General features: G+C 42.9%; 3 protein-coding genes across 5 annotated transcripts in view; all 3 read left to right on the top strand.

Annotated features, from left to right (window-relative positions):
• The window catches only part of SNX4 (sorting nexin 4), a 32,675-nt gene extending 13,000 nt beyond the window's left edge, over positions 1–19,675 (top strand). For both annotated transcript variants that reach the window (XM_066553210.1, XM_066553209.1), the window contains exons 6-14: positions 2,120–2,175; positions 6,677–6,749; positions 8,261–8,322; positions 9,789–9,854; positions 13,717–13,806; positions 15,013–15,112; positions 15,857–16,002; positions 17,331–17,445; positions 17,781–19,675. In XM_066553210.1, the coding sequence (XP_066409307.1) occupies positions 2,120–2,175; positions 6,677–6,749; positions 8,261–8,322; positions 9,789–9,854; positions 13,717–13,806; positions 15,013–15,112; positions 15,857–16,002; positions 17,331–17,445; positions 17,781–17,828 (756 nt within the window). In that variant the 3' untranslated portion in view covers positions 17,829–19,675. The remainder of the gene's footprint in view (positions 1–2,119; positions 2,176–6,676; positions 6,750–8,260; positions 8,323–9,788; positions 9,855–13,716; positions 13,807–15,012; positions 15,113–15,856; positions 16,003–17,330; positions 17,446–17,780) is intronic.
• A 44,195-nt stretch (positions 19,676–63,870) lies between these two features.
• ZNF148 (zinc finger protein 148) lies at positions 63,871–84,940 on the top strand. 2 transcript variants are annotated; one of them, XM_066553462.1, is made up of 6 exons: positions 63,871–64,200; positions 65,405–65,530; positions 68,578–68,701; positions 69,366–69,449; positions 75,344–75,462; positions 75,804–84,940. In XM_066553462.1, exons 1-6 carry the CDS (start codon positions 63,871–63,873, stop codon positions 77,391–77,393), a joined length of 2,373 nt encoding a protein of 790 aa, XP_066409559.1. In that variant the 3' UTR covers positions 77,394–84,940. The 2 variants fall into 2 exon arrangements, with proteins under 2 accessions (XP_066409559.1, XP_066409560.1); XM_066553463.1 differs by lacking the exon at positions 65,405–65,530.
• A 9,643-nt stretch (positions 84,941–94,583) lies between these two features.
• Positions 94,584–141,198, top strand: SLC12A8 (solute carrier family 12 member 8). Its single transcript, XM_066553734.1, has 13 exons — positions 94,584–94,652; positions 95,401–95,547; positions 98,390–98,581; positions 100,886–101,117; positions 116,914–117,027; positions 123,839–123,926; positions 125,373–125,460; positions 128,564–128,710; positions 131,692–132,364; positions 133,214–133,311; positions 134,844–134,961; positions 137,177–137,237; positions 140,194–141,198. The coding sequence occupies exons 1-13, from the start codon at positions 94,584–94,586 to the stop codon at positions 140,357–140,359; spliced, it is 2,193 nt and encodes a 730-aa protein (XP_066409831.1). The 3' UTR covers positions 140,360–141,198.
• Positions 141,199–142,994: the final 1,796 nt, after the last annotated feature.

Here is a 142,994-nt window from a genome sequence, read left to right as displayed (position 1 = left end):
TGTAAAGCTGCTCTATGTGCCTGCTGCCCCAACAGACTCAAATGGTTTTGCTGCCTGCTGTTTCAACATAAATACAGGGTACTGGGAGGTAGCTGCTCAGAGGGAAGGACTCTGATAATATCAGTGTATTTATGTGATGTTTTTACTGTGTGAGAGAGTGTGAGGAGTACCTGCAGGTGTGTGTGAACAGCCCAAAACATAACTAGCTTGTATGTTGATTTGTTGGGGTATGGCATTTGAAATCCAAGACTATATAAGCCTCAGAAGTGCTCTGAATAAGCATAAAGGCTGGGACTTGGAGCTCCTGCAGTGTTTTGTGTTCTTTGTGCTATCTGGGACATGCTTCCCTATCCTGCCTTGTCTTCCCTTTGCAAGATATTCTTAGAGAAGTGTCACACACAGTTGTGACAATGAACCTGCTTTCTCCTTGTGTGAGTCAGTCTTAGTCTGGAGGGTTTTGTTCCCTTACCTTTCAGCTTGTGGGTTATGCTTTGTTTTGGTGCTTTGGTCATTGGAAGAACAGCTACAGTTAACCTGACTCTGCCACCAGTCCAGCACTAAACCATGTCCCTGAGTGCCACATCAGCATATCTTTCAAAGACATCAAGGGATGGTGACTCCATCACTTCTGTGGGCAACCTGATCCCATGTCTGGCAATCCTTTTGGTAAAGAAATGTTTCATAGCATCCAATCTGAACTTCCCCTGAAGCAACTTGAGGCAGGTTCCTCTTGTCCTACTGCTTGTTATGTGGGAGAAGAGACCAATCTCCACCTCACTACACCCTCCTTCCAGGAAATTGTGGAGAGCAGTAAGGTTCCCCTGGGCCTCCTTTTCTCCAGGCTATGTATGGGTATCTTCTGCTCACCCCAAATGTAGTGGGAGGTGAAACAGTCTCAGACTGTGCCTGTCTTATCTGTAGATGCTATTGCAAGGCCCATAAAGGATGGGCTCTGTTCTTGTTTTGGGAAGACACTGTGTTCCCTTCACTGACAAATTCAAAATAGCTCTTCAGGCTCTGAGTTTTCTATAACAGGGCACAACATATTCTTTTGTCACATACCAGCACTAAGAAGTACTACTGAAGCAACTTACTGCTTGCAGCTGTGGCACAGCCTGTTAGCTAAAGAAGTACACTATAGGAAATCTATACACCTTGCAAGGTGTGCTGATTTATTTTCCTTTTACTGAAGAGAAGGGTATTTTGATCAAAAGTAAACTCCAGCCATTTACCCTCAATTGGCATTTTTCTTTGGTATAGATGAGCCCTGAGTGACCTGTGTGTAAAATGCATTTTAGGAATGAAGAGTTGTAGTGATGTCGACCTCAAGGATGAGGCTGGGATCTCTTATCTGTGTTGGTGTCTTATTAGGAGTAAATATTGATTGCACAGTTTAATATTCAATAAATTGGAAAAAAAACCCCTCCATCTCCTTAGAAATATTCAATACTACTGTTGCAGAAATTGGTAAACCAACATCTCAAAAACAGTCGAAGCAGTCAATTACCTTTTTAATTAGGTATTGAGTTTTGTTCTGTAGAGATTTATATATGCTCTACTATAGAGAAGAACATTGCATTAAAAAGGGCTCTTTCTGATATACAAATTACATATTTTCTGTAAAGCAAGTCATAAAAAGTAAGAGAACAACATATATAAGATTTTGATTTCACTGGGGAACTGTTCCTGGTAATAAAGAGCGTATAGAGGTCACTCTACCACTGGTTTTATTTGGTTTGAGAAATATAAAATAACTTGTCCATATGGTCTTAAGTTACCTAATTGCTTCATCTAAAAAGAATGTGGTGTTGTGTATCTTAAATCCATGATTTGTGCAGCATTTTAAGAAGGGACTATTTCTGTGGGACTTGGGTTATACCAGCTTTATTTTAGTGGTTACTGTTTACATCATATTCACAAAAATAGTGTAGGTTTTTGACTTTTTAATAAAAATATCTGACATTCAGGGCAGCTGGTGTCAACTTGTTCAATGTTTGATGACTTAAATATGCCATGAAGGCAGGACGTTTTTCTAATGGTGCTGCCAGAAGGCTGAGATTTTTTTGTCACTGAAATTTAATTGCATTAAATTAACAAAGCTTTTTTTCCCCTTTTTCAGGCAGATTCCAGATTAAAAGCTCTTAATGCAACATTCAGAGTGAAAAACCCAGACAAGTAAGATTCCACATCCTTCTTCCCTCCTTTTCCCTTTTTCAGTTACAACTATAACTTCAGGTGACAGAATATTCTATCTTTTTAGTATAAATTCAGAATATAAAAATTATCTTTCTGCACTTCAAATCTTAACAGGAGCCCAGTAAAGAGGTAGTGTGAAAATATTTGATAAATCCTGCCTCCAGAAGCAGGAAGCATTCAGAAAAATTCCATCACTTCATGTAAAACGAGTATTTCATTTTAGCTAGACTAAAACGAAGGGACAAAAAAAATCCCCAAAACCAGACTCTGAAAAAGAACCTCTTAATATTTGTTTTCAAGAAATCTTTCCAAGCATGAACAGAATACAGATTGATAGTAGGTCTTTCCAAAAGTCTGCTGGTGTACAGCTCTGGATGCACACACCCTGGAGTTGCAGTTCACAGTTCTTTCCAAGCTGCCAATTTTCACAGATGCTTTTGGAAGTCCAGAGGTCAGTTCAGCTCCGTTGCAGTTTACAGAGCTCTGGGACAGGCACTAGAGCAATCTGCTGGATGGAAGAACTGCTCAGAATTGTCAGTGTTTATAGGGGGAGGTTCATCACACCCTTGGTGATATGGGAAGGATAAATCGGAGTTTCTACTTCTGCAGTGGTTTAGAAGCATCAGTGTGCAGTGATGAGGCCAAGAGATGTTGCTGTTTGCCATCCACAGCTGTGCAAAGTGCCCTTCTGGGTGCCCTTGCTGTCCAGCAGTGGCACCAGGAGATGCTCTTTGGGGAGAGAGCCCCTGTGCCTGACTGCTGTCTGTGCCATAGAATCTGTGGATACTGTGTTAAGGATGTTAGAGGGTACATACCTTTCTGAACCTCTTCACAGACTTAGCCTGTGAATTGGTCCAGTCTCTCCTTTTTTACTGTGCTTGTTTTTAGGGCCTTCTGTGGCAGCCAGGAAGCTTTTAGCCAGGGTTTAACATAAATGATGACATTAATGAATGAGATTGGAAGACAGCAATTCTCTGTATCTGCAGGTGAAAATGGTCCCTTGTTTGAATGCTTCACCCTCAGTCATCTTCCTCTGTGGCCAGTAGGAGTTATCTTTTCCTGCTCTCACGGCAGGTAAACTGCCAGAAGTCTGACTGTAGGCACAGGTGGGCAAAACTTTAAGGAGCATCCTTGGTAGCTTGTAACAATGTTTCAGAAAGCAAAGTTGTTATGAGGAGTAGCTTGTTAAAAGATAGAAAAAGGATTAATACAAGGAAAACATGAGGAAAGGGCTTGTAACAAAAACAGTCCTGGAGCGTGTGTGCCTTGGTAGAGCTTTCAAAGCACTTGAGAAATGGGACATGTTTTCTCTTGTATTCTGCCAGCAACCTAAGTTCCAAATTGCACTTGAGAATACAAACTGTTTAATAAATAACTCATGAGCAGAAGTTGTTTGTTTGCCTTTTGCTGTAGCATGTGTGGCTCTAACAGGAGGCACAGTGCCTTGCTCTGCCCAGCACACTGGTGCTCGAGCTGCCTGGAATGTGATGCCTGGCCCCTCTGCTTTACCTTTGGTGCTTTTGTGTGGCTGGCTGGTGAAGTGGCTCAGCAAGCTCACCTTGCTGAAACAAAAGGTGTGACTTGAGTGCTGTGTGGAGTGTAGGCTTTCAGGCTCCTGGGCCAGGAGAGGTTCAGGTGAGAAGCAGCTGCAGCTCCCAGCTGGGATTGCCATGGAGCTGCAGCCGTCAGCTTGGCAACATGAGGAGCTCCATGCAGCTGAAACCAGGCTGCTCTTCGAGGTCAAATGTGGACTAGAAACTAAACCTTCTCCTGTGGGAAGCAATTTGTAGTTTCAATGGTGGAATTAAATGGTGATAAAAATATGGTATTCTGGTACTCAGAGGTAAATTCGTATCTACTGCAGACCTCTCTGATTTGGCCTCATGGCACTCATAGTTTCTTTATCTTTCTGGACTCTAATGAAAACCATAGCTTTTGGGTTTTGGTGGAAGATTTCTTTAGAAAATACTAAAGCTTTTCCTAAGGCAGGCTTTTAAATTTTTTTTTTTTTAAGTAGCTCTCTGGGTTTTTTTGTCTGGTTATTCAGATAAGTGGCTTGTTTTTTAGTGAACAGTTCTGTTCTTGTAGTATCTCTCTTCACAAAACAGGACAATGGCACTGCCTGCCCTGATGCAAGGAGAATTACTGCTGAGTAAAATGCACTAAGTAAATAACTTACACTGAAATGCTGTCTACTCTAAAGGAATTTTTTTCTTTGCCAGTATCATAAAAGATATTTTTGAAAGACTTGCTGATGTTCCTATACCAACGTGACCCAATCACTTCTTCATTTGTGTCTCAAGTTCTATTTAAAGCTCAGTTAAGTATCTAGACTGTTGCTAATGTTGCAGAACCAGTAAAACCCAGGGAAAAGTGCTAGTTTAAAAAGCCTCAGTTGCTGAGTGCCAAAACTATCTCTTGTTTTACACTTCTACTGTTAGGTTACACTGGAAAGTAAACATCCCTTTGTGTGCCTCACTGAGCCCTGTTTGGAAATTACTTTATAATTATGTAACTTTTTTTTTACATGAGCAATGAGTAGGACTTAAACTTATAGTTGAGAAATAAACTTTTGATCTGCAACACTACCAGTCTCTTAAACCAGTTTTTCCTGAAAATTATATTTGTAAAATTTTCAGCCTTCACAGAAGATCGGGAAAAAAATAGCAGCACTTTGGTTTATGCTTTTATGAGATAAAATAGAAGACAGCTTGATTCCGAAGTAGCATTTTTTTTATTTTTTTTTTTTAATTGAGGAAGAATTGGTCTGAGAGAAGATGTATTGCTGCTGAAGGCCAGGATACAGAAAGTCCTCCTAGGTTCCTGACTCTGGCCTTCAGGGAGTACAGCATTCCTAAAAGATTTCTTGTGGCAAAACAGGATAAATAAAACTTTACGTTATAAATTTCTGTAGTGGAAAGGGAAGTCTTCCTGAGCTGCAGGCATGCTTTCTAATCTTTTGTTTTTAGTTCAATTATTTCAAATATCTTCACTGTACGTGTCTGCAGCTGTCTGACGTGCAGCCCTGGTGCATATTTTATAAAGTGTAAACTGAAAAGATTGCTCTCTAAATCCCACTGTGCAGATCAGTGACTACATTTCTTTTTCCCCATACAGCTTCTCTGCTAACTTTTAAATCTTTTTATGTGCTTTAACCCTGTGTATGTCATAATGCTATATAAAATGCTTCTTGGAAATCAAAAGTATTGGAAGTCATAATAAAGCTTTTACTTCCTGAATGTAAGGATGGGAATATTTCAGGGGAAGATTTCCTGGCAGGGGAGGAAGAGGTGTTAAATGAAAAACCCTGGAATTTCATACTTGGTCACCCAAAACAAGTGACCCAACTCATTTTAGTAAGACCTCTTGGGTACAAGCTATTCTGAAATACAAAGCCTGACTGTGTGTCTGTGGTGGGAGGAGGGATGAAGTTTTTTTTTAGTTCTTGAACATCAACCTGGAACACTAATCTTAGTTTCCTATTCCTTAATTTTACTTGTATTCTTCTGTGTGTATTTTCAGATCATTGTTTAGTAATTTAGGTAAAGCTGTTTCTGACTTCCCATCTGGATGAAATAAACACATTCTTGTGTACCAAAGTAGGTCATGAGCTAGACTTGTGTGTACTAGGGAGGGTTTATGTGTACACAAGAGGCTGTAGCTGTGGTTTATTTGGTTACCTGTCACTGGCAAGGCTGTGGCAAACAATTCACCTTTGTTATTAGCAAGAGCTAAAGGTATCAGCTTAAATTGCCTGTGAAGCCTAACTGGGCTGGCTGATAAAATGCCTCTTCTCCAGAAGTGACAAGCCAGCAGTGTACACAAGTCACTTGCAATGGCTTGCCTGTCTGGCACCCTGTTGAGATGTAGTGATTTGATGGCCTTCAGCCATACGTGGCTCCTGTGCAGGTACGAGTCTCGGCAGGATTTCGTATGTCACAGTTACTGTACAGATTAGCCTTAGGGGAAATGTAATTGTGAATGGTTCCTTGAGCCCCTGAAAAACTGTGCCCAAAACTGGATAGAGGCAGTTTGAAAGTAAAGTATCTTTGTTAGGTCAGAAATGTAAACATGCTTTTATTGAGAAATACGCTTCAGCAGATTTTGGCTTTCTATTTGTTTGAAGCTTTCCTATTCACAAACCCTTGCTTTTATAAATCCCATTAAAAAACCTTAACACAAAAACAATGATGTAATAACTTCAGCTAACTACTCTTATTTCATAAAATTTTATCTCTTAATTCAATCTGAGCCTTCAACATTTGCATTTAAAAAACCAGCAATCATGCAAGTGTTGGGATGTTTGTTCACTTGAGGGAAATGAAACTCAGCAGTCACTTCTTTAGGAGTCTTCAGCTAATGCCACTCCACCACAATCCAGGCTCTGCTTGCTGGCTGGAGGGTTGTGGCTCTATTGTGCATGCTGTGAAAGCTTGCTTTCATGATGGCTAATGATGTACTATCTGTTTCCTGCTCCCAGGAGATTTACTGAGCTAAAACACTACAGCGATGAACTGCAGTCTGTCATATCACACCTTCTGCGAGTCAGAGCTGTAAGTATTTCCCATGTGTGTCGTGACAAATAGTATGATTTATTTATAAGGCAGTATTTCTTGTTTAGTCAAGAGAAGTGGTATATGTGTTCTAGAATAAGGGCAGTTTAGCCTGAGGGAGTCTGTCTCCAGAGTGTGGAGCAGGAGACAGCAAGAGGTGAGGGCACTGACTCTGTGCAGATTTGGGAGGGGGAAGAGTTCCAGATCTGATGGTTGGGTTTGGCAGTGCTAATCTGCCCTGTCCTGTGATAGTCACGTATTGCAGGGAGGTGCTCTAAACAGAGTTGAGGTGTCTGCTTTTCTCTGCTCAGCAGACAAGTTACTTTTGCTGGATGTTTGGTTTGGGTAGGGCCTCAAAACAGTTTTCTGGTCAGACATATAATGAGCTTGTAGTATGAATCCTTTATGCTTCCCTTTATGTATTTTCTTTTTTTGGCTCATTCATTGATCTGCAATGAATGATAGCCTTTCTAATGATGACAACAATTATGTAATGCATTAAGATACTCTATGGGTTGAGAGTGGAAGGTTGTTTTTTTTTAAAGACACAAAAAGGAAATAAGAAATTACAATTCCAATAATAAGAGCATGATACTTCTTTTTAGTATGTTCAACAGGGATTTCATTTTCAATGGACCTGTGTGGCAGAGAGGACAGTAATGGATTGTTCTGCTAAACTCAGGGTCTTGAGAGAATTAATCACTCTCAAGAGTAGTGTTCTACAGACAGTCCTGTTTTCTCAGGGTTGTGTGTATGAGATCTGTTGGGCAATTTGTTAATGTTTCCTTTTTACTACTGCTGTGACAAACATCATAATAACAATGGTAGCTCTTGCAGAACTTTAATCTCATTCATTGGTACATCGCAATTCCAAGGGCATTATTTGGATTACAACTCACACTTCAGAGTGTACACGTGTCTTTTCTTCTGAGGTTTTGCCAGCATTGTAGTGCTGGCTGCAGCAGGTACTGGCACTCCAAACAGCTGAAATGACCCTCCAGCTCAAGCAATGAGTTCTGCAATGGATAGTTCATTTAGTTCATTTCCTTTCCCTCAGTTCACTCAGCTGGGTGGAAAAATCAAGTCACTTGTTAGAATTTTACTGAAGGTTTCCCTACAGTATCAATATCGAGGTGGACTTCTAACTTGCCATCTATAAATTAAATAAATGAGTGTGTGCATAATATTATTCAGATAAAGAATGTTTTATATTTGGTTATCAAAAACTGAAGAGAGCTCGATTATGGTCTCCACAGACACATCCTATCAATGAGCACTCCCAAGGATAGATTTGTTCAACATAGCCTTGATTGTGACTTCAGTCTTCCAGGACTTAAAAAATAAAAATCAACAGCATTTTTTCTTTCAGTAGTGGCTTATGTTAGATTTAGGCCTAATCTTGTTTACCTGTGTAAGAACATTAAGGCTTTAGCTTGGAGTATGTATGTGGGTTTTCACAAAGCAATTGCACTTAATGTTGATGACCAAAACCTGTCTCTAAAATGTTTTAGAGGGTAGCAGACCGGCTTTATGGTGTCTATAAAGTCCATGGCAACTATGGAAGAGTATTCAGGTAAGAGTTCATCCATGTTTAAATACATACATAGTTATGGGGAGAGAGAAGGGAATTTCTTGGTTGTGTTATGCTTTTGAAAGGTGTATTTGAAACCTTTCATTGCCTATCTTGAAAAACTCTGTATTGCAGTGCTCATGAGATTTCTGTGCTGCATGCAGAGATTGCCTGATCTGCTGAGCTTAGTCTCTAGTGCAAGACTACAGCTTTTTGCTTTGTGTACCAGATCTTTGGGCCTCCTTCTGCTGCGTTGGCATTTTGTTTCTTCAGAAAGTAACTCACTAGTCTTCATGCAATTGTCTCTGAAAAAGCTTCTAGGTCCTTTTAATGGATAAAAATCAAGAATTATATCTATCCAATTTTAGTGGCTTTTAGAAGTGAATTTGCCAATTGTTTTTTTGATTTATATGAGGGAATTGCATGCTCAAGTTTTCCATCTCACTGGAGAATTCAAGAATCTAAACTTCTGGTTAAGGGAAACCTCCTGCTTATACACACTGTTCAAGTGCTAAATTTAATTCTCTGGGTTAATGGATTGCAGATGTCTTTCTCATTGGGGGTTTTAAAATGAAATTAGGTGTAGTTCTGTAATAACACAAAGACAAATATCAACATCAGCGGAGTGGAATGTTTATGAAAAAGTGAAGGACAGAATAGATGCATTACACATAAATTATGCGAAATATAAGGAGAACCTCTTTTATCCTTGTAAAAAGCATTGTGGGATGTAATTCTTGTAACTAAGAACTCTCATAAGGTTTCTCAAAGCTGAGAACACAATTAAAATGGCAGAGTACATACCAGGATGTCCAGAGCAAGTAGCTTGCTATCTTTTTTGTAGCTGTTTCTTTCTTTAGCTAAATAATATCTCTGATGTAAATAGGTAGTTGAGACAATTGCAAGTTGGATTTTTTTTATTAATAGAACTAAACAAGAGTCTGCTATGAAAATATAAAGCTACATACATCAAATAGTTTCAGGAGAAGTAAAATGCTTACAAAAGTCAAATTCACCCTTTGGTTGTTGGAATGAGAGGCTTCTGTCTTCTATCCTGTAAGTCTGGAAAGCTTAGTATATTCTTGGTGAGCCCAAAATGTATTTCAGAAAGTTCAGCATTGTCATTGCCCCTTGTCCCATTTACATTAAGTGCTCGGTGGTTTGGTTTTGTTTGATTTCGTTTCGAATTGAGTTTCAGCTATTTAAACAAGATTATGCTCAAAACCCATCCCAAACTAACTATATTTATGACTATGAGTTTAGGGACAGTTGTTTTACAGAGTGCCATAAATGGCCTTGTCACATTGTCAGTGGTGTTCCTTAAAGAAAAAAAACCGGTTTGACCAAGTCTAATTTTGAGGCAATTTCCATTCAGGTGTCACCTGGAAAGAAACTATATACAGGATGCAGCTTATTAACTTCCCTTACCCTTCATGTGTGATGTTGTTTCTCGTTTGTTTTTCCTACAGTGAGTGGAGTGCAATAGAGAAGGAGATGGGGGATGGGTTGCAGAGTGCTGGCCACCACATGGATGTGTAAGTACTGACTGAATATCTGATAGTTTGATGTAAGCCAGATGTGGAACTCTCCCTCTTTCCTCTCTTTTCCCTCAACCCCAAAGTATATATGAGTACCAGGAAAGTTGGGGGTGCATTGTTTTTAGGTATACAGTGTTTCTGTGCCTTGGATGCAGGCACAGTTTTAGCATCCATATACTGTATTAAGTAGCTCAAAAAAGCCTCAGGAGAACCAGAGGGGTTTCTTTTTTATTATTATTTTGAAATCGTAGAAGTGTTTGGAATCCTTCCAGTTTTTCTTTTAAGCTACTATGCCAGAAACTGTAATACAACTTTAATGTACTACAGACCTGATGAGATCCATTTGGTTTTGATAGCAGCATTTTGTACCATGCAGTAGATGGTACACAGATTTGGACTTAATTACAGGGAGTTAAGAAATTTAATTAATCAGCACCAAAACTCCAGTGGATTCTTGAAACAAACACTGACTGGATATATTAAAGTAAAGAATCCTCTCTCTTTGCATCTTTAGAGTCATTTGGCAGAGTATGTGAAGCACAGCCTTCAAAATAAGAGTCTGGCACTTGGGAGTGCTCACAGAAAGGGTATTCTAAGCTCATGGCTTCTGCTTTTCAGGTAGTCACATACAGAAAGTGAAACAGCATTTCTTACCACTCTGATGCCTCTTCTGTAATCCCACACAACAGATAAATAACAACTCCAGCAAGAGATGGAAGCTGTTTGGCATTTCATGCAATATTTTTACCAATAAATTATTTTACAAATAAATAATTCCTGTGGAAATAAATTCTCAGGTTTAGTTTATAGGGCAGATTTACATACTACTGCCCGATTATTATTGGTGATGTCAAGTTAACAGGTTAATTGTTACTGGCCTTGCCAAGGGTTTCAAGAGCCATGCCCTCAGCTTTTTTAGAGTAATTCTGCTTTTGGCAAATCTTTAAGAATTGGACCACTTCTGAATAATTTATTCACAGTTCTGTGTTTTGTTTAATGGGGTGGTTTCCATACAAGAAAAGCTGTAATATTTTCATGGCAGAGGGCTCTCCACAAAGAATGGAGCATGCATTCTGCTTTCAGAAGAAAAGTAATTGAAGTAGGGGTGGAAATAATGGTAAGCACCTACTGTGGTAGGCAGAAGTTGAAGGGATTGTGAAAACATGGTATGATGTAGTGGAGTTAAGGAATCACACAAAGGTTTTCAGTGGTTCAGATATACCACACCGAAATGTCAAACACCTGGAAATGCATAACCAATTAAAAGAAGTTTGTCTCACTTCTCAGTCAGGAGGCTGAGCCCTCTCACACATCCATAACATTTAATATTTCTGTCTGTAACACAGGGCTAAAGATCCAGAGTAATGGCAGTGGGTAACTGCTATTGTGGGTAATTTTACTCGCTGCATGAAGTCTGAGGTAGCTTTCATTGTCTGTCATCTCCTGTGCTCTGGCACTCTTGTACAGCAGTAATCCCTTAGTGATGACAATCAAGCAAGAAGCAGCAATTCTGAGGTTCAGGAACTCATTCAGTGGCCCATGTGGTCTCCTAGCACTAAGGTTCATATCTATGATCTCTTTAAAGGATAACTCACCAGTTCAGTTACCATTCCCATAACATCAGGTGGGATTTTATTGCAACAAAAAGCTACTTCTAGAAGGTTGCCTAATATAGATGTTAAAGTTCAAAACTAATTTAATTATTCTCTATCTACCCCATATGCTGTAGTCTTAACTAGATGTTTATTTAAGCTTTTGAGTTGTTATTGGTTAGTATGATCTATAACTGCTAAAAGTTTGGAGAAGACACCCCAAAGCTTCTTTTGGGTGTGTGCTTTATTACAAGATGAGGCTTGCTAAAGTGACAGAGAATGCTGAGAAAGTTGGAGTGAGTGACTGTAGCTAGCATTTAAAAGATGAAAGAAAGAAGTGCCAGACCTTTGATTTCTGTCCTTTATTCCATTAATGAGTGACACTTTATCTCTGTATCAACTTGACTGTCATTATATATTGAACCAGTCTAAACTAAAACAAGGGTTTAGTTGACAGCTTACACAAAGAGTGAGACCATATCAGGTACCTTTAGAGCTTACTGCAATGTTTCTCCTTAACACTTTCTCTAGTTTGCCTAAGTTTAGGCAGTCAGAAATGTAGCTTTTCTTATTACATTTTTTTTCTCCCAAATCAAACTCAGTATAAAAACCTGCCTAGGTAAGGTAGGATTTTGTTTGGTGAGATTTTTTCATTGTTTGTTTTTGAAGTTCTTTTCTGAGAGTTGATCTGCCACAGATGAGCTCTAGCACTGCTCTAAACTTAGATCTTACTTGAAAATGAAATGTGGTCCATCTGCTGCCCTGAGAAATCTAACCACTATACTAAAATTATTGCACTGCAGAACTTAAAATAGGGTAAGCCATTTATGACCTTTGTGGCTGCAGGATTTTTTCAGAACAATTGCATTTTTCAACAGTTTTGACTTATTCCTTACATTAATTCATAATGTGAATTCTTGCTCTCCCTGTTCTTTAATCCCTTCTACTTTAACTGGTCTGCTGTTGCTGACCACTTCAAATGTTGTATTCATTCATCACCAAGAGCCTTGGTAGGGCTTTTCCTGGGTGTGCCATGTCTTTGATTTCACAGAGCATCAAAACAACTCATCATACTTGCAAACTTCCCAAATTCATGTTACCGGCTCCCTTTCAGCTTGAGACTCTGCCACTTCTTCCACAGAGCCAATTACTGGAGAGGCATAGGGAGAAAAGGGAAAACAGAAAGATTCTGCAAAAACTTGAAAGCCAAGAGGTGCTATAATTAGCATTTGGGTCACATTGTGCTGGTTGCTAGAGAAGAATGGACATATGCTCACTTCAGAGAGCCTGCAGGTGTATGAGATTGCCACATAGCTGAGAATTCAGCCTGAGTTAGCAGAATAGATGAAGGTATTTGTGTGGGATCTCATTCATCTTGGTTATCCCCAGTGGCACATGCCCTGAGTGCCAGGCTACAGAGGAATCTGATTTCTGTGGCTGTGCCAAATGGGATGTGCAGATAGCTCTAGGCCTGTCCCTGCAAATCTGTCCAAGACAGTCACCTTGATTAGCAAGAACACACTAAATACTGTCAAATAAGCAGTATCAACTAGAAAAATAAAGTGCTTTCTGCCACTTCTAGCCTACACAACAAAACTCTTACTGAATGCAAGAGCTGCAGATTTGGTCCAAGCCCTTGTACTTCAGATTTCTCCCTAAAAGGAGGGTTAAATGTGTTGCTGTGAATTAATATGCCTGACTTAACAGCAGATAAAACTATAGACTTTGAAGGAGCTGAAGGGACTGTAATGTTGTGGTGTTCAGGGCATTCCTGTGAGTTATCTTGTACTCACGCTGAATAACAAGCCATGAAAGCAGCCTCTGCTTTTCAGAAGGTGTGATGTTCACATTCCTGGCCCTTAATGCTTTAAGCCTTGAAGGATTTCTTTTGCATCCTGTCTTTTTTTTTTTTTTTGTCTTGGTGCTGCCTATTGACAGTCCTCTGAAGAAAAGGAATAAATTGGGGTTTTTTCCTGTAAGAAAAGCTGTCTCATCTTCAGCAGGAGAGTTATGATAGGTTTTGTACTTGTCAAAAGATTCATTGTACAATGAATCAATGTAATAACCAAAGAAGCGGGCCCACAGGAGCATTGACATTAGCTGATTCAGAGTTTAATTAAAAACAAAAAAAAAACCCTTTTGGAAGTGCTTTTTGCTGGTTGTCATGGGTGTTTCTGTCAAACAGGTGTTCTCTCTTGTTACTGCATGTGTATCCTTAAAGGTTAAATTAATCAGCTTTACGTTTAACTGTGGCTGTTTTTCACTAGTTATGCAGCTTCTATTGATGACATACTGGAAGAAGAGGAGCACTATGCCGATCAGCTGAAGGAGTATCTCTTCTATGCTGAAGCACTGCGGTATGTACAGAAGTCTAGAGCTCAAAAGGAAGCTGTAGTCCTTTTCTCTCATGTGGTGTTGATGTTTAACTTAGTCTGGTATCCTCTTGTGTTCTCTGAGAAGAAATTCTAGTGCTTTGGAGTCTCTGTGTTCTTGTTTCTTATTCTGCTTGTACTCGATTGCCTTGTGAGTGGCAAATAAATTAGAACTGATCTGATCAGTAGTGAAAAGGCAGAAATGTTAGAATCTGTATACTATAGGAGAAAATGCTGTTTATTCCTCTGGTTCCACTGTTACCTTGGCTTTTGGTGTAATAGTGCCCCAATGTGTTGAAAGCTCCAGCTTTCAAATGAGATAGGCCAAACAGAGCTGTTACAGCCATTACAAATTCCAGGAACTTTCAACATGCCCAGCATAACGTTCATCTGCTGCACAGTCTTGTGCACTTAAATACCAACTTTTTGTTCTGTTTTATGTTGGTCTTTGTCAGTCATCCCTAACAAGCATAGACAAAAAAGCAGATTGCTTTATGCTGCAAGGCTGTGCCTAAAGCTATTGTGCTTTACAAGGGCTGGCTCTGAACCTCCTGGAGAGGTCCAATATGAATGGGGTTGGTGAGTGCAGGGGCTGCTGTGTGGGAGCCTCTCCTGGGAGACCCATGTGCATCCGGCTGTGCAGGATGGATGTAGCATCATCAGCCCACACAGGACTGGGAGTTACTGCAGGTGGTCAGAGGAAACTCCTCTTTTCCAGATGAAAGGCACTGTATGAGTCTAGAAGCAGTTTCTTGTTTCAGAAAGAAAATGTGATGAATTTTATGATGGATTGATAGATGGCTGCTATGACAGGCACCATCTCCAGGTATCTTTTGTCAAAGCTGTGATATTTCTGTAATGTGTTTTGAATTAAACTGTTTTACAGTGGTGTCCTTAAGGAGGTGGTAGGGCTTGTATTGCTGAGTGTATCTTGGAATGAGTCTATAAAGAGAAGCAGAATGCAGTTGTACTAAGAACTTTATTTATGCTTTGATGCAAGCTTGCTTAACTACAGCATTTGCAGAGTTATGCAGTCTGTGATAGGGCTGTTGAATTTGGGCTAGATGAATAATTAGAGGTGCTTCCTGTCAAAAAGCAAACAAAACATGATGCTATTTGTAAAGTGTAAATGGAGGGAAATGTAGCAAAACAAAGTATTTAATGACAGATCTTTCATTACTTACTTTTCAGGGCAGTTTGCAGGAAGCATGAACTGATGCAATATGATTTGGAAATGGCTGCACAGGACTTAACATCTAAGAAACAGCAGTGTGAGGAGCTGGCAACAGGAGTGAGTATTTTTCCACTTTCTTCTCCAAGATACCTCTTTCTGAATTTATTTTTTACTTGAGCCAAGTTACTTAGAATGATATTTAAATGGCACCAGCATGCTGGCTGCTGCTTTTGAGAAGTGGTATCATATGAGCTGGAGACATGTGAGGTTTAAAGTAACTTGGTTCTTGGAGACTTAAACTGTTTGTGCCAAATGTCTTTGATTGAATACTGAGCAAGTAGAAGATTGCAGTAAATATGACTGGAGCAGAATAACACTCTATCTATAGATAACTCTATCCTAAAGATGAAAATGTTGGGATTTCTGAAAGACTGCCTTTTGAACAGTGGGTGTTATTGATATGTTGTGTTTGTCCATTTTATATAGGAGATAACATTACCTAAAATATTATCTGAAAATGGTAACTGACAGTTTTAGAATTTTTAATGTTGCTCTTGGATCTATTGTTCTCTGTGGAATGCCTTTATGGCTTTTCTTTCTCTTAGTTTCTTTCTTACTTCACTAGGAAGGCTGCTCTGAAAATTCACCCTTGTCAGACTTTAAAGTGTTTGAACATCAAATTATCTCCTCCCCACTTCTCTTAGTCTAACCTGAGTCACCAGAGCTACTTATCAAATAATGACGTGGAAATTAAAGCAAAAAAATCAGCCAAATAGTAAGCACAAATGCCAATAAAGTCACCTGATGTCCCATGGCTGTGCTCAGGACATGCCAAACCTAGAGTATCCTTGTTTTTTGTAGACTGTGAGAACCTTCTCCCTGAAGGGTATGACCAGCAAGCTCTTTGGGCAAGAAACCCCTGAGCAGAGGGAAGCCAAGATAAAGGTTCTAGAGGAGCAGATACAGGAAGGAGAAGAACAACTGAAGTCTAAAAATCTGGAGGGCAGGTAAATGGACTTGGCTGTTTCAAAGAAAACACAGGGCTTGTCTTAGCAAAAATCCTTGACTGGATGCTCTTGAAGGTGTTTGCATTTTATAAGTGTTTTTAATATATTCTTGGTGTTTATGAGCTGTCTATAAAAGCTCCTGTCAGCTGCAAGTTGTGAAATAAAGTGCAGTACATGCAGTTAGCTTCTGGTCTGAGTGTATGGCTTATGTAAAGCCTGATGACTTTCCCAGTGACTGAGCCCACTCTAATGGCTGGCTTGCATGCTTTTATGTTCACTAGTAATATATTTAGCAGGTGGGCTTGGAGGTCTGCAGCTGAATAGGCTGAGACTCAAAGGCTGATTTGCTTCAAATACAGTATTTAGTTTGGTTTGTGTGTAAGGGTGCTGAGCCCATATTCTGCAACTTCTCCTATGGGGGACACCTTAGTCCTGTTTGAAAGAGATTAGAAGGTCTGGGGAGTTGTTTGGGTAACTGCTTCTTGGTGCTCTAATGAAAATTTCTTCAAGTATGCAAAAATTTAAAATAGGAACTAGCATTCTTAAAGCAATGGGATTTTGTCAAAGCATGTCTGTCATATAACATAAGGGGTAAACTTGGTATCCCCTGGTATGTTGGCATTAGAGCTGGAAAGGTAAGACTAGTTCATTAACAGTTCAAAGCAACAAGACACTCAGTAAATGCAATATCTTAATAATTTTGGCAGATGTATTTGAGATGTGCTTTTGTAGCTCTGGAAGCAATTTTCGAGTGAATGCTAGTCCAGCACAAATGAAAGTAGGAATTACAGATCTATGCCTCCATTTTAGCTAAGGAGACCTGACTACACATCACATTAATTAACAAAATTAATTTCTAAAGTGAATTATCTGAGTTAAATTAGCATTGTAAATGTTTATTGTACTTTACTGTCTCACATCCTGACAAACAAGTGAGTTTTCATGCTGAAGAGATGAAGATTCTGACTTGACAATTGAAAAAGAAACATGCAGTGTTGTGTGCTGAATGTTGGCATGAAGATAATTAATTACCCCAACACAATCTGAAGGAAAAAAAGTATATTCTGACTTATTCTGGTTCTATGGCAGTGATACTTCCTGGGGAAAAAACACCAAGCCAAACAAACAGGTTAAAAACCTTAAAAAGAAGGTTGGAGAATTAGATAGTGGTGCCAGTTGTAAAATGAGGGGACTGAGGGATGCATAATATTTGCAGGACTTGATTTACTGACTGAAAGATGGAGCACTGTCATACACAGCTTCTCTGCTGAGTGTCCAGAGCTAAGGGTAAAACACTTTCTAACAGAAATCATTGCTTTAAATTTCAGAGACTTTGTGAAAAGTGCCTGGGCTGACATTGAACGGTTTAAAGAGCAGAAGAATCATGATTTGAAGGAGGCACTTATAAGCTATGCTGTTATGCAGATTAGCATGTGCAAAAAGGTACGTGTGGCTTGGGAAGGGCTGGCCCCGTGTGTTTGTCCTGTCAGCAGGGGGGCAGATGCACACTGGGAACAGGGCAGTCACAGAAGATTGGAAATCACCACCATAAAGCCTCCCACATAGTCTGTCCTCTTGAACTCAGTGACATGTTAATGTTGAGATAGATATAAAATACAGATATAAAACAGTGTGGTCCAATTTCAATGTGGTCTCTGCCTTCTTCTGTGAAGTTCTGTGGGACTTCTTTGTAGAGTCTTCTGTTGAGGAAAGCTGTGGATGAGGTTTGCAAATAGAGTATATTCCCACCTATTGATTTTTAACTGTTCTTTTAAAAGGGAATTCAGGTTTGGACCAATGCAAAGGAATGCTTCAGCAAGATGTGACTATCTGGAAATGAATTCCTCCTCCAAGTGCCAGAGAATGGAAGCACAGTGTATAACACCAATGTTATATTGCTACATGACTTACATACAAATCATGAAATAAATGTAATTGTTAATAAAGGATGAAAAGGACATGTTGTTAAATGTTTAGGCCTGACTGCCACTTCTGTGGCATGTTTTATATGTGGTAGCAAAGAATGCAAGGGTAAAAGAGTTACTGAAAACTACAGCTCTGTATTGGGACAAAGGTATTGGGAAAGTTATCCCAGAAAGTATGAACTAAACTGTTCAGAGACTTGTGAAACACCATGCTCTGTAATGTGTAGATCACTTCCAGATGCCCTTCTTTCCAACCCTTGCTGTTTAGAATTTTTAATGCTCAAGGGTGCTTTGGTTTTATAATGGGGCACACAGTTGTGTTCTCAAGGTCTATGCCATAAGAGGACAAAAATGAAATATTGTAATGCCTAGAGTTCATATTTAAATGCCTTTGCATGTCCATAGAGAAATATGTTTTTCCAGAGTTCAGGTTAAGCAGTCTCAAGCTCCTGAGATGTTTGAAACTCTCTACAGTAGAGGTGTTGTACAGTGGTTTGATAACAATATTCTGCATTTACTGGTTCCCACTTCAGTTTTGATATGGGCATTGATTTCTTACTAAACTTCTTCCTGCAAGTAAAGGTGACTGGTGATCCAGCTGAGCAGAAAAACCAAAGTCAAAGCTGGTAAGAAGCAGATGCAACTTCTCTTTGGTTGTTTGGAACCTGTTTACACTTGGTGTGAATCTGGCCTGTGGCACCTGTAACTGAAGAGGTTTGGTTCTTAAGCAAATAGTTCTTAATGAAGGTGCTGAAATAATAAACCTGGTGCAGCTTCTGTCATACTTCAGAGCAGTGATGTGCAGAGCCCACAATGAACCAAGGTGTCTGTTTGGCCTTTGTAATGATGTTTCAGTGTGTGTGAGTGTGTGTGAGTGTGTGTATTATGCACACCTGTACTTGTATAACATGATTTGCAGTTATGGGGTTTGCATTAAATGTTTCCAATTATGAAAATCTCTTACCACTGTCTAATACTGGGCTTTTTCTACATCCTTACTGAAAGTTCCTGAAGTCTTGTGGAATTTGTCAGACTCGATTGGTAGTCCTGAAGGAAACTTTGTAATAATCTGTTGAAAAGTGTATTTAATTATTTTGAATTATAACACTATTCAGATTTTTTTTTGTAAGAGATACTTCCAAAAGTCCTTAAATGTTCTTTTGATAAAACTATCTAAATGTATTTACTGGTATGTCCCATGTTACTTTTGTCTCTTCAACCTTTCTTTTCTATAAAACCATTGTAAAGAATGCATAGGTCTGGTGCACACTACACCTTAAAACTCTGAAGTAAAGTGCTGGTACTCTGAAAACCTGTGTTGGCTTTTCCAAAGCATGTGACAGTGACATGCCTGGCTGAGGGGTGATGTTGGGCACAAAGAGGTCTCTTCCTTTAAACATTGGAGAAACATTGTTCCATTCAGAGGTTGCAGTGTCCAGTTCTGATGCAGGCTGAAGGACTCTCACATTCCAAACCAAGAAGTTGCACACTTGATGTATTCAGTAAACCTTCTAAAGGAGTGGTGCCTTAATACAATACCATGAGGCGCTCAGAGTAGGTATTTTTCATGCACTTTGATTTTTGGTAGATCTTTCTGGTGCCTCCTTCCACATGTCACTTGCTGTACAGCTCATTAAATGTATTAGTATGCCTTTTTTTTCCTTGCTAGTTGTACTAAAATTTAAGAAGGGAACAAAACAGTTCTTGTAAGTTTTGTGCCAAATAAGATAAATAAAATTGCTCTTTGATATTTTTGTTATGTTGGTTTTTTTTGTAAAAACCTCTGTCTTTCCTATTCTGAAAACCGCTGTTTGATTTCTTGAAAGTGGTTCTTGTCCATCTTAGCTCTCAAGTGGTCTCCAAATTTGGGTTTAAAATTTGGTGAATTGTGCACAGCTTTCCCTTTAGGTAGGAACATAGTGCTAAGGCCAAAATTAGATGCTTGCTACAAGTCAGCTGTCTGAATTTCATACATGTCTCCATCTAGTTAAGAGAAGATGCTTTTGAAGACATTTTGCATTATTTGTGAAATAATGTGACAGGCAAATTAAGTGTAATTTGCAATAACTTTTTTTCTTTTACTTCTGTCTTTCCAGGAAAGCATTGCATGTGGTCTGTGTAGTTGGGGATCATAGCAAACTGTTTCTCCTCCTCTTTTAGCTTTTCAACTTTTTAAGGTAAAACCAGCCAGTTAATTCCTGTTTCCCTGTGGGTAACAGAGTCCACATGACAGATGTACACTTGCAAAGTGTGCATTTTTCCAGTTACAGTATGGATTTCACTCCTGTAACTCATTCCACTTTGCCAGTTATCCAGTAAACATCAAAAACTGGTGCTTTGAGAATGTTGTAGGAAGAGCATTTTAACTTAATCTTGACAAAATGCTTGTATGTGAAAGTGTTTACCTGCCTAGATCATCTATCTGCTGATCCTGGTGTTTCTGTCCCAGGAAGCTTTGCTGGGTGGATTATCACTGCTCATGCTATCTCCAACCTTCCCCATTAATAGCAGTGTCTTGTCAGTGCATTATAGTTGCTACTGTTGTCTGTTCCTGAAATGTAGCAGGGATGACAGAGCCAACTGCAATGGAAAGATAGAGTTTTATGAACTCTTTTTAATGTATTATTTCAGTATCTGGCACATCAGCCCCAGCAGTGTTAACCTGGCAGCTGTGTGCAGGGACTGCCTTGGCAGGCACAGAGCAAATCTTGGAGCTGGAGGCACGCTGAGGAGCTTGCCTTGTGCAGGTGAGCCAGAGGAAAGTCTTGGCTGTGGCCAAACACAGCAAAGCCAGCAGAGCAAGGCTGCAGTCCCAGAGCACTGCAGCTCACGATATCTTCCTGTATCACTCTCCCTACCACTGAAATTCTTTTGTTCATCTTGGTTCAAGAGCCGAGAAACACTTTCTAATGTTGCCTAAAGATGACACAGAAGGAAATTGTCTGAATTCTCTGTGCTTGTTCCACAATGACAGGGCAGGGTTCTAATCCTTGTGCCTCCTGTTTTGCCCATCCCTGGTGCCTCTCACTTGTGCTTGCCTGCAGAGCTCTGTGGGGAGGCACAACGTGCAATGAAAATCCCCACACAGGGCTGCTCCAGAAATAATGCAGAGAGGAAGCAGATGGAATGGGAGCTGGGAAACTTGGAGCACAGGCCGTGGTGTGAAATCCAAGTACAGCACACCTGGATGTCACCAGTAAAAGCAGTTGCCTTTGTAAGCAGTTGCTTTGCTGCTGCCCTGAGTCCATGTTTGCTCCTGCCTGGCAGGCTCCCACCTGCTTTCCCAGCAGAGCTGTGTTTCCTAGGACATGGGTGTGTCCCTAAGGATGTCACTCAGTCTGTCCCCTGAGAAACCCTTGGCAGCGCAGGACAGAAAGTGCTGTGAGCTGCTTTGTTCTGTGGGCAGCCCCTGGGGCAGGCAGGGTGCTCACTGCAGCTGTGATGGAGATGGAGACACACATGCAAGGAGCCTCTTGAGGGACAGAGACTTGGCTGTCCCCCCAGCTGAAACAGAGGGGTCACCTGTGTCCCCTCCACAATAGCACTGCCATGGGTATGTACCATGGTAAGCCTCAAGTTCCTGCTTAAGCAAAGGATTGTGACTCTCTGGCTGCTGTGTTCTGGTGCTTCCTGGTGATACAGTGTTATCAAAAGGATTTTGTGATTCTGACTTTCTGAAGGGTCAAATGAGGAGAAACTTGCTTGTTTGTTTGTTTGCTTTTTGTTGTCATTGTTTGGGGTTTTTTTTGTCTGGTTGGTTTTTTTGCTGGCTGCCTTTTGGTTGCTTTTGAGCAACTTACCTAGAATGGCCTTCCTAATGCTGTGTTTTCTTCAGCAAGAATCTTTTGCTCTGACTGGTTGTAGAACAAATCTAAAACGTGAAACAAAGACAAATTGGGAAGGAATTTGGGTTGTTTTGGAGAAAAATAGCTTCAGACAGTGGAAGTACAGAGTATTTGGAGGTAAGGAGAGATGGTGCCATGCCTGGACAGGTAAGGACAGGGTGAAGCTGCACATGAGGGCAGACAGGTTTTGAGAAGAGATACACCAGAAGGGTGAGGAAGTAAGGACATGAGGCAGAAGAAGGACAGCAGAGATGAGTTGGGTGGTGGAACTGAAGAGGAGAACAGATGGAAAGCTTCTGTTCCTCCAGGCTTGGCTCTGCAGGAAAAGGAAAAAGCAGCTCTGTGTAGTCCTTGTTTTGGAGAAGACAAGAAAGTGAGGAAGATGAAAGCAGGAGGTAAGGAGGTTTTAAAAGCTGACAAAGACAGCTATATAATACAATCATGATAATCTCTGACTGAAACTTGTAGTGATGACTGTGGTCTTGGAGCTGACTTCAACACTGATAATGGTGTGTCATAGCTCAGGAGAGATTTAATTTTGTCTAACATTTTGTATCTATATTTAATATGGTAGTTTTCACCTTCCTGAATAAATAAAACAGGAGAAGAAGCCTCAGTCTTCAAAAACCCAGCATAAACTTTGTGGGCACCCCAATCCTATAAACACCAGCATAATCAAACATGGGATCTGGGGGCCTGCTGTCTGATGCAGCTCCAAAAGAGGCTGCCCCAACAAGACAGAGACTACAATTAATAAATACATTCTTCATCTGTAGCAAACATGTTCTGTTATCTGTAGGTATCTGTGGCATGTGATAACACCAATTATGTTCTCTTCAGAATGCAGCTGTAAGTGGCCGCAGAAGATAAAAAGTGCTGAGGCTCCCCGGGACGCAGAGGTGGAAAATGAAGCAGTCGGAGGGAAAAGGCAACCCCGACCGCCCTCTGGTGGGTCTCCAGCAGGAGCTCGCAGGGCCCGGGATGCAGGATCCACCCCTCCTGCCACCTCCTCCCCTCCTGCCCTGCAGAGGTACGAGAGCAATGCAACAGCCCTGGTGTAGCTGAAGCCTAAATACAGAGGGATGGGTAATCTGGAGCAGTTTTCCATGCATGATTTAGTGCTGGGTTTGTGTCCTGCTGTAGGTTGCTGTTAATAATACAGTGTATTACACTGTGATTTGCAGCTTGGGTGCCCTTTGGCACAAACACTGCTGTGAGTTGGACTCGGAGGTTTCTGAGCTCGCAGTATTTTTTACTTATTTGTTTACTTTTAATAACCTCTTGGATGTGGTGCCAGCTGCATGGTCAGTAGGAAGGATCTGTGGCCACTTGTACAAGCTGCAGTCCTGTGTAAGAGATGGCAAAGTCACCCTGCCCCAGAGCTGGTTGTAATCAGGTTTTTCTGAAGTGTGTGCTCTCTGGTGTCAGAGGGGTCAAGTCTCACGATGGCTGTTCCTGGGGCCAAAAGGATAGACTTTGTTTCCAGTCTCCTTTGTTTTGATTAAATTCCAAGCACAGGGCTGGTGGCTTCTGCCTGCTCACCTCTGATGGCCCCGTGGATACTGGATGCTCAGAGGGCAGCAGGGAAGAGCTGTGAGCTCCTTGTGCTGCAGCAAGATCCCTCCTAGGCCACACGCCAGAGCTGTGCATCCCATCTGCCATTTGCCAACCTGAAGTGGGTGTTGCAACAGCCACAGCAGCATTCCCACTCCTGTGTGACATTCCCTGTACTCTGCCATGGATTGTGTTTGCCACCCAGGTCATCCTGCTCACTCCAAGCTACCCCTGGTGCTCCTGCTGATGTTCAGAGTGGCTCTTCCCCCAGCCTGACCACACTGGGACTGCCTGGAGCCGTGCAGGGCTTGCCACTGACCTGCTCCTTGCTTCCTTCAGGTGATTCATCACTGCTTCCCAGCAGCACAGCCTCCTCTTCTTCCAGTGGCTCCCTAATCCTTTCCACCTCCATCTCAGCCGTGGTCTCAGTAATGCTCTTACTGTACTCAGTAAGGACTGACCAGCACTGAGCCAATGGGAGAGCACAGCAGGACCCTGCTTCCCTAGAGAGTTCCCATTTCCAGTTGCATGCTGAAGGCTCTGACCAGATTTGAGTTTCTTTTAAGGAATGCTGATTCAGAGCAGGGCTTGCCCAGCCGGAGGGAGGAGAGCTGCGGTGAGGTGGATTGCTGCATTAATGCTATTGCTCCATCAAGGAAGCTGTAATCTCTTAAAATGAGAATTAATTTGACAAGATTTGTTTTTCATGAACGTGCTGATTGGCATTAATTTCTTTTAGCTCTGTATCAACTATTCTTTTCTCAGGGATTAGCTTCAGAGTGACAGGCCTGTAGTAATTCAGTCTCTGTAGTTATATACTTTTATAAACAGACAAAATATCAGCCTTCTTTTAGACTTGTGGAATTTCTCCTGAAACCCAAGAACTGTTGAAAATCAACACCCATGGTTCAGAGACCTCCTATGTTGAGACTTCTATGACCTTGAGAAAAAGCTACAAGGATCTGGAGATACAGGCATTAATTTAAGCAGCTAATGTCTAGTGCTGCACCCTGGGTGTGTCTCAGGAGAAAATATCCCCTTGTGATGGAGCTAAGGCACAGCTATGGTTGATGAAGGGCATGCACAGACTATTATTTGGTTTTAGCATCCTCCTAAATGAAGTGAAAAGCATATTCTTGTCTAGTTTAACACATTATTACACTATAGCTCTATGCTGTTGCTGAAGTTTGGCTCTCTGACATCTCAGAATGAAAGTGAGGAATTAACCTTTGAACCACATAAAGTGTCAGGAATATTCACAGATGGAATGGACTCATTTGTGAACTAGGAGTAGCCAAACTATTAGAGGAGATCAGGAATCCTCCTTTCAAAATTTGAAATCATTCTCAGTGTTAAATCTTCTCAAATAATATCTTGCCTCCTTATAGCTAATTGATCTTTCCTAATCTCTAAGTTATCTTTATGGTTGGTTTTAGCATTCCTTCCCTCTACCTACTATTTTACCTGGTTATATTTGTCCTGTAAGCCTGGACAGGGATTTGAACATATGCTGCCTTTTTCAATTTCAGGGCACTTACTTAAAATATCCAGAAATAATTGCTGGTGATCATTCACTTTCTGTTCAAACTCCTTCTCCCTGCTGATGTAGTTACTACTATTTTTAGCTTTAAAATGCTAAATACATAGTGCTTAGCTGGGCTTTTTCTCTTTCCTACCAACAAATATAATGAATTTGATTACAAGGTAATTTAGTGTTTGCTGGGTTTCAGGTTATTTTTCAATTTGAAAACATTTCCTTTTTCTTTCTCGTGTTGGCATCCACTGTGGAACTTCCTGGGCTGGAGTTAAATGAAGGTGATGATGATAAATAAAATAAAGTGCTGTTTGCCAGCACATATGTGAGTGGCAGGACAGATGCCTCCATGCTGCTCCTTGGCAGATGGTCCTGGGGAATTACTGACTCGATCCAGGTAATGTTTCTCTTTTCCCCTGTGTCCAGTTACTGGAGCAGGATCGCTGTGGCACTGCAGTGCTGGAGATTCCAGCAAACACACAGGGATCAGGGAGCTGGGTCTGATGGAGATGCTCCTGAGGGTCACAGGGCAACAGGTTCCTGCTTTGGGGGTGCTGACAGGATTTGTCTGGTTTCAGGGGAGCAGAGGGTAATGGGCAGCTGTAGGACCCCACCTTTGGGAGCTAATAACCTCAGTGTTGCAACATCCCTCTTTGAGCAGGCAGATCAGAATGTAGAGGGGAAATTAGCTGTTAATAGGAGCAGAGCTGGAGATAAGCAGGGGCAAGAAACCAGAGCTCTGCAAGCTCAGGTTTGGGTAAGGTTGTATTTGGCAAACACACTCTCAGCTGGTGGAAGGGTTTATAAATTTGGCCTCCAGGACTGACTTTCACATGAATCTGACATGGTCAGCAGCTGAGTTGGGATTACTTTTTCCATCTTTAGAACAACATGTGGGATATAAGAGCTCTGGTCTTGAGCAACAGAGCTGAGAGTTGGTGCCTCAGGTTAGAGTGGCCTGTGTGGGGTGAGGTGGCAGTTTTTGGTGTCCTGGGCAGTCTGAGCTGCCTGAGCAGGTAGACAGGGCTCAAAAGTGGTCCCTGACAACTTTGCCAGAGGATGAACCTTTCCTCTCTTGTCACCTACCTTTCCATTGGTGTTGATGCTTTGGCATGTGAATCTTTTCACTGGGTGTTGGTAACACCCTTGCACTAAAATGTGTCACAACTGTTGGTTTTATGTGTTACCCACTTTGTGGCATGGTGCAGGCAGCTGGTCCATTTCCTTCATTGCTTTTGCTCTGAACACTCCAGCTCCACAACTGTTCCCCTCCAGCCTCTTTTCATGCTGGTTCAATCCCTTCAAACTTGTTTAGTCTGCCTGAGCCTGATGCTCAGAAAATTGAGTGGCTCCTACTGTGGCCATCCACAGCACACAGCCTTCCCACTGGAAGAAGGTGCCACAAACCCTTCATCTCTCACTTAAAATGCAATTGCACCCATGATTTCTTTCTGTTCTTCCTATCCCTTGGTTAAGCATGGAAAGGGTCTCAGTAAATGTTGCTGAGATATATGCTTCTTTGTGTTGTGCAGAGTCCTCACCAACCCTCCCAGCATGCTGGGATGTGTGTTGGCAGGGATGGCACTGCTTCTTTACAGGTGGCTCCATAATTAGCTGTCCCTGGAAATGCAAGCTTAATTACATTTTATATATTGGCTCTAGAGACGCAGGAACCGTGTCCCTTGAAGGACATTCTTCTGTTATCCAGAGATTTGTGGTTTTTGCAGTGGCTGAAGAGCTCTCAGGCAGCCTGGATTGCCTTTCAGATTGGGTTGAGCACCCACCATCAGTGATGTTTCTCGTTCCACCATTTGTGTTCCTGCCCTTTCCTCTTTCTGTCTCCAGCCAACAGTGCTTTGTCCTTTTGTCTCTAAAAACTGCAGAGACTCTTGCTTAGCTTTGATATGAACCATGTCCCCACCAGTTACTTTTCCTTTTTCCCCCATCTTCCTTCCCCCACTGGAATATCCTTTTCATGTCTCACAGCTGTCCCTGAGCAGGGACATTTCTGGATCCAATGAATGGAAAAGCAAATTGTTGCATGGCTGTATGGGAACTCTAAATCCAGTTATTAGATTGCCATCATCTGTGGAAAGAAGGGAAAATAAAGCACAAACTGTGAAATAGCCTCCTCTTGCAGACTGATTGTGCCATTGTTGTAGTCCCTTGGGTCAAACACACACCCAAGGTGTTCCTTCACCTCCAGGTGCTTGAAAAGGCTAATATTTGGAAGGACAGGTTCTGCTGAGTGTAAGAGTTCAGTCTGACTTGCATGTCCCAGAAGACAGTAATTCTGGAGTAATTTCAGTGTAGCATCCCTGGGTGCTGGATGTGAGACAGAGTCGGTCACATCCCCAGGCAGGTGTTGCAGGCAGGTTAAAAGAATTGCTCCTTGGAGATCCCTCTCTGTCTGCCTTGACTGCACAGGGAGTTGCAGAGAGATAATTAGATTTCAGATGTAGTCTACCCTAAATAAGGAATAGAAGCAGCAGTGGGTTTCTGTGGGTTTCCTTTTCGCTTTAGCCTCTTTTTATTGGTAAAAATTAGAAAGTGGGAATTTTACAGAGCCTTCTTGGATTTGGTTCAGAAACACTAGATTTGCTGTTCTCTAGGAAAAGGAACCCCTGTCTTATAGGTGTTGTTTTTTTCTCTCTGCTTGGGAAAGAAAAAAAAAAAAAAGTTTGCGGGTCAGTGTCCCTGCAGCACCTGGGTTTATCTTCTTGGACCGCAGGACATTAATCCCAGAGGAACCAGGTGCTGGCTGGAGAGCTGGGTGTTGTTTGCTTCTGCGGGTGGCTGTGGGCTGCCAGAGACGAGTCAGCCGGTGGCATCTTGGCTCCCTGTGGGCAGAGCCGCCGCTAATCTGCAGACGAATGTGTTTCAACAGGAAAAATGAATCCTGTCCGTACCTGCGCTCGCTTGCTGCTGCGGAGCCCGATCGCGGCACTCCCCGGGGCCGGCTCGCAGCTCTTGTGCAAGCCCCGCGCCCCGGGGGCTCCGCGCGGGGCTCGGGGCGGCAGCGCCGCTTTTGCAGCGCCCTCGGTCTCGGCTCCCGGCTCCGCGCCCGCCCCGCTGTTCGCTTGTTCGTTCGGTGCTCGTTCGTCTCTGCCAAAACTCGGCGTTTCGGCCCAAACGCTGGCTGACGTCACGGCCACAGGCGGGGAGCCCCGCACAGGTTTGGGGACCGCGTGTGGCAGCGGGAGGGAGGGCACAAGGCAAACCCACGCTGTGTGCCCCGCGCTGCCGAGGGACTCCTGAGCCTCTGGGTTCGGCAGAGAACTCCAAATGTAGGCTAAAAAAGCGCCAGAAAAAGAGACACAGATTTAAAGCATGCTTTTCACAAGCTGACCGATTGATTTTGTGTTTCTGCTTCTTTGGCTTTTGTTTGCAAATCAGGCCCCTTGTCAGGAATTTTGGGAATGGAAAGAAACGTGGAAGCCCCAGGCCGCGGAGTGGCAGTCGCTGTTACGGGCTAAGCGTTCGCAAATGACAGCTGGTACGCTGCGCTCAGCGTGGTGGGGGGCGCTGGGGAGGAGAAGCCACTTCTGCTATTTGCCAGCACTCTCAGGGAAGAAATGCTTGCTAGACAGACTGGTTTGTGACATAAATGTAAAACAACAGCAGAAAAGAAACCCAAAAGAGCCAGCTAAAACCTAAGAAAAGCCACTTGCTGTTGGTCTTTTCTTGCAAGTTGATATATTGTCTTTGCTCTAATGATGAAAACAAAATCCTTCAGCTCAGGTTTTTCCTACTGGGCAGGGTTTGTGAGAGAAATTATTTCAATTTCTGGACCTGGAAAGTTAAAATCTGCTTACCTGTCAGAGAAGAGGCAGATCTTGGCCATCCTGCTTCCACCCCATCCAGACCTCCTCAGTGTTTGGAGCAGACTGATCTGAGATTTTTTTATCGTACATGGCTCCACTTACAAAGCTTTGCTCTAGCTCCTCCAAGACTCTTTTTGGATCTTCCATTTGGCTGGGCACCATCTCTGACAAGATCTTCAGGAGCAGAGCCTGGACTTGTACCTCCTGTTTAGAAAATAACCAAACAAAACTCTCCAGGGCAGAGACTGCAGTCAAGGTGCTCTGCTGTCCTGCAGCCTCTTCTGTGCTGACTTGCTCCAGCTGAGTGGGAGATGCTTCTCCCCTTCCTCTTCATGTGTAGCCTCACCTACTGTCCAGCCCTCATTTTCTTTGGTTTGGGGTTGTTTGGTTTTTCCCTCCTTATTTGATAATTTGTCCTTTTTCCTTGTGACATGGTCTTTTGCCCATCCTTAACATTTCTGTCTTTTCTCAGAGCAGCTGAAGGAGTCAAACTGTGGGTGAGTCTGTGCCATCCTGGCCATGGCACCAGTGCTTTGGATGCAGCCATAAATCCTGAGACTTGGAAGGAGCTCATCTACTGACAGCAAGGCACCTGTGGGTCTGCTTGATGCAAATAATTTGTGATGTATCACTGGGCTGGGCTGCCAAGATGTAGTTTAGGGGCAGATGAACTGGAAATCACTGCTGAAAGATGAGGACAGGGTAGTTAGCCACCTCCATCCTCTGCTTTCAGTGTCCATGGCACAAAGCAGGAAGAGAAGAGAGATGGATTCAGCTGCCAGCAATTCCCACAATGAAGGGCTGGTAGGGCTGTGGCAAAGGCTGTCCCTGATTGCTGGGAGTCTCTGTGCTCAGGCAGATGGGCACAAGTGGTGCCAGTGGTGGCTGTGCTGCCCCTGGAGCTGCACATTCCCAGGGCTGTGTCCCCTCTGTTCATCCCCTGGACAGGACACTGGCAGTCTCTGCCTTCTTTCAGTCACACCTGAGTAATTTATGGCCTCAAGTTGGTGCCAATATGAGATTCACTGGCACTTGCTGGCATCCTTAAACACTGTTTTAAGAGGGGCTCAGACTTGTGCTCTTCTGCACTGCAAATAAAATCAGCTTTTGCTAAGTTTCCAGGAAGGGCCCTTTTCCACAGGGGCTGCTGCTCCTTGGGTACCTTTCCACGGGGAATGCACTGGAGCATTCCTCAGGGCTGGGGAGATGCAGACCTCCCTGTTCTTGCAGAAGTTAAGGGAGGAGGAAGGGGAAACAGAGAGACAAAGCACCTGGTGCTGTGGCCACCGTGGCCTGCCTGCTTTAGGAAATAAACTGAAGGCAAGTTCCTTCTGTGTACCATGGTCCACTAAACTTGCATCTCATACCAGTTTACTGCCTGGTGCCTGCTGATGTCAATTTGGAGGGAAAAACCTGTTGTGGGATGCTACTTCAGGTCATGCAATGAAGCATGTGACTAGCTAACAATTAATGAAATGGCAGAGAAGGGTTTTTTTGGCTGAGATCACCCATATTCTGTTCTGTGTGTGATCACTCTGCTCTGTGACTGCCCTGCTGCAGATGGCAGCTACTCAGAACCTCTTCCTCCCAGGGTTCTCCAGTAGCAGATGTGGTAATTCCCAAGGGTAGGTGTGTGGCTGATTGGAAAACACACCAGCTGCCACGGGAGCCTCCTTTCCTGTGTGTGTGGTCAAATGCAACCCACGGCCCTGGAGGCTTCTCACAGGAGTTCAGAAAGTTTGCACTGGCAGGGTGTGTTCAGGAGAGTGGTGTATTTATGGAAGAAAACACACAGCAGAAATGAACTCCAGTGCAGCTCCTTGATGGAGCTGGACATCTCCAAAGAGGCACTTGCTAGCTGGTCATCATTGTGTTTTCCCTTGGTTCCTCTGCTTTTCTTACTGCCTTGTTCCTTGCAAAATTCCATGTGCTGTGCTCCTCCAGGTAGCAGCTCTAGGCTGCCTCATGCTCACTGTCAGCAATCCTGTATTTCACACCACAAAGCAGGGGCTGCAGGTGTGGCCCCATGTCTCTGGTGCCTTCTTTGCTGTATCCTTGTTATTTGTATTCTTTGGTAATTGCAAAACCAGGGAATCTTGGAAAGGGTCTAGAATAAATCCCAGTGACAGGTTAGTGTGCTTAGCAGTGTGACAGCAGGCAGTATCTTGTCCCACCTTTTCCAGCTTGGAAAAGGTTCGAAGGGAAGAAATCTGGGTTGCTGGTAGCTTTTGGTGGGCTATGATGTGGTTCGAAATGTCTCTGTGGGAGGAAGGAGTTTAAAGAGTGATTTAAGGGCTTTAAGGTGCTGTGAGGGAGGCTGGGGACAGGCAGGACCATCTGCACCAGGGAGTTCCCATCTGCATGGAGGCTGCAGGGAGGGGATGCATTGCAGGGCAGCACTTCCCATCTGGTGGGAAAGGGGCTGAGCTGGGTGCGGGATGCCATGGCAGGGGAGGGATGCAGGACCTGGGCACATCCAGCAGTGCACGGGGGGTGACAGCTGCTGGGCTGTTTAGAAGCCAGCTCCGGGGTACTGCTCCTCAAACAGGGCTTGTGAGCACATTCCAAGGCTTGGCTGCTGTGCCAGCTCCTTGGTTAAATGGGTCATCTTGTGTAGTTCAAGTATTTTGTGAACAGTTAAACTGCAATTCGTGTCAGTGTGACTGCTCTTACAATGTGCTGGCAATTACAGGAAGTGCAGTGTTTGATAACCACTATCTCATTTTCTAGAGGGTGATTGAGATTTCTTTTTCACACTCTGATGCAAATTTCTTTAAATTTAAGGTCTACTGAGGGGAGAAGAGAACAATTTATCTTAGATGAATTGTAAAAACTTGATAAATCCTTTAGGTGCAGTGGTCTGTGTTTGATGGTGGTTTGCTGCTACAGACTTTAGGTCTGAAAAAGCTTCCACCATGCAAAGAAGTTTTTTTCTTTTTTGGACACTGAATCCATGACCCTCACTAGAAACTATGCAAACACACAGGGACAGCCTGACCGTGCAAGGTGGTGCTTTTACCAGCAGCTGCTGCTCGGGGTCAGGCAGATCACAGGGAAGGATCACAGCAGCTCCCTGTGCTCCCTCTCTCCTCCCCACATTCCCGAGCTGTGGTGATTTAAAGTTAACATTCCTCCATTTGTTTGCAGCTATAAAAAATAGACATCTTGCAGGGAATGGTGAGATGATGTGCAAATTCAGCAAGGAGAGAGAGAGGATGTTATATTCCCGTTGGTGGTTGTGTCTTCACATATTTTAACAGACTTGAGGATGGACAGACATCTTGTTCTTTTGATGGCTGTGTCCAGCACAAGTAGGTCTTCAGCTCCAGCAGGACCTCTTGGGTAGTACCCCAATAGCAATTAGCTAGGAATGATTTGAAGTATTAAAAAATTTCACAGGTTCAGAGTGTTAACTATTAACAATTTCCAACAGTAACCATCATCTGTGGTTTTTTGACCTGTGCTTCAGAGGGCTGTACACCCTGAGCTGCTACCTTTTAGGAATTTTGATCTGATTTAACTGTGAGCAGCTGGTCTTTGCCATTGGCTTCAGGATACTGCTCGTGCAAGGGCAACTGAAATTTTTCTACCTTTGCCTTTTTCTATTTTAGCTTCAAAGGACATGTCCCTATATTATTATGAAAAATCATCTTTCACTAGACTAAACTTTGAAGCTGCAATATAAACCATTTTATATGCCTATGATCAGTGTTTCTGTGGTAAAGACACAGCAACATCCTCTTTCTGTTCTAACCCAGCCTGTTTGCTATTTTTGCATGTGATATTTTGATGCTGCCTCACCTTATGCTAAACCCCAGTCTTCTACTAATTTTCTTTATTTGTGATTCAGTTAGCTTTTGTATTGCCAACATAACTTACTTCAATAACACATCCTTTGGTATTTTGAACTTGAGTTGTGGGGTTTTTTTTACTCTCTCTAACAAATTATTTTATTTGTCTACTTTGGCACTAAATAAGGCCTGGTTTTCTTTCTTTTTAAGGACACTGACTTACTGATTTCTGCATGAAAATTTCACCAGCATTAAGAGTACTTGTTAGTATGCACAGCTACAGCAGAGGATGTTTTATTTTTTGACAGCTCCAGCTTCGTTAACGTCTCTGTAAACTGTGGAAAGAAAGCTGCCATTTTAGTACATAAGTGGGCTGTACTACAAACAGACACATTTCCGAAGCAGGAACCAATCCACAAAATATTGCAAATTTGCATGCAATTAGAAACGAGATTGACTATCATATCTTTAATTAAATATGCTAAGTGAGTTGATCAAAAAAATGGCCAAGCTGATGAAATGAAAGTATCCTTGATCTACATCTAAATATACATTTTTCAAAGGAAGTCATAGCCTTTTATCATGCCTTCATATTCCAATAGCTGGCATCGATTTCAGCCTGTCAGCTTGAATCTACTGGAGTTGATAAGGAGTCTTTGATAATATGATGATTTTTTTTAAAATAAAGCTATTTTTTCCCCCAGAGGTATATGGATTTGGGGTCACCTTGTTGGGTTTGTCCTTTTGTATTCAATGAGTTACCCAAAATCTCCTGCTCCTGCTTATTTATTTAGTTTTGTGATTTTGTCAAGGTTATCAGCTAGATATTTTATCTATATTCTCTGTGCCTCTAGCTTCTGAAAATTGAGATTTAACTTTGTCTGGCAGTTAGGACCTCCTGCACAACCACTGCCAGCTCTGCAGACCTTGTCAGCTCACCAGAGAGGCTGTGTGGAAGGGAAGCTGCCTCTTTCTTGAGACAACGCTTTGACCCAGAAGAATGTCCTGTGTATTACCTTGCAATCCACTGTCACCCTTTGTCCTCTCCAGTTATGTGCTTTCATCCACCATCAGCTCCTTGTCCACCTGCCCTGTGAAGCACTGATGGGATATTTTCTTCCCCCTTTTCTTGCACCTCCTCTCAGACTGGCCAAGGCTCTCTCCTTAAACCCAGGTACCAGTTTTTCTTCATCTGCTTGTCTGGCTTGGTGTGCATACATGCACCCAGCAAACAAGGGCAGTTTACTTCACAAAGAAATATGGTTTTACTTACTACAAGCCATTTTAAACCATTTATTTGACTTTTAAATTATCCTCAGCATTGAACTCTCATCTGCCTTGCAGATGGAAAGCAGCTCTTACCAAACAGGCTTTGTTGTCTGGGATATCCCCAGCCCACACTCAAACCATTCTGACGTTCTTCTGACCACTTTCATTTTGTGTTGTCCCCAAGGCTTAGCCAAGCTCCCTGGATTTCCCAAGCAGGTGGTAATTGCAGTTCTGGAGCTTTCTGAGCTGGCATTACATGGACCAACCTCCTGACCAACCTCAGGCTCTCTGAATCTGCCTGGGCACGAAGTGTGGCAGCGTGCTCTCCTTCTGCAGGGACGGTCAATCCTCACCAAAACCTTCCAAAGGGTTATGCCAGGGTGAAAGGGGCTTCACAGCTGCCAGACCAGGTGTGATGTTCTAGGAGACCAGCAGAGATGGTGCTTTTCCATCAAGCTTGTGGGAAGCCATGTACAATTTGAAAACTGCATCAGTGCTGTTAGCTGAAAATAGGCTGGTGTTGCTCCATCACTGGCTATAATATTAAAAAACAACTGCTGCCGCTCCTGAAGTGATCAGTGGAGAGGCCATATCATGTGCAGCATCCCTTCCTTATCAAAGTGGACCCACAGAGAGAAGCTGAGGAGGGACCTGTGTCCAGGTGTAAAACAGTGTGATGTAGTAGCATTACAAAGGTCACATTTTTCTTAATGCTTACACACAGCACCACATTCCTTCAAAGAAATTGATCTCTTAAAGTTTGCTTTGTGTTTTAAACAAATTTCTGGCAAAATTTCTGGTATATCTCGGAGATTTCTGGTGTCTCTATGTGTCCTTAAATGGATCCCCTCCTATTTTAGTTCTTCATAGGCACCAGCTGATATGTATAGATAATTGCAAATTTCATGGTTGGAGTTATTCAGTAATAACCAGGTTTGTTAAGTTAACTTTGAGTAAGACTTAGCACTGAAGACCTTTGCCCTTCTGTTTTTAGGTAGTCAATGCTGTCATGGGGATTGGAGATCCTTTGTCACTGTTTGCTCGTTATTGGATAAACCAGACAGAGGCACCTCCTTCACACACACTGAGTTCTCTTAAGACGACAAAGAGGCCATGACTTTACAAAGTCTGTTCAAGTTATTGCTTTGGGGCTAAGCAGTGTTTTCAGCTCAGGACATGTGATAAATTTAACACAGAGAGTGCTTGGAACAGACTTTTCCTCTGTTCTTTCACTGATGAGCAGGCATGGCCAGCCAGCCCCAGCCTACCAGGACAAACAGCATCCTCTTGGAAACAAACAGTCCTTTTTTTTGCCCCCTTTGCTGTTTTTAAAAAGAGCAATATCTGAAACTTCAGGTTTTTGTCTGCTTTTGCCCATTTCATGACCATTCTGTGACAGAGCGTGGTACAACCACAGGGTATGGTGCTGATGTCAAGCAAGAGGAATCAGATTATAGCCTTGCAGGTGCCTCAGGTACCCATGTTGGCAAGACATTTTCCTTCAGAATCCTTTTGGGTTTGGCATGAATGCTTCAAATGTGCCATAGCAGAGAAGTTCCCCATTTCAATCTCTTGTATTCTTTCTTTGTTGATTTTTTTTTTCTACACCAGACATTACTTCATGTACTTTTATTCTGTCTCACTTGCTTTTCTCTGAAGATAATAATCCAAATCATTTCAACCATTTGGGAATTGCCATACCCTTGATCCTACTTGTTGCTCTTTGAATCCTCTGAAGTTCCCCAGTCTCGGAGATGGCTGGAGATGGCTGGACCACAGCAGTCTGCTTGAAGTTGTACCACAGATCCATGTCAAGATACTGTATCTTTTTACTGTTCTTCAGCCTATTTTATCTGTTTGCTTACTTTATCTGCACACAAAAACCAAAGCTGGGTGGCACCTGGTGCCAAAGGCTGTGATCTAGGTTACCTCTTCAAGCATTCATGGTTAATTTGTGCAAACTACTAAAGATCTCTATTGACTCCACAACCCCATAAGCCATTCCAGTGGTTTGTGACCTTTGCAATTAGAAAAACAGAAAAATATCTAACCTAAAGGTAAAAATTCATGTCTTACATACCTCCCAAGGGCAGGGAAACCAGCCTTCTCCACTTGTCTGTGTGGTGTCTTTTTACCTGTCTGAAGACCCTCATCATGTTTCCCCTTTAGCATTCTCCTTGGGAACATGTGCCTTTTGGGTCAGTTTTTAGACCTCTTGGCATTTCTACTGACCTTTCCAACTGGGCCATATCTTTCCTGCCCAGCTGAACTCTCAGCTGTCCTTGCAGACTGAATGGAAGTGATTCTCTTGTGTTCTTCAAGGTTTAAGCCAGGTCACACTAACAGCATGATGTGCACATCACCTGATGTCCAGCTTGTGAACCACTGCACTGCCCTACTAAACTACCTTCTGCAATATTGCTGTCCTTTCGCCCAGCCATAGATTCAGGTCTTTTCTCCATCCTTACTGAGCTGAACTCCATCGTCTTCTTCTCCATCCTCATCCAGAGGAGGCTGGACCTGGACCTGGATCTCCTTGGTGCAATTTGAAAATTTACCTGTCCTCAGCCTCCTGTTGAATAATCTGGTACAAGTCCTAAGCAACTCCATTCAATGCATCCTTGTGTTTTGAAAGAAAAATCAGTCATCACTACATTCAAGTAGCATTTAATTTGCTTGCTTTGGCCTTATGACAGGTTTCATCCAGTTCACGTCTCATTTTATGAGAAAGACACATCAGAAAATAACTTATGAACAACTTTACCTTCTTGCCTTTCCCTGCCAAGCCCCCCTTCTTTAGCTGTACTGTGGCCATTTGTCATTTGTAATGGATCTTAGCAGTTTGTCTTTTCTTCTAAATTCAGAACTTCATGCAAATACAATGAGCTTTGTTGGCCATTGTGTTATCCATTCATCTGGCATTTTTGGAGGCCTCTGAGGTTTTGCTTAGTCTCCGCTGGGGTCTGATTAACTTAATAAATTTATGGCAGCCCAGTCAGTTCAGCTCCTGACAGTCACGAATAGGCTCTGTGTAATTTGGAGAATGGTTAATAGCCTGTCTTGTTCCAATATTTCCTTATTTTGACACAGTTTTTGAGTGTAGTACCAGAGGAAACCAGTAATGGGAGGGCAACATTATGTTTTTTATTATGTTTATACATAAAACCCAAAACCCTTCCTTTTTTTTTTGCTGTGTTGAGCAATAAGCTTACAGAGTTCCAACTCCAGCCTTTTAGAATCTCTCCCTGGTCTTCAAGGTCCATTTGTGCTCTTCTCATTCCCTCTCCTTCACTGCCAACTAAATTAGAGATTTGACTGGCTTTCACAGATTCAGCTTTCTATACTCTATTTGCATTTCCATATATTGTTTGTTGGCTCAAATAATGTATGGAAACATCCCATTTGGCATAATGGCTTGATCTTTGTAACTCTAGGAATGTACAACCTCTTGAGCTTAAATATGCAGAATCATCTGTAAATATACAGATTCTGGATACAGAATCCCAGTGGTTTGGGTAGGAGGGGACCTTAAATGTCATCTAGTTCCAAGACCCCTGCCTATACATACATACACATTAAATATAAATACTATAAATACTATAAATATAAACATAAATAGAAACGTAAGCTTAAAGATGTTTTTGTGTTTGAACTTTTGTTTGGTAAGTATCAATCTCCCATCCTTGCCACTGCATCAGAGCCTGGTGTCCTACCTGCTCTGCACATCTTTTGTCTTGCTTTTAATCAGGTCAGTGTTAGACTTGTAAAGAGGTGTGAATCTGAATTTAAAATGCTGTGCTTGGCTTGCACAAACTCTCAGCACATGCAAGGTGGTGTGATGCAGCCTACAACAGGATAAAGTAAACCAAGAGCAGTGACACAAAGTAGGTAGGAAGTAGCTCGTTACTCATCCCTGAGTAACCTCTCCACCCCGACAAGCCTTTAGCCAATGGTTCAGCTAATGCTGTCTTTCAAATTAGATCCACTATAATATTTCAAATTAAAGAACTCAGCTGCAGTGGGACAGACACATGGGAAAGATTAAGATTCATTAAGTAAAGGTGTGACATTAAATTGCAACAGTTAAAGCCCACCAAATCCCTGTGTGGATGTTCTCTCTTTTACAGATAAAATATCCTTCACTCCTTTACATTTATTTCTGAAAAGCTTAATCCTAAAGTGTTCACACTGGGGTTTAAGGCCCTCTTGCTTTCCTATCTGCAGCTAATTCAACTTAAATGTCTTAGGGAGGCTGCCAATCTAAGTTAAGAGTAGATGGTTTTCTGCTCTACTCACATCTTGTGTTTTAAGGCAGAGAAATGGGTTCTTTAAGTTCTGTCTTGTGTCATCTGTTAGGCAAGTGCTGCATTATCATCATTTTTGTTGCTTTTTCTGTCTATTAGACATCACAGCATGGGACATTAAACATCCTCTCTTCTTTTAGTCTAGAGATTTATAATGCTAATTTACAGGAATGCCAGGTGGGACCAAGCCAGACGTATTACAGATATCTGAATATCTCGTGTCTACACAATCCCTCTCTGACTGATGCTGCCTTGCTATCTTTCTTTTTTCAGACAGGTATGTCTCTCATCAAACTTCTCTTTTTTTTTTTTTCCCTGAGATTTTTGTGCTGTCTTGACCTCAAGATTTAGAGCACTTCAGGCTGCTGTATTATCACAAAATAAATGACTGAGTCAGGCCAGGCATGTTTGTGACATTAGAAACTAATCTGATATGAACTCTTCATGGCTCAGGTAGAAGAGGAACAGTCCTCTCCTGCAAACAGTTTTGAGAACAGTAAAGGTTCTGGGAATAAGGAAAAGATCTTGGTGACTTGCATGCACCCTCTAACCAATACTGACTGTAAATAATTATTTTTGTGTGCAAACATCAGATGCCCAGGTGTTTTGAGCCATTGCATGCCACCACATTTCCATCCATTTCCACCACATCAGTAACGTCAGGATGAGCACACTGTGCCCCTCTGTGGCATTGTCATTGATTCCTGATCTGCCAGCAATATAGGGCAAGGCAGGCTATTGAGTCAGGCTTACGTGGGATCATGAATTGAAAGCTTGCTATAAAAAACATTAAATAATTAAAACACAAATTCCACCAGGGATGCTGAAATGAAGAGAAGCAATTTACAGTCAATATGAGTGGATGCTCAGACAATGGACTCATTACATTTCTGCATTGAATATGTGTGCTGGTTAAAGCCCTGGTGAAATATTCCAATTGAAAAAATGGATGGAAAGTGATTTTCTAGCTTTCAGTAGCAACTGTCCCCAAACTGAATCCACTGCAGAAATGTCAGGCATTCACCAAGGCATTTCTAAAGCACCATGCATTCTATCACTGACACATACTGGCTACCAACCAGTGACCTTTGTGGACAAGGAAGGAGGGCAAGAGAGAAAGTGAAGAAGAATAATGGGAGTGGAGTGCAGAGAACACACCTGTAATCTCTGAAAGTCAAGTTACCCTCATCTCCCACCGAAGTTGTGAACTTCAACTGTTTGATGATTCCACAAGTACAAAAAAGGTGGGTTCAGCATTGTTTGGGAAGATGAATTGTGTCTGTCCATACCCTAACACCTCATGATTTTCTCTTGGATTTACCTTGGATTAGAACTTTCTGATTGCAAATACCTTCTTTTGAGAACATAAAATGTTTTTCAAGCAGCGCTCTCTGTATGTAAACTACTGACATGAACCCTTCACTGATCATCTTCAGTCTGTTTTTTCAAGACTTAGCATCATTATAAACTACTCAGTAAAAAAAAAACACTGATTGCTGAAGTGCAGATTGTTTTTCACATTTCCTTTGGCCTGATCCTGTAACCACAAACAGACATAAATAGTCCAACAGATCTTTATTTTTTTGCTCGAGAGAAGCCAACCGTATGTGTTGGAAGGAATGAGACTGTTAACGGTGAGCTGTGACATCTGCAGGGGGAAGGGGAGAAGATGGACAAGCTGTATCCTTGTTTTACATGGCAAAGGACAGAGAAGCAGCAGGGAACCTCAGCCTGGACAGAGTCAGTAGGACAGGCCACATCACTGGACTCTGTGCTCCAAAGGCACAGAAAAAAGGTGGTGTGGGTGGGTGAAAAGCTGTTCTTGATGTTTGTTGTTTTACCTGTCTGTGGTCTAAATGATTGAGCTGTAGGCCCACCCTAACAGTATTTTCAAACAAACAAAAATAAATTTTTGAAAAACTGGAAGGGGAATTATAAAGAGTTGCAAGGATAAAGCAAGACCTGGAGAATAGAGTTAAAAATCTTGATACACAGTCCTTAAACCTGATAGCTAAAATGAGTAATTAGAAGCTCAGGCTTGATGAATGCAAATACAAAGGCATAAATTTGAAAGCTAGGCTATGAGGCCATCCTAAAAGCCTACATAACTGGTGGACTTCTCTCTCAAATTCCCAGACTGGATCTCTCCAGGTCAACAGATACTTCAGTAGAAGTTACTGGTTTGATGCATACATTTCTGAATTAAATCCTTTAGTTTTTCATGCAGTTCAAATATGTTGGTTCTGCTTGATGTGTGCAGTTACTTCTGAAGTTACTTCCTGCTTAAGACCTTTTAAAACACATGTATTGCCTAGTGATTCCCCAAAGCCACTTTTTAATACATAAAATACTTGTGCTTCCTAATTTTTTGTTTCTAGATTTATACAGAAAAGAGAAGAAAAAAAAATAAAAGGAAGGAGGGTGAGATGCTTTCTACTTTCCAGTATTTAGCCCTCTTAAAACTGAAAGGTACTGTGCTCCATGCTGCATACACATTGCCTTTTAGAGGGTTTCTAATGGGTGGGCAACTTTTGGAATTCAGAAGGGAGAGGAAAGACTATATTAAAGACTATTAATTATTTTACCTAGGGAAAAGCAGAGTTTTTCTGCTATTTACAGAGCAGTGTAAGGAAAAAAAAATATAGGTCAACATGCAAATGCTCCTTTAAGCTTCTCAAGCTACTGAGTTTATATATTTATTTTCTATTTTGCTATGTCAAAATACTAATAGTAATAAACAGCAGAGTATTAAATATGTGTCCAAACACCAAGATGAACATCAGTACCACAGCTGGGTGACTTGGTGAGGAACTGCCATCATTTGAAAATATGTGAGGGAGTGGTCCAGGGGCTGATGTGTCCCTTCACCACCTCTGTCCTGGTGCGGGGGACTTCCAGGTGAACAAAGCACTGCAAGATTCTTACTGAACTTGACAATTTATAGGTGCTTAATTCCTCTTAAAACAACACAAAAACCTGCACCCTAACCCAAACTGTCATTTGAAAATTGGAACATGTCTTGATTAAGGTCATAGAAGAATGATAAGAGTGTAATGAAGAGTAATGAACAGCACTCAAATATGCTGAGTCTTAGTATTTTGCATTAAATACAAGGCAGTCTTTCTTCTTCGTATTACACTGTTAATTGCCAAACAGATATTTTGAAAAGCAGGTTCCAATTGATGTGTCCTTGGAGAAAGACTTGTGCTCACCCTGCAGAAAGCTTTAATTCCTCAGTGTGTTTTAAAATAAGGTTTTAGTGCTGAGCTTTCCGACTTAGACTTAATGCAATTCAAAAGATTTTTTTTTTGACATGGAAAATGAGTAAAGTCACCAAGTTAACTGTCTTTGAAGGGAAAAAAAAAATCAAAGCTGAATAAATGTACGTCTTCCCTCAGCTTCTAAAACTCTGGTTTTGGAAATGAAAAAGTTTCCCATTTTATTCAATAAGCAGGTTAATGACACTTCTTGTATTTGTGTAAAATTGTAGAGGACTGCATGGAATGTAGCTACATTTTATCAACCCATTCCTCTGTTCATAGAGATTGAGTACTTGACACCATCATTTTGAAATGTACATATTGCACAAAGTCAGGTCAGACCTTCTTCAGGGTCCTGGTGTCATTAATACTCTCTTCTTAATGAAATTTCTTGCACTGTAACTTGATGGCACAACCTCTGACCTGCGTGAGGGTGCAGAACCTTATTAATGCACCTTGCTGAAGGAACTCGAAACCCTGTGTCCAGCTGACTCACCAGGCAGATGCTTCTCACTTCTAACAGGACCTGAGAGAAGGGCATAAGCCCCATCACGGAGACAGGGTGATCCTGTAGGACAGCCTGGGAATAACTAAGCTTGTAGCAAAAAGCTTTGGGCTTCTGCTGATTGAATGAGTCACAGAGCTAAGCCCAGCGAAGCTGGTAAATTTTACCCAACAGAGCTTATGCAGATCTTGGCTTCAATCCAGCAGAGCACTTAAGCACATGCTTAATTATACGCAAATGACATAGAGCAATCGAGGTACGCACGTGTTTATGCGCGTTGCTGGGTGAAAGACTTCATTTAGAGAAACGTGGAAAAGTTGGTAACCCCTGAAAGAGGTGAAGCTGACAGGTGCAAGTGACACCGTGCCACAGCCCAGGCTGCAGAGGTGCAGCCAGTTTGGGTGGAGAGCTAGTCCAGGGAAGGCGTTGGGTTTTAAGGTTGGGCCTCTAGCAATTCTCCAAATGGTTTATTGTGCTGGATCATGGTGAACATTATGATAATGGAGATTACAGTGCAGAAAACTCATGTTGGGACTTTCAAATGGATTTGGAGGCCCTGAGAGTCTGAGACACACCACCTGTGTAATGGCACTGGCAGCCTGCAGTGGGGCCTGAGCCCAGAGATGCATCACGAGTGGGGAACCAGATCAGGCTTTACTCCTTTACATTGAGGCTGGCAGAGCCCTGAACAGGGAGGTCGTGGAATCTCCCTCTCTGGAGACATCCCAAACCCACCTGGACGCGTTCCTGTGCCACCTGCTCCAGCCGACCCTGCCCAGCCGGGGGGTTGGTCGGGATGATCTCCAGAAGTCCCTTCCCACCACAACAATTCTGCGATAGTTGAGCCTTCTCCCTGGCACCGACCGCGGCCGCTCCGGCCTTCTCTGCTCCGGGCGGCCCTGCTGCGCATGAAGCCGCCGGCCCGGCACCGAGGGGCCCGGGGGCCGCCCCCCGCCGGGGCCGATGCCCGGAGGGTCTCTCCCGCCCCGCCTCCGCTCGGGGGCCGGCGCGGGCAGCGCTCCCACGGCCGCGGCGGCCTCCTGACCCGCGCGTAACCCGGCACCGCCCGCCCCGGCAGCAGCCGCAGCCCCGGCGCGGCTCCCGGCTCCCGTCTCCCGGCTCGCTTCCCCATCGCCGTCATCGCCATCCTCCTCCTCCTCCTCCCGTCCCGCCGGTCCTCCGGGCGCGTTTCCCGTGGTGCAGCGCGCGCGCGGCGCTCTGGCCGGGTGTCGCTGTCACCGCCCGCGGACGCTCGGCGGAGCAGCAGGAAGGAGCCGCCGCCGCCGCCGCCGCCGCTCCCCCCGGGCTCCCCCCGCCGCCGCCGCCGCCCCGCCGGCCCCCCCTGCCTGCTCCCAGCCGCCCCCGCCATGCCCGGGGCCGCGGCACGGCCGCTCTGAGCCGCCGCCGCCGCCGCCGCGCCCCGGCCCGGCCCGGCCCGGCCGCCTTCTCCTCGCAGCTCTGCGGCCGGTAAGTGCCGGCGGGAGCGAGCCGGGGCCGGTAGGGGCCGTTCGGTGCGCGGAGGGAGGGCGGGAGGAGGAGGAGGACAGGGAGGGGAAGGAGGGAAGGAAGGGAAGGGGGGGCCGCGGCGCGGTGCGTCCCGCATGGGCCGCGCTTGGCCCCGGCGCGGAGAGGCCGGCGGGGAGCGGGGGATGAAGAGGCGGCGGGCGCCCTCCGCCCGCTGCTCCCGCTGCTCCCGCTCCGTCCGCTCCCCCGGCCGGGAGCCGCGGGGCCGCGCAGGCCGCGCCGGGGCGGCGGGGATGGGGCCGGCGGGGCTGCCTGACAGACGGACAAAGAGCTGACGGACGGACGGACGGACAGCGCGTCCCGCCGGCCCCGTCCTCCCGGGCCGTATCCTCTCGCTGCCCGCCTCTCCATTGTTCCCGGTGTAAGATAGGTGAAGCGTGCCGACCTGCGAACAGTCATTTCGTTTGGTTTTATTTCTGCATAACCTTCTCAGAGTCTCCTCTCAGCTGCTCGGAGGAAGCTTTTGCACGGCACCTCTTTTCCCCAGCGTCGGGAGCTGCTAACAAGTGCCAGGCTGGAAGTGGCTTGGGAGAGCAGGGGGGACCAGTAGGAGTTGAAGAGAAATTAGTTGGGCTTCAAACACTTTCACTCATCAACATCATTCCTCCCCCGATTCCTGCCAAACCTCAGCTGGGGTGAGTGCAGCAGCGTCTGCATTAAGCTGGCTCATGGAAAGGGAAGACATTTATGTTGCATACATAAGTCATCTCTCTGATCACTTTGTTTTTGTAAACTGTTTAGGGCAGCTGTGAGAGATTTTGCAGAATGATTTAAAAAAAAGTGGATGTGTGGAATCCAGTGATCACAACTTTAGTCTTGCTTTGAAAGTCTGCTTGGAGCATGACCTATCTCTGTCTGCATACACGTGACATTCTGGTCCAAGAAGTTGTAGATGGGAGAGATGTCTTAGTCCTGGTGAGCAGCATCTTTGCCACTGGACAGGACAAATGACAGAGGACTGTGTTTTTTCTTTTGAATAGGATCTCAGTTGCTTTGTTTATTTCTGTACTTATTTGCAAATGTCAGTAGTACTTTACATGCTTGCTAGGAATATATACATGGGCCCACCTGTCATGCTTCAACATTTTGGAGTGCCCATATGCAATTTTGTTATTGTAAGTGGTATAAATTTTGTAGCCATTCTCCATGAGTTTGGTCAATATGCCTTGTGAATGGAAGAAGTAGAAAAACAGTACTACCCTGCATCAATTTTTGCAGCTGTTCTTATCCTGTTCTCGAAATCAGTTCAGATAAACCAGTGGTTTGATTGAGACTTAACATCTATCCTGCTCTGTGAGAAGTTTGCATACCTTGAGGCCATGTTAGTTTTCCAGTGTTCACTTGCAGTGTTTGGGTTTGTGCATTGTCCAGTGACAGCTGTCATCTGCAGGAGTTTGGCTGCACCGGAAGCTCTGGAGCATATGAGGCCTGCTTTCCTGTGCATCTCATGGGATCTGCAGGCTCTTGGTACTGACACATTCATAGGGACAGACCAGCAAAGCCTGCTCTTGTCGCAGTAATTTAGGAAAACAAAATTCAGTTTCAGTTGCAGTTTCCTGAAAACTGTTGTCATGGCCTTTCCTCATGAATAGGCAACTGAATGTGTGTGTGTGTGTTCAGTTTCCAAAAGTGTTTTCTTTGTATTTTTTTCTGGATGTCTGCATGCCCCTCTTCCTCAAGTATACCTGTACTTCAGTCAGTGAGCTGATATAAATGAAGAAAGCTGAAAAAGATGAGGATGATCTCTTGCATTTAGACTGCTGTGTGCATGTGTCCTTCTGTCTGTGCTCCTTGGGCTCAGACCTGAGAGAACAGATGTGTATGTAATCTATGCTTCTGTTACTCTGTCTTGTCTATGTGTGCTTCATGCCTACTGTATTGCAAACATATTCTGTTTATGGAGAAATCCCTAATATAATGCGTCATGAAATCAAGCTATTAAATGGGTAAGTAGCTACTTGAACAACCACAGTCATTTAAAAAAAAAGGGAGAAGAATTATTCAGAATGTGAAAAGTTATGTTGCAGGCTGAATTGTTCACCTGAAGGAATATATACTTTGGGAATATTGTTATGTAATTTTTCAAAAGGTGGTTTTCCCTCTGAGTTCAGTGTGTACAAGTTTGTTTGTATGAGGATTTAAAGCACTGTGGAGCGTGGGGATGTTCTAAAGACAGTTGGTGTAAAACCATTGAGGCTGGAAGTTTGTACTTCCCTCTGAGAATTTCTGTGTACCAGTAATGATAGAGTTGAACTATCAGAGTGCTAGTAATATATTACTCTAGTGAAATATGGTGATGGTTCATCTTAAAGAGTTTATCTCACATCTAGATATGTTCTCTGCACCACAGATTCGGTAAAATAGATTTGCAAATAGTGGAGCTCAGGGTATCAGTTGTTAGTAGATGGATTTAGGTTAAACATTTAAACATGTACTAATGGGAAGGAAGTGTTTGTATTCTAATTGGGGAGAAACATGGTGGGTTTGTTTTTTGTGTCTGCTGCAAGACATTTGTGATTTTTTTGTGACTGGAATCTCTGTAGTGTCTTCCTCCAGCAAGGATTGCTGTGTGGGCTCTTACAAATGGAGACCTGTCTGTAGGGAGCAGCTTGATGGAGTGGGCCTTAATCTATCAAAACCCCTTTAAGTGTTTAGCATAATTTGGGATTAAGTTTGATTTAATTTTGGCTCTAATAGAAAATACATTTTTCTCTGTGAAATAGTGGAAGTTAAATAAGAAACAGTAACACTGGGGTAATGTCTTTTGTAAATGAGGATACTGCTGTTGCCCTAAATATGGAATGAAGCATCCAGCTTTCTTGTCCAAACTTAACATGTCTTATATGTTAAATGAATGGCACAAGCAGTGAAAAGTAAGCACCGGTGGAAATATTTTTTATTTTGCAGGCTCTTAAATGGATCTAACAGAGAAATAGACAGGTTTTATTTAAAATAAGTACTTCCTCTGCCTTTGCCTGGCAGTTTAATGATAGCTGCCTTTCAAACCAGCATCATTTTTGATGAAATAGATTCAGGCCTTCAGCTTGCAGTCTGATCTGCATAACTGAGTGTTTAAAGACAAAAGTGGTCCCACAAAGGCTCCATGGATGTAACCAGACATGGGTGTCTGCTTCTATACGGTTGCAGGGCTTATGTAAAAGATCAGTACTGTGTTGAAGTTCCACTTTAATTTGTTTAGGTTTTTTTGAAAGAAATACTTTTGGGAAAATTATATTTCTTGAAGTACTGAGATTCATGATTTTTTTTCTTTTTTCAGTTCTGTTAATTGGTATCTGTGCAGAAACCCTTGTACTAGTATTGAGTTAAATGTACAAAGTTATTGTTTTTTAACAGCTGAGACCTAGCTATTGACAAGATGTGTCAGCAAACCACAGCCATTGGCTATAATATGTAGTTATATGCCAAGCAGAAATTTCTGTCTAACAAAGGAAAATCCATTCAGATTTTCATGAGATTTATTTTCATTTACACAAGTGCTGTTAGTTACTTTATTTCAGTACTTTCCAGTGAAGTTAAATACACAACCCCATCTGTTTAGCTCATTAGCTGGTTCTCTATATACATTTTAAATATACATTTTTTAATCTACATAGAACAGAATGTTTTATACATCAGCAGTAATTCCATAAACCACACAAGTGATAAAATTTTAAACTATTTAACTTACAATTTATTGTACGAATTAAAATACAATAACATATGTGAATATTCAAATATTATATGTGATTAAATTATCTTTCCCTGACTCCATGTAGAGATATTTTTTGTATATCATTCATCATGTTGGATAAAATACTTGGAAAAAACCTATAATATGTTCTCACAAAACTTGATTCTAAGTGTGTCCCAAGGGGAAATTTGCTGTCTTTTAGAAAGACTGTGCAATCCACAACATGCAGAAGGGTTAGGATCTCCTGATAACTTCTTTCACACTCTCAGAATATTATTTTGGGAGATAGTATAGAAGCTGGTACTGCTTTTGCTCCAAAATAATTTTTAATGTACTCTTAGCATATTATCAGTGTGTTAGTGTATTCCAGGCTATGATATAAAGGGATAGCACTGTGAATACTGTAATGTAGTTAATGTATTACTAGGTTATATTATTTTATTATTTCATTGCACTTTTGAAAGCAGCAACCATAGCTCAATAACAGCATGTGTATTGGCCTGATCCTGGAACTGATACACTCTACTGGCATATTAGTATCACAGTATCTGCATCTTGTCACGGTATGTGCAGAAAATCTTAAGACAGTGCTGTCTAATTCTTCCCTTATGACTAGGATGACATTTTTATAAGCGCAGAATTAAACAGTCTGATGATAAAATGAAATCTGTGTGGGAAGAAGTTCCAACCTGCAAACAGCAGTAGACTATAATTTATGAACAGCCTATCAAATATAAACTGTCTACATCTCTTGCACTGGAAAAAACCCAAAAAATCCAACATAAAAACCAAAACTCAAGGTGTTTCTCAAATGTCCATAAACCAATTTCTTGATATAACATGTGATATTACTCATGTGTAGGGCTGTTGTGATATCTGTGTGAGCTCGGCTATGTGACTGATAGAGCCTTCTGCTCTAAAATAGTTTCAAATGGCAGCTGCATCTGCAAGGGTAAAAGATGCCCATTCATAAAAACTTGTACAACTGTCTTAAATGTTTTTGTAATAATTTCCCATAAAGTCTCTATTAACTTTTGTTACTTATGCACCCCACCATGGATATAAAAGACTTCATTAGAGAGGTTTACAATGCCAGTAACATCATGACTAGGTCAGGTTACCTCAGTGCAAGAGGTGAAGTGAGAAATACTGATGCTGTGCAGATGTGTCATAGTTACATGATCACTAGCATTATTTAAGAAAAGGGAAAACCCAACTTTCTTCATTCTCTGAATATTACCTGCTATGTGATTGCCCTGAAAATTTGTCAGATTTTTCTTTTTCTGTTGTTAGGATTGTATTTGAATCAAGGAAGTGGTGATAATGCTCCTAAAAATGTGTGTGCATGCAGATATGCAAGACTCTAGTAGCATGTATTTATGATGCTGTCTGGCCTAAAGCTCTAGTCCTGGAGAATGAGAAATGTTCATCATGAAGTAAGTTTATTTTGCCAAACAATAAGCAGTGTGTTTTATTGCCTGGGATGTCACTGGGAAGGGGCAAAGCAAGGAAGCAGTTTCTAAATACACTGGGTTTCTGCAGGTTTCCGTGGGTACTGAAAACTCTCCAGGCTTGCTTTCAACAAGTGATCTTTAGAATTACACTGCAGACATTCTTCAGTTTTGTAAAAGCAGGGAAGAGAGAGCAAAGTGAGAATGTAAGCCAAGAAATAAATACATTTCACAGGATACATGGATGATTTTTTTAGTCTATAGGCATTATAACAGTCAGATTTTCCAGATTCAGTGGATGATTTCAGAGTGCCTTAAGTAGGAGCACTCTGAAGGGAATTATCATCTCCTGAGGCATGATTCTCCTCTGGTTTTGACCACATACACACAGTGGTTTCTAACACAGGTCTCTGTTACATGTCAGTCTCTATCAAACAAAATACATGTGAGATGGATGACAATGGCCAGGCTTTAAGTTGGGTCATTTATAGCACTGAGCAGTTCTTGATGCAAAAGTAACTATATACATAAATTTAAGACATGTTCTCTTTTGTGTCTGTAAAGTTTCTTTTAACAAAGAAGTTTTTCACAATAGATTGGTAAACTCAACCAACTCCTTTTTGCTAGAGTAATCTTGCATTGCTGACTTTGAAGAAAATTTCTGTATTGACCACTGTAGATCAACTGCAGAAGGAGGTAGTTATCCTCAGGACACCAACGTATGATACAATTATTTTACCAAAATCACTTGCAGATTTTCCAGACATGCCCATGAAATATTGGTTTTCAACTTCTGTTTTGACCTTATAACTGGTTTTCTTGAAAATAAAGTCTAGTGTGAAGGTGCCCTGAGTGAATATTGCTTTAACAATATCAAATAAAAATGAATCTTTCATATGGGAAAGACTGCTGTCATCCTTCAAGGAGGAAAGCTTTATTAGGCTGTGGTTCTCAGGAGCTTCCTCTGTCACTGGTGAATCTGACAGTTATATTTTGTGATGAATTTTTGTCTGAGTCAGCAAAAAGATCTCAAAGTTATGTGATTGTGTTCTGAGGAGCAGGAAAGCTTGTATTGTTATGGGGTATAATGAAGTAAGGAAAAGCTACTTGACTTTTGTGTTGTTTTTTCCTGGTAGAGATGATGAAGTTGTCTTTTTAAATGACTCGTAGAAAAGAATTTTATGTATTTGAAATGTGGTTTTTTATGATCACCAATGATGAAATTAAGTTACTGAGAGGGGAATTAAAATAGAGTTTATAGAAGAGGAGCACACAGAGGATGATCATCCAGTTGTCACAGTATTTTGCTGGAAGATGTGAAGTAGGTGGCAATTTGTAGACAAAACCAGTGGGCTTGTTGTCTGAATCTGACAGTTAAAAGTAGATCATGCAAACCAGGCATGTTCAGCTGGTGCCTGTTAGGAATCAGTGTTACATACACTACATTGCATCAAATGTAGTGCAGCTTTAAGTGTGAGTTTACTGTCACTTTCCAAGGAACAGCAATGTAAAAGGACAAACTGACAGAAAATTTAATCCGTCAATTCTTTGCGTGATCTCACATTTTACTGTCTAGTGTTCCTTTTTGTCACCCCTGGATTACATTCCTTATAGGTCACAGGACAGGCAGGGGGCTTTCTGCAGTTGTGCAGGTGATGATAGTGTGGCTGCACATGCAGAAAAAATGGAATCTGTTGTAGTTACATCTGATGTGCCTAAAATTTGCTGTACCGTTGGGCAACTCTTAATTTCCCACATCTGGTTGGACACAAGTTCAGCAGAGAAGTCTTGGCTCTGGTGCTTCTATCTTGGGTACTTGGACAGGTAGTGTTAGGACAAGGGGTAATGAACTGAAACAGGGTAGATTTAGAGTAGCTGTTAGGAAGAACTTTTGACTGTGAGAGTGGTGAGACACTGGAAGAGGTTGCCCAGAGAAGCTGTGGATGCCCCAGCCCTGTCAGTATTCAAGGCCAGGCTGGATGGGGCCCTCAGTGGAAGGTGTCCCTGCCCTGGCAGGGGGTTTGGATCTAGGGGATCTTTAAGGTCCCCACCGAGCCAAACCGTTCAGGGATTCTGTTACACATTGTTGCCCTGTTACCTGTGGAACACATCCTTGCATTGAGGGAACTTGGGTGAGTGCAGCTGCATCAATGTGAGACTCCCAGCTTGGTTGGATGAGGAACCAGGATCTGGAAAGCAGTCCATAAAGGCAGAATATGCTGAATTTTTCTTTCATCTGAATCCTGTCAGAATATTTTCTAGCTTTACAGATTGATTTCCTGCTTGCTTAATAATATGGATTATATGGAATGTGTTTTACTATAACTTGGCTTCATCATAAAGTTATTTGACTATGAGTTCTCAAAAATTTCAGACCTGTTTGGAATGGTAGCCCTTAATTATTGGTCTGTGAGTTAATGGCATCAAGAACCTTCAAGATTTTTATTCATAGTAATTACAGGAGTTGTTATAAACATATATCATATCTTTTAATCATTCTGAATTTCTGTTTTAGTGTATTCTAGGACTTTAATTAGTGAGAATTAGCTGCAGGGCACCAAAGTCATTGAGGTAGCATCCAATTTCCACAACCTTTTTATTTAAGAGAGGACAATCCTGAGAAGTCTGTGTTTTATTTTTTGGATTATTTTCAGTGTTAGCTAATGGGCCAGGATATCTGTGTTATTATTGCTCTTATAAAATTGTTTCTAGACATCTCATGTTTTGGCTTGCCTCAATCTGAAAATGGGCTTAAGTGCCTGAAAATTGTTTGAGAAATTTAAAACTGTAATGAGGAAAAATCACCTTGGGGTATGTGGTAGAAGTCAGTGGGATTCCTTGTTCATACTATTTTTGAAGTATCAAGGGAAAGAGTTACCTGGAAGTTCTTGCAGAAGTTGGGGATAGTCTTTTGAAGAGGATACACTGCAGAAGCACACTGGATTTAATACTTGATTTGCCATTTGCCTTTTTTTTTTCCTTTTGAAGTGAGGGTCATTGAGATTAAAAATGAATTAAAAAAGGCTGATTTACAATTCTGGAATTTTATGTAAGTGGGATAGGAATAGTTCTTAGTTGATTTAATCTGACCACAAGTGTTGGTTAGCAGAAGGGACGTGGTGGATTTGTTGCAACAGTGTGGAAAAAAAAATCCTAACTGGAGACAAGTATACTCTTAAAAAAACCTTCTTTGTTGTCTTGGCAAATGTACATGGGCTGTAACATGCTTGTGTTCCAAGAGGGGTTTTGAGAAAGTGACCTGATTGCTCATTTCCATGATTTTAGAGTTTGTTTCTACTCCTTCCTCCTCTGGCTGATTTCATACTATCTTTAAATACTAACACATGTCAGTTTATGTGCTGAATCTTCTGTTTATTCCTGATGAAGGTGCTTGATACTGTTCTGAGGCTATAAGAGAGTAGTGCTGTTTAGGCCACAGCAATCCCTGATTCCGCTGATGAAAATTGCTCCTTGATGCCCAGTTTGTAACTGCTTGAATATTTGAAGAGCAGTGATAGATTTTCTTTTTCTGGCTCAGTGTTGGTCAGTGCTCTCCCTAATGTAGCATCACAACATCTTCTGCTCCTTGATTTTTATCCTGCTTTAAAGGAAAGAAAGGGCTACCACCAGGGTATACAGGTTGAGATCCTGCTTCTGGTGATACCCAAATCATTGTCACTGCACTGGTTTTATATTCCAGAGCTGCCATCTCTGAAGGGTCCAAATGCTTTATGGAAATGTCATGAGCATTCTATGATTCTTTTTCTTACTTGATGAGATTCTTATATAGGCTTTTTTTTCCCATCGACTATATTACATGTGTGTTGCCTTGTGTTTATGTTAGCAAATGTGAAGTAGATATTTAATTTTGAGTTGCCAGGTGGATTAGCCTTATGGAATAGATAGGTTGCTAAAAGGCCCTTTTTTTATATATAGGTAGGATAAACCTATAGGGTTTGAAGAGTGGAGCAGTGAGTAGAGATCTATGTCTTTGAACTTTAGGCTCTTTCAGGTCTCCTGGCCCACATTTTTGGCCCCTGAAGGTAACACTGTGGTATTTGAAAAGCAGTCCAGAAAGCATAGGATTTGCTTGGTCTGTCTGGTGTGAATCTTTTGCTAGAGGTATTCATTCTGTCATGTTTTGGATTAACTGGATTGTTTGAGTTTCTGTTCCATGTGTAGATAGATGAAGGGTGTGTTTAAAACACAGCTGAAATGAAGTAAATATCCATTAAAAATGAAGTTACACTGAAGTATGACAATGCTTCCTCTGCAGAAGAATGAGATGAGAAAATGTTCCTTGTTTGGTGGAAGGTTGATGCCGAGAGAGCCAAGCACATTTTGTAGAATTTGTTTTGAGATGTTACACAGAATGTAATCTTACCCTGAATAGGTTTGCTGAAATGAAGTTAGGGAAAAAAATGCCTGCTCTGTGCATGGTGATGTGCTAAAGTTGAAATTGGAACTTAGGAGAATGGTTCCTGTATTCTAAAATACTTGCATTGATTTCACAACCTGAGAGCCCATGTTGAAATAACGTCAAATGCTGAAGTAAGATTTAGAAATATCACCTGGGCTCTGTAAGATCTGTATTGTTGTTATTCATAGCCTTCTCACCTATGGTTTAAAATGGTGGTTTTTTTCCTGTAAGTTTTCCTTGTGCTGTCATGTATGTAAATGAGGAATGTCTTCCAGAATCTCTAAGATGGCTTTTGCAGCTAACTTCCAGGTTTTTTGAGCAAAACCTTCTTGGTTATACTTCTGTTAGCTTATTGTTCAGTGTTACTTAATCTATGTGGATGTATGAAGTAATTGTCTTGAATTTTTCTGTAATTACTGTTTTTGTTTAGTACATGTATATGGCCTTTTAGAAAATATTGAAGCTGAAGTAAAGATATTACAAGAAAAGCACGGTTTTAAAAGAGCAATTTCAGCTGTAAGTGAAGTATGCAAGCCTTAAAATTGCAGCATTGATCTTTACTTGTGCCACTTAATTTTACCATCCTCTTTATATTATTAATATATTGCTTCTTAATATTATGCCATATTATTTCATGATACATGAACTCCAAAGCCCCTACCTTTTTAAATGTCCATGAACTTGATAAGCAGCTGCTCTGTACTTCGCTTTCTTCTTTTTGCATAACATGTGTTCTCTTACTGTGCTCTGCTTAATCCTGCTCTGAAGGCAGAATGGATATATTTCTTTGTGAAATTACTGTAATAGTTATCAGTAGGCTTGTGAGACCCTCAGAGATAATGTCTGCTGCTCGCTCCACACCTAAATCGTAGGTGGATCATTGCACTTGATTTAGAGACAGGAAGTGGAAAGATGGGAGGGCGAATGATTTGCCAAAATAACAGATTTGCCCCAAAAGCAGTGGCAGAGCTGCAAAAAGAAGACAAATCTCTAGTAGTTCTGTTACATCATGGTGGTAAACAATGTTTCTCTTTTCAAAGTCTTACTGTCATGCTTACCTTTTCTTGATGGCAGTCCCACATTGGTGTGCCCCATCCTGTAATGATTCTGCACCGAAGTGGCTGCTCCATGTTAGTTGGAAACCTTCCGCTGGTTGGGCTTTCTGGTCAGTGGTTAGGTCATGGGGAGGCCAGGCCCCTCTTACCCACCTTCTCACAGCAGTTTTCTCAGTCATTGGTGCAGGTTTACCTTTCCATCTGAGGTGTGCTGCCTTCTCCCCTCAGGCTGCAGGAACAAGAGCACCACAAACTGATTAGTTCACCCTTGTGACCTATATTGAATATTGCTTGTTGTTACAAGTATTTTACTATGCCTCAGGGAGAGGAAATGGATATTTCTTATTTTATGGCTGGAGAATTGGTGCCTATGAGCAAGATGAAAATTTGTGTTTGGTGTGGATGTCCATTGAGCTCTTTAAGAGCTTTTTTAAAAATTAAAATAGCAGCACTGCATTCATCTTTGTATTTTTAAAGTAGTGCTGTAAGTGACGTAATTGCAGCCCTGAGTACTCAGCATTTTGGGTACATCTGACCCAAATGTGTCAGAATAGGCAGCCAGAAAATGTGCAAAATATAATTATTGGTCACCTATTTTTAAAAAACTTTTGTAGAAAGGGCTTGATCCTATTTTGCAAGGTAGGGTTCAACTGCCTAAATGGTCACGGCTTTCTTTTCATGCACTCTGCGACTCACGCATGTTTTGGCACTTGTAACAAACAGAGCAAGGATCTTATAATCTGTCTGACTAGTTTCACATATTTTTGTGGAGCATTCCATCCAGTGTGCTGTAGAAAACCACATATGTATGTATGTGTATATATATATATATATATATATACACACACACACACACATATATTTATGATATTTGCATTTTAAAAATGTACAGTACCAGTATTTATGCTTGGGATTGCCCTGTCTCACTTGCAGCCTTGTTGAACTTCGTGAAATTCCCACAGGCCCATCTCTCCAGCCTGTCAGGTCCCTCTGGATGGCATCCCTTCCCTCCAGGGCATCCTCCACTTGGTGTCTTTGGGAACTTGCTGAGGGTGCCCTCAATCCCACTGTCCATTTTCCTGACACAGGTGTTAAACAGCACCAGTCCCAGTACCAAGGCCTGAGGAATCCCACTTGTCACTGGTCTCCACTTGGACATTGAGCCATTGACCACAACTCTCTGAGTGCAACCATCCAGCCAATTCTTTATCCACCAAGAAGAAGGAACAAATGCACACACATATACAGGCCTTTGGTGTTTGGGCCAATTTGAGAGCAACAGCAGGTTGTCATCTTCTGTAAAGCAGCACTAGCATAGCACTTGTGATGAGTAGAGATGCTTCAGGGGTACTTGCAGATGATAAAGAAGTTGTGAGGCCCAAGGAGTTTAAGGACTTGTAAAAAAAAATCACATTTTAAAAAATCTGAGCATTAGAGTAGGCACCAATGATAGGGTGAACTCTCAGAGTTAGGAGGAGGAATTAATTGCCCCTTTCAATGACCTTAGCTGTTAGATTGGCTCAGCTTTGTGATAGAACTGCACTGTTGTCAAAATCAAATGAAAAACCATTTGACACACTATCTGAAATATTTTTATAAAGTTTCAGCTTGGGGCATGCATGAGATAGATGAAATTTCACAACATTTTCACCAGTTGAACTGAGGGTGTAAAATGCAACTTAGAAGATGCTAGGTAGCCTTAGTTATGTGTAGTGTTTGTTTTCCTCAGTATAAATGTCACCAGAAGTCCCCAGAGGCAGCACTTTTGAGTATCCAAGTTTCATGGTGCAAAGACAGAAATCCTGCAGTGTTCTTCTGAGGTTAACTATCCAGTGGGAAAAATTCCCAGATAAATTCTGAAAAATAACTATTTTCTAGTAGTTTATGATTTAATGCTACAAAACCAGTGGCTTTTTTTTTCCCAGATAAAAACTAGCATTGCCTGTGATTTTTGGACTATTTAAAGTATGTTTGTGATACTGGTAACACCCCTGTGGATTTTGACATGGAACTGTGGCTTTTTAAATACAGCATCACAAGCTTTTCCATATGCACATTTGATATTGAATTATGGTTATGCTGGTGATGATGGAATACAGATTTCAGGATAAGAAAGGTGACAAAGATTTTCACACATGGATAATTTTATGCACGATAAGGAGATTTTCTGTGAGTAATCCTGTTGATTGTAATAGGACTATTCACAGCTCAGTATGAGTGTAAATCTTGGTGGAGTCAGGCCCTGCACTGGCATGTGTTCAGCAACATGGAGCACTCAGAAATAACTGTGCAACAAGTCATAAGAGTGTATCATATGTTACCTTTTAGAATGTGTTGATTTTATGATCTGTTAACCTTTTCATGATGATTTATGTTTGATTGCTTTCTTTTTGCAAGTCAACACATTCTAAATGATTCTTAAAAATACTTGTGTGTTAATTTAAAAATCGTTCTTTTAGCTGAGTGTTATTTTTCTGAGTAGGGATAAGAGAGAATTTTATTTAATATTCTTTATTTAGAACCATTAAGTAGGGTATTATTCTTTACTCTCTAGGCTTCTGTGGTATGGTAAAAATTGAACCTTTGATACTGTGAAAGCTAGCTGTGTTTCCTTTTGTATTGGACTGTATCCATATTTTAATAGTGCAACTAAATATATTTTCTGATATGATGAGAATAGTCAGCATTTTTCATGGTTTGATAGGGGTTTAAAGTGGATGTTAGGAACCTGTTCAGTTCTAATTTTTCTCTTCCTTTTGGAGGGGCTTGCATTGGTGGTGGTTTCATTCATGGAAACGCTTAAACATTAGTAGTTTTAAATATGCTGTTAGGCCCTGTTGCTATCTCTTTCTTCATTAGCATCAGGAATTGTAGAATTATTAGTGATTTTACACTTCATTTTAGGAGGAAGGCATTTGAGAATGTAGATAGCCATTTTTCCCATGGTCTGAATTTGGCATAGCCTTTGGGTACGTGTGGGTGACAGCTCTGAGTTGTTCCTCTGTGTGTGCACATGGCCTTTGTGGGGCAGTTTCACAACGCACTTTGATCTGATCCAGCCACTGACCACTCCTGGAGAAACTGTCCTGTTCCCTGCTCCTGCTTCCTCACTGCCCATCTCCCGTATCCTCCACCTGCTCTGTCCCACTGACCCAAATGAAACCTCCTGGCTTTTCTGTGGGAGTGTTTCTGTCCAGCTCCCTTCTCAGCTGCAGAATTCTGTGCTCAACCCAGAGCAGGACACAAGGTCTGAGGGGGGAGAGGTGCAGACCACTTCCCTTTGGGCAGGTACCGCCTCTATTGGATTGTTTCTCGCAGTATCATTGGGAATTGGGTAATTAACAAAACACACCAAATGTCCCACTGGAATGGCCTATCAGTTGTAGTTGATTTTTTAGAAGTTTGGCTATTTAAAAAGGTTTTGCTTATCATGCCAGTAAACTGCTCTGATTATAAAGGGGTTGACTTTTTAATTCAGAATAACCTTTCCAAGGTGAATTACACTATTCTACTAAACAGGGAAGGAAAAAAATTCTGTACTAGAATGAGAATGCTTATTTAGGGAGTTTTATAGATTTATGTACACTATATTAATTTAAGCTTACAGTTTAGCACAAATAATTATAGCATGACCAAAGAGATGAGCCCTAAGAAGCTGAAGTGTTTCCCCAGATTGCCTTTTGAAAAGTTTATTCTGTGTGCATTTTGCACAAGTAACCTTTATATGTTCTGTAGTTTGAGCTCTGCATGTACTCCTTCTTCCAAAAGCTCTTGAAGCGAGGATGTGGGAGGAATGCTCAGGTACATGTTCTGTAGCTTCAGATATTTGCTCATCAGGGATTTTGTCTTGTCTTTAATGAAAACACACTTCCCAAAATGTGGAGCTAAAATACGTCATCAGGCTACTCCCAGTGTAAGGTTACCTTGAAACCATTTAATACCTTGGGCTGAACACAGTGTCAGCTTTTGTGAGGGGAATCTTGGAGGTAGTTTTCAGCAGAACAGTATCAGATTGCTAAGGGCAAATTAGAATTGCTGTTGTGCATCCTGGCTCTTGTGTTTGGGTTGTTATATCTTAGAAAACATGGTCAAAGAGAGCTTATTGCTAGAGGGAAAGTCATATTTCTGTCTCAAGTCTTTGCTACAGTCCTTCAGAAGGTGCTCAGGTTTAAGCCAGAAGAATAGTTTAACAACTTTAACAATAGAAGAATATTTTAACAACTTTCCTTTCATGTTTCCCTTAGCCTTCTTTCCTTCCTTTTTGCCTTGCAAAAGTAGGGAGAAGATAGTATAGGAGACAGGGTGGAGTGGGTTATGGATATAGAAAGCAGCTAATCCTCCTTTTTAACACTTAAAAGGAGTGGTAGAAGTTCTGGAACAACAAAGACTTTTCGCAGGACAATGTTTACAAATACTAAAAGTCCATCTTACTTTAGAAGAAAAAGCAAAAACATTAATTCTGTTCTACAAATAGATACTAAACCGCAGACGATTTTCATTTTTTTGTCTCTGCTGTTAATCCTTAAACGTGTTTTCTTTTCTCCTCTGTCATAAGTAGTCTTTTAAATCCTACAGAATTCATTTTTCTGCACATATGGATTTTATTTTTAAAGTGAACCCAATTAGTATCTCTAAGTACTTGCTTATTAAATTAAATAATGCCTTACTTCATGCTTAAGAAAAGAAGGGAGAAGATAGAATAACTGTTACCTTTAATCAAAGTGGAGAACAAGAGCTGCACCAGGTGTTAAAACTCTGATGGCTTACAAATTTTGTTGCTTTCCTTTAGGGTCTCTGTTCACATCTACCTCATAGCAGCCACCATCCCAGCAGACTTTTTGAATCAATGACTGTTTTTTCTTGATGGTATTTTTATTTTTGATTCTGAATTGAAATGTTGTCATGCTTTTCATGCAGCACGTTTTCATTGAAGTGGTTGTTTCTTTAATTAGGAATATTGCCTTTACTGCTCAGCTCTCCAGGTCAGTGCAGAAGTCTTTGGAAAAGCTGATGTCAGGGCTGCTGAAATGAATGGTTGTGAAGTGCAGCCGGAGGCTCTGGCGGAGCAGTGGTTTCTGAGTGAAGCGATGTGCTTCGCTGGCTGGGGATGTGCTGCAGGCAGCTGGGGAGCGCCCTGGGAAAAGAGGAGGTGCTGGCAGGCTCCTGTGAGACCTCTTCTGGGCAGTCTTTCCCCTTCCTCTCTCTCCTCCCCAGGGAGCTCTGCCTGTAGATGTCTCTTGTGAGATGCTTTGCCTACAGTAAATGCATGGAGTACCTCTATCAAGCAAAACGTATTCTTGAAAGGTTTTGTTGACAGCTCTTTTTCTGTCAGTTTATAGTTTTCTGTCAGTTTATATACTATATACTCTAAGAAAAATCAAGATATTACTTGGTGAAGCTTAATAGAACTTCTGAAATTCCATGAAAAACATCAATAGGGATAACAATGTCTTATGCCAAGAAATTTGCTTGTGTGTGTGTATGTGGTTTGCATTTTTGTAGCTTCTCTAGAGATAATCCTAAGTAAGTTGATCTTTATTTCACAAATGCATCTTGCACTTAAAAATATATTTAATCTTTGCAGGTTGGTAAAGTGTTCTTGTTTGAATGCTTTTGACTAACATTTCTTTATCACACTGTCATTCTTCCAAGAACACTTCTCATCTTCAATTTAAATGATAGGATTCCTTTTATGTGAGTCGAAAGGTGTCACTTGACAAATTACAAGTGTTTTACTGAATTAATTGCATTTGGGATGCTTCTTGCTTGGATTAATAGCCTGTTTTTGTTTGTGGTTCTTTGTTTTAAAACATTACCTCTTTGTTTTAAAACATCACCTGGAAGTCATGTAACTTATATTGTTTTTCATCACTTCTCATATGCAGCCTAACACTATAAGTTCTCACTATTTTTCTTTGAAAAGCCAGTTGTTTGAAAGCCTGATTAATAAGCAGTGCACATACTGCAGCACTTCTGATATGACTCAAGATCATGGCTGGAAGACAACTTGAGGGCTCTCAGTTGCATGACTCTGCTAAACCTGCTAGTCAGGGTGAGAAAGAAACTTTCCATATCCGTTGCAGCTGTGGGAGCCAACCAGACCCGTGAATACCAGCCCACAGCTGGCCTGTCCTCTGGGAAGCTGCTGTATCTCGCCAGCTGTCCCAAGGTTTGGCATGTCAGGAGTCTTCCTGCCTCTGCTGGTGAGAGCAGCAGGCTCTTCTGTGTGGTTAACTCAGCTTCTTAGCCTGCCTAAGTTCCTGCCAGGAAGTAGCTTTAAATCCAGGATTTCCGCAATTCCTACCTAATTTCAGAGTGATGTGGCAGTATCGTCCTCCATGTGATACAACCTTCTGTGCTGTTCTTGCCAGTGGCATGAGCAGACAGATTAGGGCCACCATGTTCTCACACTTGATGCTGTTTGTTCTCCCTTGAATGTGTTTCAGCATCTTGAGTTCTTGTATTCTCATACCTGTCCACGTCATTCCTTTGGAGAATCTGCAGTGACCTGATGCTGTCATATTTCTGTAGTGTGGAACAAAAGCATAGTGAATGACAGTCTGTGTGAGATGTACCCTGAGCTCAGATAAAGGCTGAAATGAGTAGATACATTTGTTTTATTTTCCTTGAAGTCTGTCTTTCAAGCTGGATATTTAGAATGCTCTACCAAAATAACCAGTTTCAGCTTTAGGACTTTTGCACCCTCTTTTACCAAATCTTAAGAATTTCACTTCTATCTCACCTTTCTCCCTTGGCACAGGATATTCTAAACCAAAAAGATGATAAATTAATCCTCACTTTCTTCTTTTATGATGTTGTTGCAAGATGTCTGGGAGATCTGCATTGGTGGGAAGAATACAGCCTTAGTGCTGTGCCAGGTTTTGTTTGTTTGTTTGTGTTATTGCTGAGAAACTATCAGTTTGGTTTCCCAGTTACCTATGAAAAATACTTCATGGATTATATAATGTCTGCAAGTGGCTGTATGGCATATCAGACCTACATTTTCCCTTGAAGACATCTCATTCTCTTACTCTAAATAGATTAATTTGAGAGGCAGTTTGTCACATAGCACTACCTGAGCTCACTCAAGGCATTAAGAAATTGTCTGTATTTGAAGACAGATACTGAGAAAATCAAAAGCATTATTTCAAACTTGTGTTAGAATTGCAGGAGAACAAAAAAGGACAAATCACAAACATAAATGTGCTGAACAGAATTTTTCCATGTTCTTCTCCTGTCATGAGTGGTTTTAGTCCCTAAAATGGTCTTGTTATGTAGGAAGGAAGAATGCTAAAAAGATTGATGACACTGTCATATATAAAGACATGTAGCTTGGTGACTCTGTCCTCCTGATTTCCAGCAGAGCAAGGCTTACTAAAAATAATAAAAAAAGTATTTGCCTGAAAAGCCTCTTCCTTTGGTGTGCTTCTTAAGTATTTGAAACGGAGAGAGGTCAGACCATCCTGGCTGTCAGCCTTTCTATGATGTATTCGGAAGTTTAGATTAGAACCTCTTACGGTACAGAGTAGGGACTAATGTTCTTTCACTTTTGAGTTATAAGACATGACTTGCCATCAGGATGTGTGAATTGGCTTTTTTACTTTATTTGTTGTGGTGTGTGGTGAGGTTGTTTTTTTTTTTTTAAAGAAGTTGAGTTAATTTTACTTTCAGTATCTTAAGAACCAATAGTAATATTTGAAACAAAGGACAATGTAGGAGAAACTCATGAGAGTTTTCAGCTGGTGGTTCCAATTCTACAAAGTAATCTAGGATCTCACCCAAAAAGAAACCACTGTTTATTTTGTAAACTCGATGTAGTTTGATATAAAGAAAACTTCACAAATGTTTAGATACACTGAGAGTTTTTGAAATATATTCCTGGAGAAGAAGATTATTTAGAAAGTGATCAAATGGATGAAACTGAAAATGGAAATTTACACACTTGATGTACATTTGTTTGATGGAGTGTTTTTGCATGTTGGCAGCCTGTTAGACTGGCAGGGGGCTGTTGTGGTGCAATTCTGCTGTGATGGCCCTGCTGGTTTTAGGCAGAGACCCGATTTCTGTGGACATAACCTGCAGAGAGACCTGATTTCTTTGGTTATGAATAGTCATTGTGAGCTGCAGGGAAGGCAGCGTAGCCTCTGACTTGAGACTTGAATGGAGCTGGGTCCTTTCTCCATGCTGCACTGTCAGGGGGATGGAATTTGAAGCTGCTGTGTAGCAATGTACCCACATCACACCTGTATCCTAACTCTGAGTGCATCAAAACCAAAGGTGCTGCTGCTGCTGTTGTGATGCTGCCCAAGGTCCCACGTGGTGCTCTGGCTGGGCCTGCTGTGTGCTGTCCAACTGCCCTGTGCCTCTGCTCCCACCCTGTGTCTGCTGTGGCCTGTGTGTGTATTGCCTCTGCTCTCTGGCTGTGGGAACATAGAGGGATGGAGGAAGGATGTCTGTCTGTCTGTCTCTCTGTCTGTTGGTATGTCTGTCTCAAGGAGCACTGAGGAGTGGGTAGTAGGGATTATGGGCCTGGGGAATAGGGTGAAGGAGACTGACTGCTCTGATTGGACATCCAGTGTGCCAAGGAGGAGTCCTAGAACTATCTTGCATATATATTGATTAGTAGAATGGGAAGATGTTGCCACTTCCAGCTTCACAAAAGCCTCCTGCTCTGTGCTAAAACCTAATTAATAATGTCATATACTTGTTGGAATATTGTGAACTGTATTGCTTTTCATGTTTGGAATTTATATTTCTTCACTAATGCTCCTGCTCCTGTTTTATGAACAGCTTCAACCTCTATAGTTTTTATTTGATGTATAGCTTTAGCTACAAAGTTGCATTTTCATAGAATCACAGAATAGTTTGGGTTGGAAGAGACTTTAAAGGCCATCCAGTCCAACCCCCAGCAATGAGCAGGGACATCTTCACTTAAATCGGTTTGCTCAGTCCCATCCAACCTGGCCTTGAATGTTTTCCTGGAGGGGGTGTACACCACCTCTCTGGGCACCTTGTGCCAGTGTTTCAGCACCCTCACTGTAGCAATATTCTTCCTTGTATATAGTCTAAATTGACCATCTCTGGGTTCAAAACCATTACCTGTTGTCCTGTTTCAACAGGCTCTGCTAAAAAGTTCTTTCTCCACCTTAAAAGCTCCCTTTTAAGTAGTGAAAGGCTGCAATCAGGTTTCCCCAGAGCCTTCTTTTTCTCTCATCCTGTTGGCATAGCAGAGATGTTCTTAGCCCTTTGATAATTTTCCTTTCCTCCCCTGGACTTGCTCGAGCATATCCATGTCCTTTTTATGTTGTGGCCCCAGAGCTGGATCTAACACTGCAGGTGGGGTCGCAGGAGAGTGGAGTGGAGGGGCACAATCACCTCCCCCAACTGCTGCTTTGGATGCAGCCCAGGTTTCTCTCACTTGTGGATATTAAGGTGTTCCAGGAGCAACAGTGCCCTGGGGTAACAGCGGTGGAAGGGCACTGGAAGGACAAGGAAGTAGGGAGAACAGGACCAGTATGAAAGAGGTGTCTGTAAAAGACAGTCAAAATGGAAAAAGAGAACAGAGCAAAGAGGGCATACAGAAAAAAAATAAAAGTTTTCTAAGGAATGAGAAGGAAGAATTAGCCCTCATTTAATTACCATACTTTTGCCAGAAGTCAGGAGCATGATTTGAAACCTTTTATTGGAAAGTGTTCAGTTGTGTGCACACAGATGTGCAAAAGGAGAGTCTTTTGACATTCCTTGAAGATATCCAACTCTTGGTTCTTGCTCAGTATCAATTTTAGGACTGCATGTGTGTTTGTTGAGTACTGACTTGAGTTCGTATAAAATGTATTTAAGTAAAAAATTTTAAGCAAGCGCACCAATTGTAGATGTTTACTATTAAAACTTTCTTTGTAGGTAATTGCACTTAAGAATGAACATTGAAGACAAGCTGGGAGGATTATTTCTTAAATGTGGTGGCATAGACCAGATGCAGTCATCCAGGGCTATGGTAGGGATGGGTGCAGTATCTGACCAGTCTGGAGTATCGAGAGAACGGCAAGAGGCAGTGCTTCAAGATCGGACTATGCCGCACCAAGAAATTCTTGCAACAGATGAAGTGTTACAGGAAAGTGAACTTCGACAGCAAGAGATGATTTCACATGATGAACTCATGGTCCATGAGGAGACGGTAAAAAATGATGATGAAATGGATGCACAAGATAGACTTCCTCAAGGGCTGCAGTATGCTGTTAATGTCCCTGTAAGCAATTTCTTTGTGAAATATTGGAGAGATTACTAGGAAGCTTGATCTGGTAGTCTAATCCTACTCTGGCAAGAATCTATTAATTGCTTGTTTGGATTTTGATTATCAAAATATTTATGTCATTTGCCTCTGGCTGTGGATAAATTTTGCCAATTAAGTATAATCTTTAAGTATCTGTTTTATAAATATTTTATAAGCAGGCTGTTACCATAGAACTAAAGTGTTAAAATGTGCTCCTTTAAGGATATTTAATGTTCAGGGGTAACTGCAAAGCGGAATAAATAGCGTTATTAGAAGGTGCATAGTGTTTATGCTGTTCATAGTACTGTTTAGTTGCTTTTGCTATAGGAAGCATCTTGTATGTTTTTAAGGTATGTGGACGCTTAGCAATTGCATTCACACTGCAGGTTGGACTGTGACACTTCATACATGACCATAAATATGCCCCTCCACGGAATCTCATAGAAGGCATACCTTGGCTTTCCCAGAGAGCATAGAGATGACTTCCTTTGGAAAACAGAGCATCTGTCTGTAATGCAGCACACCATCACTGTTACCCTTCAAACATAAAGGACAGTCACCAGGACTATAAAAGTAGAGAGCCTTACACATGAAGAATAATCTTCAGAAACACAGCACTGTTAAAACACTACTCTGTTAGCTGTAGATCAGGTGGCTCAGGTGTTAGAAAAATGTGAGAGTATCATGGTCTTCATTAAAGTTCACATTAGATTGAGATTTTTTTTAATTTTTTTTTTTTTTCAAAAACTTCATTGGAACTGGTCTTTTTTTTTTTCTCTTAAAAATACTTCTGTATTAAATATATAATAAACTATTCCGTTAAATCTTATATTGACAACAGCACGGACTAAAGTAAAATAGGTATGAAAAACTGAATGGTTTTACAGATGGAAGTGATTTTAATATATGAACTGATCTCAAAATCACCACAGGTCAGGAAAAAAGACCTTGGGAGATGAATGAAAGGATACATCAAAATGTTACTGAGGAAATTAACTGTGCCCTTTTTATTTAAGATACATATTAATTCTTTCACTTAAATTTCTGAAAGATTGAAGCCAGAAGATAATTCCCTTAGGAAAAGGTTTTCTGTTTCAGCAGTTTGTCATCTTCTAAAATTGAAAAATTGCTTTTCTGTAGTGAGAACCTTACCTGAAACTGGCACTTGGTATCTTAACAGATCAGTGTAAAGCAAGAAATTACCTTTACTGATGCATCTGAACAACAGAAACGAGACAAAAAACAAATACGAGAGCCAGTAGATTTGCAGAAAAAGAAGAAAAGAAAACAGCGTTCACCAGCAAAAGTAAGACATTGATTTGGCAAAACCAAGATTAAAAGGACCTGAAGATTTGGTTGACTATGACTAATTTCATTAGCATTTGAACTAGTTAGGCTGGAAATTGTTTGTTTGCTCAGTAAAGATGCAGTTCTGAAGTTCACCAGAGACCCAAAACAAAACTGATATAACAGTGTTTTTCTTTGAACTCCTTTTAGCAACATGAACTCTTGACATATTTTAACATCTGTCTCTCCAGGCAGTTCTCTCTCCAAATATTTTTTTTAAATTATGAGTCAGTAGCTTTGTAGACCATTTATAAATCATTACTCTGTATCTATCTAATAATAGTTGTGCTTTTCTGTGAGCCTGATAATTTTACATGCTTCACGCATAGTAGTGAAAAGTTTTTAAAAAGAAAACTAAAATGGTAGTTTTGAAAATTCTAAAAAGCTTACTAATATATATAAAATAATTTACTGGTAGGGAAAATTCCTGTGGTCATAATCATCTTCATATATGTATTTATTTATATCAAAAGGTTCTTACCCTAGCTGCTGGTTTGTTACTTAAAAATTTGTTTTGTAGATCCATTCATGAGGACTATGTATCCCTGTATGTCTGAAAACAATTTTCTTCTGTTGAGAAGCACTTCAGATAAAAGCAGAATCATTTCACCTCATGAGGTAGCAGTGTTACATCTTCTAGTAATTCCCCAAATCAGTATTAATCTTCAGACTTAAAATAGAACATGTGCAGGCTGCTCTGATAGAAGTAAATCAGTCATATGTTATCACACAGCAGCATTAAAATAAGCCTACTCAGAAATCAACCCAGACTGTTTGTACATTAAAGGAAAACTCACCGTAATACAAAGAAAATCTCCCAAACCTCCTTTTTGTTGCCCTGGGAGCAGGACCTTCCAGTCCTCCTCAAAGCAGTGTCAAATAAGGTTGCACCTGTAGTATTCTTGGAAAGCTGAGAAATTGCTTCAGATTGGGTGTGGAAGCAAGTTCCAAATGCTGTGCATTTTTTTGTCACTTCTCCCTGTGAGAGAAAAAGGAGATCTAGGTTGAGTACATCCAGAGATCACTTCCATGGAAACATGGCAAGGTAGAAGAGGTGTGTGCTCCTCTTTCTACAGACGTGTACTTGCATGCTTCCTTTTTATCTCCCAGTCTGCCAGGATTAGTCTTTTGAGATGACAAAAGATTGAAAAATGATCAGGAGAATTGTTAAATAGGTTCTTTTTCAGTCTCTCTTCCCCTTTTTCAGACCTGTCAGAATAGAAAGGCAGAGTAGAAAAAAGCCTAAGGACCGACCTAGGTGAGAACCTACTGCAGTTTCAGTATTTCCAGAGTAGTGGGGTTGATTTTCCATCCAAACAAGCAGCTGGAACTCTGACAAATGGAAGTCAGTTAACATTCTGAAACGTTCTAAATTCTGTTTTCTATCAATGCAGTAGTCAGGTAAGGAAGAAGTCATCAGGTGTCATGACTCCTGTCTCCTGTTCCCTCTCCCACGCAGACACACACACGTGCACACACGGACACACACGCACGCGCACACACTCACACGCACAAGCTTTTTTGTTGCTTTGGTTAGGGAAGCTGCTCTGACAAAGCTAACTCTCATCATTTAAGAGGGTGGTAGATTAAGTAGAAGAGCCCAGGTTTAGAATAACCATGAAATTAAGTGTATTTTCTGCACAATTATTTTAAAATTTCAGTATAATATCTGAAAAGCATTTCATAACATGTATTTAAATTTGTTTTAAAGACGCAGTCGGCTTCATCAGCTGGGTAATGTTACAGAACAGAGTCTTTACAATTGTCTCTCTCTGTGACTGGAGCTGTAACACACCAATCTTACAAACGTATGAATGTGCTTGTCCTTCAGAGTGAATGCACAAGAATTTGTTAGTCTGAGACTTTCACCCTTGTTTTGACGCAGGAGAATTAAAAATTAAGTAGATCCTACAGTATTTGCTGCTATTTCAGAGATACTGCTTCAGTTATTGACTCTCTCTTTCTCATCACTGTCATTATCATAAAACCTAAAATGCTGTAGCTAATCAAACTGCAGATGTGTTTTCCCAGCATACTTTTATTTTTTTTTAATAAGAAGGGACTAAACTGTATTATTTAAGATTCCTTAAGCTCTTCTTTATAGTTGTGTTTGCAGTTAAGCAAGATTTTATAAATGTAATTTGTTTACTGATTTGCTTATTGTCTTGCCAGAGATAGTAGAGATTTTGGGTTTTGGTTTAGTTTTCTATTTTTATTCTTTTTGACAAATTAGAGAAAACCTGTGATTAGCTTTATTGAATAAAGTAGATGTGGTGCATTTTTAAAATTTAAGTTTTTTAAATTTTATATGAAAATAGCGGCTTTGTTTGACAGCAAAGCAATTGAGTATGGCAAGTTGAAGTCATCAAGGAGATGCTTTAATATGTATATTAAGTGAGCAATACTTTATTGAGTGAAAAACCTGAAAGGGGAGAAGAATAATACTGTTCTCTTGGTTGTTTGGCTTTGGGATTTTGGTTTTTTAAATACAATTTTACCTTTGAGACTACTGGTTTTATATAGATGTAGATAATATATATGACTATTCTGGCTAAGCTTTAATGACTTTTAGCAAACATTTAAGAGTTGTGATTTGATATAAAGAATTTAACCATTCGCTTTTTCTTTAAAATACGATTGTCCATGGTTTAGTGCCCAGGAGTCGTTTGATTACTTTGCATCCTTTCCAACAGACGGACAAAATAAACAGTAGTGTATAAAGTGACTCAGCTGTGCCTAGGGAAGCTCTAAGCTGATTTTCCATGAGCTGCCTTTGTCTCCGTCCTGTTGAAATATCTCTTAATGCACAACGAGACACAAGTTGGATTGGACTGCAATTGGAAATGTGTTTTAGAAGCTTAACGCATAGTTTTGTAGAAATCAGCATTGTTTTACCTGAAATATTTACATTTTCTGCATCGAAAAAATTAATGTTTTTTTTTTTTGTAGTTAATAAGACATCTTTAGAGGGTAGTGTGAGAACAAATTTTACTCTTTTTAAAATAGATCCTTACAATAAATGAGGATGGATCACTTGGTCTGAAAACCCACAAATCTCATGTTTGTGAGCATTGCAATGCTGCCTTTAGAACCAACTACCATTTACAGAGACATGTCTTCATTCATACAGGTACTGCTTGACTTCAAATTTGTCTTTTCTACTATATAAAGAGTTGTTTACTTATGTTAAAAATGTTTTCAGCTCTATGCGAATTTCAGTTTTAAGAGTGTAGCTAACTTGGCATCTAAGCTTAGAGATTCCATGCACCAAAGTGTCAAAAGAATATCAGAAAAAAAAATATCAACATTTATTTAATAAACTGAAGAGCTAACTGTTTACAAGGTTTCTTTTCTTTCTTTATCAGAAAGTAATGGGTTGACTTGTAGCCTAAGTGCCAAAAATTGACCCCTTTGTAAAATGTGCTGCGGCTGCTTATTTGCCTGATGAGGTATCTCTGTGTTTGGAGAAGTGAAAAAGGTACTTACTGTTATAATAGCTTGCCAGTATCCTGAATGCAGTCTATGCCAGCATCCTGATTGATCTTGCACTTGAGGAAATTACAGCCATTCCAGATCACTCTTCTGTGCTAGTCTTAATGTGACTCTTAGGATCATGGAGAGAGCTCTGCAGTTCATGTACCTAGTAAGGCAAATGTTTTTTGGTATCAGGGTATTTTTGGAATTCGCTCAGATGCTGGTGTTTTTAATAGACATTTTAATATTCCTCGAAAATAGTTATCAGAAACAACAGTGTGTAGTTATTAACTTATGGATGTGGAATTATATTGTTCAAGGTGAAAAACCATTTCAGTGCAGTCAGTGCGACATGCGTTTCATACAGAAGTACCTGCTACAGAGGCATGAGAAGATTCATACTGGTGAGTATAGTGCCTTGAGTATCTTTACTGGCGTGCTTAAAAATGTTTCCCCACTCAGGCAAGGTTTCTGGTAATAAATATGCAGCCAAAAACCCTGTCGTAGTTTGTTTTAATTTAAAACATGTTACAAAGTTATAAAGCTTTTTAAAAGAAATTAGTTTTGTGCTTTCAACTTGTTCCACTTTCCTTTGGCTGTAAAATGAGTGTGAAGTCCAGTAAGCGGATCTGAAAGTAGTTTTCTATAAATAACCCCAGAGCAGCAAATCCTGAAGTTTGTACATTCATAAAAGTCAAAGTTCGTTAAGCAGTTTTGTCTTTTGTTGTATCAAGTTAATTCAGACAAGGGGGACTTCCAAATTACATTTCCATAGATTTATTTGTTTGTTTGTCTGTTTGTTTGTATTTGAATTTGATGGAAAAGTGCCAGGACTAAAATGGCCAAAATGCCTAACCCCAAAGGTATTAGTATCAGCTTTTCTTTCCACTTTTTTTCTTCTTTTAGGTTTAATTCAGAACTGTTCTAAAAAGAAGAGTCTTAGTTTAAAAATATGCAGTGTAGGTCAAATAAGGCCCGAAGCTTTAAACCAAAGCAAGTTAAAGTTTATATATGTTTATTTTTTTTTTTACCTTGTTGCACCACACAGAACCACATTCTTTAACAGGTTTGGTTTCATTGGGTTTTTGGCATTTTGGTGCATGGCCTTTCAATCCCTCTTTAAATATTTTGTAATATGGTCCCTTTTGGACTAGATGCCAATTTCTCAGCCTCTTTTTCAGAAAAGCAGAGCTGGTGAATGTGCACAGTGTTTCTTGGCTGTAGCATTTAAATGGATATGAAAGCTACTAACACGCAGTGCAGTGTGTGCATGTGTAAGGGTTGAGAGGGAGAAAAAACTCTGCAAAATGAATTTTCAGAGCAGTGTACAGGGAGTTACATGCACAAATGCCCTGTTGTTTATGGGATTTTTGTATCCTAGGTTGCCATGAGTCCAGACTAAGTAGGTTTCCTTCAGCCAGTCAGCCACAGAAGAGTCTTCCATTCTTCTGTCCAGTGTCTTTGTTCTGCTCCTAGCCTTTCCTCTGGCTCTGAATTGGTGAACCATGCTGCCTCCACTTTGTGTAGATACTTATTCTGAAAAGAATGCTCATTCAGTCTCTTCCATCTATCTGCCCTCCAGCCCCCCCCAAAAAGGCAAAAATTTGAGTGCAGTCTTCACATTTTTTAGAAGATTTTTCTTTTTTTTTTTTTCAAATGAGGATTATTCCCTGTACGTGGCTTTGAAAATGAGAGTCTGGGCAATATAGTTAATTAACACTTGACTGCAAATATTTTATAAATTGATTTAATTATCTTTTAAAATTTAGCTTCTAGCCCTAATGAGAAATCTGTGTTGATTCTAAGCTTTGGAGGGAGGGGGGTGGATGTGGTGGGATTGTAGGTTTTTATGCCAGCTCTTTCATATGCTAGTCTTTGTTTAGCAGAGAAAAAGGTACCATTTAACTAATTAACCATATCTGACTTTTTTTAGATAACTGTGTTTCCTCCTTTCCTCAGCATCCTGAGCTATAGTTTGGTTGTTTCTCAGAAAATAGAAGACAGTTTAAATTGTGTTTAAATTGTTGAATCATGGATGTTTTCCTAGGTGATAGTAATGATTAGGAGAAAACATTTAAAACCCAGCTTCCAGGAGTGGCAGATTTTTTTTCTGAAGGCTGTTTAGTCAACAAGAATTTAGCTAGAGTTTAATTTTTGGCTTCACCCAGTTATAGTATAGCTAATTGGCACTCTGTGCTTTCACCTCTATATGACAGTGCTCACTACTGGCCCTTAGCTGTTTGTGCAGTTGCTCTGTCGTTCAGGGCTGCATAACTAAACCCATCCAGAAAACTTGAATTTTCAACTTGATTCTCTAATGAGAAGGTGAGCAGTGGGTCTGTCTTTACTTTGATGAAAGTAAAGATCTGTTTGTATTATTCATACCCTTTAAAAAAAAAGTTTCTTAACGTTATTCAATACTTTTTTATTTTCCATTTTCATCTCCGTGAATGACCACTTTTAGCACCAGCTTTTGGACAGTGTTCAAAATGCTGATGTGGAACAGGAAAGCTCTTACTCTTTTAAAGATTTTTGTCAAATTTTCTAGTTTATTTTAGACCAACCAATGAGAGTAGTAACAGGTAGAAGCCCCATTTTGTGCCTCTTACAAGCCCCCAATTTACAGGTGCCTCAGCTATTTCCAGTCTGATTTGACTTAGTTCTCTGAACCACTCCTTCAAAGGAAGTGTTGTGAGGGAGTTAGGAAGCAATCAATGAACAGCCTTAGTCTGTGTAAATAATTAAACAGTTGCATCTAAAAGCAGACATTGCATTAGTACAAAATTTGCTTATAATTGTGTGTAGAGGAGGGCAGCAGTGTTGGAACCCTGCTGCTAAACTTGTCCCTAATGATACAGAAAATTGCTATTTTAGTTGTAAGAGAGGGAAGAGTCACTGGTATGCAAATATTTTCAGTTTACGAGGTTAGAGAAGATGCTGAATGTTCTTTTTTTTTTTTCCTTTCAAATATGTCTGCTTACTTTTTGCTTAGAGATGTTTCTATATACCTTACCCACTCATATGTTCATGTGTCCTAATTGTGTAAGCCACCCTACTTTCCATTTTAAACACAAAAACTAAGATTACATTAAAAAGAATAAAGCACCATTGGGGCTAACAATTTAAGTGCCTTATTCAGTCATGCTGCTTTTTTATAGCCTTCTTTAGTATTTTATAATTTGGTTTTTTTTCTGTTTAGACTTTAAAATGCCTGGCTTTATAATTGTCACAGCCTTCATACACATAATATTTGTACTATACTGGATGAGTAGTTCTATGGCTTGGTTTTAATAGATTGCAAACACAGACACAACGCATGAGCTGTTTTCGTAAATAATGCATTAATTGTTGTATTGTATTTTTAAATTTTGAGGTTTTTTATACATCTGATTGTTTCCCAATGACCAAGACATTTCAAAAAAATGTGTCCTGGATTCTCCCTGCATTATCAAAAGGCTGTTATTAATGGTCTCCTCCATTTGCAATAGATCCTGTCTGAAAAGTACAACAAAATTGTGGAAGGCATCTGAAGTTTTAGGCTTCTGCTAGGATGAAATTATTATTGGAAGCCTATCTTCATATTAATTTTTAATCTTTTCCTAAAATTATCTTCCATATGAAGATTAAAGCCAAAATGAAATATGGTGTCAGTTTCACAAAGGTTTTCTTAATCTTACTTTCAGAGTGTTCTGGAATTCTACTGAAAAATATGATTTTCTGTACTGTGCTGAGTTAACTCCAGGGCAGTGTCCCAAATTCTTCTCCCTGTTAAGGCATGGCCAGCAGTGCATTTGTTTGTGCCCTGAAAGTCTCCAAAATAGCTGGTGACTGTAATCCACCTAAAATCCACAGGCCCCTGTTTGACCCTGTTTAAGCCTTGAAATGGGGATAGGTAGCTGCAGAATCTTCTGCTAGCGAATAGTCAGCTTGAGTAAGAAAATGTTAAGGAACTCGGTGTGCATTCATTTACAGAAATGAGTGCATGGCTGCAGGTAAGTGTGTTAATGAAGAGTTCTGCATTTCCTGGGATTGCAGGATGGCTCCTTAGAGGGCTGTTCAAGGCCAGAACAGGACTCAGCTCTCTTGCTTTAAGGCTCAGGATAGTTTTCAACCTAAACAGCCACTCCATTCTCTAAAATAAATCTAAGGTAGTATGAAAGCAAGCTTTGAAACAATGTAAGGAGAGCTGTTTGAAGGTGCAATTAAAAAAAAAAAAAAAACCACAAAGTAGAATAGTGGAGCAAAGGGAAAGAAAACAGTAAATAGAAAGGACTAAGTAGTAGTCTTCAGGAATGGAAGAGTTCCCATGTATGAAACAAGAGCAATGAGCTCTAAATGTCCTCCCTCCTCATCCTGAAAATGGAAGGCAGGGATTGGAATTTGATTCAGAAAGTCTGAACAGGCTTGTTGGGAGTAAGGCATTGTAGTTTTGAGGGTGCCTCACAAATAAAGAGAACATGAAGAATGAATCTGGAGTTTGAAAGTGAAGAAATAGGCCAGAAGGGAGGATTTGCTTATAGGCAGGATGAGAGGGAATGATATGATAGGTGTTTATAACTTACAAGGGATGTTGAAAAAGTGCAAAATTTTATGGTGCTTATTAATAAGCAAGAAATGGTAAAGTTCTTTAAGTCAAGTGAAAGAAGAGAATGCTGGGGTTGTGAGCCTGTAGAAGAAGAACTGATGAAACCTGAGAGATCTGAGGAGAGGAGATAATTTGATTTAGGAGAGAATAAATTGGAATAATTTCATCCGAGAAAGGGATTGGCTGAGAAGCCACATGGAGAGGTAAGAATTAATAATTTGAAATAGGATATAGGCTTACAAAGAGAGAGATTTAGAAATTGCATGGAATTAAGGAAGTTGAAACTCTGGGCATTAGTGATCTGACTAGGAGCACATGTGTGGGTGATCCAGATATTTTCCATTCTATTCTCTATAAGTACTGGAACCTTATTTTCAGGTACTGTATTCCCATATGAAGAAGGATGTGGATAAATTTCTCTCTTGGAAATGGAAAATACGAACATTTCTCTAAATGGAAAATACAAACTCTATCAACATTTTAAATAATAAAATCTATTAATTTAAAGTTTTAAACTCTAACAATTAATCGTTGGTAATTCAACAGTTCGTAATATAATTAGTAAGAATAAAACTACTTCAGAAAATAGCAATAGTCTGCATATTTCTGGAAACAAGACATAAATGGTTCATATCCCAAAAATCAGTGCAGTGCAGTACCCAGAACAAAGAGGGTCTTGACAGATGCTGCCAAGACAATCCCTGACCTCTATGTCAGTCCAAAAGATTTCATAGTAAATACTAAGAGATCACTGTTGTTCAGGCTGAGTTCTAGTAAATAATAGTGAACTTCTATAAAAGCAGAACTAACTTTTCAATGCATTTGAAATTTTTAGGTTTTGTCAGAGAAACCTAGGAAAAAATATGAGAGAGAAGATGTAAGGCAAAAGTTAAAAGAAATAAAAATAGTTACTCCCTGCTCAGAAAGTATTGTTGCAGAGTTTCTTTGTGAGGAAAAATAAGGGGAACTGAAGATGAATTCAGGGCAGTGCATATTGTCTCAATGACTATTTCCTGAAAGTAAAGAAAAAAAACCCAGAAACCAAAACTAGCTAACACAACAATCAAAATGAGAAACCTGTAAGTTTGCAAATGCTGGTTCTGTTACAGAGGTTTCTTGGGTTTTGACTTAATTAAAACATTTTTTAAAATTAGTTCTTAGAAAAAAAAATGGGTTTCAGCCAAAATAGTAGGACTTTTTCAAAGCAGTTCTCTCAATTCTACATGCAAATAAGGGGAAAAAATGGAAAAATAGAGAGCACCCTCCAAAATGTTACCTTTGAAGTTCGGAAATGCATTAATTCTCTTCTAGTAAGGATGGGTTTGAGGTAATGACTTGGTGAGAGGCTTGAGGTATTTTTATACAGTTGTCTGCTCTAAAAAATGCATACTGTAGCAACAATTCTGGAAGACCATCTTTGCAGTTCTTAATTTGTTAGGTGTAAGACATACCTGCACCTGCATTAGAAAGAGGAGTAAGGATTTAGTGTTAAAATTAGGGTTTTTTTTTTAGCATAAAAGCTTAAAGTAATTTGAGGCATCAGCAACTGCATATTGAAAAAATAGTGTAAGCAAGCCCTGTGTTGTTTTTAAATAGCAATAGACTAAATCCTCTTACTGTTTCTAGTAGAGAATGTAGTATTTGACCTGGTAATTTTATGGAAAAATGTTGATTTGTTCTTTTAGATTAAGATTGCTATGTGTTTTTTATCAGGTGAAAAGCCATTTCGTTGTGATGAATGTGGTATGAGGTTTATTCAGAAGTATCACATGGAAAGGCACAAAAGAACTCACAGTGGAGAGAAGCCTTACCAGTGTGAATATTGTTTGCAGGTAAGATGAATTGGTGAAATCTTCTGTGCTTTAAAGCCAAAACACTGGTCAATTCCCCAGTATTGCAGATGGGCTTTCTCCTTTTTATTGAAATAAATGTATAATGAATGTTTTTTCAGTCAAGATGGGCTATCTTGGTGGTGCAGAGTCACAGCTGGCTGTCGTTGATTTTATTGACTGTATGCTCTTGTTTGACACTTCATTAGAAATTGGTCAAGTGGGTGAATCATCAAGTAAATTCGTTGGAATGAAAGGCTTCTTTTCTTTCTGCTAACATATTTCTTTTTGCAAAATAATAATATAATAATAATAATAATAATAATCACCTTAATATTTTCCAGTATTTCTCCAGGACTGATCGTGTGCTGAAACACAAACGTATGTGCCATGAGAACCGCGAGAAGAAACCCAACAGAAGTGCCACCAAAGTTGGCTTTTTGCCATCGGAGGAAGATTCCGGTTTCTCTACGCCTCTGAAAGACAGCTCCTTGCCAAAGAAGAAAAGGCAGAAAACAGAGAAAACAAAATCTGGGGATAAGGAAAGTTCAGATAAATCAGAACACAAGAAGGACAAAAATGACTATTTGCCTTTGTACTCTTCTAGTACTAAAGTAAAAGATGAATATATGGTAGCGGAATATGCTGTTGAGATGCCACATTCTTCAGTCGGTGGATCGCACTTAGAGGAAGCCAATTCTGGAGAAATACACCCACCGAAGCTGGTTCTCAAAAAGGTCAACAAGAGGAGTCTAAAGCAGCCACTTGAGCAAAGTCAAACCATTTCACCTTTATCTACATATGAAGACAGCAAGGTTTCGAAGTACACCTTCGATCTTGTGGATAAGCAAAGTTTACTGGACTCTGAAGGTAATGCTGACATTGATCAAGTCGACACATTACAGGAAGGGCCCAGTAAACCTGTACACAGCAGCACTAATTATGATGATGCAATGCAATTTTTGAAGAAAAAGAGGTATCTACAAGCAGCTAGTAACAACAGTCGAGAATATGCCTTGAATGTAAGTACCATAGCATCTCAACCTTCAGTAACGCAGGCAGCTGTGGCCAGTGTCATTGATGAAACTGCTACAGCCTCAATACTGGACACACAGGCACTGAATGTTGAAATTAAAGGTAACCATGACAAAAATGTCATTCCAGATGAGGTACTGCAAACTCTGTTAGATCATTATTCACACAAGGCTAATGGACAGCATGAGATCTCTTTCAGCGTGGCTGACACAGAAGTGACCTCTAGTATATCCATCAATTCTGCTGAAGTATCTGAGGTGACCCCATCTGAGACAGTTGGAACAAGCTCTCAAGCTTCCTCATCAGATAAAGCTAGTATGTTACAAGAATATTCAAAGTTTTTACAGCAAGCTTTGGACAGAACTAGCCAAAATGATGCCTATTTGAACAACCCGAGCCTTAATTTTGTGACTGATAACCAGACACTTACAACCCAGCCAGCATTTCCTTCCATGGAGAAGGTCTACACATCTATACCTGTCAATAGCTTTCGGTCGGGGATGAACTCTCCATTAAGAACAACTCCAGACAAGTCTCACTTTGGACTAATGGTTGGTGATTCTCAGCACCCTTTTCCCTTTTCAGGTGATGAGGCAAATCATTCTTCTTCCTCCTCTACACAGGACTTCTTGGATCAAGTAACTTCTCAGAAGAAAGCAGAGGCACAGTCTGTTCATCAAGCATATCAAATTAGCTCCTTTGAGCAGCCCTTTAGAGCTCAGTACCATGGGGCAAGAGCTGGAATATCCTCTCAGTTTAGCACTGCCAATGGACAGGTGAACCTTCGGGGACCAGGGACAAGTGCTGATTTCCCAGAATTTCCCTTGGTGAATGTAAATGATAGCAGAGCTGGGATGACTTCTTCACCTGATGCCACAACGGGCCAGACTTTTGGCTAAGAAATCTTTGTAAATAATACTGGCACTTTAGAACACATTTGTCAAAAGGGGGTTGCTCTGTATAAGATGGAGTTCTGTACAGCTTTTAAGAGCGCTATGTTAAAACAGAAGTAAGCTGATATTAGCAAGACCAATAACTGCTTCTTTTTTCTGTTTTTCTTTTTTAAAAAAAATTGTTTGTTAGCCATCAGTCATTGAACTGCCTGATGTTGGTGCCCCTATCAAAGGCAGTTTATTATTCACTTGTTTGAATCCAGAAAATATTTTACCTTCTATGAAATTTTAAAATAAACAAAATCCCCAGGTAAGACTTTCCCCCATGATTGTTTCCTTGCTGGTTTCCTTGTATGCTTTGGGAGGACAGTTTTTTGTCTGATGCTATTCACAATGTCATTTCTAAGCTTGTCAGCATAGTTGTTGCTCTTCAGCAGGGAATCAACGTGTACTAAACACACAGAATAAGCAAGTAAGTTTTGGAAGTCAAACAAATATGCTTTAAAAGAAAGCATTTTCTAGAAAAATCTTCAGTTTCTCTCAAAAATAATTTTAGACCATGTGCCCTTTATTTCTGCTTTACATTATCTTGAGTTGTGTTTGGAGGGAAAGAAAGTGAATTCTGATAGACTAACTCTACTATTTAAAAGTCTAATTAATTTAAAATACTTTAAACACTTTTTTAAGCAAAATGCCTAACTGCTAAAGCCTTTACTTCATTCCAGAAGTAATGTGTATTTCTTTGTACAGCTGAATCTAGATGTAACTTTTTAATGACTTTTTCATATGCAGAAACCAAGATTTTGAAGTTTTAGTTAAAATACTCTGTAGATGACATTCCCAATTGCAAAATGCTTACACAAACAGTGTATTCCAAGATTTAAAAGCTTAATTGTACCTTACCGTACATACTCATAACGATTAACATAGAGCACTTAGCCAACTTTATAGTTTTTGATTTCTCAAAAAATAAAACCATTTTTAGATGTTTAGGTTTGATACGGTTGCATCATTTTCATCTCATACAGCAGCTCCAGTAATTCTTTTCCATATACTTGAGATTGGGTATTTTTAGCTTCTGTAAAAACTGTTTTAATTCTCTGTCTAGAATTTTGACAATTCTAATTATTAATTTTATTGAAGTATCCCTGAAAGCTGAAGAAGTGGGCATTCAAATTCCCTATTTTTTAGTGTTTGCTTAGTAAAAGTCACTACAATTTTACCAACTCAAACTGGTGAATGATGCTAGTGAGCGGCATTTCTTTTTCCAGCCTAGGAGAGTGATCAGAAGTTTTCATTGCATTTCACAGTATAAATAAACTACAAAGTTTATCCCTGTACCATGAATATGTTTTTTTGAATAGTACTTTGTCTTGAAGTATACAGTATGGTACGATAAGTAGTTCTGTGTGCATTTTTAAGGTGGTAAGATTTTGAGTAGCCTAACTATTGTGTAGTTTAAGTTAACAAGTTTCAGATTTTTGAACTGTATGTTCATTCTATTTGCACCTTCCCTAAAGGGACACTGTCTGGTAGTTCAAGGCAGTTTAAGCCTCATGTAGGCTGATTAACCAGGGAAAAACACACACACACACACACACACACACACACACACACACACACACACACACACACATACACACACATACACATATAGGTAGGTGTGTGTGTATGGTGGTTTTTAAAATAGGATTTCATCCAGGTTTTTACAGCACTGTTGCTAGCTAGTGTCTCTCAGATAAAGCCATCAGGTAGGAGAAAAGGCTGCATCTCAAGGGGCTAAAATATATCCTGTCTTTTAAGAAAGGACTTTAACAGGACCCAGAACATTTCCCACCTCTTACCAAAGCAGTAGCAATATTTTTCTGAATTTTCGTTACCAGGAAACAGATCCCAGTTTGTCGTTTCCCTTATGGGAGCACTACTACAGCACTAACTTCACTTGGTACACTTGAGGGAGAAAGGGTATTTATTATCCATAGCCTGCTTCTTCTATTGGCAAGAATACAGTTTATATAAACTAATTTCTTAATACTTTTGTATAAGAAAGCAGGCTCTTTTGATTTGTTGACCCTGTGTGTAATACAGTAAGGCATTTCAGCATGCTATGACCTACCAGTAATTTTGTCTGAATATTTGGCCACGACTTGAAAAGAGTGGTCATCAAGGGAGAAGAGTAAATTCCTTATGGATTATTAATGATACATGTAAAGAAATTTCTTTGAAAGAATATTTTTAAACTGATTCGTGGTCTCTCTGGTTTTTTTTTCCTTTATGGTCAGTTTGGTTTTTTGACTTTCCATTGTGTGTTGCACAGAAATAACATAAAGGGTCCCTATATCCCAGGAAACCACCTCTTGTAAGGCATACTTTGTTTTCAGTGTCCATTTCCATGACATCCTAGCTTGTGGTGCCTGAATAATACAGTGTTGGCACTTTTGTTCCTATGCCCTGAAATGTTGCAAGGAGATGGCAATTGTACTATTTGTTAAATATAGCAAGGAACAAAAGAGAAAAAAAAAAAAAGGCTGGGTTATTACTGTGTAACTGCACTGCTGTGGGCCCATAGGGAGGTAAGAGGAATGAAGCCTCCTTTTCCCTAAGGGGACTGACTCAGCTTTATTTAAAAAAAGTTGCTGCATTGACACTGTGGTGTGAGAATGTGATTGAGGACTCGGAGGGAGTGGCTGTGCCATGCCACTGTCACACTCGGGAATCTCTCCGAGGGTGTGTGAGGGAGCAGGCTGTGCGCAGACTGAAGGAACCTGCTCTTCCCTGCAGCCAAACAGGGATCCCCAGAGGAACTGCTGTTCCTTCCATCCCAGCTCATTCCCTAGCCTGCTGCTGAGCCATTCCAGCTGCACTCTGTGCCTTAGGACAGGCTGGCAAGTCCCCTAAGCCACAGGGACTGTCTTGTAGGGTTCTTCCATGTGTACAATTAATGCAGTGGTGTGAGTAGTTGATCTGCTGATGCTTGAAGCTTTCTGCACTGGAGGAGTTAGCCAAATGTACTGCTGTGATTTCCTGAGTACATCCCCTTCTATCCTGGAACAAGTGTTTATGTAGTTCTGGGAGGTTTAGCTCTGTAAAAGGCTCATGCTTTTTTAATAATGGCATTATTTAAAAGCGTTTTTCACTGCTCACGTTTTGCTGCTTTTAATCTGCTGCAGATGCACACTCTTCATATTGATCTGGTCATTTTTGTTAGTTTTCTGTGTATGTGTGGAAAAAAGCAGCTTTGGTTGTCTGTTCTGTTCTTATGCTGTCAGTATAAGGCTGGGGTGAGCGTGGAGATTCCCCTGAGCTAACAGCAGCCATTCCTACCCGAACTTATGTGAGCACCAGATATGTGTGTGTGTGTAAGGTGGAATTTTTGGGGATATCTACTAGTGATAGCGCAATGATAATTTTGAAAAAGAAGAAATTGATGACATTTATTACCAAGCTCTCTCTCTCTCTCTACATATATATATATATACAAATTACATATATATATATACACACATGCACTTATTAATAGGCCATATTTTGGTCCTAAATTACTTGACAGTGTCCCTTTTAGCATGAATCTTTTGATATGTTTTGCCATTAATATAACAGACAATGAAGGAATCAGCTTGTAATGGTATACTAATAGGCATTTGCATTTTCTTAATTTGATTTGAGAATGAATTAATCATAAATGACAAGTTTTGGGGAGAAGGATTAACCATGTGTATTACTGTATGTTGGTTTACAAATAACAGCATAAACAATTTAAATTGGATGATAAAAGAACCATGTTTATGATCTTGTGTCTCCTAGTGTTGTCTTTAGGAAAGTTGTGTTTCAAGAAAAAAATAGGACAAGAAAGTATTCATGTGGAATAACACTTGTATTATTTTTATATTGTACTTGTTGGTTTTTTTGGATGATGGGAGCTTTTCATTGTTAATTGAGAAGTACAGTAAAATCTTGCTAATTCGCTGACCTCTAAACAGAGCATCTGACAGGTTTCTCCATCCCTCATGGTCCTTTCCCACCTCTCTGCAATGGTCTAAAAAGTACTGTAGCAAGGTCTCACACAATAATACTGTACTACTTCACCCAAGTATACTACAGCATCTCTATTAGTATACTAGGAGGTAGAAGGAGTATTGAAAACTAAATTGCAGTTGTCAAAATAAATTAACAAAGTACTTTTTGTGATGTGACATCCTTGCTTTTGTTGCCTGCTTCTTCACCGTTTTCAAAATTGTAATTTGTAAAGGGTTTCTAAGGCATTGCTGCAAATTATTGGGGTTCTACTGTAACTTTTGGAGTTTATTCCAAAGTATTCGTGTTCTCCTATGAAAACTTTCCACCTGAACAGATATGTTGTATTCCATGCTTGATCAGGATATTTTTATAGAATTTGTATCATGTCTAGTAACTATTTGAAATGAACCAGAATATTTGGATGAATGAACTCTGAATTTTGCAGCATTGGATTACATTATGTATGTATATTTGCTAACTAAATTTTCTTGGCTTTGAGAGCTTTGATTTTTATTCTTTGTTTGCTTGTTTTAATACCATTACAAATCACAGGGAAAATCCTGATGCTCCTGGGAATCCGTTTGGAAATGTTAACAGGCAGAAATATGTTTATGCAGTCGGTACCAGTACACATGTGAACTTTCAAATTACATGGTTGGTACTGAAGCAAATGAATAATTTTACAGTTTCCTAGAGTTAAATGTCTTATTAAAATGAAACCTTGTAACTTTGAAAGTTCATTGGACTTAGGGTAATGCATGTTTATGTTAGGCATGTAATGCATTTAGCTGAAACTCACTTTGCAAAGGACAAGCACTAAGAAAGTATTACTGCTAATGAAAAGACATGTCTTTAATTTGAAATTTTACCTTCTGTTCAAGTTCAAATTGCTTTGTGTCAGGGAAATAAATTTATAGTCGCTTTTGCTCTACTCAAATACAAAACCTTCTGTTTCCTTTTTAAAATTACATCTTTTGGTAGGAAACACAAACTGAGGCAAGCAAACATTTCTAAGAGTTGTTTCTTGCTTTCCTTAATCCAATGGATGGAAAGGTAATATTGTGTAAACAACATTATTTTATTTTTTTATGCAATATCATGCTGTAAATATGATTTATCAAATAAGGATGTACCTATGATTGAATCTTTGATTCTGCACAGCTAGAGTTTATATATAAATATAAATGTGTCTTGACAATCAAGGACTTATGTCAGTCTTCCTTTATGACATTTCTTATTGTTATGCATTCCATTTGTTTGACTTGAGTATTTGTATTGTCTGTAAAGTATGTAATGTTTTTATAGCTTGTTTAAAAACAAACAGAAAAGCCTGTAAATATGAACTGATCACAGTACTGCTCTGTTAGAAGGCATATGATGATGTACTGTTTGTAAGCAATAATACATGACAGTGCTAACTTGACAAGTAGCATAAGGATAAGTTCCAAAAATACCTTTGGGAGTCAGTAGCCTTGTTTGAGTTAATGAATATTCTTAATCATTTTTTTATAAATAAATTCAGATGTCCTCCTGCTGGAATACAAACCATTGTTTACAGAGCACAATTTCAGTCACAGAGAGGACAGTGTTTAGATCTATGGCTTCGTCCCCTTTGAGTGAGAAATGAATGGCTTGGCTGAACTTCTGCGAGACGAGGAAGACTGCTGAGGTTGAGTAGCGGTGTCTCTAAAGGATCAGAGATACTATTCTGCTTCTGTGCTGATTCCTGCCACTTCCTCTACATTAATTTGGAGTCTTTAAGACCTGATATTGAACTGATGAGGCTTGGGCCACCCATAGAAAGGAATAGTTCTCTTCTTATTTCATATGCAGATAAACAGTGAACTTTTGAGTCACCTCTTCCTTTGAGTTGCATATTTTTCAAATTATGAGCTATGAGATGATGAGATGGGTTTATTCTGATAAACTAGATGTCAAACTTATAGTTTGAATTGAATAGGTATTAGACTGTACAGAGCAGCATATCAATTTGAACAGTCATCACTGCTTTAGAACCTCCCTCCCCAATTTATAAATGTATATGACCTACATTTTATAGAAAAAGAAATGTTTTTAAATGCTAGTCATTTATATAATATGTGCTTTGAAGGATTTGCTAGTCCACTTCTGTCACTTTTAGTACACTGGTATCTTTTATATGTAATGTATGCTTTTTATTATTATAATTATTATTATAATTATTATTATTGTAGACATTTCAGTAGGAGGAATTTTGCAACAGTATGAGGGGTTGAAATTTTCATGTCAGAAATGAATTATACTGGACTTTGTCTGTGTAGTCTTGTCTTTCTTTAAATACTGTCTGGAAGGGAACTTGGTATTCAATAAAGCAAGTGACTTCCTTTTATTTTGAAGGCATACTATATAGTGCTGAATTGGATCTGAAAATATAATGGATTTGAAGATAGAGAAATTAGTAAAAAATCTAGTGTACAGAAGAAATTGTCTAATGAAAAACCTGATGATATATATAGTGAAACACTGTTACAGTGAATTTCTGATATAGTGCTATTTTCCTGGAGTCCATATGCCTTCTTTGTATTTCAGTTAATAAAAAATGATAATTTGTATAGATAAATTTAGGATAATAGGTTTATTTCAGTCATTATACAGTATTTCTTTATCCTACAACATCTATTCCGTCCCTTTATTATCAGACAAAAGACCATAGTCTGAATTCCATCGGTTGGAGTATGTATATATAGGTGAGAGATGGTTTTATAGGAACCTGGAAAGTATGAATTTACATATTCCTTATGTTTCTGACAGAAATCAGTACGAGTCTTTCATTATTCCTGTGAAATGAGGAATTTCCTGATACCAAGAAGAGAGTGAGAGTGTGTGTGTGTGTGTGGGGGTCCATGGAAGATGTTTGGGTCTTAAGGCCAAAATGATAAAAGTCTAAAAGGACTTAATGTAGCTCAACACATGACTTACATTTAATATGTAAAAGAAACATTTAAATTTCATAACTCACAAAAAGACAAAAATAATTTTGCAGGGAACAAAACTATTTGGATAGCAGGCTTGACCAAATGATTTTTTTTTGGTTAAACTTGATATATTTTAAATGATTCTATTTCTGCCTTTATTTCTGCCCTAAAAGCAACTTAAAATATTTTGGGAGTTACTCTTCCTGTTCATTTGACTGTGAGTGTAATTTATATCATGGTTTACAAAATGTGGCATGAAGGATTGGATTGTTTTATCTGTATAATACAATGAAAGTTTGCTTTTTTTTTACATAATCATGGTGAATGGTATTGTATTCTTAGACTGATTTATTCATTAAGTGACTTAATGAGTTTCATCACTTTTGACGTTATTGTTTTCTTATGGTTAACTTAGTCTTTTTGGGTTTATAATACCCTTCTATGTATTGTGATACTAAGGGAAGTTATGTTTTTGCTTTATTTTTAATTAAACTAATAGTTTGATAATTTATATTTGCAAATGATGCATTTTAAATGTGGTCACTTGCTGTTTGAAAAATAAAAATATAGAATACTGTTTTATGAATAGACTTAGCAGTATTTTTCATGTTAGATAATTTCAAACAAAATCTGCTTTCTTAATGAGACAGATGAAGGCATGTAAAGATACATATTGTTGTGCAAGAACTGAAGTGGATACTTTTCAACAATTAAATGAAATATTTAAGTATTTTATTTGAAACACACAAAACTTATTTGGGTTTTCTTCTCCTTTGGATCTCATTGCCTCCTTTGATTATAGAAAACAGAATATCTGACCTTAACTCCAATCCTAGTTGTCTGAGAATCCACTGAAACCACTTTAATAGAAACACCTAGTGTTAGACCAGCTTTCCTTTTGTGATTTTTGTTTGCACTGGAGTGAGTTTGTACAGTGCCAGCAGCTCCTCATGTACATGAGAATCAGGACTTTGTTTTAATCTCTCTTGTAAGAAGGGTGAACTCAATTACTCAAGATTTCAAGTCTGTTGGATAAAAGTATGCCATGTGTGCACTACAGCATTTTGTAGCACGTGTAGTATATGGAGTATTTGTTACATAGATTTTTCCATTGTTAAAGCACATATTTAAAAAAAAAATATTGAGGATAACAGCATTTATGCACCTACAAAACCATAGTATTAATTACTGGTAATTCTGTTTTCTCCTCTTTTTTTGTTTGTGTGTATCAGGCATGATGTTTCCCTAAATCTTTTGGTAGGGTCCTTTTTGGTAGATACTTGATTTTTGTGGAATGCTTGGCTGTGTTGATTTTACTTGATGTAAAAAAGCAAGTTTTATGTAAGAAGGTGTTAAGAGTGGCACGATACCTTTTAAAGAGAAAAGAGCTGTAGTGAAGCAGTGTGTGAAGACTGGAGCTGTGATCAGATGAGCGTGGCAGGAAGAGCTGGTGGCTCTGGGATGTCAGCAGCCCCTCACCCGGTGGGTGCCGCTACCTGGGCATCCACTGGGCACCTCAGGAGCCTCCTGTGGCAGCAGTGGCTGTGAGAGAGGAGCTTCTCATCCAGCCTCAGCTGCCCTCTGCTGAGGAGGTTGGCTCAGCAGGATTTGGCCACGGCAGAGAAGGGCACTCAGGTTTGCTCTCGTGGCTTACCCAGGGCCAGCACCCTGGCAGCACAGCCCAGGGTGTCACTGGCTGCAGCAACAGAGACTGAAGTGGCCGTAGGAAATGCCCCTGCTCAGTCCCTCTGAGCCTTGGGAGGCACTGCTTGTGTACGCCTGGAGCAGGGTGTGAGCACAGCTCCAGCACTGGACAGGACTTGCTTTCATTCTCACTCCAGTCTGCAAATTACAGTATTGCCTTTTAAAATACCTTATAAACATCATGTGATATGTTAGCATCCAGCCAGCATAATAACTGCTTTTAATGGTTTCATGTTTGATAGTTTTAAGTTGTGGATGCACTCTGACTTTGCAACGTTCCTGATGACATAATGTCTGTGTACTCAGCCACCCTGCTTGTCTTTATTTTCACTTATATTGGTTATACTGATTTTCATTTGTTTTAATTATATGGTGGAAATAAGAAATCAAAACTGATCACATCTGCCTATTGACTTTTATGATTAATACTGTCAAAGAGTAAAGTGATACTGAAAAGATACTTTTCAACATTTTGATATTGAAAAGAATTATCAGAACCTATATTTTGTGTTGAGTGAGAAAAATACTCCATTTAAATTAGATTGCTTTTAGTTTTTGCTTGGAGAAGTAAGCATTTTTCTCTAAAAATAATTGGTTATTTGTTTATTTAGAGGCATTAAAAATATCTCTTTGCTATTAATATCTTTCTTGCAGTGTGCAGGCTAAACTGTTTTGTGGCTTCAGGATAGACAGCGGTTTATAAAAGTTCAGAGATTTGGAGGTGTGTTGTCTTAGGGAGGTCATCTCAGAAAGTACCCTGTTTGTTGATTATCTTCTGCATTGCACTTGCCAAATCAACAGAAGATAGTCTTCCATAGAATATTGTTTGCTTTTTTGTCTGCTTTAGTTGTCAAGACGTGAAGTTTAATGAAGAGAGCTGTTCACTGGAACAGGGGTTTAGAAAGGAGCCCATTTGTGCTGCGCTTTCGAAGCGAACAGCCCTGCCCTGGTTGCTCAGGTAAGTTGCCTCCTCTGCAGCGCTCTTGCCTTTCACACCAGGGCTGGTCTTCAGGTTCCTGACATCCCTGCTGCGCCATCTGCTTCGAATGCATACATGTACAAGCCACTGGCAGAGATTGAATAGGATGATTTGGTGAGGTTCCATTTTAAAATGTGTGTGCAAGTCTGTTACAGTCCAGCCAGTCTGCATCACTTACTGTGTCAGCAGCCGTGCACGTCATGCAGAAATCACGGAATCCAGTTCCTACCTCTTATTTAAACTCACTTCTGGGTGTTTGCTGGGTGTACAAGTCACTGTTGTTTTTTGCATTTGGAGTCCATCTCCCTGGGCAGCTCTGCCTGTCTCCCACAGGACAGCCAAGATGTGTTGCTGTGTGATTGCCGTTGGTGTGATTTCCTTGAGCCCGTGGCTGTGTCTTCCAGGCCTCTTGGCTAGAAATGTGGTGCCTAGTCCAGACCAGGCTTTGTGCTGATATCTCTTTAGATAGATCAGTGCCTTGGCATTAGCTTGTATGTAGCTGCCTTCATTTAGAGGAGGTGATACCTTCTCAGCAGCTATGGAAAGACAAGTAGTGCCACTGAACATGTTAATTTTCACTTTTATTCACATAAAATCTTTGTTTTCATTGTCAGATGTGATCATTAGTGCCATTTCACAAAGGCAGAAGTAACAGCTTTTTTTTGGATCAAAAGCACTAGCCTGGCTCAAATGAAACCAAAATGATCCATTACTTCAGGTGTGTAAATTACAAAAAAATACTTTTCTGTTGTATAATGAATAATGACTGTTCAAAATGTGTAAGTATTGTACTCTGAAAGCTCTTCATGAGCAGCACATCCTTAATCAGTCTTGTCACAGGATAAACTGAGCCATGAGAGAGGATAAAGCAATGCTGTGAGTGCTGGGAATGTTCAGGGTAATTGCAAGGTGATCTCAACCATGCAGTGACGTGCAACAGCAAACAGAGGATGACATCAGAAGCTCAAAGGATGACTTGTTTGTCTTTTCTCAAGTCCTGTGTTTTCTTCCATTTCTCTTTGCCAGTTCCTGAAATCATCTTTGTTAAAAAGCTAGTGTAGACAGAACAGCCTAAGAAAGATACAGCTCAGAAAGACATAAGCAAGTGCAAGGGTACCAATGGGACAAAATGATCTTTTCCTGCAAACCAGGACTCTGAAAGGGCGATTTTCTTTAGGACTCCCTCTGTTCCCTTAGAGGAAGAGAACGGGATGATTGATAAAACTCCTAGTCAAGCACGTAGCTAGATGGATGTTGCAGCTACTTGAAAATGAGCCATAAGGACACTGTGAGTCCCCACAGCAGGTGTGGAAATGTACTTTGGCAGTATTGGCTCTCACAGAGTTGTTGCCTGAAAATCCATTTTAAGGAACTGAATCAAGAGTAGTTGTTTGTAGTGATGCTCAGGTATTATGTTGATAACTGCTATTACATACACTGAATATCACCAGGTAAAAATCTGTTTTAAAGGCAAAGTATTTTATAGTTTGCAGCTGTGAGTGAACTTGAAGAAGATTGTCTCTTAATTTGGACTGAGAACATTCTCTATGTGTCACAGCCCGTTTTATGGTCAGCCTAGGGTTTGTAGGCCATTAAGTGATGTGATTAGCTAAACTGGGTAGTTTATTCACAGTTTGTGTTGTGTGTGTACATGGGAATTGCACATTGTGTTATAAGATGTGTATGTCTGGCAGCTGAAGATGATGATGAAGGTAGGTGACAATATTCATCCTATTAAGAATCAATCCTTTCCACATTTCACAGGATTGCTCAAAATTGCGGATTTTTCAAATTCTCATATTCTCTTGCTGGCTGACCTCTGCACTGCTGTTTCCTTTCCCTCTTTCTATTTGTATCTTTGACACCTCTATTGTTCCCATACCTATTCTGTCCCAACCTTTTGTCACCCTCTTCACTCTCTTAAATCCATTTCCAGACTCCATTTCCTGGAGCAATTTCCAGTCAGTGACACCACGTGGACCATCAAAAGACTTCTCAAATCATGGTTCAGATGTCCAGTGTGTGGGACTGCCAGGCTCTGGATGGCTCCATCTGCCCCAGGGCCTTTGTAACTTGAGGGAGAGGATTGCAGCAGGTCTGTGGAATTCACGGTGTGCTTTGCTAGCCCTGAAAGCACTTGAGATTTGGACTTTGAGAAAACAATTTTAACTCTTCATTTCAGTTTTCTCCCCATTTATTCCCTGTAGAGCTAAGATACTCAGCATAATGAGAGAGAATTTTAATTAGGGCTTTTGGAAAACTTTCTCAGTTTGTGATAGTTTTCTTGGAAGGCCTAAAGTGGTGTGGAGTAAGACTTAGATGAAGACACTGGTTCTGAAATGCACACAGCCCTGCTGGAGGAGGCCTCCTGCTCTTGGAAGGATTCTCTTGACAAGCAGAATGTTGAAAATTGCCATGACTAAAACAGGAACAGACAGAGATTAACACTGAACATTCCTGAAAGTGCTTCTTAGCAGTGCTTGGTGATTTTAATGTGTCAGTCCTTAAAGAAAACACCTTTTACTGGTTTTCTCCTGTGGTTCTTCCCAGTGCAGAGGCAGGATTTCCCAAAGGAGTGTTCAGCAGTGGCAAGTGCCAGTAGCAGCTGGATCAAGAAACGTCTTCAGCACTTGCCAGGTGTGCACATGTGTGTGGAAGAGCACAGAAGTGTCTGTGGGCAGGCTACAGGGCTTGGTCCTCAGGGAATTAGTGACTCTTCTCAAGTACTGCAACAAATTCAAGGTACTTATTTCAGATTTTTCCCTGGCCCACATGATGGGAGAATCTGGCTGAACCTGTTCCCTGGTAGTTGTAGAATATAAAAAGAAGGGAGTGGAGAAGAGCTTCCAAATATTCCAGGAATGGGATATCCAGGGAGCTATTGATAGAATTGGGATCGTTGAGCTTGGAAAAGACACTTAGGGGTGACCTAATTGCAGCCTTCCAGCACCTGAAGGGAGTTTAAAGGGAGCACTACAAGAGCATGTAGTGACAGGGCAAAGGGGAATGGCTTCAAATGGAAAGAGAACAGGTTTAGATTTGATATTGGGAAGAAATTCTTTACTGTGAGGGTGGTGAGGCACTGGGACAGGTTGGCCAGTGAAGCTGCGTGGATGCCCCATCCCTGGAAGTGTTCAAGGTCAGGTTGGACAGAGCTTTGAGCAACCTGGTGAAAAGTGTCTGCCCAAAGCAGGGCAGCTGGAATCAGGTGATCTTTAAGGTCTCTTTGAACCCCAGACATTTTGTGGTTTCCTCAGGCTTCATCCTCCTTTGAGAAGTCATCTGTTTTCTCTGAACTCTTGCTTTCCTTTTCTGCCACTCACAGAAATTTGTGGTTTTATTCAAGAGTAGAAGCTTGTTATCACTTTGGCTCTGCAAGAAAATCAAAACAGATTCACTGGATTACATGAATGTCTTGTATGGATCCTTTTTGAAAATTAAAATGGCTCTAACCCATTTTGGAAGTAAATTAAAGTGTGCTACACGAGCTCTAAGGAAGGGTGGCTTGCTCTAGATACGATCCTCTTTATATTGAGACTGTCCAAAATTCCTGCCTTTAATTCAAGTGGAGCTTTGCCCGTGCAGGGTCACAGAATTTCTTGGCAGTCTAGGACTGGGAAGTTCGACTGGATCAAGCTCCTATTGAAACATCGCTGCAGCCTCTCCTGTGTGGAATCAGACCCCCCTTTCCCCGTGGCCATCATTTCCTCAAGCAGTGAATTTGCTTATTTATTCACTTATTTTGTCAGACTCCAGAAGACTGCAGCTTGAGTGGCAATCAGCTCCTGACCCCTGCTGATTTCTGTTCCCCACGCTCGGAGCCGGCGTGTCCCGGGCACGGCTGGGTCCGGCCCGGTCCGGGCAGGTGCCGGTGCCGGTGCGGGGCGGGCGCGGTGCCCGGGCAGACGTGGCAGCGCCCGGGGCCGCCCCGGCGGGAGGCGGCGCCGGGGGAGCCGGCGGGAAGGAGGGAGAGAGGGAAGGAGGGAGGGTCCGGGAGCCGCCAGGTGAGTGGGGTCGGCACCGCGGGGACACCCCCGAGCCGGGACGGGGGCCCGGGCTGAGCCCCGCAGGTGGCGCCGGGCTCGGCTCGGCTTTGCCCGCTGCTCTCCCCGGTGCTGCGCGGCTCGCTCGGGGCGGAGGGAGGGAGGAAAGCTTAAAAATTAAAACCGTGGTGGGGGCGGAAAAAATGGTGGAAAAGAGCTCCCCCCAAAAAGGTAAAAGAAAAAAGGCTAATAAGGGCGTGGGGAGGGAGTTAAAAAACGAAAGGTGAAAGAAAACCAGAAAAAAGGAAATAGAAGAGGAAAAAAAAAAGCAAACACAAGGAAACAAAAAGGAAGGAAAAAAAAAGAGGGGGAAAACGGAAAACTTGAAAAAAAAAAAGAATTTTAAAAAGGAGAAAATAAACAGCGGGAACGGGAAGGTCGGAGCGGTGCCCGGGCGGGGTGGGCAGCCCGGTGTGGCCGCGGCCGCAGCCCCCAGGTGTGGGCAGTGCCGTGGCCTCTGCCAAACCGAAGCTCTCCGGAACACTGAAGTTGCTGGAGAGAGTCCGGGCTCGTTTCCCACGTCTGGTGTTCCGCAGCGCTCGTTGCTCTACGGAGATATGTGAAAACAAAACGAGCTCGGTAATTGTCCCGGCCGGTGCAGTAAATGAGTAACTGGGAATAGCCAAGCGCCGCTCTGCGTGGCGTTACCTTTGCTGCGCTCATGGCTGCTTCGTTTCCCTTTAACTCCGCTTTCCTAAAAGACTCCTAAATTAGGTGTTTTTAAGAACTTGACCCGGAGAGGAGTTGAAGGGGCTGATTAAAAGTAAAATGCTGTTGGCTGCTGTGTCCCTTGGGAGGAGAGGCTTTAGGAGCACCTCCTCTGGCTTCGGAGGTCGTGGGACCACACGCAGTTGTGCTTGGGAAGGCGTTAACCTTTCCTCTTCAAAACCAGCCAGCTGCTGAGTAGCTCAGAGCAGCGACGCTTAGCTCAGAAGCAGCTTTAATGCGATGATTAATAAAATAGTGCTTTGAAAGGATATGGAGGGCACAGAAATTTAATCTATAGCAATCTGGTTTTGCAATTAAATATAGAAGTGTTGCAGGAAAAGGAGATGAGCCTTTGTAATGTTCCTGCAAGGTTTGCTAATGCTCTTCTGCTCTCTTGAGTGCTAAATGGTATGGAAAGATTAAAACAGACCTTTGTGTTTAATTTATAGACTGGCTAGTGCATTTGGCAGAAACTTTAGGAAAAATAACAGCAATTTACTTTCAAGTTAGAGGCTCACTTATATTAGAGGAAAATTGAGTCTGTTTAGTTTATTTGTCCTGCTGGTGTGTAGAGCAGAAAAAGCTCCCTCAGGGTTGGTGACCAAGATACAAAATAGCACCCAAAAATATCCCTGTGCTGATAGAGTGCTGCAAGAGGAGGGCACCTGCCCCAAGGACTTTCCACTCACAGACCCTGAATTGCAGAAACACTTGCATGTCCATGGATTGGGATGTGACTGAGTGCTTTTGTTCAGCTCCCACTCCTGTGCTTTACACCCCCTCCCGTGTTTGCCTTGGCTACCTCGCAGGGACCAATGGATCCAGGAGTTGTGGTGGGATGTAAATAATTACAGAATTGGGTAACAAGATTTTTAGGCAGTTGGAAATGCCACAGAGAGCAGTAGTGCAGAGGCAATTTCCTGGGATTGTGGAGGAGGAAGATCTTATAGCAAGGTGTGCAGTAGCTGAAGCAGAAAGGGCTCTAGAGCGCAGGGCAGGATAAGGGTTTTAAAGCAGAGAAAAAGGAAGGAAATGGTGAGATAAGGGGATTTAAATGTCCAGGCAGGCAACATTTCTTGCTAGGTGTGCTTCAGGTCTAAAATCCATGTGTGCAGCCCTTCTTTAGTGTTTTGCAAGTTTCAGGTGGGTAATATGGGTGCATCACACCTATCCATGTAATGTCACACACCGGACACATCAGCCCTGAGGTACTGTAAGGGGTTGGGGCCATCTCCTTCTGGCTCCCTTGGTGGAGTGGTTTAGGAGAGCAGGGGGCTACAGAGCTGCAGCCTCTTTTCTCCTCATCTGGATGGGACTGCTGTGGCACACTGGGTTGTGTGACCCCAGTGAATCCTTTACTGAGTGAGAGTAAAGGAAGGATTCCACTGGGGATTCTTAGGAGAATGTGGCTATTCAATTGTAATCTTGTTTCATGTTGTGTATTTTCTGCCATTTTTTATTACTGTGGCTATTTGAAAAAAACAAACCATGAGCTTTGTTTCCTTAGAGTTCATCTGCTCCTGCTGCTTTTGCCCTGCTTGAAGCCCCAGTCTCCCTGTAACAGCAACCATTTGTGATATTGTAAAGGGTTATTTGCTTCAAGAAATGTGGGGGCAGCAGCAGGGCATCCATGAACTCTCACGACTTTGGTGCTGCTTAACTGCCCATGTGGGCAGGGCGGAGAAAAACCTCCTGTGCTGGCCATTGTAGCCCAGCTGCAGGAGACCTTCTGCAACTGAAACACTGTGGTGCAGCAGCATCTGCTTTGGTTATTTAATACTGGGCATTTCAAAGCAGAGTAATAAGGGCAGGATGGTGAAAGGCATTCAGACCCTGGTGCAGAAATCCTGAGTGACACAAAGCAGTTTCTGTAGGTCTCTGTGCAATAGGCAGAGCACATTTCTGTTGGGTTCCTGCCCTGTGATTAATTTGGTCTCTGGTCTCAGGTAAGGTGTCCAGTCCTTGGTATAAGCCTTGTGTGATCATGGTTGGTTCTTGTAAGCATGAGGGCTGAGCTGGCCAGCAAATTACCTGCCCCAGGAGAGCCAGTGATCCAGACAAGCTGCCCTCTCCACATCTGAGGAACAAGTCTTGCTCCTCTCTGGCTGCAGCCCTCTTTGTCTTTCCTAGGCATGGTGTACTGCACTGAGGAATAGCCAAAAAGTCTCTCTTGACACCTGGTGTGGGAAACTGTGGGTAGCTGCATACACTGAATACAAGGCAGGACCTTGGTGTGCAAAAGGCACAGCTGAGGCAGACGTGGTCAAGGCAGTGAAGTGATGAGTGGTGCTGGGAAGTGAATAATCCATGTGTCCTATGTCACTGGAGCACAGGAGCATGCAATAACATTACCAGGCACCAGATTTAAAACCAAGGAGAGGAAATGCATTTTGCAGACAACACTATGGATCTGTGGAGCCAGTGCTACAGGATGCTGGGGTTAGGTTTGGAAAGGGCTACCAAGGGCTGTTAAATGTGTGGCTGATGGTGGAGCCTGTGCTGGGGGAGCCTTGCTCTTTGCTGTTTGTGGTGTCCCTCTGGTTCAGCATCTGCTACCAGCTGCTGTTTGTTGACTGTGTGGACAATGGCCTTGTGCTTTGGCAGACTAAGAAAGCAGCAGTTGTGTCTTTCATCTTTCCTGCTTTCACAGTGAGGCTGGGATAAAACCATGAATCTTCTACAACAGAGGAGCCAGCCCTGCAGGAATTGGACTGAGCTGAGCTCCCACTCAGAGCAGCTTGGCCTGTGGCTGTGTTAGAGCTGAGCTTTGGGCAACAGAGCCCAGGAGAAGATGTTCAGCTGCAGTGGTGCCCGCAGTGAGGGATACGTCCAGGAGCTCTTCCATGAGGAAGCACAGCAGGTATGTCACAGAGCCATCTCCTTTCCCAAATTTCCATCTCCATGGCCTCTCCACTCCTGGTCACCTCTGTGGCAAGGGAACAGGAGTGAAGTAACAAAACTGTCCTTTGTTTTGCTGTGTATGTCTGAGGTGTATGACTCAGAAAGGGAAAGAAGAGACTCGATTTCCAGAGGGCAAGAGGAAGCAGTTCCATAGGAAAACTACAGTTTCCCTGGAGCTTCAGATCTTGGTTCCAGCGGCTCTGGAAAATCACTGTGCCCCAAGATCCAGAGCCCCATGTCTCCTTGAGAAGCAAAGGGTCCTGATCAGATATGGCTGTGATGGGGAAACCATCTTAACCTACTCTGTTGCTCCCAGCTGATTTGTCGTGTCCTCTAAGGGAGTTCTCCCATGCACTGAGAGCCCTGCTTGCCTTGGTGGAGTGTTTGGAAGGGTCAGGAGAAGCACAGTGTGTAGCTGCAGGCTCTGGGAAGGACCCTTGAATGGTGTTTTTGGTTGATGCATTGGGGTTAATTCACTGAGGCTCAGCAGGGCTCTGTAGCTGATTATCCTACAAGAATACGAACAGGGTGTTGTAGGAGCCATCTCTTTCAGGGCCCAGGCACCCCAACAGCCTGACAGCCCTTCATCTTAGGGACAGCTTGCAGCAAAGGAGTGTCTCAGCAGCTGTTGGTGGCCATCCCCCTGTTGGTGGCTGGCTGTGGCCCATAAAACATGAGAGGTAAACGCAGGCTTTGCTTTTCTCTAGGTATCTCAAACACACACCAAGCCCTGGTGGAAGATCCAGCTGTTTGTATGGGAGCCAGTGCTTTTTGGAACGTGGGACGGGGTCTTCACCTCCTGCATGATCAACATTTTTGGAGTGGTTCTTTTCCTGAGGACAGGATGGCTTGTGGTGAGCAAGTGCTGTCTTGGTTGAATGTTTGAAAAGATATTTCCCTCTGCCCTCCCTTACCTTGTATCTCCATCATCACCCAAGTGTTTTGGATTCCATGCCCTTTGTTATAGATGTTGCTTATGCCCTCTGGTATTTTATAGCTTTTCAAAAAGTTCCACTAAAATGTGCAGCTGAAGTGATCTTTGTAAGTGGTTTCCTACCTTAGCTTTCAGAAAGAGAAAGGAAAACACAGCAGCCAACCTTGACAATGAACAGGGACACCCCTGTGTCGTATTGTTGAGGAGAAATTAACACTTTTCCAGGTAAAGTAGTTACAGCCACTCACCCATCCTCCCAACACCACTGAAGGAGGTCTCTTCCAAACATGCCAGTGTTGGAGTTCCTGATTTTTTGAATGGGGAGTCCTCAGTCAGGTGAAATTGCCATTGCTATCAAAGGATCTTCCACTGCTGGGTCCTAATAGTATCTCTGAGGGTCAGAGCCTGGAATACTGTCCCCTCCTGATGCAAAATACTGTATTATGCCTCAAAATTTCCCCTTAGAAAAAGAAAAGTTTCCCCAGAGATGGATGGGATTTGAGCTTCAGGCAGAGTTTTTGTCACAGGCATGGTGGACACCTTCCAAAAGGAGCAGGAAGACACTTGCACTCTGCACTGAAAATTGCTTTGCTGGAGGTGTTGAGGGGAGCTGCAGTTGCTGTGGTGGAGAAGTTGGGATGATTTTTTAGCTTCCTTTTCCTTATGATTTTATTTCCTCCACATCTCCTTTGAAAGCAAGTTACTTCTGGAGCAAACACAAATATAAACAAAGCCAGTAAATGAAAGAAAAACAGAACCAGCTGGAAGCTAGCATGAAAGGGAAGGGAGGAGAAGTCAGGGTTGGCAGAGAGCTCCCCTGGCAGAGGACAGTCATATGTCAAGCTATTCCCAGAGTCAGGCTTTTGCTATAAATTTCCAGAGCTGGATCTGGGGCTGGTGAAGCTTTGCAGTTCCAGGGGACCTAATCTTGCTGAAATGTTCAACAGGGATTGCTGCTGCACTAACCCCTTCCAGCATGCATGCATAAATAAGCATCAGTGCTTAATGGGGGCTTTTTCTTCCCACTTTCTCTGCTTGCTATTGTTGCTGTGAGCCCAGCATTCCCCCTCAGTCTTAGTGTTAACCCTTTATTCTGTAGGAACCATTGAATTGCCCATTAACAGCTGCCATAGCCTGGTACCACCTTTCTGGAAAAGCTCAAGGCTAAATGAATGTTTGCATATGTTTGCTTTTTTTTTTATTATTTATGTTTTTAACTGAAGCATATAATGTTTATTAACCATTTAACCTGGGGTAAGCAGCTGAAGAAAAAGAACAATTGTCCTTTTAAAAAGAAGTATGGGGTTTGGGTGGGTTGTGGTGCTGACCCAACCACAGCTGTGTTTATAGCAGTCCTTGGCTCTGTTCCCCACTGACCAGATAACAGCCCTGTCAAAGGCAGCAGGATGCTGAACCAAAATAGGATTTTATGATGATACCAACATCCTGGATATGTTTCTGGTTTTTTTCACAAAAAAAAAAAAAAGAGAAAAGGAAAAAAAAGAATCTGGGATTTCAACCAACCCCAGAGCAGGGAAGCAATGGTGATAAAAACTCCATCATGGCTAGTGTGACCTCAGAGATGAGCATTGCTGGAGCAAGGTTGGAAAGGGGGGATATGGACATGGCCTGGAAGAGGAGTAAAAGGAAGGGAAGCCAGATGTTAACAAAGCACTGGGCACTGGAGGAGCCTTCTGGTTGCTGTGCATTGGCCTGAGCGATTTGTCAGCAGGGGAAGGTGGGCTGGAGCACAGGGGAGAACTCCTGACCCTGGAAAATAAATTACAGCCACGTGCAAGTGAGTGGGAAGGCCCTGAGCTCAGAAGAGTTCTTAAATTCTTTTGGAGGTACCAAGCACCTTTTCTTTCTGAAAATCTGACCCTAAATGGCAAACTGAACCCCTCCAAAGAAAGGAGTTGTGCTGGTGTTTAAATTTCCCAACGGGGACCTGCAGCTGTGTTTGTTCAGAGACTTCTTCTCTTTGCCACACAGTGGCAGGCACAGCAGCTCCTCCTGGAGCCCTCCCTCTGCCCCAAGCAGGAAGGGTTGGTTTTTTATCATGGGGCTGAATCCTGTGCAGAAAAGTCTCCAGAGCCCAGGCAGGGCGAGAGCCACCTGCCCTCTGAGCACACCCTGCAGATAAGGGCTGGTGCACGCTGCTTTGTGAGAGCATTATTTATCTTCCACGCTGCCTTGCCTTTGGGGTTTGTTCTTTGGCATCTCATTGTTTGCAGGGATCAGAGCTTTCAAAGGTAAATGTTCTGAAAAATTAAAATGCAAGCTTGATGCTGTTAATAAATCAGTTGCTGCAAATCCCAGGGGTTCAATTTTGGAACTGCTTTTTGTTATGAAAGTGTTTTGGGTTTTTTTTAAGCATGTCATTCTAAACCATGCAGACAGGCAGTGATCCCCTGACTATAGTGGTTGAATCACTGTTTGACCTCATTCCTTTTAAACCAGTGGACAAAACCAGTGATTCATGGAGGAGCCCATTGACAGGGCAGAACCTGCTCATGCAAAGGTCTGCCCAGCCCCAGGCTCCAGGACAAGACAGGTTCTCATCAAAGGGGTGCTAATAAAGGCTCTAAATTTGGCAATCAATTACGTTAATTAGACAAGTAGGGGTGTCTGTGTGTGTTTTTTTAATCTGTAATGAATCCAGATCCATAGATCACTAGTGACTAGAAGTGGGTAGGTTCTTATTCTGTTGCAGCAGATTGGTGTGAATTAATCTTTATTTTATAATTTTTTTTTCATTCCAGGGAAACACTGGCATTGTAATGGGCATGTTTCTGGTGTCCTTTGTCATTCTGGTTGCCCTGGTGACAGTCTTGTCTGGAATTGGGGTGTGTGAGAAGTGCAGCATTGGAAGTGGAGGAGTCTACTCCATGATCTCTACTGTCCTTGGAGGTCAAGTAGGGGGCACCATTGGCCTCCTTTACATTTTTGGCCAGGTAATTTTAAAAAGCTGCTCAAAGAAAATTTGGAAACTTTGCAATGCAGGCATTAGTCTTGTGCTGTCCTGCTGCAGAAAGTAATGTTTCAAGTAAAATCTGGGTAATGCAACATGGGAGAGCACCACAGGGAGCACTGAGCCCACACTGCGCCCCAGGAGCAAGCCTGAGCATGGCAATGTTCTGCCTGGCACTGGGCACCCTGGTGGAGGAGCTGAGTGTCTGGACAAGCCCTGCAGGACATGTCCTCCCATCCCAAATTTCCCCATTGCCAGGACATGCCCTTGCTGGCGGGAGACAAATCAAACGCAGCAGGAGAGGTCAGGGTGGTCAAGCAGAGCTCAGTGAGAGGCTGTGGACGGGCAGGTTGGCCTTGGCATGCTCCATGTACCCTCAGGGATCAGGCAAGCCTTGGCTGCTTCTCTGTGGGAGCCAGCAGAAGTGGAGCTGGTGTGGGATGAGAGCTGGGCAGGGGTAAGGGCCACAGCTAATTGACTTCTTGTGAGCCAAGAGTCACAGTTCTGGATTTTCTGAATGATCCCAAGGAGCTGGTAGGGTGGTGAGGCACAAAAATACACAAGTAGTCTACAAAAAGAATGGAAAATAATCACTTAAACCTGCAGTAACTTAACCCTCTCCCCCCATAAAGATGTTATGAACAGTATAAAATGTGGTGAGCAGAGAAGCATTTTTATGGAGGTTTGTTTTTAACTGACTGGCTTACAGCAATCTCCAAAACCCCTGAACAGCCCCCAAACCAAAAATAATCCCCTCTTCTCCTTTCACTCCAGATTAAAAGCAAGTGTCCATAAAACACGAACTGAACCCAGTTACAAGCCAAGATATGGAAATGGGCCACACATGAGAATCCTTCCTGTCAGATTTTCCACTCTTGCTCTCTGAGAGGACCCCATCTGGGAAAGCAATCAGGTTGCAGCCTGTCCTGAGGGTTGTAAAAGCTGGGCTGCAGCAGCCCTGGCCCCTGCCTTGGCATCCTGTGTGCACAGGGGCTGCACAGGGCTGGGAGCTGGCAGCTCACTTAAAATCACTTTGCCTGCTCCCAAAAGCTGCTGATGCCTTTCCTCTCTCAGCTGTGCTTTCTGCCCAACGTGCCCTGCACCAGCTGCAGGCTGATCCTCTGCTCAGGATGCTCAGGGAGTGCTGTAACCTCTGCCATAGGGCAGCTGCTGCCAGAAATGGGGCAGTCCCTGTTCCCTGCTCTCACTGGGGTGAGTGGGGAATGCCTGGCCATGTGCTGCAGAGGAGGACTCTCAGGGTGCAGTTCCCCTGATCTGTCTGCCTGTGATGGAAGGGAATCCCCCAGGATCTCCAAGTTGTTGGTGCCCAACTCTCAACATCTGCATGCCATCAGCCTTGCTGAAAACCTCACCAACCCTGCAGCTCCTGGGCATGGGCCAGGCTGTCCTGCTCCCCCTCAGTGGGCAGTGCTGGGTCTGTCCCAGGTGGGGGATCTGCAGTGAATGGGGGCTCTGCTCTTGCTGTCCTTTGTCCCTTCCACATCCCTCAGCTGTGCACAGGGGTGGTGGGGTGCAGGAGCCAAGGTCACAGCAGCCATACCAAATGCAGCTGTCTGCCCTGACCTGGTTTTCCAGGGATGCCATGCACTGGAAGGGCTGTTGCTGGAATGTCAGCTGGCAGGAATTTCTGGAGTGAAACCTCCTGGTGTTTTGGGTTGCTGTGCTGCAGTGGTGTTTGAGCCTGTGCTGCAGATGTCCTGTCCTGCAGGCTCTCAGCCACCCAGGGCAGAGTGTGTGTCCTGTCCTGCTGCAAGGCAAACAGGCAGCTTTCCTGGGACATGGCTCACACAATGTGCTCTCCTCCAAAGGGCAGGCTCCATTCCAGCAGCGAGATGGGGAGCTGGTGAAACATCAGAGTTTGCATCCAAATTAAACACTGAGTTAAAAATAACCCCCAGGAGGCAGTGAAGGGGAGACAAACAGCTGCTCTTCAGGCAGGTGTTCAACTGGGACCCTTTCCTCCAGAGAAGCAGAAGAGGGGAAGAAACAGAAGCTGGCTCATCCTTTTCTCTCTCAGAGAAGCCAGTGTAGTTTCTCCTGGAGTGTTGATAGAGGGTAGAGGTGACAGTGGAACATCTGGGCTGCTGGTCCTAGCACCCAGCCTTCCCTGTCTGCCCAGCTCTGCTGCTGTGGCAGTAACATCCAAGGTTGTACTGTGACCGCCAGTGTCGTTCTGTCTGTCTGAACAGAGCCCCCCAGCCCGGCATGGGGCAGTGGATGGGGTCCCTTTTCTCCCGTGGGGCACTGACAGAGCTGTGCCCCTCAGTGTGTTGCAGGTGCCATGTACATCACTGGCTTTGCAGAGTCCATTGCAGGTGTCCTGAGCCTCAGCAACATCTGGGCAGTGCGTGGCATCTCCCTGGCTGTCCTGCTCGGCCTGCTGGGCATCAATTTGGCTGGGGTGAAGTGGATCATCAGGCTCCAGCTCCTGCTGCTCTTCCTGCTGGCTGTCTCAACACTGGACTTTGTCATTGGGTCCTTTACACATCTTGATCCAGGTAAAACTGGGGGTTCATTGCATTGGGGTCAGCAGGCATTAGTCCCTGGGGTTTTCTCCTTAGCTGTGTTTTTGCAGTGGCACTTGGACAGTGGTAGAGTTCAGAGCTTCCAGATGTGTCTTCTGTCCTTTGGTACTGATCTATTAGAGACAACCCATTATTTTGCAAGGAGTGTTTGCAGAGCATGACTGAAGATGCCTTAATAATTTAGGTGTTTAACCCCGGGGACTAAACTCTCAATTTGTGCTCCTGTTATGTTTCATTTGGAGGTTTTCTAACAACAGAGAGCATCTGTGTCTGCAGTGTTCTTCATAGCCTTCTGCTGCCTGACTCAGCATTGTGCCTGTGAAAATGAGGATTGTGAATTTGAGCTATGGGGATCTTGTGTGGACACCTCTGAGGTCCCTCAGACCTGTTTGTGCTGTGCTGTGCACTCTGCTGGGTGTGCTGGCCAGGGCTGTGCTGGGGGTCTGAGCAGGGAGCTGGGTGAGGGCAGGTGGCTGCTGGGGTTTCCAGGACCCATGAGTGGGAGTTCAAGGACCCATGAGTGGGAATTTCCCCGTAACTTTTGCCAGACTGAGTTCAGCCTGCAGTGACAGCTCCAGTTCAGGCAAGGGGGAGGTTCAGGGCTCCCATCTGCAGCCCTGCTCACACCAAGTCCTGTTCCCTTTCTTCTGTCTGCTTGCTAACACATTTCAGAGCGATAGTGAAGTGCAATTAGCTGAGTAAACAGAAGGTGTCACCTTTTTCTTGGCTTCCTCTGCGTCCAGCAGCGCCTTGGGGAGTGGCAAGTGACCTACTAAAGTGAGTTTAAGGAAAGATCTTCAGTTTTCATTGACAGCTGTGATTCAGCAGCTGGGCTGGGTGGCAGGAGGTGTCATGTGGGCACTCGCAGCACCGATGGCACAAGTGTCATTCATGCTGCTGTTTTATTTTGTGCTGCTGCTGCGGTGGGCAGGGACAGAAACAGCTGCTCCCCTGCCAGACAGAGCCTCATGGAAAGGCATTTACACTTTATATTTAGCACGTGGGAAATGCCCCAAATGAGACCCCGTGAAAGTTTCAGCAATACTTGTAAATGAGAATGAAGCAGGGGCAGTTGTGTTGCTGTTTTGCAGGGAAAGCAAGTGACCTGCTCCAAACAGCTGTGCTCCATAGGAAGTTGTTTTCTAGAGGAAACGGGGCTGGGGGGCGTGTATTGGATTTTTGTTGTGCTCCTCGTAGACCTTTCTAATAGTAGAGAAAAATGAATACTGGAGGTGAGACCAGATAGCAGGAAAGTGAACACAGGACCAGGAGGCAGGAATTAAAGGAACACAAACGTCAGCAGCAAACATGCCCAAGTGGAGGCCACCACAGTTGTCTTTGATTTCCTCCACTGCCGAGCACTGTCATTTTCTTCTGACAGAAAATAGCGACAGGAAGGGAGATGAGGCAGCTGAGCATCGCAGATGCTGCAGTTCAGCTAAGGCTGACTAAAGACAGGAGGGCTCCCAGTGCCTGGAGGGAATTGGGCTGATGGTGCCGGACCCAAGCCCTGGCAGCCCCCGGAGCAGCTGCCCTGGGGTGGGACAGCGGCACAGCCGGCAGGGACAGCTGCGGGCGGCGGTGCCTCCGCACACCCTGTGGCAGTGCTGCTCCCTCCAGCCTGGCAGGGGGATCCTCCCAAGCGCTGCATTTCCCCAGAAAGCCTCTGAGTGGTGTGTCAGCACCGAGGGTGAGCGCTGGGCTCCCAGGAGCCTCCTCACGCTGTGCTGTCTGCTTTCTGTGCAGCATGGATGGATGGATGGATGGATGGATGGATGGATGGATGGATGGATGGATGGATGGATGGATGGATGGATGGATGGATGGATGCCTGTCTCTTGGGATCGCACCCACCAGCAAAGCATCCGTCCTGCGAGGAGCCTGCAGGTGGGACACGCAGGTGGTGCTGCAGCTCCAGCCTCCAGAGCCAGCTGATGACAATGGCAGGGGGCACTGCACCAAAGCCCAGCACCAGGGGAAGCATTTGAGACCCCTTTGGGGTGGGCTCTCCACTGATCAGCCCTCAGGAGCGTGCTGCTGCTTTCAGTTTGGTTCTGTGGCTGCAGCAGGAGCTGAGATGCAAAGGCAGCATGCAGGGAGAGGTGGTTTTTGAGGCTGGAGCTGTAAGCTGCATTGTAGCTGACAGCTTGTCTGGGTCATGTCCTTGTTTTATGGCAGGTTTATGGGGCTTCAGTTCACAGCCTTGGGTCTCAGTGTCTGACCCTGTAAAATGGGCCTTGTGCAGCCATCCTGCCTTTTCTGCCATGGCAGCCTTTTCCCGCACTTAACATCTCCAAGTGCTGCGCACACAGGAAGGGACTGCACATCTGCCAAGCAGCAGTTGCTTGAATTTAAATAATCTCCAGGAATGCCTGTCCGTCTTGAAGGTCTTAACTGGCTGCCTTTGTGTGGCTGGGCTGGGTGGAGTCCCCTGCTCTTCTCCCCATTCCCGCAGCTCACACCCAGGCACACACCAAATCGGATATTGTCCAAGCACTCACTCCCTTCCTGTGGTTTGCCTTTATTTTTAGTCTGAGGACGGAGCATGTTTACACAAAAGGGGGCTTCTCAGCACGGCTTCCTGCTGCTCTTTCTCATTTTTTTTTCCTCTCTCTTGCTGTGGCTTGCTCCTGCTCCAAGAGCCAGCTGGGCTCCTGCAGCCAGGAGCTGGGGCTGGAGGAGCTGAGTGCAGGCAGGGAGTGCTCTGGGTCACTTGTCCAGACTCTGCTGACCCCTCTGGGCCTGCCAGCTTGCTTGCTGCTAGCCTGCCCTGTCCCTCTGCCTGGCCCCCAGGGCTTTTGCGCCTTTCCACAGGCTGCCTGCAGGGTGGAGTGGGACTGGCTGATTTTTTGGAGCTAATCCTAAATCCTCCCTTGGCTTCAGCTGGCACTTCCCCTGGGGCTTGGTCACAGTCCCAGGCTGGGATCTCCGCCAAGGGTGGGTAGCGAGGAGAGGGGCTCCCTGTTCTGTGTGAGAACCAGCCTCCCTGAGCTGCCTCTGGCCACCCAGCTTCCAGCTCAGTCCCTCCTCCAGGAACAGAGACCCCTGTGCTCCTTCCTCCAGAAGGGAGACATCCCTATTCCCTTTCTCCCTAGCACAGGTGAGTGTTTTTAGTAAACCTAACACAGGTCAATTGAAATCAGCCATTGCTCGACTTCTCAGCCCATCACCAAGACCCAGCACTAGCTGCAAATTTTCATAGCAGCAATGCAGGGTTGTTTTGGCTTGTGTATGTCTGTATTTTAATGATGGAGGTCCATTCCTCAACATCAACCTGAGTAATTTTGGGAGGAGCAGTGAAAGTAGAGGAGAGGATGCTCCTCTCCCTGACCAGTTTCTCAGAACAGTATGTGAAACTTTTTTGGCCTTTTCACATCCTGAACATTAGAGTCACGGAAAAAAAGAAGATAAGCCGTCTGTTAATGCCCACTATTTTATTTTCCTAGCATATCTCTGCTAATTTTTGTGTAGGGTGACTCCCAAATACTCCCTTTCAATTAGGCGCCTGCTTTCCTGTTTTGGCAGTGGCTCCCAGGTGCCCTGTGAAAGCAGAGCAGCTCTGGGAGCTCGGGGGGGCCACCACTGGGAGGAGGGCTGGTGTTAATTTGGTTGTGCTTTGATGGGGAGATGAAAGGAATCACAAGAGGCCCAACAACAGCCTCTTAAATGCCTGGTGGGAGTGAGAAATAAATTATCTTGTTAGTAATTCTGTAATTGTGTCCCCTTGGGCTGGGATTCCCCGGTCCTGCAGTCGATGGTACCACGTGGCTGGGTGTGTGGGGCTAAACCCCTCTCCTCAGGCTGGGAAATCTGGGTACTTCCTTTCTCAGGGATGGAGGGAGGTTTGAAAGGCATATTGCTGTCAGGGTGCTTCTGCTTGGGATTATTTTCCATGCAGACCACATCCTTCATGTCACCCGCTTGGGTTTCAGCTTCCCTAAGCTGCTCACTCAGAGCCCAGAAAACTCATTTATCATCTTCATGTATTCCTCTGAGGACAAGTGCTTTGGAGGATTCATCCCCATCCAATGTTCTATGGCCAAGCTGGGGAGCTGATGCTGTCCTGTGGGTACCACTGGTGAGGATTTGTGGGAGATGAGTTTTGCCTGGAGCTGCTCCAGCAGACAGGGAACCTGCAATTGTTGAAGTGATTTATGTATATAGACACTCTGGTGTTGTAAAGATGCCTCAAATGCTGCCTCTGGGGCTTCGATGGGCTGAATTAATTAAAAATATTCCCAGAGATTGAATATGAAAGTGATCAAAGCATCCTAATCAGGGGCTTCTGCTTGGCTCTGGGTTTTTTTATTTTATTTTTGGGCACAAGGGGTGTGCCCCAATATCATAAGAGAGGGTGCAGGAAGGATGTGTGTGTCAAAAGATGATCTGCAGCAAATCCCAGAGGCTTTATCCAGGCTGATTGCTGACTTCCTGGCCTGAGACACATCTGGAAACTGGCACCAAATCCCAAGTAGAAATCACCGTGCGAGCAGCAGCAGAAAAAAAATTATAAAATCCCACTTTGCTACTGAACAAGGTACACACCGTGGTGAATAAAGGCAGGAGGCTGCTAATACACTCCTTATTTATTAAAAAACATGGGATTGCTTTTCCCAGCTTTTTCCAATTATAGTGCATTGAATGGCCCTGACATCACTCTTGAGTCGGGGCCAGCCTATTCAACAGTCTGGCGAAGACATTTATTAACTGGTTACCTGCCAATTGTCTGGGCTAGGAGCTGCGGGACAGATGTGTTTTGGAAAGTGATAACATTGTTAGAGGCCTTATTTAGATAGTGAGAGGAAAGCTACACCACTCTGTCCAGGTTCTCTGAAGTAGGTATTTAAAGCAGTTTATTTAGAAGGAAAAAACCGAAGCAGCTAGCCTTGAGATGCAGCCCTGTTTGTGGGTAGGTTTTCACGGTGTTTCCCTGCTGGAGGACATCCAGCAGTGGGACTGCGTTGGGGAGCAGCACTCTGGGTTGCTGCAGATGCTCAGGTGTCAGCACAGCTGCTGCACCCCGGGGCTGGGGCTGGCAGCGCTGTGTCCCTGCTCTGCCCAGCCCAGGCAGGATTCCCGAGCCACCGCCCCAGGCATCTCCCAGGAGGTGGGGAAAGAGGGGAGGAGGGCTCGGGGTCTGCGGGTCCCGCCCTCCTGCACCTACTGGGCTGCACTGGGGATGGATGCCACGTGCATCCAATCTGCTCCTAAAAATTTCCACAGGTGGATCCTTTCCTGCATCCTTGGGGACCCTGCTCTTGTCACTTGCCAGGCTTATCCCCTCTTCCTTGCAGCCTAAACCCACTGTTTTGGGTCTCTTGAGGACTTGGCACAATCTGGTGTCCTTCCTTTTTGCATTAAACCTCCTTGCTTGGCAGGCCTCTGGTGCTCTTCAGTCCTCTCTGGGCAGCTCCATCTGAGCAGCCATGGGAGTGAGCAGCCCTGTGTGCCATGAGCTGCTGAGGATGAGCAGAGCCCTGGCCTCCCCTAAATGAGACCCTAAAATGTGCCACTGAATGGTGCTGTCCTGTACTGGCTGGCCAGGTCCATGCCTGGAGCCAGGAGAGGGCTTGCTGAGGCTGTTACAGGTTTAAGCTTGCTCAGTAGAGTTCCTGATGTGCACAGGAGGTTTTGTACACATTGATTTCACCTTTAATTGCTTTGCTGTTTCCCTGTGAAGCAATGCTAAGCTCATCTTCCTAGAACTTGTAAATAAATCCTGAAACACCTTGGCTGGCTTTGTTAGACTCTGCCTTCATGTGGGCTTTCCCCATCCATCCCTCCCATAAAACCTCCTGTGCAGGCTCTCCTTCAGCAGCAACTTGTTTAATGCTACAGAACTGATAAAACTGACTGGTTTAAGGAAGATCTATATCATCCCACATCTTCTCCCTCTCTCCTCATTGCTGTGTTTGGATGGGACAGCTTTATTTAATTGTATTGATTTTTTTCCCTCTTTTTTCTGGTGCCGCCATATAATAGTTTTCAAATGATGGAGATATTTTGCCTCTTCTTTTTTTCATTCCCCCAGTGTTTAATTCCAGTCACAGTTCAGCTGTGCCCTGAATCAGCTTTCCTTATTTGGAAATTTAATTTATTAAGATAACTTCTAGTTATTAGATTCTTCCTCCAGCCACTTCACTTCTAGTTTGCATTCCTCTCCTAGGCTAAAGAGAAAACTTTGTGTGGGAAATAGGTCCTTATCTGCTGTTCATCCTCTCTCCTGGCTTGTGTTAACAATTTTTGACCTTTTTTGTCTGTAAGTAAGGGATTTTATCCTGGTTGTACCTTCACTAACTGGGATGGTGGCTCAGTGGTTCTTTCTGGTGTTCTTTTTCACTTGAAGGGGGAAATGCATCCATTGAAAAATTGATTTTTGTAGGGAAAATCTATTATATGACTTACACAGAATTAAATTAATAGTTTCAAACAAGCAAACAAAAAATCCTTTTAGGTGACAACATCTTGCTCAACCTTTCCAAAATCAAATGCTGTTTGGTTTGATTTGCATTCTGAAGCCAGACTTAAGGCTGTAGCTGTGTGTGTGTTGCATATAGAGGATAATGAAAACCTTCCAAAAATGAAAACAAGCTATCATTTTAGATACAAAATTAAAAAGTCAACAAAAGGAATCATTTTCTTTTGAAGTACCACTGTCATGTGGATAATATATCCATAATTTATTATGGGAAGCTGGGAGCATGGGATGCTGTAGTCATGAGGATGGCAGAAGGCTCATGGCAGGATCTGGTGGATTAAGTTGTATCATTTTTCCTTTGAAAGATGGGGATTTGATCAGCGTGGATTGGGCTTTGTCCCAAACAATACACGGAGCAGCTCTGAGATGGAGGGGAGGCCACTCCAAAGTCCAAAGGATGTGTGTCATCACCACTGCACTGCCACTCATTTTCCTCCAATTGTTGTGCCTTGACTCAGCCTAAATTCTGATCTCTCAGGCCTAGGGCTTTTCACTGGAGAAGCTCTCCAGAGCCTCCCACAGCTGGGCTCTCTGGGCATGACTTCCAAGAAATACCATTCTGTAATTGATAATGATACCCCATTGATGGAAACTGTTTTCCTGGAAGAAGGATGGAGCAAGGGACACTGTAGTTCTTGTCCTCTTTGCAATGAATAAAATAATTTTTACCAGCTGGTTTGAATACCATTGAACAAGCCAGGCTGAAAATACCACATCAAAGAAATCAAATAGTAATGGAAGGATTTATATATTACAGCAAGTCTAGTGCTTAGCATTAAATAATGCAAAACATAAGAATTTAAAAAGTTGAAACACCTGTGTTAAAGTCCCTTACTTTTTTTTTCCTGACCAGAATTTCAGAGTGTCTAATTGCAGAAAATGTTCTTTTTTTTTTTTTTTTTCTTTTTTTAATTATTAAACCCCACCAACCTAGTAAACCCCACTTACCAGAGTAAGTGCCAAAGAGCTCTGCTAGCTACTTCCACGGGCACATTCCTAAGTTTTCCTTTATTTAAGCAGTGCCTTTGTGATGAGGAGCTGTCTGTGCAGGCTCTGAGTGTGCTCTTGTGTACATTAGTGGTTTTCCACTTTCCCCAGAGGCTGAGGCAGAGATAAAGCAGGCACAGGGGAGCTGGGCAGAAATTAGCATTTCCTCCTACCCTGTCCCGTCCTGCAGGAGATGTGGTGTGGCTGGGGGGAGCATAGAGTGCCTCCTGATCTGAGAGAGGTGACAGCGTCCTGCACATGAAAATTGCTCCATTAGCTAAAGACAAACATCGGAGACAGATTTAAGCAGCTCCCTTTGTTTATTCTGCCTTTTATGCTATTTTTAGCTGCTGGCTAGCACCCAGTGCTGCAGGTCCATTGCCTTCAGGGAGAGGAGGTGCTCGTCATCTGATGGCTCCCATGGCCGGGATGCTCCACGAGGAGACGGGGGTGCAGTTACCAAAAAGGATAAATACGCAAAGGGATGATGACGCTTTTTTCTCCGGGTTTCCCCAAACAGATCGGCCCTGGCGCTTCTGCTGCAGCTTTTCTTGCTCGCCTGAGGGTATTCAGAGCAGAGATCCCATGTCTCCCCGAGCCTCCTCTAACACAGCAGAGCATCGCACTGGCTGATGCTCAGCCTCTTTCCAAGAGGCATCCTGCCGCAGGCTGACCTGCAGGACAGCTGCCGAGCCCCGGAGCAATTTGAGAAGAGGTGGCCCAGAGTGCTGTCCCCCGACAGCGCCCTCAGCATCCCCGCCTGCCCATTTGTCTGCTCGGCTGAGCCGTGTTTATGCCCGGGGTGATCCGTCCCGGTGCTGCTCCTGCCCTAAATGCCATTTAAATAGCCCGGGTTTGTCTCTGCCGCTGTTGGTGGGGATGCGCAGGTGAGGTGGAAGGTGGTTTTTGGGACAGGGTTAATGGTGGGATCCCCCGGAGCCCCCAGCAGCAGGAAGCCGCATTGTGTGTTGACTTTAAACAGGAGGTTTGGGAGATCAGCTCCGGAGCAGAAAACAGGGACTGGGGAGGAACAAACACTCGCTGCTTCAGAAGGGCGGCGATTTCCTTTCGGGTAAACACGTCATTAATCTCAGGGAGCACATTCTTTTCCATCAAAAGATAAGGGATTCCAGTTGCTTTTCTCAGGGCTTGGCCTTTTTAGATTGTTTTAACTGTGGCTTTCGCTCCTTCAATTACAGACTGTGCATACTCTCTCTTTTTAGGTTTGATGGCTTTATTGTGGGTGCAGAGAAAGTATTGGGCAAGGGAACTCCTTCCCTGCTTTCTTGAAATTTGCTCTTATCCTTCCTCCCCACCACCCTCTTGCCAAACTTTTTTCCCACTAAAACCTGTCTATTTTTTGCTACTTGCTGCTCTGATGAATTTGAAACGTAAGTGTGGTGTTTGTCCTGATTCATGAAACAATCTCCCCAGTGCTGATGATAACATAGGAGCTTATTTGTTCACAAGTGGAAAAATAGCAATGAGCTCCTCTCCCCACCCTGGGCTGCCTCTTGCTGCTCAGCTTTGGTTTGGCCCTTTTGCTGTGAGGAGCGGGCGATGCTGGCTGTGGCAATTTTCAGCTGGCATCGTTCTGACACATTCTGGGGTCACAGCAGTGGCAGAGGTGCTGCTTTTGCTTCTGCTCCCTGGGGCTTGGGGTCTGTGGTCACTCTGAGCCCTTTTGATCATTAATGTGTTTAGCTGGCATTTAGGGATGAAATTACAGAGGGAATTGAGTTCCTTTGCATTCTTACCTCCTCTCCCAGTACTTTCTGCTAAGGGTTGCCAACAGCAACATGGGTTGGGGTGGGGTAGAGCAGGAGCTGAGGAGCTCCCACATCCTGCATCTTTCAGTGCCCTGGCAGCTCAGGCAGATGCTCTGCAGCCTATCTGCACTGTCAGTGTGGCCACATGTTGATGTGTTAATTTTGTAATTCTTTTCTCTGCACAATCATTGACCGGCATGTGTTCAATAGAAAAATTCCTCTCTATTTTTTTCCCTTGCCCAGTTTGAGATTCTTAAAGTAGAAATAAAGTAGAAATTCTTAAAGTAGACTGTGGGAGCTGCCTGCAGGCAGGATGTGGTCCCGAGGACTGAGATGAAGCAAAGTCATGACATCATTTGTGACATATGGAGAGGGAATGATCTTGTGTTTGCTGTTCTCTGTCTGGGCTGGGCTGCACACACCCCATCTCCAGCTATGGAGCTGTGCTGCTGTCCACAAGTCCAACGTGGAGCTGATGTGCTCCTGGCTTGCAGGACATGTGCAGTGCTGCATGCTGACTCACATGGCACAGGTGTTGCACTGGAGCTGCAGAAAAGGGCAGCCTGGGTTTGGTGCATGTGGTCCCCTGGGTGGGTGAGTCCAGCAGTAGGAGACAGGGGCATCAACCTCATCAGTTTGCCCCATCTCCTCATGCTCTGCTCCCTGCAGCTCTTCAGCTTCCTTCTGCTTCTTCCCAGTCTTCCAGCCAAAACCTGTCTATCCAAAGGTGAAGCAGGAGATGTCCTGGAAGGTGTTAAAACATTTTTGTATTCCTGTACAAGTTCAGCAAAGGTCATGTTTATTCTCTGCTCTTGTCAGCGTGGCTCTGCTGCCCAGCGCCCTCTGCTTCCATGACTCATCAGTTCCCTCATCATTCCCTTGGAGAACTGGGACTTTCTGGTGAAAATCTGTTAATGCATCCTGCAGGTTGAGTGCCAGCCCACAGCAAGTGGACTGAGTAGTGGACTGGCAGCATGAGAAACCCACCACACTGTCCTCTCTCCCCCTCCAGCATTACCGCCCTCTGCCTGTTTTCCTTCCCAAACTTTCCACATTTTTCTCATACATTTCTGCCTGCACCTGACCTGTTCCAGGCTGGCAGCTGTAGGGCAGTGCCTGGGATCAGCAGTGGTAGTGTTGGACTTGCCTGGGAAAAAATATTGTGAGGATGTTGGGAGCTGGAGCTGGGTAGTTGTGAAGGCATGGCTACAGGAACAGGCCAGCCTTGGAAGAGCTTGGGAATGTGATTGTTAATGCTGCTGTTAAATGAGCCCAAACACAGGAAGCCAGGTGTGTGCATGGAGGGATGTGGAGGCTTGTGACTGCACTGCTTTGATTGATTTTTCATTCTGTTGGGAAAGGTGATTCAAGTGTTATTTGTGACCATGGTGCCCTCTTCATGCCTCTTTGATTATGCCAATCCACTGGAGAGGTGCACCATTTTCAGTGCCCATTGCCCCGTGTGTCACTGCAGGGCTGTGGCTGTGGTCAGCTGGACCCATGTCATCTTCTGGCACATCCAGCACTTCACTGAGGAAATCCAGAGCCACCCAGAACGTGGCTGTGCTGGTGCACAGCATCTTTCAGAGCTGTTACATCACATGATCCTGTGCTGTTTGTCTCCTGAAGTTAAATTTCAGTGTTTGCATGAGGGCTTGGGGAACAGAAAGATAAAGTCTTTGGGGTTTGGGCACCATTCATGGCTTTGCACCCATCTATGCACATCCACAGTTCCTGTGTGGATGGTGAACCCTGTGCATATGCAGTTGCTCACTGAGATGCTGAAAAACCTACTGCTAGTGGTGCTTTGGCATCCACATGTCACTTCATTTAAGGCAGACATGCCTAACTTTCCTTTGACAAGTGAATATGCTGCTCTCATGTGATAAGCTGTGGGTTGTATGTGTGTTTGGGAGAGTTTGGTCACCACCAGACTATGGTTGAGCTTATTCTGCAGGCAGGAGAAGAATTTGTATTTCAGGGGTTTTTGGGGGGAGAATTTCACTCCTTCCCTGCTGCAGAGCACTCCAGCCTATGTAGGAATCAATTTGGTTTAGGACACCCAACAGTCACCTGATAGACCACAGCCTCTGAGAGTTACCAGCTTGACAGGGCTTGACTTGCCCAAGGGGGAGTCAACAGCTCCGAAGTTCTGGACTTGCACCTTGCCCTTGGCTAAGAGTTTGGAGAGGGAAAATGTAACCATGTGGTTGGTGAGGAGTGGAACTTTATGTTACTGTGTGTTCAGATGAGGATGGCTGTGAGCACCATTCCCGGTTTCTCCACAGTGGTGTGCTCAGATATCTGCAGCACCCACACCAGGACCTCGTTCTGGGTGTGTGCTTGGACTGGCATCCAAGGCAAACAGCTGGAATTCAGAACTTATGCCAGAAGGGTTTAGTGGTGGAAGAAGAAATGGGAAAAAGATAGAGAGCAGAGATAATTATGCCAAGGATATATAATTATTCTTTGGCACTCCACGTCTTACACATCACACAGGATCCTGAAAATGCTGAGGTCAGACCTGGGAAATGTGCTGCAAGACAAACACTTCCAGCTGTTCCCCTGAAAGCAAATCTCAGCAAGTACCTTCCAGGAGGGAATGTGTGGGCTCACTTATTTTGGAAAAGAAAAAAAATCTCACCATTTCAAGCCTTCACCATTCACCTTTGTAATTAAAATCTCTAATCACAAGCAGAGTGCAATATGGGACTGTCTTCAGGGAGCTTTTTCTTAAGGTGGTTTTCCATTTTTGCACTATTTAGCCCCTGCCTCGGTGCCAGGCTTTACTTAACCTTAAGCTTGTGAACAGGCTTATTGAATTTGGCCAAGACTTAACTAATCTGTAATGAGCTCCAGGTTGCCTGGAACTTGGCAGTGCTGCCGTGCTCTGTGCTGTTGCATAATGGCCTGACCCTGTGTAACCACAGCTTCTCCTTGAGCCCCTGCTCCAACCTCTTTGAGTTCCCATTCTGGAACCCTGGGCTTCATGGAGGGGCTGCCCTCATAAGGGGAGTCCTGAGTGCCAAAAACCTCATGGTTTCATGCTCTTCCACAGGGTGAGAGGCAGGAGAAAGTACAAGAAAAGCCCAAACCCACCGGGGAAGAGAGGGGATGCAGCAGAGGAAATCTGGTGCCTCCTCCCAGGCATCTGTGACGGATAGAAAGACATCAGAGTTGTGACCATCTTCCTCCTCCTCCTCTGGCTACATTAGGCTGGTGTACAGGCTCCTGTGATCCCCCTGCGCAGGTGAATGGAGGATGCTTGTCCTGAAAGCTCTTCCATTTCAAACTTGTTGGGTGGTTTTTACTGTTTATCATTTTAGTAAGAGCAACTGGAAGGACTTGATTTGTGAAGAATCACAGGAATAGTTCAGATGTTGCTCTGAGTAATTTTTTCCCTATTGCTTATTTAGATCAGCTCAACCATTTGAGAAATGCATTATTTGCTTTCTACTTATTGAGTATCTAATGATGAAAATAAATTGTTACTGCTCTTTATTGTGCATTTCCCATAAGGCTGACATGGCACAGAGAAGGAACCGGATTCTTTTCTTCTAGGATGACACAGGGAAGATTGTTTATAGCACTTCAGCTCCAGCCCTCTGCAAGCCAGCTGAGAGCAGGATCATTAAAGGCAGGATTTAGAGGCTGTGGGTTTGCATAAATTGATTGAGAGCAAAATTTTTCAGACAAACATTTTGTAATGAACAAGGAGGGAGCAATCTGGTTTGAAAAAGAGAAAGGAGAAAAAGATCTCCTTACAGAAAAATGTATAAAATGATCTTGCCTCGTTTGAAGATCAGAGTGCCAAATATAGACCCTATCACATTTCCTTCCCTCCTCCTTCCGAAGCTTTTCCTTTTGAAGTGCACTTTCCATGGGATGTGGATAATTGACTCTGCAAACAACTGACCGAGGCCTCTGCTGGTTTCACCGATCCGTCTCCGTTGCTGGTTCCTGTTTTGTTTTGGATGATTTTTAGCCCAATTGCCCTGTCAGCTACAATTAGTGGCATTAATATTAATAAGCTGAAAGGTCACAGACGTCTTGCACTGGTCACAGGCACGTGGGCAGGCAGGAGATGCTCCCAGCATGTTGTCCTCAGCCCCATGCTCATGTGCCCCTAAATTGGTGGTGACTGCAGATCCTAGTCTGATCAAAAGGGATGGGAGGTTTGCTTCACAGGAGGGTGATTGAGTGAGAAATGAGGGTGCAATAACAACTAACATTTGGATGAACTTCTCTTTAATTAGTCAATAAGGTTCCTGGTTTCTTTATACAAGGGAAATGTGCAATGGCCTCTCACCTGCCAGAGCTGTGGGGAGAGGAAGCAGAAGTGGGAGAGCGTTGTAGGCACATCCTGTGGCTCTTTCAACAAACCCATGACTGTTGTTTTCTGTGGTGCCAGTGACATCTGCCATGGCTTTGGGCTTTTGTCTCTTCCACTGAGGACTTCCACCTAGGGAAATAAAGTAGGAAAGGGAACAACATGCAAATGAATGGAGCACTAGGGGATCATTTAATTTCTCAAGGTTGATAGGGCTCAGAGGCACACAGGTGCAGGTCAGACATTGGACTCAGGGTCTCATGGTCGGTGTGTGGCCATAATATGGCCAAAATGGTACCACAGAAAATGTAGCCTGGTTGTTAACTGGTCTGCACACTTGGCCTTTTGTATGAGGAAGGAAACAGAAGGCACCCAAAGTGCCTCATTTGAATTATATAGCCCCAAAACACCATTGGAAGACCCCAGTTGGAGATGGTTTGCTTACAAAGCAGGATGCTGTGCCTGGTGAGGTTCTGCAACAGTCTGGTTTTGGTTTGATGTTATTTGGCATTTTTCTTAACTTCCTGGAGGATGGAAAAGGGAAAGTGCAGATTCACTCTGAAGATGAACCCCAGCTGGGAAGAACTCACAGCAGCCTGGCAGAGAGGGTCAGGATTTCAGATGGCCTCCACAAACTGGGCAAGTGGTATGAAAAGGAAAATTTGTGATTAGGGAAAACCTGAATGATAGGAATATGTGAGAGTAAGCCATCAAGAGAGGCTACAGTTCCCTCCACTGGAGATTTTTATGAATCAGTGGGAAAACTTTTATCAAGTGGCATGGATGTATTTGATGCTGCTTCTTCAAAGCTCTGGTTGGAGAAGGTCTGCAGATCTTTGTGGGGTGAGATGGGTATTTTGTTCAGTTTTAAAATGAAAAATTAACATTTCTCTGAGGAGCACATACTTGGTGAAAAATTCCTTGGCCAAGGACCAACATTTCCCTCAAGCAGTTTGGTGGGAGCTCTGCAGACTGGCCATGGGCTGTGCTGTCATGAGCATCAATTCTGGTTGAAGCCACACGGGTCTGGACTTATAGGAACATACAGCCTACACAAATTCCCCCTCTATTTCTCCAGAAACTGCACTTTCTGCAGACATCTGTGAGGTCCAGAGGTCAGTGTGTTGCACTGAGCTTGTTCCCTGTAAATCTCATCTGGGACTTGTTCCTAGCAAAGAGAGCCAGTGCTTTTACAAAGCCTAGCAGCAGGACACTTCTTCTGTCAGTGTGTTTCCATCCATGTTTGGGCAACACAATGAATGCAGATGTAGTAGGAAACTTTTGATTATCTGTAGGGTTTTCTGTGAAAACTTCAAAGCTCTGTGGTTAGTTATATTCTGAGACTTTAAATGGATATGTCTTGTGCTCAGAGGTCTGATTTAATGTTCTGTTTTAATCTATTGTCCAAACATCATTAATGTTGTCTTTGAGGCATGGGACAGCTTTGATGGAGTCTCTTTTTAATTTCTGGCCATCACCCTGTGCGGCCATAAACAACATCCTGCCTGCTAATGAGAAAATTCAAGTTATTGGAGTCACATGTCTTGTGGAAATAGATTGTAGTGGCAGAAGAAAAAAAGGAACCGACTTTGCTCACCTTCCACCCCCAGCTGGCATAAGCATTTGGATTACTGACAGGGAGGAGAAGTTTCCACAGATCAAGATATTCTACAAAAGGCAATGTTGCCTGTTAAAAATGAAATTATTATAGTCACACGCATTAATTCCTTAACCTGCTTTTGTGAGTTATCTTTTCTGTCTATAGGCACCTGAAAACTTTCCTAATTAATGCTTTGCATGCCAGCTGTCAGGCTTAACCCTTCCTAACAAATTGAGGTCTGTGAAAGGATTTGAGCCATCCTTCAAGTGTGCAGTGAGGGAGCAGGATCCTCCATTACACACCCAGCAAACCAGGTGCATGATATGGGTATCCCACCCATCGCTTTCCCCCTCCCTTGTCTTCTGTGAACTTGTTTGCAAAGCAAAACTTGTGTGTGTGACCTTAGAAAGATGGGGCAGGAGTGGCAGCCCTGGTTTCTACCTTCTCCCCACCATATAAGTTGATGTTAGTCCTTTCAGGTGGTGCTTGCAGGCAGCCCCTGCAGGTGCATGTGTTTAGAGGGGGGTGGTGCTGAGAGCATCTGGGGGGCTCCTGCAGCCCTGGTGGCTCCTGGGGCTCTCCTCTCGCCCTCCATGTCTCCACAGAGCGCGGCTTCGTTGGCTACTCCCAAGAGCTGATGTTCAACAACACCCTGCCAGACTACAGCCAGGGGGAGTCCTTCTTCACTGTTTTTGGAGTGTTTTTCCCAGCTGCCACAGGTACAGTTCGGTTTTGTCCTCAGCCTTTTTTCCTCCACAGGAACATCTCGGAGATGAGCAGAAGCAAGGGGAGCTCCTCGGCTATGAGCAGGACTGCACTTGGCTGTAGCAGACCCAAGTGGTCAATTCAAATGTTCAGGCTTCCCTCCAGCATCTCAAATTTTTTGCACTCCTGTCTTGTTCACTTGCTCTTCTGTCTCTGTGGTTAGACACTGCTGGTGAGCTCTGTGGGTTGATGTGGTTCTGTAAATCCTCCCCTGCCAAAGACAAGGCTCAGGCACTGATCTTGGCCAATGCTGTCAGGACAGAAGGTATCAAGCCTGTCTAAAAGAACTGATCATGATTTATCAAATCAGATGAGCCTTATGACTTTATTGCACTGGGAGAGTGGGAAGAGCACAGGAGGACTTTCTCTCCATCCTTACCTTAGCAGGTGGCTGAGCTGGGCTGATGCCATTGCCCATGATGGACCCACCACTCATTGTGTGGTGTCACAGGTTCATCCTTGTACGTCAGCAGAGCTCATCTCATATTTAGGAGCTTAATTAGATACCTTCATATCATCCATTCCCTTAAATACCAGGGAGATGCATGTCCCCTTTCCAGAGCTGACAATCTCCAGTGGGAATGCAGTAGCTATCAGCTGAAGTTACAATACCTTTTGTTGATGCTGGGTGTTTTAAACTATAAAAAGTACTGATTATAAGCAGTTTCCATAGTGATGAATCCTTGGATTACAGAATGAATTTTCAGAGGATCAGCTCTAAGTAACTCACTGGAAGTTGCAGAATTGCTGTGGTACAAGGAGACAAAGTGTTTTGTGAAACAGATGGGACTGGAGGAATGGTTGGGTTGCAGAAGTCACTTTGTCAGGTGCACCTAGTGCAGGACTTCAAATTTTTCTTTGAGATCCTCTCTCCCACATTATCAGTCTGGCTATTACCCCTCTAGATTTCCTCCTGGAAAACTCACCTTCCTGAACTATTGGCACCACAGAGATGTCTTCTGCCCTCTTTTTTGTTGTCATTTTTGATTGGCCTAAGTGAGTACCCAATAGAAAAAAAACTTTCTCATGAGCTCTGTCTGGTGCAGGAAAGCAGGTTGTTTTCTGGTTCCTTGGTTATAGAAGAAGGACCAGAAAACAAAACTGTGCAGAAAATTGCCATGATTAGCCATATTAAATGATTTTTTGTCACTGCTAATGCCTGGCTGCTAGGAAGAATGCCAAAACTAATAGATACAATTTGCTTAAAGCCCTGGCAGCCTGTTGCTCTGTTCAGTTAGCAGTAGTAACGCCGGTAGTAATGTCAAACATTCTCTGAAAATACAGTTTGGGATAATGTATAATTACTTTGGTTGTTAGCACAGCTTTTTCATGTGTTCTTTTTAATTGCTTGGTTATTTACAGGATTTAAATTATTCCTTCAGAGTAGCAGTGCCAGTGGTACCATATAACATCACTATCACTCCTGTCACTGCTGTTTGGAGCACTGTGGAGCTCAGGAGCCTCAAAAAATGCAGGTCTGTGTTTGGTGCTCTGCATGGAAGAGGTTATGGTCTGATTAAGAAATTTCTAGGATGGGAGTCAAGACTTCTCTGCTGCCAGTGCTGCTGCTTCAGGGCAGGCAGTGTGATGCAGAGGGTGAGCCAAAGTGGCACAGAGGAATGACATGGACAGGCTAGCACTGCTCCCAGGCTGTCCCCTCCAGCCTGTGGCCCTCCCCACCACCCACCTCAGTGGCACCCACCTCTGCTGGAACCCCCACAGTGACCACTGGAAGCAAAATCCTTTGCCTTAAGATACAACAGAAATTTGGGGAGAGTTTCAGCAAAACAATATGCTGTTTAGTTTTGAGGGGTTACATTGAGCCAGTTTGAAACAGTTCTTTGATCCACAGCAATGTTCTGTTTATCTTTAATTAGAAAATGTTGTGTTTACTATTTTTAATTTGTAGCATATGCTAGCTTACAATTTAAGATGCTATTTTGATAACAAAGTTTTAAAAAAAGAATATTTCGGAAATTGTGAAACATTGTTTGGGCCTTTTGAGATGAAATGTTCCTCTTTGAAGTGAAACTATTTTGATCTCTTCAGGATAGGCTTCTTCCTCTGTCTCTGAGATGGCTATCTAAATTCAACCAGTTTGAGTTTGGTCTCTGGGATACACTGAGAAGGGGCTGTAAGTTGCCCATTTCCACCAGACACAGCAGTGAAAGAGAAATGTGAAATGCAGGCTGGTAGCTGTAATAGCAAAGAGGCGCAGCCACTTCAGGAAGGGGGAGCAGGACCTGTGGGGAGACCCTTGCCAGACCAAACAGGCAGGAGGAGCAGCTGGGGATATGCTTCAACTGATGGGCCAAGGATGGTCATCCCAGCCTTTTGCAGACCAGTAGCATCATGCTGCCTCCTAGGAGCATCCTCCTTGGGATGCTCCAGGTCAGGTTGTTTTCTCTGTTCCTCTGTGTTTTACTGGTATGACTCCAGCAGTGAGAGTGAAGTTACCCCAGTGTTAGGGTTGAGCACTGGTAAGCAGAGGCTGGTCTGTTTGCTACCTGTGCAATAGCTGTTTAAACCATTTCAGCTGGATGTTCAGTGCAGCTGGCCGAATTCCCCAAAGTTTGTCATTTAATCATAGGGAAGTAGCCAAGGGATCCGAAACAGACATCTAGAGCTGGCCTAAATGGGAGAGCATGGGCACAGAAGACTGGGATTTGCTGGCTTCAGTCAAAAGACTGAAATATAGCTGTGGAAGATGTGAACATGCCCCTGTAGAGGTGCTGTGCATTAACCAGCTGTTCTTCTGCATGTTTGTAAATACCTTCTCAGTGCACACATTTTGCTGCTGTGCTGTGATAGGTGAACACTTGGACTCCCACCCAGCCAGGGATTTTCAACAGGGAAGGAGTCTCAGAGGCAGCCTGCCCACAGCCAGCTCCCAGCAGCAGCCATGAAGCCATCAGTGCATTTTAGAATTAAGATAAATGCTGTTTCTGTTGTGCAAAAAATGTTTTTCTACTAAATCCCCAAGGTTTTCTGTCTAATGAAAGAAGTGTGTTGTCTTGTGATAGAAGAAAGTAAGATGTCATTTGAAGCAGTGTTAGTGGAAAATATCACTGCACAGAAACCAGTTCTGAAATAAACCATATCTGGCACTTGCAAAATGACAGCAAATAGATTTAGACGTTTTGGGCTAAGTTATCAGATGATGTAAACTGGCACAACTCCATTGAAGTCTATGGCAAGGTGCCAGCTTACATCAGTGGAGAAGTTGGCCCTTTAAAAAAATTAGCTACAAGCCTTATCTAAGATTTTCCATTCTTCACCTCCTGGGTGAAGGAAAAAAATCACCTTTTATATTTTATAGTATGTTCACTGAGAAGCGCACTGAGCGTTTGCAGAGTGATCATATCTGCAGCTATAAACCATGGCTGGTGGGGCTGGTGGCTGTGCCTGACACACAGTGTAGGTGGTCCCCTCATGCACACATCCACCCCCTGGATGATGCCCAGGACCAGATTACACTGGGAATAGCAGCAACGTACAGACTGTCTCAGCCATAATTTCCTGGCTGGGTTGACTGTGTTTTCATGCTTCTTTGTCCAGAAGCTTTGTCACTATCTGCTGCTCTCTAAGATAATAGCCAGTGTGGAAAATCCAGCCTGCTATCTCATTGAAACAGAGAGGTGGATCATTTTCTCCATGGAGAATCGGCAGATATGATTGCTTGAGTTCAGAAGGGATTGGCCATTTCCCTAGGGATAGGCCTGTGTCTGAAGGAAGGTACATCCCAATTTCTTCCTACCTTGACTGCTAGGAAGGACACGCAGAAGGAATCTGCAATGAGTGTTGCGATAGTTCAGTGTCTGCACTGCCTGCCATACGTGTTCTTAACTTGAAAGAAAAAAGAGCATTTTCAGAGGAAAAACTGATTTGTTCAGGAAAACTTGTTAACTCAAAGGGTTTAAAAGGCTGCTGGTAGTGGAGAGGTGGCTCTGGCATTGTCCATACATCTGTACTACCAGACTGTCCACACCTTTGCACTGGTCATGTCAGAGTCATAACTGCAGCACAGAGGAGATGGATTTGGCCTGAGTAGCTGAGAATATCTGAGTTTCTTCCCTCTTTGGTGGCCTTGACCTTTGGTTGTGGAACCCATGAAACTCTGGTGACCTCCTGGGAGCCCTGACAGAAGCCAGTGGTGTGCAGTGGCCTGGGTGTGACCCCTGGTCACTGCTGGGCAGGAGGTCAATCACCAGCCTCAAAATCCTCTTTATGTGGGCCCTGGGAAGTCATCTCCTGGCTCCTCCCAAGCGTGTGTGGGTCTGTGGGAGGGACGCAGGGAGGCAGCCCAGGCTGTGCAGTCATCGCTGTGCCGATGACTCACGTCTTCAGCTTTTTTATGTTCAGTCCAGAAAATGCCATTTTGGTGTTTCCCCAGTGCTTTGCTGAGGCAGGAGTTTGGATGAGGAAGAGGTGACTCAAGCTGGAAGATTTAAAGGTGGTGCCAGATGTTTGAGAAACTTGGCCAAGAAGCACATGAGATTAACAGCTGTCCTTCTGACAATAGTTTACTCCCTTTGGAATAAAAAATTCAGAGAATTCTGTTTTCTGCTTTGTCTCTGAATTGCAAAGTAGCATGTCATCAAAGAGTGCTTCACAGAGAATTTATTTAGGATATTTGTGACCGTTTCCATTGACTTTTGCCTTCCTAACTTTTCTTACCTCTAGCTAAGCCTGTTGTGTAACTGTTTGAAAGGAGCAGGGCTTGAATATTGCACGGAATCTTTATCTAGAGAAAACCAGAGCAGCTGACAGGCTTTTAGCTGTGCTGTTCAGAAGCATATCCACAAAATAGTCTTCCAGGAGAAAATTAAGAACTTGATTTGTAATGCTTTCAGTATGGTGTCAAGGATTCAAATCTGGTCTGAATTTGGAGGAAAAGCTCTTCCAGGAGCTGAGGAATGCCAGGATTCTGTGGGGACCAGGGAACAGTTGTCAGGGCTCTGGCTCCATGGTGGAGATGACAGGAAAAGATGGCTGGTCAGTGGACTGATCAGGGGGAAAAAAAAGAGATGATCAAGGAAAAAGCATTAATAATAAATAAATAATAAGCCCTGGGTGTGTTTGGCAGCAGGAGAGTGCCTTGTGCTCATTTGTATGCTGTCCTCACGGCACAGCAGTGAGGAGGGGAGGTGTTACAATTCCCTTTGGGCAGATGTGGAGATGGGGCTATGAAGATGCACAGGAGTGCCTGGGACAGAGCAGAGCAGAGTTTGTGTTCCATGATTAGCAACCCAGCCATTGCTGACAGCCCATCAAAGGCCAGGGTCTGTAGGGAATGGGGAGGCCATCCATTGGCTGATTTGGGTTTGTCCCCTTTACCCTGAGATTGGTCCCACAGCTCTTGTCTATCCTTCATCTTGGGGAAAAACCCCTCCAAGCAGCAATCAGTGTTTGAGTTTAAAATGCAATGGGCTGTTGCTGATTTGGAGCTGTAGTCACTCAGATTTGCAGCTGCAGAGACTGACTTTGTCATTCTTATGCCCTCTGAACATGAGGAATGGCTGCTGGCCTTGGCAGCCACGGTGGACTGGCGTGTGGTCAGTCCCTGCTGCAGGGGCTGCCAGATGCTGTGAGTGCCATGGTGCTGGCATCCTCCTTGCCATTGTTCTGGGGTGATCTCACCCTGGCCCCAGGGACCATGCCATCAGCACTGCTGGCTGGCTCCTGGCCCACGTGTCCTTATGGAGACATTGGTCTGACATCCCAGGGGGGAACAGTGATGGGCACAAGTTAGCATCCTAAAGTATTTGGTCCTGCCTTCGAATTGTCCAAATTTTCATCAGGATTCTAAATCATAGATTTTTATTTATTTATTTTTATTTATAGCACATACCCGAAGTCTTCTAAGAAAACTTTTGGGATAATGTGACAAGGGAATCTCTGTTTTCTTGACAAGTCTGGTATGACTCCTCCTTCAGCTATGGACAAAGCCCCTTAACCAATCTACCTTGGCTTTCTGGTCTTAATGTAGAGACTCTAATCCTCTGATTCATCTTGTTTTCCTCTCTTGCTCTTTAGATGGTAATTTTTTAGGCTAAGGACTGTCCCTGATTGTATAATACCCTGTACTCTGGCCTAAAATAACAGTTCAGTATTTTATTCTTAGTCCTAGCATGTGTTTTCTACGTGACACTGGGACAATCACTTGCCCTCTCAGTGTTTCTGTTTTCCTATCTGCAAGGCAGAGATAATGCCTACTTCCAAAGCAGATCCCTTGGCTGGAAGGTGCCACCTACGTGCCGAGAGCCCTGTCATTCCCTCTGCTAATGTGATCATCATTTAATGGGGACAGGACATTCTGTTTTGTAGCAGTGGCTGTCCCCTGTGAATGCAGGGACCTGTAATGGATCTGGACTGGGGGTTGTACCACTGCTGCATGTGCTGCCCTGATGAACAGTGGCATTTCTCTTTTCAACAGCTGGGCAGCATTGTCTCCTGTTAGGTTTGTATGAAGATAAGATGGGTTTTGTTCACATACTGCTTCCCCCTCAGCACTGTTCAAACCAGACAGAGGCTTCTTTGACATGTTAGTGGTGACTTGCTTCTGTTAAAGTCACGAACATTTTTTTACCAAGCAATTGATGGGAGCCAATATTTGTCTGTGTGGCAGTGCAATGAAGTGATATAGCTACTGTTGTGAAACAATCAATGAACTGATTGATTAAATTATATTACATATTGCAATGTGTATTATATATACTATAACTTAGATTGACTCTAAATTGCACTTGTGTCTGCAAAATACAGGTGTGATGGCTGGGTTCAATATGAGTGGAGATCTCCAGAAGCCTTCTTCCAACATCCCTCTGGGGTCTCTGGCTGCTATCGGCACCTCGTAAGTCATTGATTGGGGAATATTTGCTCTGGAGACTGCCCTGAGTGTGACCAATCCATTTCATATTCCCATCAGCCTTTTATTACTCAGCCATCTGGAAAATTAAAGTGTGGCTCTCATTCAAATTGTCATCCATTACCACCACATACTCTGGGTGGGCTGGAGATGTTTGTTAGTGAGCATGTACTCGGTCCTTCCCCTGCAGGGTGGGATCTGTGCTGTGCTGGGTGCTTGTGCTGCTGCAGCCTGGCTGCCCTCGAGTGAATGCAGAATTCTCCAAGGGTTGGTGGGGCATGATTTTGTCATTCACTGCTGTAGATTTCAAGGGGGGGGGGGGGGAAGGAGGTTTATTGCTCCCCCTCTTGTGTTCTTTTTCTATATAAATAGAAAAGAAGTATCAAAATTTTGTATTTTTTATTACTGGGCAAATGAGGGCAAGAGAGGTGAGATGACCTACCCACCTGCAAGACAGGGGAAGCAGAGGCCCTGCATCACCAAGGCATGCTCTTCCCAAGGAAATACTGCTTTCCATGAGAACTTTTCACTGCTGTTTATTAAAAAAAAGCCCCGTAGGTTTTCCTGCCTGCTTTTATTGCCATCTAAATTGACTTTGAAATTATTTCTTTTAATTGTGTACCAATGTTCAGTCAGGAAGGAAGATTCTTCACAATCTGGAGGCATTCCTGCTGGAATTGGTGCTTGTTTTAAGAGGGGGGATTCCACAGGACACAGTAGTATCACATGAGTCCATCTATCCAAGGCTGTGGTCATTCCCTTCTCTGCTGTCTGGGCTTTACAGACAAAATTATCCCCCAGCCTGAGTATGGAGAGGCCAGAACTCCAGAGGGGATCTGTCTGAGGCTGCAGAGCAGGCTGGCTGTGCTGTTAATGTTGCTGCCAGGTGGGGGGACCTGTGTACCTGCAGAGCCACAGAATCACAGAACAGTTTGGGCTGGAAGGGACCTTTAAAGGCCATCCAGACCCAACCCCTGCAATGAGCAGGCACTTCTTCAACTGGATCAGATTGCTCCATCAAGGTCCATCCTGACCTTGAATGTTTCCAAAGACGGGGCATCCACCACCTCTTGGGGCAGTCTATTGCCATGTTTTACCACCCTTATTGTAGAAAATTCATTTTCTACAGCTAGTCTGAATTGACCCTCTTTTAGTACATACCATTACCCCCTGGCATTTTGCTCCAGGCCCTACTAAAAAGTCTGTCCCTAGGACTGGGGTATTTTCTCCCTGCACACCTAAGGAGTGGGGGTAGCCTCCCCTCAGGGTTGGTGTCAAATTCATCCCTGAAGCAAAATTATTCAGGAACCATGCAGAGTGACTGAAGACCCAACTTGTGGGCATTTGACCATCTCCTGGCTCTCCTAGGGGCAGAATTCTCTATGTTCTTGTCTTGCTGTGAAGAAATTGGTTTATTTTTGTTGTTTGCAGGTGGTTTCTGTACATGGTCTTCGTTTTCTTGCTGGGAGCCATTTGTACCCGGCAGTCTCTCCGCTATGACTTCATGATAGCAGAGAAGGTAACTTGAGGTTTTTATAATGGTGCTTTCAGGTTGCCATCTGCTTTACTGAATGCCTGAGCTTTTCAAAAGCCTAAGGAATGTGGCTACACATCCCTCATTAAAATTTCCCTGTTGCAAATCCCAGTGTACAATTGGTTTGAATAGCCTTGCATTCACCAGCATATCCCGTAATGCCAAACCTTGGCATTGTCACCCAGCAATAGCTTTAAGAGCTAAGGTATGGTAATGTGGTCTAATGATAAATGCTGTATTTTATTCCATGTATCCTTTCTCGTTGGTGAAAGCTTAGACCAAATTGAAATCTCTGAAGAACCCCCCTGCTTATCTTGACTAAGCCAAGCGAAGCTCACATTTCCATATCTAGCGGGCTGTAATTGCAGGGTGAGCAATTGGATTATTAAGCTCAAGATATTCCACACAGAGTATTTACATGAGGGGGGTGTGCAGTGTAACACACAATGAGCCTTACCACTGCAGGCCTCTAAGAAGAGAGCAAGAGATTTTGGTGTGTGCCATTGTCTTTCTTTGGATGGGATGTGGAAAGGCTAATTTTCTGTTATTGGGTATTGTCCAAAATCACGGGTTCACTGTATTTGACACTTTTTTTGTGATTCATTTGAAGTTGAGAATTTTACATTGTTTGATCTGTAACATGGTTTTAGTCTAAAATATCAGTTTGAAACTCTGGTTTTGTTTCTTAGCTCTAAACTTCTTCCAGCTCTAAACTTCTTCCACCCCCCCAGATAAACGCCCAATTATTGGTAGGGCTCTGCCACTACCTGCTGAGGTAAAAAAATCCACCTGTTTCAGGGAAAAAAAGAATGAACTTGCCTTCTCTAAGGCAACCTCTTTATATGTCAATGACTTAATGGGCAAAAAGTGCAGTATCCAAAAGAATCAGCTTTAAATGAATCTGCTGAAGAGAAAGAGATTGTTAAAGCTGTGCTTTAACTTCAGAACCCTCAGTGGGAAAATGAAAAATCTCCTAGTAATGATTGAGAAGATATTTAATACTGTCAAATACAAAAAATAAACAAGCAAACACCCCCCTCCAAAAAAGTAAATTCAATTTTCTTTCCCCTAATACAGAACAAACAAATGGTGCAATATTCATGTTTCTTTGAGTTATTACAAGATGCTTTAGATTTTAATGACTTTGGAGAGAGGAAGGGGGGAGAGATCATTACTTCTCCAAACTCTCCCTTTCTATCACAGGTGAACGAATGCTTGGCTGCTTTTCTCTGTTGCAATATTTGTTTGGCTTTTTAAACACAAAAATGAGATTCAGTAATTTCACTTCTAATGAGCTCCAACTGCCAATTCCTTGCAATGTATTCACACTCTCTATGTTCAAAACTCTTAGCAAAACCTTTCATCAGCCTCAGTGAAAGGGACTCTTCCCCTCTAACCCTGATTTGAATGTCAAGTAGCACATTTAAATGCAAGCATTTTTGGCAGCTAAAATAATATATGATGTCTGGCACAAGTGTTTGTTTCTTCCGAGTATTTCTCGGAGCAGGGTAGGATTAGAGGAGAGGGAAGGGAGGATTCCCCACTGAGTGTCTGTCTGCTGGGCTAATGAGAGCTGCTATCTGCTCATCTTTGCCTCAGGTTCCTTCTGTCCCACAAGATACAATTCACAAGGCCAAGTGGATTTTCATGGGGAAATGTTGTGGTAGGAAGTTTGAACAGTTCTGGATCATGATGTTAATTTCACTTGCCTTCCCCAAGAGAAAGGTTTTTATGGCTTTTTACCCAATCTCCTTTTTGCTGCCTGCAGATTTCGTAGACAAAAAACCAAAGTCAGATGTAGCTTGAATCATCTTTAGCCATGTAAATTTTTGTAATTCCTCCTAAAAAAGCATGTGCCACCTGACTTCAATGGGGGCAGAAGCTGGGAGGACTTGTGTTCATTTAGACCCTCTTTTCCATGGAAGGAGGGGTGGGAGCAAATGTGGGATGCAGGGGACCTGCATTTGGAGACATCCTCTGTCACAGATATTTGTCTGCACCTCCAGCATTCAGAGGAGTATGGGCATGTTGGATTTGGACCAAAATGTGAGGTTTTTCTCTCTGCCTGGCATTAGTGCTGGAGTTACTCCCATGCCATTCTCCTTGCCTGGCTGCTGGCTGTCAGACCTCTGTGGTCTCGCAGGACTTGGGGGTGTTTCAGGTGACCCTGGACTTTGTTCTCCTTATTTTTTCTGTCCAGATCCTGCAGTGCCAGGAACACTCCCATTTCAAAGCTTTCTTGCACAATGTTTATATTGTGGGGTTTTGTGTATTTGGGTGGGGTTTTTTAGATACACTCTCTGTGCTTGCAGCTCTCGACAGTGGGGACCTGCTTAGGGGGACCCCAGTCCTCACTTCTGTGTGACAGACCAGGAGCTGTCCTTCCTTTCCCTCCACACCTGCAGGAGATGCTCCCAGCTTGAAAGGGTGCTTCAAAAAACAGTTCTAAACCCAGTCATGTTAGCAGTATGACTTTAAATTTTTTCTTTTTAGTGTTTCATGCTGGCCAAAGGAAATTCTTTTCTCATTGAAGACAGGAAAATAAGGTCATTGTATTACATCCTTTGGAGCGTGTTTTTTGAGATGCCATTTACTTAAGTGGCAATTTTGATTTGGTTGTACTGTGGGTTTTCCTTCAGGATTGGTTTTCCCCTCTGAGACACAGGGGTTTGTCTTCCTGTTTTGGATGGTGGGAAGCCTGGGCAGCTTTTCCTGTATGATGTGCTCTGTATATAAGTGATCTTGCCTGAAATAAACTCACTTCCAGTTACTTAAGGGGAATCTAATAGCTGCTGCTTTGCTGCAGTTGCTCCAAGTGACAAAGAATTCCTTGGATATGAGCTTGTAAAATGGTTCTGTCGGTACAGGATGTTCAGTATTAAATTACTTTTATGGGATAATTTTCCTGTATTAATTGCTTGTACTTTATACCACAGACCAATTAAATTGCTGCTCTCCCAGGGCTTGCTCTGTTCATTTAACAACGTTAGAAAATATATGTGATCTGTTAAAATACGTGTATTTAAGATTGCTTAGGTGTCTTTAAGGCATAACATGATGAACTTTGCATTCTCTCTGTTTCCTCCAGGTATCCTTGGTGGGGTTTTTGTTTTTGCTAGGGCTGTACATCTCATCCCTGGCCTCCTGCATGGGAGGGCTGTATGGAGCACCCCGGATCCTGCAGTGCATTGCCCAGGAGAATGTGATCCCCATGCTTGCTTTCCTTGGACGTGGGGTTAGTCATCCTTTCTGCAGGATTGCTGTCAAACCTTCACCTGAGCTTAAGAAGCCAAGATTTCTATGTGTCTGTGGAGTGAGATGGGGGGATGCATGAAATGCGAGGAGGGGAAAGCTCAGGATCTGGTATCCCATGCCTAGGCAGAAAAGCCAGGAAATGGGTGGTTTTATGAAAAAAAAAAAACAAGCATCCAATTGTCTGTGGTCCTTTCCCTGCCTGTCCCTGTGTGCACTGCCTCTGCTCTGAGCCCTCCCACAGGGTTTGGCATTGTGCAGTGCTGACACTTCACTCCCACCCGTGTGCTCTGCCCTGGGGCTCTGTGTCCTGCCCTCATGCACACACAGCCCCTCCTGGGCTGCCATCAGTCCCCTCCCCCCTGATCCACTTGCTCAAGATGTGCCCAGCAGGACAGGCACTTATGATATAACTTTGCCTGTGGGGTATTTGCAAACACCTTCTCCAAGCTGGTGCTGATCCCAGCCATGACCGAAGGAAGCACCTCCCTCTCCTCTGCCCTCCTGCCCAGGGCAGAAGCCTGAAGCTTTTGTCCCAGCACATGGTGAAATAGATGGTAACTGTCTCCTTACCTTTTATCTGTTTTCTTTCTTGTTCTTCTTTCCTGTACATTTTCTTTGGTCTGTTCCTGTCCTCTGTGGTAAGATCAGAGCTGAGTGCTTGGCCAGCTGTGATGCTCTGGATTCAGTCTGTGTGCAGTGGAGAAGAGGACACTTCTTTGGAAGACAAGGTGCCTTTGGGACACTATTAAATAAAAACAATGAATAGATTTAAAAGGTTAAGTGAGGGGTCTTCTAAGCTTTAGATATGCATTGAAACAAAGTCTTGCTTGGAATATGACAAGAAGCTTTTTCCTTACTTCGTGAATAGTCTTTATGCACAGCTCATTCTACTGATACCAGTTACCAAGGACTCTGTAGTCTTGGGCTATACATCCATACAGGATTTTCCCTTTTTTTGAATAGGGAGAAAATAATTCCATCACTCTCAATAATCTGGAGTACCTAAGTGTCTGCACAGAGTGTCTGGAAAAGCCTTCTCGTGCTTTGCTCCTTCAGAGTGGCTTAAAATACAGAAAAATATTTTTCAGTATTGATATTTATGAGTGTTCAAAATATTTAAATATTTTATAAATATCATAATTTTCTCTCTGTTGTTTTATGTTTCTTAAAGCAGTTTTCTAAACTAAAGGTTATAATAATAGCAAAAATAATAGTAATAATTGTAGAGAAATCAGGAACAGTAATGATTGCAAAAACTTCCAGCTCCTGAAGGCAGTTTTCAGGTGATCTCAGAATGAGCTGTTCTCTACTTGGCAACCCTTATGAAGTTCTCAGTGGTTTAGCAAAATTGATTCCTTCTCCTCTCTCCTCTCTCCTCTCTCCTCTCTCCTCTCTCCTCTCTCCTCTCTCCTCTCTCCTCTCTCCTCTCTCCTCTCTCCTCTCTCCTCTCTCCTCTCTCCTCTCTCCTCTCTCCTCTCTCCTCTCTCCTCTCTCCTCTCTCCTCTCTCCTCTCTCTCCTCTCTCCTCTCCTCTCTGCCTTTCTGTCAAATTTTCTGCTCTGAACTCCAAGTAGAGTGCCATGATGGGAAGGGCTCAAAAAGAGGTGAGAAATCAAAGGCAGACCACTTCTCCCCCTTCCATCTTTCCACACCTTGGGAATTGTTTAGATTTGGTTTATGGAGAGTAAATACATTTAATTTGTCCTTACCAATCTACTCCACATCAGTTCTTTTTCATGGTTGAAGAATGTGGTGTGGTCACCATAACCCCAGCTGATGGGGAGGACACAAATATTTTCTGTGGAGTTAAATCCAAGCCAGATGCATCCTGAGGTCCTCCCATCTGTTCCCCATCTCAGTACATCTTTCTGATACTGAAGATGCTTTCTGAGATCTGTCTTCCTTTGGCCCTAAGATTTTTGTTCATTCTGAAAAGATGCAATTGTCCAGAACTTGTCCCCTTTTCTATTAATAAATAAGAGCAGAGGAAACAGAAAGAGTTTCCATTTGAGCAGTGTGTTTGTTAAAGAAGTAAATGCAGTTAAGTGAAAACTTAAGATGCTTTGTAAGATATCTTGTAATATATTTTTAAGCAAAGTCTTTACACAGCTTGCACAGGCTTGTCAGGTGGCAAAATGGCAAGATGGTGCCTGGTCCAAGGAAGGGTGTGTTAGACCTGGGATTAAAGCTCATGAGCCAAAGGCTCAGGTATTCCCACTCCCAATGCTCTTTGTTTTGTGCCTCTTTCCCTTCCCCTTTCCCTGCCTTCAGCCAGTCCTAAAGGACAGGAGCAGGCAATGTTTCTCCTGCCCTCCTGACACATGCCTGGGGTTGCTGGGGCTGACTGCCACCCCATGTCCCCCCCTGCCCAGCCTCAGAGCTGCTTTCCAGCTGCTGCTGGGGTGGGTGGAAGGAGGGGAGCCCCACCTGCACAGGCTCAGCTCACCATGGGCTCAGCTTGGCTGCCTGGCAGGGCCAGGAGCTGCTGATGTGCAGGTGGCACTGCCTCATGCAGAGCTTTTCCAAGGGCAGCATCAGGGAGCCTTTTGGGTAGGCAGTGATGCAGAGTCCTGTGGAATAATTAGAGATGAACAGTTAACTCTAATTAACACGTTTTATTGCCAGACTTCCCATAAGCCCCACAAATCTCTCTGAAGGTTTATTGCTGCTTTAATGACATTGTTTTACCATGGAGAGATGAATGAGAGTGGATGAATTTACCAAAGACAAAGACTGAATAAGGCTTAGAAATGAAGTGGGAGCTCCACAGCTTTTGGCTTCCACTCAGTTCTTTAATTTATTAGGCCTGTGAGCCTCTGTTTGCACATGCATGTATTCATGATTAGGGGGGTACTGCAGACAGCCCAGGTAACCACAAACAGCAGCTGAGCAAGTGGGGAATCCTCATGGCAAGGTTCATGGTTATTAATTTAAATGTATTTTTGTTTTATTTATGAACTAGAAAGGCCCCAACAAGACTCCAGTGGCTGCGATTTGCTTAACAAGTCTCATCACCATGGCTTTTGTCTTCATTGGGCAAGTGAATGTTCTTGCTCCCATAGTCACCATCAACTTCATGCTGACATATATTGCTGTGGACTATTCCTATTTCTCACTATCCCTGAGCTACAACATTCAGCAGAAACCTGAGGAGACCCAGATGGGAGCTGCTAGACCTGCTCACCCATCCCAGCCTTTAATTTTCAACAAGCCCCCCAGCCATGCAGCAGATGGGGTAATTCAAAGCAGATCAAATGGCACCTTGCTGGAATTCAAAAAAGACATGGACCAGCTTTTTAAACCATTTTTTAGTGAGCCAAGTACTTGCAAAAGAGAAAGAGCTGAGAATTTAACCCAAAAGGGCAAACAAAAGAAGGCAAAGAAGCCAGCCAAGCAGACATTACAAGACAGCTTTCTCCTGGATCTCCATCAGGATGCTCCCCTGGCTCAGAACAGCTGGGATGAGACCGCAGAGCCCCATGGGAGGCAGCAGGATGTGGATGAGCAGGGCAGTCAGTGGGATGCAGGTCTGGGCTCATCACCCCCTGTGGATGCCCAGCACATACCCAGGAGGATGGAGCAGAGGGAAGAGCCCTGCAGTGAAGTGATGATGCTCCCTGGCCCAGGGGGAGAAGGTAAGGGCTGTAGGAGATGGACATCTCCCTGTTCAGAGGAAATTGTTTATAACCTTGGTCCTCCCAGTGCTTTCCTGAAGGCAGGCATGAAACAAGCTTTATATGGGGCTGTCATTCAGTGATTCATGGCAATAATATCATTTATTCCAGGTGAGGGTAGAGTTCATTGCAATGCATCACAGGAGAAGTTCCAATGCAATTTCCTACAGAAGATTAATCACAGGAAAGCAGGCAGGACTAAATTTACTGCTGGGTTGTTTACGATATACTCATAATTCTTCACAGGCCTGCTGAATGCTGTACATTAAAAAGGGTTTAGGTGTATCTTGGGATTTACCTCATCCTGGTGTGGGGTAGGATGGTTGGAGCCCTGTGACTCTAAAACTCAGGCTATCTTAGTGCAGTGGTCCCCACAACACAGGTGGAGTCTGCAACTCAGCCTCCATAGGTGAAGATCTGAATTTGTTGGTGTTGTGGGTATTTGATACAGCACATGTGTGTGGAGTTTGTCATTCCCAGTGCTGTAGTGTTTCATCAGCATTAGTCAGTTAAGCTTCCTAAACCCCTCTGAGGGAGGAAAGTATTATTTTTCTTATTTCACAAATTGTGAAGCTAAGGCAGAGATAGATGCAGCCTTCAAATGGACTTAGTAGCAGAGCTGGCAACTTTTTGGTTTTTCCCTTGTGCTTCTTTTCAGTTTTCATTTTGGAGGTTTTGGTTTAACTCTGTCATACCCAGCTGTCAGCTAGAATTTTTGCTTTGGTTCCTGGAATCTGGTAATGTAAAGAAGAGAAAAAACCCCCAAATTATAGCACCTTTCTAATTTATTTTTCTTTTAATTTTCTTTAGAATCATCTATAAAGCAACAAAATCCAGAACTGGGAATTCAGCAAATACCAGAAACCTTCTACTCCAGATTTTTCAGTCACTGGATTTCCTTTGCTGGTGTAAGTAATTTTCTTTTATTTTGAGCAGTGTTTTGTGATAGTAGAAAACAGAAGAACATTCATTCCATACTGCAGTGTAAGTACTCCAGTACCTTAAATAATGGCTTTTGATTCTCGTATTCTAGGTCACCTGAGCTAAATTCTCCAGGTACCATGCCTTGCAGTTCAAATTCAGGGAAAGCCAATGACATATTAAATTAAATAACAACAGGAAAAAAGCCAAATAAACAAGCTCCAACCCAACTCAAAAGTACAAATTCAAAGTCTGGAGTCTTAGGACTTTAAAGATGCATGGGGAAAAAAAATAATCAGTGTTTCTCTTTTCCCTGTGTGCCAGTCTGCTTTTTCTTGCTGTGTAATGGACTGGGACACCATCTTCAAAGCTGTGTTGCTTTTATTAATGGGTCAGTTTCTGCAATCTTGGGGTGGGGTTTCATTAGAGCTGACTTCCTGATACCAGCAGCCCAGCTATGAAATTCCATCTTTTGAGGGAGGAAAGGAGAGCATTCCTACAACATGTTACTTTAAATAACTTTTAAATAGCTTCTGCGTCAAGTTGCTGAGAAGTTTAAGACACTTAAATTTATCTTGGGAAGATGGATTATTGGGCAGATGACAAGGAAAGGGTCAGATATGCATAATGAATGAGCCATATGGTGTTGCTGCATGGATGAGGATTTCATAGCTGTGCATAAAATGTAACAAACCCACTCAAACAACAAACCCCGTTAGTTTAGTTAACTCCTCAGATGGAGTAGGACACCTGCTTTTCAAATTCACCACTGCTGCTGCCAGCAGCCAGCTCCTGGTGAGGGATTCCACTGGGCACCGGGGGTGGGCAGGGAGTGGTGGCCCCTCTTTGGGATGGCATCTTTAGGAGGTTGTGTGCTGATGCCATCTCTGGGCTCGTCTCTATTGTGGCTCCCAAGTGCATGTTAGGGCAGAGCCATCAGCTCTGCCTTTGCAGGGGAATTTGCTTATGGAGATGATGGATGTGCTCATTAAAGCAAACTTGGTTTCCTGTCAGTGATCAGGCTTGGGAGGAGGGTGCAACAGAGCTGAGATGGGATTGATAATGCAAAATAAAATCACAAGAACAAAAATTGGATGTGTTTACTCATCCTGACTCCTCTCCCCTCTGCCCTCTCTCTTTGAGCTTCACTTGTGTCAGTTGGGACCGTTTTAGCCCTTTCTTTGTGTGCTGCTATTGCTGTTCCAAACATCTCCCATGGAGATGCTACCTCTGCCCCTGGTTTGTATGCAGCTTGAGCCAAACCTCCTCCTGAACTGGTGAGCCTCTGGATACTTCTCTTGGAGAAGCCCTGGCAGAGACCCACACTGCCCCTGGGAGTCAGGGTAGCTCACTGGAGCTACCTCCATGCTGCTCAAGGTGACACTGTAAACCTGTGCTTTCCCTCCTTTTAAGGGTGAGACCAAACAAGGCTCCCTGTAACATGGAAACCTGAGCTTTGCCTCTCCATGGTATTACCTCCCAGACTCTGGGGTAACCCCAAGCTGTGTCTTTCCAACAGGCAATTGTGTCCCTCATCATAATGTTTGTCATTCAGTGGATCTACACCCTGGTCAGCCTGGGAGCAGGGGTTATTCTGTATTTCTACATCGGCCAAGTCAGCCCAGGACTCCCTCTTGGTGAGTTTTTTTCTCTGTACTATTAAACCTTCTTAAAAATCCATTAAACTTTAATTTAACTCAATTAGGAATTGAGATTCTTGTGTTTAATACGCGGGTGACACAGTGAACGATGACAATTTGTTTCATTGTTATTTTAATACATTTTCTCTCTGAGTCTTTAATTTTCTGTTAGATTCTAACTATAACTAGCATTGGTGTGATAGTTTGAACATGGTGCTTGTTGCTTTATTATATTGTGCTTCAAATGGGAAAAACAGATACTAAGATTTGATAGGGGTGGCATTTTGTAAATGTATCCCAGCAATGAGAAAAATCTGCCATAAATAAGGTTTATTAAACCTAATCAATCTAAAGCCACCTGAGAGAAGTTTATGGAAAATGGGAATTAAGATGCGTGTCTCATCAAATCTTGGCATTCATAACTGTGGAACAAGAGAGCCTTTTGATTCCAGAGCTAAACACGTTGAATATGTTGGGAACATAATCTGGGAAAACACTTTAAGGCAGAGAGCATTAGAGAGATCCTGCACATGATCAGCTTAAACAAGTTCAAGATTAAACAGTGAAGCACATTCAGCAAGCAGCTCATGAGAGCCACAGCTCCTTGGCAAGGCCAGTGAGGGGGTTTGCAGTGCTCTGTGTCTCTGAAGGGACATGGTGTGGGCATCCTCACCTGCCCAGGAGTGAGTGTGTGTATCCATCCATCCATCCATCCATCCATCCATCCATCCATCCATCCATCCATCCATCCATCCATCAGCAGATGTGTGAGGTACATAGCTGAGTGCATGCCTGGATGTGCAGTTTTTTGTCCAGGATGAGAAAAATCAAGTATGAAATATGAGTTCATATGCAATATGTGCAGAAATAGCTACCTGGGCTTATTTAGGTGAAAGATTATTAGACAGTAGGTAAGTAGGTACTAGATTTCAGAAATGCACGTGATGAGAAACCAAAAACTAATCACCACCTTCCAAACATTGCTAAATTGTTCTTTTTCTACTCTTGAGTGACTTCCTTTCTATGTATCTGTAGGGGATAGTAGAAAAGAGCTGAGATTGTGGTTAGTAGCTGCTAATTTGTATCTTTTGAAATATATATATGTTTTAATCAAGTTCTTTATGGCCCCCATATATCAAACAAAACAGAAATAATGTTTTCAGGTGTTGGAGTCTTTTTTGCCTTTGTATACTCACTGTATTTATATCTCTGTAATCTGCTTTTGAAATATTTATCAAAAATTACTTTAATAAGAATTTCTCTTCCAGTGTGTAGAGGGCTTTGGAAGCTGATCTGAGAAATAGCAGCAAGATTAGACATTTTTTTCTTGGTTTCTTTTTCTCATGCATACAATGAGACAATGCATGACATTGAAAATGTTAGCAGTGGATGCTCAAAATTCAGCCTGATTTTTACTTGGCTGCGAGGGAATGTTATTTTGTGGTCACAAGTCTCTGATGATCTGTGAGTTTGTTCTTCAAAGGATCAAACAGCCCTTCTGTCTGGAAAGGCTGGGAGACACTGGCCTGAGAGAAGCTCTGCATTAGGGGCTAGATGAAGACCTTGGGAGGAGAAATTCCCTGTGGTTGACACATCCCTTCTCTCTCTTCCTCCCCAGCAGCCTAAGCCAAATCCAGCAGGCACTGACAGGGCTTGGTTATCCCTGTCCCTCACCGAAAACTTCTCCTGCTGCTTTTGCTTCCAGCTCTGGCACTTCCCTACCCCTGCAGGAAACTAACTCTACAGAGAAATCAGAAAAGAAATCAGTGCTGGTGTAATAAAGCTAAGCCAGCTCTCTGTGGGGTCAGACAAGAGGAAATCATTGGTGAGACCACAGCCACCCTGGCTGAGGTTGGCTGAATGGCTCCTCCTGTCTCCCTATCCCTGCAGTGGGAAAGGTTTTTGCAGTCCAGGGAGTGAAAGGCATTGTGGTGGGTGTCTGTGCTTTGCTCAAGCTTTACTGGGGTTTAAACTGTCAGGCTGGGAATGCATAGTTGTTCTCCATAGGAAATTTGGGTTCATACCTGGACAGTTGTTTAAAAGCCACAGCATGTAGGAAGGCTGCAGGAATGTTCTCACTATCACAAAATCTTTGGGTACTGCAGGCTAATAACAAGAGTGCTGGTTTGAGATTTTATGCAAAAATTCAGTGGTGTAATGCTATTATGAGAGAATTAGCAGCATACTGACTTCTTGTGCCTTTTCTCCATAGGAGCAGCAGCAAATTTCAGTTTCTTTGGCTGGATTAAGTCGGTTTTGATCTCTTCATGCAGGTTGGTACCAGTCACTTGGCAGTGACCAACCCACTGCTCATTGTTCCCATGACCCACTAATGAGCACAGAGAGGGCTGGGAGAATTGACTTGCTTATTACCTTAAGCAGTCTTTCTGCCCTTCTTGCATACTCAGAGTTATTCTTGCTTAATTGTAAAAAGGCTGTTTGCTTCCCATTAGCCTGGCATATGGTTGGCTGTGTATGTGGGGAAGCAGGAGTTTCCTCTGCTTTGTGTGTGGGAATGTCAGCTGATAACTGTATCATGGGGCCTGAAGCTTTATCTTAGCCCAAAGGTCTGTGCTCAAAATCTATGGCACAGGTTGAACTGGGAAATCTGCAAGGAAATGAGAAATTGGGGACTCCTTCTCTTCCATCCATCATTCACCGAAGCAAATTCCTCTGGTAGTGTTGGAACAGGCACACATGGCAGCTGTGTTCAGTTTTCAGAGAGGAAATCTAGGGTGGGGGAGCTGCAATAACTTTGGGGCAAATATGATAAACAGGGTCTTTGGTGAAGGAACCATTCAGTATTGAATTTACATGGGACTGGAGTAGCATTGTCTTGGGGTTTTGATTACCAGAAAACCTTGAGGGGGTTTTTTTTGGGTGGTTATTAACTAGTTTTGTTAAACTTATTTGATGCTATTAATTATTAATTCCATCTAATTGGGTTTCCTGTAGCAGCTTATGAGCACCTTTGCCTCTGAGCAGTGGGCTTTGAGTTTCTCAGTCTGTTGGGTTTCTTTTTTGCTGGGGTGAGTGAACACCGTAGGGAGGACTGTGCAACATGAGCTGCCACACATTATATGTGCCAATTTGCTGCCTCCTTCAAAATAAATCAAAGTCCAGCCAATTAAACACATTGGTCTGTCTTGCCAGGTCCTGTCTCTGCCCACAGTTCCTATAACATGGAACTGTTCCACAAGCTTTTGGTGAGCAGGGGTGGTTGGGGAGTGAAGCCAGGGGTGAGGGATCTCTCTGAGGTCCCTTGGTAGGCCTTAGACATAACAGCACTTAATTTATGCATTAATTTAAACCACTTAACAAGAGATTCTTATGGAATTATGATGCCTTTGCATCTTCTCAACAGGTAGAGGGTTGAAATTTGAAGAGTGGGGGAATCAGCCCAGGCTCTGTAATCAGCATTTGGTGATGGTCCTCCAAGTATAGCAAACTTGAGAGTTCACTGCTCTGAGAGGCCCCACTGAGGGAGATGCTGGTCTCAGCCCACTGTGGGTCAGGAGAGCTCAAAGGGTCTCACTCTGGACTGCTGCTTACAGTGTAGCAAGAGAGTTGGCTTTGGTCATAGTAATTTTCCATCCTGGCCACAGTTTTTGTCAGTAACTTTCTTTGAATGCTCTATTACAAAAAGGTTGTTCCACTTGGGTTGTTACTCATGCAAGAAAAATAAGTTTCCAAGGATATTCATTAAAAACCAGGAGCTGTCAGCATTAGTTCCCTGGAGCAGACAGTGTCTCTGATAAGCTCAGGAGGAGCTGAGCCCAGGTGCTGTTTGTCAAGGCTGAGCCTAACAAGCATTTCTCAGATCACAGTGCAGCCCGAGGGGCAGGGGGAGTGGGATGCACCACCACATATGTTTTCTGCATAAGGGATTGTCCCCTATCCCCTTGCACAACATCTGCTGGACTGGTGACACAAGCCCAAGCCAAGGGTGAGGAGTTAAGACTGGGAACGGGGTAAGTGGGGCCTTGCTGAAATGCTGCCAGAATTACTCATGGCACAGTGAGCCAGACCCTGCTGCTTCATACCCCGGGCAGTTCTGTCTGCTGCCACCCCAGGCAGATTTGTGGCTGGTTATTTTAGCTCGGTGCCTCTGTGATGACAGAACAGCATTTTCCTCCCAGTTGTCCTTTGGTGCATCTCAGTTGTGTCTCCTGCCCGCTGTCAGAAATCCCTGTGCGAGTCTGGTTGAGGTGTGAGGCTTCATGGAGAATGACCACGTAGAAAGGAGAAACTATCCCTGCCTCTCGTGTGGAGAGGTGCTGTTGTCACAGGGGGATTTTATCTTTGGGTTACCAGACCAACAAAGTCCTTGGTTCTTTGGTCAGTGCAATCAATGAGCAAAGACCCTGCCAAGAAAGGCTGAGGGGAGATCTGGTGAGTGCCCAAGGCAGAAACTGATCCTGGTTTTCTCCTCTCAAAAAGTGCAATCTCTGGGTCAGCCAGCCAGCTTGGTCACCTTATCCTAGTGCCAGGGCTCCTGCTCTTACTGGCACAAAGAACACCTTGGGCTCTGCTTGGGAGTCGGGTCATTTTGAAGCCCATCTATGTTGTGCTGCAAAAAAATGCATTGAAATAATTTAGAGCTTTTTTCTGAGCCCTGTTTTCCTGAAATCAAGTCAAGATATTTTAATGAATTGGAGAAAAATAGTAAGTCCCATTAAGCTGCAAAGGAGTTGGAGGCAGCCAAGGGTTCTTGACACCTCTAAGGCTCTTAGGTGCTTGATGAGGTCTTAGTCAGTACTATATTTGTCTTACAGTTTTGATTTAAAAATGCCAATAAGGTTTTCTTAAAATCAGCTTCTGGGATGAAGAGATTGTAGGGAAATCTCCTGTTTTATTTAAAAATTACAAAAAGTATTACAATTTTTTTATTGCTTAGGGGACCATAAAAAGGATATTTTTCATTAGAAATGGTTTGTGCTCCTTCTTTTCTTGCTTGGTGTGGAAGGTGTTGACACAGTCAATATCCAAAGAGGAAGCCCATTTGTTATGAAAACATTTATTTTGCATTGTATATCTGGGGAAAGGAGAACATTTCTTTTGTGCCTTCTAAGAAAAATGCTCTCAGGTTAACTCTGTGCCTCCAAGAGGCACTGAGAAGGATTCAGCCTCTTCTGGAATCACCCTGCCTTGCTGGCACAGCCAAGAGCACGGCTGCTAATGGATTACCAACAAGGGGTGATGCAGGCACCTCTGCTTCTCTGCTTGCAGGAGAAGGCCAGCTCCCAAGGAGCAGATCGTGGTGACACCATCCTTTGCAACAGTTGGCATGGAGACCAGGCAGCTCACCGAGGAGAACGCAGACTTCGCCTCACGGGACCGCTACCACCAGTCCTCACTCATCAGCAGAGAGGAATTTGGGAGCCAGTTCCAGTGAAGGACACACACACACAAACAAAATCAATCCATTACTTCAAAAAGCATTTAGAAGGGCTAATGGCTGCCACAGGTGCCTTTTGAAGTACTTGAATGTACGCACAAAGGATGTGAATTGCTATTTATGTATTTGAGGCTTGTTTGTTTATGCAAGCTACAGCATTGCTGGGCTTCAAACCTTACCCAAACTGAGGGGAGAAAATGGAAATGAAAGGGCCAGTCTGGGAAGTGATGAGTTACTGAAGACAGTACAACCCTTTTAAGGAATTCAATTATAAGCCCTACTGAGTTCTAAAAAAGGTTGCTGCTCTAAAAGCTTACAACATCCCATTTCAGATGTCCTCTGGGTGACTGGGGACACTCTGCCTGGGAGCAGTGATGCTGGCAGCAGGAGCCGGTGCCCCACTCCCAGCTGTGCCACGGATGGATGCGACCTTCCAGGTCAATTCACTTCTCCTCTAGGCATGAATTTCCCTGCTTGTAATACAGTAATTTTCTACCTCAGCATTTCAATTACCAAGGTCTTAGAAAGTATTTTAAGACATTAGACAATAGGCCAGAATCAGTGGTATGAGAAGATTATGAAGTATATTCACAACTGAAATCGCACATTTAAGTGCAGGATAATGACCTCTTCTGTAAAACTGTGAAATTATGTCTTAGAAGCTGTTCATAGTTATTTCCCACATCCTTTCTGATGTAAGAGCTGAGACCTGATGAAATACCTGGGCCCACTTAAACCATCTCCTGGCTGAAGGGACAGATGGTTGAGAATTGCTTTAGCAAAATAAGTTTACCCTCAGCACCACACATCAGTTCTGACATTCAGGAAGGGGAAATCACTGCCTTTCACTTTGTTTCATCTCTGATAATTTCAGCGTTTAGATTATTTATTTCTCCTTCTGTGCAATAAAAGCCTGAGACACCAGGAACTCCTCTCCATCCTTTCTGTGGGCACTCTCAGTGCCTTTGAGCGCCATTCCACCATTCCAGTGCTAAGTGCCCTGGTGTTGCTGGGTGAGGGGAGTCCCATCCCATGGCCTGGCCAGCTGCAGTTTTGGCTCTTTCCATTTTCTTACAGAGGGAGGCACAGGAGGCTTTCTGCTGACATGGAGAAAAGAGCCGCCTTGGCGCACTGCAGAAAGTGTATTCATTTCTCAAGGTTGCAGGTCTCGGACTAAGTGCTTTTAACTTTAATTATCTCGACAGAGGCAAGAGGAAAGTTGTGTTTGCGTGACCTGCTCTGACCCACCTCAAATCAGTCACTCAGTGTTGGAAACACCTTTCCAGGATTCCTTCCTGCCTGCCTCTTGCTGTTGGTTTCCAAAGAATCCGAATCTGCTCTGTGGATTTTGGGCCCATGTTGAAGCTTCTCCTGGGGCCAGTGGCTCCAGAGAGCACTCCCTGTGCTTGTAGCATCCTTAACCTTGGCAGATACCCCTGTTGTGCAAACTTCAAACACTTCGTGGTGCTCCCCACTGTAGGCAAGCTGTTTGGTGCTGTGTTACAGTTTCATTCCTGACCACAATGCCATTACTATAAAATCTTGTATTTCACAAAGTCTGGTCACGTGCGTGGTCCCTTTCCTCCTGAGTCAAGGATTGCTCAGCCCCGCATTTCTCTGTAGCTTGAACAAAAGAAAACCCCAGAGCATGGCATGAAGAGATTAGCAGGCAGAAATTCCTTGGTACCTTCTTTGTTGGCTACTAAATAATGTAATTCCCTTCTAAAATAAGACATGAGTTAGGAGGTCCAGAGAGGGAGGGTGGGGAAGGTCCTTGGCTGTGTATCTCGCTTGCTGAGGAGTTGCACTGGTTGAAACCAGATGATTTGGTAGAGAATGTTTGCCTCTTCAACACTGTGGCCCCTGCTTGTCCCCGAAACTGGGATGTGATGGGCCCTTGGTCTAGCAGTGGTGGGAGGAGGTCCCCCAGCTTTGCTTTCAGCTAGTGTGCAGCAGCTGTCCCCTTCTCCTGCCACCACTGTCCAGCAGCCCTTTGCACCTGAGCATCCTCTGGGAACATTCTAGTTGTGTTTGTGTGCTGGCCACGCCTCTGCTGGCTGCCAGGGAGAGGCACTGTGCTGTGCCATGCAGGGGCCTGGGGAGTGGACACCTGGAGGGCTCTGGGTGCAGGGATGGGGAGTGCCTCGGTGTGTCTGGGTAAAGGCAGCTGTGGCCCTGGCATCAGCACTGGGTGGTTATTGCTGCTCTTGAGACCTGGCAGTGGAGGGAATGCCCTGCAGAGCACACTGTTCCAGGCGTTTCTGGGGGCTCCATGTGCTGCTGCTGGAGAATCTCTACCACCTCCTTCACTGGCACCTCCACCACCACAGCAGGAAGCAGCTCCTTCCATCACCTGGTAAGCACAGGCACCTGCTCCTTCCCTTGTAGCTGCAGGGAGAAATGCATCACACAATCCTTGCTGCATTACAGTTGAAGAGTACAACAGCCTTCTTGGGTAATGCTTGGAAAGGGACATGCTGATCTTCCCTGGAGCATTACCTCAGGTGTAGTTAATGGAAAGAGTGGCAGGAGGCCTTGTTTTAGCTCCAGTAATTCTGCAGTCTGGGTAGCATTGGAGACTCCATGAGACACTACAGGAATGCAGGGCTTTGCACCAAGGAAACTTTTCCAG

The sequence above is a fragment of the Molothrus aeneus genome, chromosome 7 (genome assembly GCF_037042795.1).
Source record: "Molothrus aeneus isolate 106 chromosome 7, BPBGC_Maene_1.0, whole genome shotgun sequence".
Taxonomy (NCBI): Eukaryota; Metazoa; Chordata; class Aves; order Passeriformes; family Icteridae; genus Molothrus; species Molothrus aeneus.
Note: the sequence above shows the minus strand (reverse complement) of the source record. Positions and strands in the feature narration are given on the sequence as shown.

Bases quoted from the DNA above. Each gene is read 5' to 3' on its own strand.
- ZNF148 (XM_066553462.1), top strand. From the start codon at position 63,871: ATGAACATTGAAGACAAGCTGGGAGGATTATTTCTTAAATGTGGTGGC. The intron at 69,450-75,343 runs GTGAGTATAGTG...GTTTTTTATCAG, and splicing joins GCATGAGAAGATTCATACTG to GTGAAAAGCCATTTCGTTGT. The intron at 75,463-75,803 runs GTAAGATGAATT...AATATTTTCCAG, and splicing joins AGTGTGAATATTGTTTGCAG to TATTTCTCCAGGACTGATCG.
- SLC12A8 (XM_066553734.1), top strand. From the start codon at position 94,584: ATGTTCAGCTGCAGTGGTGCCCGCAGTGAGGGATACGTCCAGGAGCTC. The intron at 98,582-100,885 runs GTAATTTTAAAA...TGTGCCCCTCAG, and splicing joins TCCTTTACATTTTTGGCCAG to TGTGTTGCAGGTGCCATGTA. The intron at 132,365-133,213 runs GTAAGGGCTGTA...AATTTTCTTTAG, and splicing joins CCCTGGCCCAGGGGGAGAAG to AATCATCTATAAAGCAACAA.